Source organism: Saccostrea echinata, unplaced genomic scaffold (genome assembly GCF_033153115.1).
Source record: "Saccostrea echinata isolate AGI-Se365-2 ecotype Australia unplaced genomic scaffold, CSIRO_AGI_Sech_v1 ptg000016l, whole genome shotgun sequence".
Taxonomy (NCBI): domain Eukaryota; kingdom Metazoa; phylum Mollusca; class Bivalvia; order Ostreida; family Ostreidae; genus Saccostrea; species Saccostrea echinata.
In genome coordinates this window covers 14,630,849-14,775,027 of record NW_026889765.1, presented here as the reverse complement: position 1 = coordinate 14,775,027, position 144,179 = coordinate 14,630,849, and the positions used below count along the sequence as shown (strand labels likewise).

The 144,179-nt window shown below is 34.1% G+C and overlaps 8 protein-coding genes, 1 long non-coding RNA gene and 1 other non-coding gene across 17 annotated transcripts; 7 read left to right on the top strand and 3 right to left on the bottom strand.

Moving 5' to 3' along the window:
• The first annotated feature begins 1,811 nt into the window (after positions 1 to 1,811).
• On the top strand, positions 1,812 to 21,032 carry LOC133188470 (beta-galactosidase-like). 4 transcript variants are annotated; one of them, XM_061323913.1, is made up of 18 exons: positions 1,812 to 1,927; positions 2,730 to 2,896; positions 3,584 to 3,734; positions 3,940 to 4,003; positions 7,014 to 7,108; positions 9,716 to 9,899; positions 11,604 to 11,659; positions 13,321 to 13,442; positions 13,729 to 13,769; positions 14,784 to 14,831; positions 15,787 to 15,902; positions 16,348 to 16,422; positions 16,890 to 16,979; positions 17,337 to 17,447; positions 17,999 to 18,133; positions 18,399 to 18,505; positions 19,445 to 19,556; positions 19,972 to 21,032. In XM_061323913.1, the coding sequence occupies exons 1-18, from the start codon at positions 1,829 to 1,831 to the stop codon at positions 20,245 to 20,247; spliced, it is 2,049 nt and encodes a 682-aa protein (XP_061179897.1). In that variant the 5' UTR covers positions 1,812 to 1,828; the 3' UTR covers positions 20,248 to 21,032. The 4 variants fall into 4 exon arrangements, with proteins under 4 accessions (XP_061179897.1, XP_061179896.1, XP_061179899.1 ...); XM_061323912.1 differs by lacking the exon at positions 9,716 to 9,899 and adding an exon at positions 8,085 to 8,274; XM_061323915.1 differs by lacking the exon at positions 14,784 to 14,831.
• On the bottom strand, positions 9,189 to 9,264 carry Trnas-aga (transfer RNA serine (anticodon AGA)). Its single transcript has one exon. It is a non-coding gene; the product is annotated as a tRNA-Ser (tRNA).
• Positions 21,033 to 24,073: 3,041 nt separating the features above from the next.
• On the bottom strand, positions 24,074 to 43,715 carry LOC133188480 (uncharacterized). Its single transcript, XM_061323933.1, has 4 exons — positions 43,662 to 43,715; positions 34,725 to 34,931; positions 24,552 to 24,716; positions 24,074 to 24,422 (listed from the first exon to the last, which is right to left on the bottom strand). Exons 1-4 carry the CDS (start codon positions 43,675 to 43,677, stop codon positions 24,175 to 24,177), a joined length of 636 nt encoding a protein of 211 aa, XP_061179917.1. The 5' UTR covers positions 43,678 to 43,715; the 3' UTR covers positions 24,074 to 24,174.
• Positions 43,716 to 46,405: 2,690 nt separating this feature from the next.
• On the bottom strand, positions 46,406 to 53,517 carry LOC133188469 (kelch-like protein 40). The gene is made up of 4 exons (XM_061323910.1): positions 53,310 to 53,517; positions 52,905 to 53,068; positions 49,531 to 50,999; positions 46,406 to 49,158 (listed from the first exon to the last, which is right to left on the bottom strand). Exons 2-4 carry the CDS (start codon positions 53,066 to 53,068, stop codon positions 48,941 to 48,943), a joined length of 1,851 nt encoding a protein of 616 aa, XP_061179894.1. The 5' UTR covers positions 53,310 to 53,517; the 3' UTR covers positions 46,406 to 48,940.
• Positions 53,518 to 59,880: 6,363 nt separating this feature from the next.
• LOC133188676 (uncharacterized) lies at positions 59,881 to 69,723 on the top strand. The gene is made up of 18 exons (XM_061324178.1): positions 59,881 to 59,946; positions 60,305 to 60,482; positions 60,760 to 60,939; positions 61,421 to 61,582; positions 61,677 to 61,809; positions 62,032 to 62,177; positions 62,514 to 62,606; positions 62,703 to 62,859; positions 62,959 to 62,995; positions 63,207 to 63,365; positions 63,505 to 63,560; positions 63,662 to 63,799; positions 64,000 to 64,171; positions 65,880 to 65,987; positions 66,821 to 67,036; positions 67,599 to 67,806; positions 68,154 to 68,186; positions 69,605 to 69,723. Exons 1-18 carry the CDS (start codon positions 59,881 to 59,883, stop codon positions 69,721 to 69,723), a joined length of 2,361 nt encoding a protein of 786 aa, XP_061180162.1.
• Positions 69,724 to 70,829: 1,106 nt separating this feature from the next.
• Positions 70,830 to 73,039, top strand: LOC133188940 (uncharacterized). Of its 2 annotated transcripts, XM_061324410.1 has the most exons (4): positions 71,040 to 71,128; positions 71,352 to 71,433; positions 72,020 to 72,228; positions 72,357 to 73,039. In XM_061324410.1, exons 2-4 carry the CDS (start codon positions 71,370 to 71,372, stop codon positions 72,495 to 72,497), a joined length of 414 nt encoding a protein of 137 aa, XP_061180394.1. In that variant the 5' UTR covers positions 71,040 to 71,128; positions 71,352 to 71,369; the 3' UTR covers positions 72,498 to 73,039. The 2 variants fall into 2 exon arrangements, 1 of the variants encoding a protein (XP_061180394.1); XR_009721348.1 differs by having other exon boundaries at positions 70,830 to 71,059; positions 72,020 to 72,474.
• A 13,888-nt stretch (positions 73,040 to 86,927) lies between these two features.
• LOC133188939 (uncharacterized) lies at positions 86,928 to 94,011 on the top strand. The gene is made up of 2 exons (XM_061324409.1): positions 86,928 to 87,121; positions 92,482 to 94,011. The coding sequence occupies exon 2, from the start codon at positions 92,482 to 92,484 to the stop codon at positions 93,913 to 93,915; it is 1,434 nt and encodes a 477-aa protein (XP_061180393.1). The 5' UTR covers positions 86,928 to 87,121; the 3' UTR covers positions 93,916 to 94,011.
• A 2,031-nt stretch (positions 94,012 to 96,042) lies between these two features.
• On the top strand, positions 96,043 to 99,902 carry LOC133188941 (uncharacterized). Its single transcript, XR_009721349.1, has 3 exons — positions 96,043 to 96,625; positions 98,394 to 98,483; positions 99,720 to 99,902. It is a non-coding gene; the product is annotated as an uncharacterized LOC133188941 (long non-coding RNA).
• A 5,225-nt stretch (positions 99,903 to 105,127) lies between these two features.
• Positions 105,128 to 120,976, top strand: LOC133188468 (SWI/SNF-related matrix-associated actin-dependent regulator of chromatin subfamily D member 1-like). 2 transcript variants are annotated; one of them, XM_061323908.1, is made up of 18 exons: positions 105,128 to 105,284; positions 109,621 to 109,720; positions 110,014 to 110,037; positions 110,551 to 110,580; positions 111,324 to 111,353; positions 112,360 to 112,480; positions 113,281 to 113,323; positions 113,781 to 113,903; positions 114,337 to 114,459; positions 114,578 to 114,697; positions 115,724 to 115,825; positions 116,081 to 116,242; positions 117,554 to 117,651; positions 118,276 to 118,330; positions 118,465 to 118,545; positions 119,359 to 119,481; positions 119,804 to 119,905; positions 120,464 to 120,976. In XM_061323908.1, the coding sequence occupies exons 1-18, from the start codon at positions 105,201 to 105,203 to the stop codon at positions 120,515 to 120,517; spliced, it is 1,575 nt and encodes a 524-aa protein (XP_061179892.1). In that variant the 5' UTR covers positions 105,128 to 105,200; the 3' UTR covers positions 120,518 to 120,976. The 2 variants fall into 2 exon arrangements, with proteins under 2 accessions (XP_061179892.1, XP_061179893.1); XM_061323909.1 differs by lacking the exons at positions 110,551 to 110,580; positions 111,324 to 111,353.
• A 7,940-nt stretch (positions 120,977 to 128,916) lies between these two features.
• LOC133188482 (calmodulin-like) lies at positions 128,917 to 143,689 on the top strand. Of its 3 annotated transcripts, none has more exons than XM_061323936.1 (3): positions 128,917 to 129,194; positions 142,148 to 142,233; positions 142,365 to 143,689. In XM_061323936.1, the coding sequence occupies exons 1-3, from the start codon at positions 129,048 to 129,050 to the stop codon at positions 142,555 to 142,557; spliced, it is 426 nt and encodes a 141-aa protein (XP_061179920.1). In that variant the 5' UTR covers positions 128,917 to 129,047; the 3' UTR covers positions 142,558 to 143,689. The 3 variants fall into 3 exon arrangements, with proteins under 3 accessions (XP_061179920.1, XP_061179919.1, XP_061179918.1); XM_061323935.1 differs by lacking the exon at positions 128,917 to 129,194 and adding an exon at positions 138,378 to 138,556; XM_061323934.1 differs by lacking the exon at positions 128,917 to 129,194 and adding an exon at positions 141,257 to 141,421.
• Positions 143,690 to 144,179: the final 490 nt, after the last annotated feature.

Here is a 144,179-nt window from a genome sequence, read left to right as displayed (position 1 = left end):
AAGCAGTAGGTGCTGGCACGAAAACGATCTCTCACTGCTCAAAAGCACAGGTCTAAATTTGCAGTCCTCCACATGCAAGTGGAGGTATCTCAATATGAGTGAAAATTTCTTGAAAGGACATAAAACAAGGAAACAAAAGGTAAATCATAGATAATCGTATTCAATAATCCTTGCGCCTATTACTAGCATGTCTTTTTAAATGATGTAGAAAATGATACTGAGTTTAAAGCATTTTATCAAGAGATGGATGACTCAGCAGATGATAATTTCGAATTTGGACTGGGGAAATTTTAAATGAAAAAAACAAAAAAAAAAACAAAAAAAAAAAAAAAAAAAAAAAAAAAAAAAAAAAAAAAAAAAAAACATGGAGCTGTGCATCCATTTACACTAATTTACTTAGAGATGGAAATTTCTGGAGATGGAATTTAAAACTGTGGGATAAAAAAAAACACCGATTAAGTTGTGCAGATAAAATTAAGTACAAAAACTCTATCAACAAGTATGTGTCTGAAAAAAAGATGCCTAAAAGATTTGTATCAACTACTTAATCATATTAGAGAAAGAAAAACCAAAAAATACAATGTAGCGGCTGGTGATGGTAACACAGAAATTAAAAAGTGCGTGTTTGGTAGATTGCGCCAATTTGACAATTTTAGAAGGGTCACCCGCGTGGCGCAGTGGTTAGAGCGTCTGCTCTAGAGACGCAAAGTAAGGAGCTGATCCTTACGTCGCGGGTTCGAATCCACTGCGGGATTTCGAGAACGGTCATTCGGATGAGACCGTATAAACCGAGGTTACATGTCGCAGTAAGTGTTGGCACGGAAAAAATCCCTCACTGCTCAATGACCCTGAGTGCTGAGCTTAGGTATAAATTTGCAGCCCTCCGCCGACAAGCTGTGGTGTCTCCATATGAGTGAAAAATTCTCGAGGAGGATGTTAAACACCATTCAGACAAACAAAACAAACAGTTTTAGAAAGGAGAAGAGGAACGCATTGTGTATCAAATGCTCTCATTAGTATTTTGTACAAGTATATCAATGTAAGGCAAGTTAAAGATTTTGAGCCCAGGAGATATAGTTTTTATTTTAGGAAATGGGGATTAGCTGTATCAGCATGTTAGTCAATGTTGTAACCATCCATATTTACTTCCAAATGATTTACTTTTGTTTTTACTAAACTTACTACAATAGAACCATTAGTATGCAAACATTTCGAAATGTGTGGATTCAGTTGGTTTTTCAAATTAGGGATCCAAGGTTAGATTTGGCTACAGTTGGGATTAAAGTTGAATGCGTGTGAACAGAAAAAAAACACCTTCATAACTGCAAGGCATTGTTAATCATATTGATTTTTAGCATCTCCATTTGTGTGGATTTAGAGACCCCTCAGATTTAAGATATTGCCATATCAATTTATGCTGACACATTTTTTTTGAAAATCTGAATAAGAAAGAGCAGAGTCACTAAAGTTACTCAGATGAGCATTGTCGCATATGGGCCTCGTTATTCAAATGCTTTTTAAATTATTTATTATGTTGGTGTTGATTTGTATCTGAAAGCAATCCTTGTTTAACCCCCATGAGTACTTTCAGTACTTTGATTTAGAAGCTGTGAACAGGTATCCTGGGCACTGGAAATTAATGTAAATATTGAATATGTGCATGTATAAAATTTATACATAATTGTTTCTATAATCTATTGATTTCCCCAGGAGCACATTGTGTACTTTGAGTTCCAAAAAAAGTGCTTACAACTTCTCCGGATTCGGCACTTGCCCAAGTCATACTTTACATACTCATCGCTAGTCACATGATGAAAGGCGTCATCACATGACATGCAAAATGGCTGCCGTTGAGTGGAAGTGGAGATGGACTTTTCTGTTTTTGTGCATTCTTTACTTTATGATGTCGATACCTCAATCGTCACAGGTAATAAATAAATAAATTAATTGCAAAATAAGAGACTTTTCACTCTGCCATCATCATTTTTTTCTGCAATATCCATTAAATCAAAGTGATTTTTGTTGAACTTTTGTTGCTACCGTGAGAACGTAGTTTGCGGCGAGATGCAATTCGCAAAGCATTATGGGACCACAGGTTACTGCAGAAAAAAAAATCGTTTGGATCAATGTGCAAAGTCTGAATTTTCTCTTCGCCCAGGTGTTGCTTTAAGAGCTCGCAGTGACGAGCGGCACTTCGCGCTGCTCGCTGCGATTGCTATTACAGTATATAGTTTTAGCAGGGACCTAGGAGATAGGCAGATATGGAGAGTAGAAAAGATTTTCCATAATAATCAGCTTGCTGATTGTGGGCAATACTTGGCAGAAGCAGAAAGAGAAATTGATGTTATATTAACAATATCATGTACACTTATAACTCTTCTTTGATCATGGCTGTAGTGCTGTATTATCCCGCAGTCGTGCATGTGGCAGATCTTATTAATATTCAGTAAATACCACAACAAAGTTAAAAGTCAATTTAACTATAGAAACGATAGGTTATTCGAGTTCAAATCGGTGAAAATTTTGATTTGAATGTACATAACATATATCATGCATATTTACACTCAATATTGATTGATTTTTATTTTTTAGCTCAGATACACCATAAATGGCTTTAATGTTTATTTAAAATATTTTTAATACTGTCTTAATTTGCTGTACTTCAGCATTTTTAATTTCGTTTAAAACAATTTGCTTATTTTAAATGTGCATTGTGAATTTCATTATAGGCACAGAATAGAACATTTGAGATTGACTACCTGGGGAACACTTTTGTTAAAGATGGGAAGAGTTTTCGATATATATCGGGGAGTATTCATTACATGAGAGTCCCTAAAGAATACTGGAGAGACCGACTGATGAAGATGTATGCAGCAGGACTGGATGCCATTCAGTTGTAAGAAAAAGAACATCTTGTTGCAACGTAGAACTTTTTTGGCCAGACTAAAAGAGAAAAATGTGTAATTGATAACAAGATGTGACAATTAAATAATAAAATTAAAAGTATTGGTATTTTTTTCAAATTTTAAGACTTTAAAGAGCTTATTGCTTATGACCATAAGATATTGCTTTGTTTGTTATTTGTGTTTTTATGTTTTAAACTTTTTTGATTTTCAACCTTTCAAAAATTATGGGCCAATTTTAAGCAAACTTTCAATAAAACATTGTGGATTGAAGGGAATTCAAGTTTGTTCAAATAGCACTCCTTGTCCCTTTACAAAACTTAAACAAAAGCTACCTACATGTAGTAAATGATTGAGTGTTGATGCAAAATTGCTCAAATCTTGGCCCTTGGGGCTAAGATGCATAGGCATCGGAACCCCACTTTTTTTTTTTTCAAAGATAGACATAATATAGGCATTGATAATTGGGGCTTACCTTTTTCGGTTGGTTTAGCCCCCCCACTTTCAGTTAGCCACCCCACTTTCAATTTGCTTCCGACGCCTATGAGATGGAACTGCTAAATCAAAGTTTTTCATAGAAATACTGTACGTGCACATGTACTTTAAAAAGAGGGCTTCATATTTTAGTGGCTTTGCTGTGGTAAATGATAAGCTAATTCATTATTTTGTATATGTTATAGTTACATTCCATGGAACTTCCATGAACCAGAAAAAGGACAGTATGACTTCGATGGACAGAAGGATTTTGTGCAGTTTATAAAGATAGCACAGGAAGTGGGATTACTGGTTCTCCTTAGAGCTGGGCCCTACATCTGTGGAGAGTGGGACTTTGTAAGACATGAGTATTAGAAAGTCTAAATTGATAATACAGGTCATGTACTGGTGTATAATATAAAAAAAATCTACAAATGCAGTGGTCTTAGTCCATAATGTATATAACTGCTTGACAAGTGATATCCTAATTCTGTATTTTTGGTATACTGGAGAGTGTGTTTGCTATATGTTCCAGTGTAGTACATGTATTGATTCGTTTTAGGGAGGATTCCCAGCCTGGCTCCTGAAGGAGGACCCAAAGATGGTGTTCAGAAAAATGGAACCAAGTAAAAATATATAAAATTTCATTTAGAGTTTATCATATGCTGTAGAAGTACTTTTTCTGGCAACCAGTAAATCTAGTACATTGTACTGCCGACTTCCGACACCCGACTCACTCTGATTTAGGTTTTTGGTTGATATTTTCCATATAGCTATACAGATTCGATTCAAACTTGTCAGGCATATTAACTATGTTGAATTTAATTCACATAAGTATAAAAATATAAAAAATATTACGAATGGTGGCATTTATGAATTGGTATCCATTTTTGGTTTCTACATTTATGACCTAGTACTAGATTTTACCATTTTTGGACAGATGTCATTATCATATATAATGTTGATGATATATTTATGTATGTGGGAACTAACTTTAACATAGCTATTATGTTCAAGAAGTTGGAAGCAATTATTTTTGGTGAAATTAAGAATATTAATAAAAAAAAATCATGATCCGGAACAATCGGGAGTCAGAAATCAAAAGACCTTGATTTAGCATATTATATGTAATATTGTTGACATATTTATGTATGCATCAATGTATTCCAAAGCAGAAAATGTGCCTGACAAGTATGAAATGATTCTGCACAACAGAATGAAGAATATCAATAGAAAACCAAAAGAGTCGGGAGTACTAGATTTACCGTTTGCCACTTTTTCTGCATTATGCTAATTTAGGCTATGTATGTAGTCAAAAATTTTATGCAGAAATTTGTTCCAGCGTACTTTAAATACAATTAAGGCATACAGTTGAAATCCAAGAATTTAGCATAGTTTTCTACCCAGATATTGTGATTCCATGGAAAAAAAATACATCTACAGTATGTGGAAACATTATATAACTCCCCATCTCCTACTCCTTCACTGGCAATTTTCCTGCCACATATTGGTTTGTCTATTTGCAACAAAGCAGTGCATGATACTGAAAATGACTGAAGCACTAGTATTATTGGTGAATATGTCTCAAAATGAAATATATGGAGATAACGAACAGTATTCAAGCTCAAAAGTCCATTAAACATTACAAAATATGAGCAGAGCAAACACGGACCTCCAAAACATCAGAGGTGGGATCAAGTGCCATGGAGGAGTGAGCATCCCCTGCCAACCGGTCACACCCGCTGTGTGCTCCTTGTCACGATCGAGAAATAACGGAAAAAATCCATCGACAATTCAGTGTGTAAATAATGGCCTAACAATTAGTATGAAAAACGTCAGTCAGCATTTGACTCAATGATAAATTGTATTTGCTGACAAGGTCATTGTATCGACCATAGAACTTACGAAATGATGACTTTAAACGAGACTGCTGGTATTCTTGTTTCATCAACTTGTTTGTCAATAATTTACCTCATTTTAGAAATCATACATACGTAGAGCATGCTCTTGCGTATCAAATCAACTGAGAGATATAAACCCGGTATGCAGGTGATGAAGGTATATTGCTGCATAAGTAAGGGAAGTTGACAATTGAAAAGTTAAGGTCATCACATTTATCATAAAGCTTGGTTGTTAGATCATTTACTATAATGTGGCACTTAACCCACAATTTCTTGATGTATGTATTTCTTTGTAAAGTGTAAGATTTCTTTGGGGTTAAACCGATTAAATTGTTCCATAAAGCTCTGCAGAGAAGCATTGTACATGATCTGGTCATTTTGTTTATGGGGTTATCTGATCTAGACATACATGTGATGAATAACTATATATTATAAATAGGGATGTCAACGAATATTCGAACATTCGAATATTCATTCGATGAGTTGATATTCGAATAAGAATTTAAGATTCGAATATTCGGTGTTTTATCAGATTTCATAAAAAGAAGTACTGTGTTTGATAAATTTTGATTAGAACAGTGCTGGAATTATCCCTGTTTAATTTACAAGTGATCAATTTCGATCGCCTGATTTCTCTCAGTACTTTCTTATTGTATATATCTATTAAATTATTTTGTTTTGAGTAAGGTATTAAAGAAACGTATTTTCATAGTTTTTATTAAATAAATACGATCGGATCTAGAATCGAGGACAAAATGAAAACCTTCGCAGAATGTTTAAAAGACCTGAAGAGTATACATGTACTTATCAAAATAAATTTAATTGATCATTGAATGATTGTCCGATAGAATTAGTCTGTAATTAATATCGTAAAGGGCTCAATTTCAGAATAAATATGTAAATTACTTGATTATCTCGGGTTGTACATAATCCTGAATTTGATATTCATTATCAGGAAATTAGTTAATTACCTAGAAAAATTGTCTATGGTAATATTTGTTTATATTTTAAAAAAATTGTATCAAAGATTATAATCATATCTCTTATTAGGTTGATAATTGTAATTAATTACATGTATTGAAATCTGAACAGTATACGACTATCCTGCCTTTGGTAAGATGTCTAGTTCCTCGGAGCTACTATAAAAACACGTTTCATTCGTTAAAATTATAGTTTTCTACATTTAAATCAATTATTTATTTCAAACGTTGACAAATATAAAATGAAATTCCTTATTGTACATCTACAAAAGTCTTCATACAATTTTACCTCCAATATAAGAATACCTATGCTAAACCTTTCATGAGAGTAGGATGATGCATTTAAAAAAAAAAAAAACCCAGATTTTATTTATTTTATCGAATATTCGAATATATTCGAATACTTTCATTGAATATTCCAATATTAATTATTGATAAAATTGACATCCCTAATTATAAAGGTGAACTTCTCTGTTGTGTTACAGCTTATATCAAATATGTGGACATTTGTGTTACAGCTTATATCAAATATGTGGACATTTGTGTTACAGCCACATGTAATATCAAATATGTGGACATTTGTATTACAGCTTATATCAAATATGTGGACATTTGTGTTACAGTTTATATCAAATATGTGGACATTTGTATTACAGCTAATATCAAATATGTGGACATTTGTATTACAGCTAATATCAAATATGTGGACATTTGTGTTACAGCTTATATCAAATATGTGGACATTTGTGTTACAGCTTATATCAAATATGTGGACATCTGGATGGACAAGCTACTACCCATGCTCACTCCTCTTCTGTATGAAAATGGGGGACCGGTGCTGATGGTTCAGGTGAGGAAAGGGACAGCAGGACTGTTTCTCTCTTTTGATTAAACAATATATTATTTATGCAGTCATCTGTTGACTAAGTATGAGCACAGATACTGTAGGTAATAAAGGCCTGAAGAAGGGGGGGGGCACATTTTTTCTGACTAATACTGACCTGTGCCCCCTTTCTTTTGTTGTTTTGAGGCTGAGCACTGGTAAATTCCATGATTTGGACAGGTAATCATTTTTTTTTTGCTTGTCAGATTTTTTTTTCAAAGATGCCCCCCCCCCCCCAGTTTTTAGTCAGTTTAGGCTTTTTTTGTTTATCAGATTATTTTTTTAAGTCCCCCCAAGTTTTTGGTCAGTTTAGGGTTGTTTTTATTTTGCTTGTCAGACTATTTTAAGAAGTTGCCCCCCCCCACCCCCCCCCCCCACCCCCCAAAAAAATATTAACCAAGTCTCATCCAACACCCAGTCAAAAGAAGACTGTTGAAAATAAATTAATCCACCAATTACTGATACATTAATGTTGTGAAACTCAAGTGTGCACAAAAAAACAAATTGGTGCCAAGCCATATGTTTCAAAAGTATCCTCCAAGTATGTCATGAGACACTGTTGTGAAGTACACTGATAGTATTATGGATTTATGATGAATGAAACATAAAGGGATTGGACAGTAACCACTGCCAATGTAAGTCCTCTCCAGGACTAAAACCAGTCCTATTTCTGGTTATAAAATCTAGTATATATTCTAGTATATATACCTATATATACATGTACCAGTAGTATCCTATATATAGTACAGGATGTCACAGAGTGTTAACAGTTTTATATACATGATGACATTTTCAAAATTATAAAAATCCATGGAAAGAAATTCAATTGGATTAAAGTTACAATTAATTTTTTTTATTTTTCCTGTCATCATGATCATACACATTGTTCTTTTATGGATCTTTCTACACAGCACATATTTTGGTTGTCATGGTAACATTGCAGATTGAGAACGAGTATGGTAGTTACTATGCTTGTGACCATGACTATATGGCCCACCTGTTTATCAAGGCCAGGCAGATTCTGGGGCCCAGGGCCATAATTTATACCACAGATGGGGATCTACAGTCCAACTTTGAATGTGGCCCTACCCCTGGGGCTTATGCCACAACAGATTTTGGTGTCACTCTTTTCTGTGAGGATTATTTGTGTAGTGTTGTTTGCCTTGATTCAGTTCTTTTTCACAACAATCCATTAACTTTCTTTTATTAAACAGAACTTCAAATCTTTCTTTCTGCACAAATAGCAAATGAACCTCACATGAAAATTCACATGAGAATACCAAGTGAAAACTACCAAAAATTTCCCAAAATGTTAATTTCACTTTAAGTTACATGAACTGTAATTTACATAATTTTACTCACACACACATGTAGATTCTTTTTGAAAATACCAGTTTATATTAGTGAATCATACAAATTATTTGTTCATTTGGAATTCATGTGTGAAGCAATATGCTGTACTAGTACAAAGATTTTAATATGAATCATCTGTATTTTAGTATTTGTATGTAGACTTATGTGTCATGCAATATTTCTTCTGTCTTTTCTTATTGCATTAATGAGATAGGCTCCAATATCTTTGCTAGGAATGGGTTGAAAATGCTTCAAACACTTGATAAAAATTGCAGCAAGCATGATCAGTATATGTTTTTAAAAATTCATGCAAAAAGTAAGTGAATTGTAGAGTTTTCTCTGAGTATCTGGAACACTATTTTGTTGGGAAGACATTTTTGTTAAATGTGTCTGCACCTTTGCAGTAACTAAACCAGTGTATTTCCTGATATATTAGGATTAGGATATACAGTTAAACCTCGTTATCTCGAACTCAATGGGACCGCGAGAAAACTTCGAGATATCTGAGGATTCGAGATATGGAGGGTAAAATTCCTAAAAAAAATAAGGGTTTGGACTTCCAAATCACTTCGACATATCCAAGGTATTCGAGATATCAGTGTTCGAGATATCGAAGTTCAACTGTATATAAATCTGTCAGCAAGATATATGGTTCACAAACATTTAGTCTGTAATAGGAAGGGGAAAATGAGATGGACCAGACCAGGATTTGAACCTGGAACCCCTGAACTCTAATCAGAAGCTCTACCAACTGAGCTATTTATCTGGCCACCCATATTTGACTGCCACAATCCTCATTTCTAAAAAATGTCTTCACCCCCCAAAGACACCAACCCAGACTCTTCTTTGCTGTATCTTTCACCAGACACTTCCGAGACATGGCACAGCAATGTAATAGGAAGGGAGAGAATGCTACAGGCAGGAGGATTTGAACCCAGACCTGTTAAATTCTAGACAGGGTGTACAACTGACTGAGCTATCTGGACACCTGCAAGTGAGCCCATCATGACCAGACCACCGTACACCACTGCCCCAAGCACATAGTGCCAAAAATACCAACATGAATATGTTCTATAATGACAAGGACTCCTCTTTTCAAATATTTATACCTCTCCTCCTAGTAGATTCAAATTTGTTAGAAGGCTCATAGTTTGGTTCAGTAGATTAAGGTTTGTCTCCACTTTACCTTGTTGATGGAGGATGACCTTGGTGTACTTACAGATTGAGAATGAGTATGGCAGCTACTTTACCTGTGACCATGACTACATGGCTCACCTGAGGGACAAGGCCCGGGAACATCTGGGTACCCGGGCACTGCTATACACTACTGATGGGGGTGCAGATTCATTCCTGAAATGTGGAACAGTGGCAGGAGCATATGCCACGGTAGATTTTGGGAACACCTGTAAGATTTAGCTCTAAAGAGCCATTCATAAATGTCAAAGACTATAATACCATTTTCTTCTTGTCATTTCATTCATTGTAAATTAACTACTGATACATGTAAAGCTGCAATTTTTTAAAAAGTTTGATTTCTTCTCACTTTCTGCAAATAAGTACAGTTGAACTTTAGTATCTCAGAATATGATATTGTCAAATATATTCTGAGGATTTAATCACCTATTGATATCTGAGTAAATTTAGGATTCAATCAACTATTGATATCTGAGTCATCGGTCCACTAAATTTAGGATTCAATCACCTATTGATTTCTGAGTCTTCGGTCCAGACTAAATTTAGGTTTCAATCAATATTGATATAGATCTGAGTCTTTGGTCAAGATGAAATTTAGGATTCAATCACCTATTGATATCTGAGTCTTCAGTAGACTAAATCTAGGATTCAATCAACTATTGATATCTGAGTCGTCGGTCCAGACTAAATTGAGGATTCAATCACCTATTGATATCTGAGTCTTTGGTTCAGACTAAATTTAGGATTCAATCACCTATTGATATCTTAGTCTTCGGTCCAGACTAAATTTAGGATTCAATCACCTATTGATATCTGAGTCTTCGGTCCAGACTAAATTTAGGATTCAATCAACTATTGATATCTGAGTCTTTGGTCCAGACTACATTTAGGTTTCAATCAATATTGATATAGATCTGAGTCTTTGGTCAAGATGAAATTTAGGATTCAATCACCTATTGATATCTTAGTCTTCGGTCCAGACTAAATTTAGGATTCCATCACCTATTGATATCTGAGTCTTTGGTCAAGATGAAATTTAGGATTCAATCACCTATTGATATCTGAGTCTTCGGTAGACTAAATCTAGGATTCAATCAACTATTGATATCTGAGTCGTTGGTCCAGACTAAATTGAGGATTCAATCACCTATTGATATCTGAGTCTTTGGTTCAGACTAAATTTAGGATTCAATCACCTATTGATATCTTAGTCTTCGGTCCAGACTAAATTTAGGATTCAATCACCTATTGATATCTGAGTCTTCGGTCCAGACTAAATTTAGGATTCAATCAACTATTGATATCTGAGTCTTCTGTTCAGACTAAATTGAGGATTCAATCACCTATTGATATTTTACATTTTTTTTTAAAACTTAGCCTAATTTGAGATGCTAAAGTTTAGCTGTTACCAACACTAATTACTTTTTATTGCTTTGCAATATGTATTTCCATTTCTCTGACAGTAATACAGTTAAACCTTGTTAGGTCCTCGATGTGACCAAGAAAAAACTTCAAGATATCAGTGGATTTGAGATATCGAGGGTAAAATGCTAAAAGAATAAGTACTTGGGACTTCCAAATCACTTTGACATATCCATGGTATTCAAGATATCAGTGTTCGAGATACCAAAGTTCATCTGTATTTTAAAAAAGTTAATCTAGAATGCACTCACTACATTTACTACTACAATTTGTAGGGAATAGATATTTTAAAAAGAATCGATTAATCTCAACCTATGAATTTTAACCATGTATTAGGTAAAGTGATAAGCTGAAAAAAATCTATAATATATGAAGAAAAGAGTAAAAGTTACAAAAATGAATCAGATAAAGACTTCATAGATTACATCATAGTTTTATGACGTGCAGTGATGTCATTCACTAACTGATGTATTGTTGTTTTGATATTTCTCAGTCAATCCTCAGAAGGCTTTCCAGCCACAGAGAGACTATGAACCATTTGGACCTTTAGTAAGTATTAACTATCTGTTAACTATGAACCATTTGGACCTTTGGTAAGTATTAACTGTCTATTAACTATGAACCATTTGGACCTTTAGTAAGTATTAACTGTCTATTAACTATGAACCATTTGGACCTTTAGTAAGTATTAACTATCTGTTAACTATGAACCATTTGGACATTTAGTAAGTATTAACTATCTGTTAACTATGAACCATTTGGACATTTAGTAAGTATTAACTGTCTATTAACTATGAACCATTTGGACCTTTGATAAGTAATAACTGTCTATTAACTATGAATCATTTGGTCCTTTAGTAAGTAATAACTCTATTAACTATGAACCATTTGGACCTTTAGTAAGTTATAACTCTATTAACTATTAACCATTTGAACCTTTAAAAGGTAATAACTGTCCATTAACTATGAACCATTTGGACCTTTAGTAAGTATTAACTGTCTATTAACTATGAACCATTTGGACCTTTAGTAAGTATTAACTGTCTATTAACTAAGAACCATTTGGACCTTTAGTAAGTATTAACTGTCTATTAACTATGAACCAATTGGACCTTTAGTAAGTATTAACTGTCTATTAACTATGAACCATTTGGACCTTTAGTAAGTATTAACTGTCTATTAACTAAGAACCATTTGGACCTTTAGTAAGTATTAACTGTCTATTAACTATGAACCATTTGGACCTTTAGTAAGTATTAACTGTCTATTAACTAAGAACCATTTGGACCTTTGGTAAGTAATAACTGTCTATTAACTAAGAACCATTTGGACCTTTAATAAGTAATAACTGTCTATTACCTATGAACCATTTTGACCTGTGGTAAGTAATAACTAATTAACTATGAACCATTTGGACCTTTAATAGGTAATAACTGTCTATTAACTATGAACGATTTGGACCTTTAATAAGTAAAAATTGTTTATTAACTATGAATGATTTGGACCTTTAGTAAATAATATAACTGTTTATTAACTATGAACCATCTGGACCTTTTGTAAGTGATAACATTTTTTAAACTATGAACCATTTGGACCTTTAGTAAGTATCAACTATGTATTAATGTTGAACCATTTGGACCTTTAGTAAGTAATATCTGTTGATTAACTTTGAACCATTTGGACCTTTAGTAAGTATAGGTAATAACTGTTCATCAACTCTCAGAAATTAAGGAACTTCTCTTTAGTGGCTGTTCATATAATACAATTATCAGCTCCTAGAAAGGAACATTATGAACAAAGCATGATGGTTGAGGTGGATTTTATTGTACAATAATCATACTGACATTAGAAGCATCATTAAATTCTTTTCATATCAACAAACATTTAAGTATGACTGTTGCAGTTCAAAATAATAGCCAGTAAATCTGTTACCCTTTACCTTATAATATTTTATGGCTTGAGGTAATACCAAAAAAAAATTATAAATATTACTGATAATGCCAATAATTATTTTCTTGTATATGGAATACATGTAACCTAAAGCATTTAGGTGTGTGATGGAAAAACTCAATACTGTAGTATAAAAATTATAAACCTCCACAGGGATTTCTTATGGACTTTAACAATAGGGGGAAAAACACTTCTTTTAATAATGCTGGAGTTGTTCCTTGATGGTGTACATGTGCATGAGTTTCTGATGTCTATTGTAGGTAAATTCTGAATTTTACCCTGGATGGCTGGATCACTGGGGGTACCCCCACTCTACGGTCAATCTGGATGTCTTCTCCAAAGCTCTAGACATGCTGTTGGATTACGGCGCCAATGTCAATATGTGAGTAAGGGGAAATAACTGTGGATTTCTGATCCTTTTCTTAAGAATTTTAGTATACTGCCCTTTTAACTCAGTTTCTTTAACCTTTCTCTGCATATCCGATAGCAGTATATTTTATCAATTAGCTAAATTAATACTTGAATATTTAAAGTGATTGCACAAATGAATTTTACACCAGTTATTGGTACCTTAAAAAATGTTTAATAAAGGATCCTTTTTAACATTATATGATTACAAATATAACTACATAATATTTATATGAAAATGACATTTCTTAATTTTGCAGGTACATGTTTGAAGGAGGAACAAACTTTGGCTTTTGGAATGGTAATTTATTTTTACAATTAATCCACTAAACAAAAACAACTTTATTTAAATATATTTATGTAAGTTGCTGCTAGATCTTATAATAACCAGTGTGGCATTTATACCACAAGTTTATACATTATTGTAATAATTTGTATATTAAATCTATATAAATTAGCAGCATATTTTTAGTGTGTTAATATTTGGCAAGTTTGCTCTTGTCCTTTGCAATAGATTATGTTTCCCTTCTAAATGATCAATTTTTGTTTGTGCAAATAATAATATTCCAATTTTAAAGTGCTTTGGTTCAAACTATTGCATATTGTTGATGATGTAATTGATTTGTTTAAAAAAAAGAACTTTCTCAAGAAAAAGTCATTGTCTATGTCATTAAATTTGACAACACATATACATGAATTACACTAGTATGTTGAGAAAATAAAAGGTTTCCTTTGAAATATTTACTATGGAAATCTTCAATAAACATTTGGGACCTCTTCTGACAAATAAGTAAATTTTACATGACCAAGTTTTCATGACCTGTTTCTTTAAGGTCCATTGATACTCTGATAAGAGAGATAACTCTTAATGGAATAATTGTCTATTATTCCTTTAAAAAATTGTGAAGTTAAAATGTCTTTTTTGTCCAGTTTTGATCCACAACCTATGCTAAAATTGTTTGCAATTATTATAACATTCATATCTTTTGGAAAATCATAAGCATTAAAACAACATTTCATAAGAGGATTATGAAACTTAAATGGTGTAATCCTCTTAATAAGATTTTTGATGTTAGAGAGGGTTGTCAAACTGCATTTCCTCCTTTTAATGAGATTTTAAATTTTGCAGTTTTTTAGATTTTCTTAACTTAAATTGGCTCTGAAGGAAAAAAACTACTAATGTATTTCAAGTATATTTTATCAAAATATACTTTATCAAAATTTATGCAGAGTTAAGAACCAAATTTAATATTGGAAGAACTATCAAGTTAAAAAAATGTGAACAAAGTTTTTGTGTGTAAATTTTCCAAAACAGGTGCTGATTATGATGCAAGTTCTAATGTACAGAATCCAATTAGTTCAGGTGTTATTTAGTTACAATAATTATAAATGGAATACTTCAGGCATGTTCCTTTGTTAAGATATATATTATGTATATAGTTTATTAGCTATATCAGTGCTATATTGCAGTGCAATGATTTTCATTCATAGAAGGTTAATGATGGCTTGTATATTTGTATACCAGTGCTGTTTATATTTTTTGCTCTTGAATGTTTGAAAATTTCATTTTATAAATTATGCAAAAAGTTTAAGGCTGAAGTTCCTATGACTAACACAGATCTCACTTAAAACTTTACAACTTCATTGGAAAATTACACCCCCCTTTCCCCTTTTACCCATCATAATCATAATATGTAGACTGAGGTAGAGATTGGTTTGCTTTTTAAATTAATCAATTTCTCTTCAGAAATGTCAATTAGGTTTTGCTTATTTTTAGAGATACGATATTCAAAATTATGTTAAAGTCGAGACATTTCTCCTTTTAACCCCCCCCCCCCTTTTATTCCCAACTGTTCATAAGCTTGTAGCTTGTGGTATGCAGTGTACAAAGAAACAAAGAATAAACTGGATGTGACTGAGGCATATAATATTCATTGAAATGTGTGTTTATACTGTAGTAACATTATATTTTATGACGTTTAATATTTTTTGTACTCAGTCTAACCATGAGTCCTTGGTGAATGTTGTTATATTTCTATAATGAATAGATTTTTGCCTGTGAAATAAGACCCCAACAATTGTTAATATTTAGCTATCATCCATGAAATTTGACTCTATGAATTCAAATGATTTTACAGAATGGAAATTTATAATAACTGTGTAATCATTAATGTGTACTAAAATATGCCGACTTAAGATTCTGTGTTTATAGGACAATTTCATAATACTAAGTATGTAATTTTTAACAGTAAACATTGCTACATAAATGTTTTCAAGATTTTAGAAGGATGCTGATTTTTGTATTTTCTATTCTACAGGAGCAAATTACGCCCCCTTCCAAGCTGTGCCGACTAGCTATGATTACGATGCCCCAATGTCAGAGGCAGGGGACATAACTGATAAATACATTGCCATTAGACAGGTTATTTCCAAGGTCAGTATAAATAAATTTATATCATTGGTCTTTATCGCATCTGAGGAAAGACCTCAAATGTTGTTCCACAATCTTGACCTTTTTACTTTTTCTGAACTAAAGTTGCCTTTACCAGATAGCCCTTATGAAAAGTTACTAGTCTTAATTGGCATAGAATGTCCAGAGATTTATTAGAATTTCTTATAGAGATCAGAAAGTGATTATAATTTCTAACAGGATGGAATTATAAGTTTATTGACAAACCAACAATTTACACATATAATAGTTCTATTAAATTACGGGAAACAGAAATTACGGAAAAGTTAAATATGTCCAATCATTTTTTAAATGGAGGACAGTAAAAAGAAAGATTCATTAACAAATATGAAATGACATCTTAAATAAAATTTAAAGTAGTAGCTATGCAAATTCAGTATTAACTATGTTTCATTTTGTTTCTTTAAAGTATAAGCAACTTCCAAATATGCCCATTCCACAAAACACTACAAAAACAGCGTATGGAAAAGTTGAGATGAACTTTGTAAGTAGTGTACTTTGTACTACTCTCTCTCTCTCTCTCTCTCTCTCTCTCTCATAGTAGTAGAGCTAATTACTAATACTTAGGACACAAGCAAAAGTGGCTCGCAAAAATTTTACATCAAATTCACACAAACTTCATGTGAATTCTTTGCATGAGAAAGAGATGAAGAACAAGACACCTGAATATGTGAAAACTTCATGCTAATTCGACATAACTTTCATATGACTTTTACATGAAGGGTATATTGAAGTTGTGTAAATATCATGCAAAGAAAACTTCACATGAAAGTTCTAAAAATATTATGCAAATGCCGATCAAATCAATTTACATGATATTCACATGAAAAAATATTTACATAATTTTTATGTGATTTTCGCACAATTTTCAAATAAAAAGAAAATCACATGAATATCATGTGAGCCACTTTTTCCTGCGATATATGACTGTTTTTACCGATTTCTTCACAGATGGCTACCATTCAGGATGCTCTGGAGACTCTCTGTCCAAAAGGACCAATCAAATCAGAGTATCCACTGACAATGGAGGCAATAAGTCAGGTATTTATTGAGGGGATGTATCAAAATGATATATATTTGTTTTCATTATAAAACAATTCATTGCTTAGAGCCATGGTACATGCAATGAGTCAGTATTAAGACGTTGAATGAATATTAAGTTAAATAGACTTAATCAGGTGACTACTGACTATGAGGTCACTGACAGTGTCAATGACCATGGTCTATTATTATATTTGTCATCTTGAAAATGACTGAATATTCATATATTGAGTCATATTTATTGGCCAATGATTTCAGTAGAATTGGATTACAGCTGTGATGAGTACATTGAGACTGTCCCTTTGGTCCAATGTTAATACATACATTTATTGAAGTGCTGGTGTTCTCTGATTTCAGTATCAAGGCTTTGTGTTATACAGACACACTCTGTTGGGGGACACTCCTTCTGAACCTAAAACTCTTGATCTTTCTGGTGTGCGGGACCGGGCCTATCTCATGATAAATCAGGTAATCAAGTTCAGATAATATATGTGTGGTGTGGAGAGAGTGTGTAAATAGGTAGTACTTACCACTTAAGCCAATTATTTTTTACTGATCACTTAAGTATAATAAAATATTGGAGCAACAAATCACAGTGTACTCTGTGGTAACCAAGTATGTACAAATGTAGCAAGTAGTTCTGTAGTACTGTTGTGAATATCAACACTAGATTAGGAATCAGAATGGTTGACAAGGATGTAATATGTAAGCCTGATCTGTAAGGGAATAGGAGCTCTTTGATTTATATTGAAATTTTATAATATTTGGGTAGCTGAAAAACCTTCACATTACAGGACTGTTTTCCAGATTTTAGCAGCTAGCCTAGCAGCAAGGCTAGGTATTGAGGTCTATTAGCATACTGTATGAATTAATTAACATGTGATCTCTATTGTACTAGCTAGCCAAGCATTTCATTCAAGATTGTAGCTCTGTGTAGAGCTGTTTAGCTGCAATGATCTTGAACACACCCCGGATATGAGTGTACATGTAGTTATAGCAAGGTTTCTCCCTCTTGACAGGTTCCTCAAGGTGTCTTTGATCGTAATGGACAGAAGACAATGAATATAACTCTGAAGGTGAATCAAACGATCGATATTCTGGTTGAGAACATGGGCCACATTGGATTTGGATCGGAGATGAATAATAATTCCAAGGTATATACCTTAAGCCATTTTGTAATACTTTCCCTGGAACTCTTTAGATATAAATACAAGTTTTGGTAAGTGCAAAAGTCACATGACAGGTGAAAAAACCATTTGGAGAACATTGGTAATGGTATCATTAAGTGGATAAATTGAACTTATAACAAAGCAATTCTGACTGTCTGTACTGAACATAACCTTATACAATGTACAAATGCTATCACAATGCCAACAAATGGGTTAAATGTATGCATCACTCTGTAGGATTTTGTTTCAGGGTCTGATTAAGAATGTAACATTTGGTGGCTCCTTGTTAACTGGATGGCTTATTTATCCATTGACCATTGAGAACTTCAAACCAGCAAGTCTGACTGGAATCTATAGGTAAGTAAAACTTCAAACCAACAAGTCTTATTGGAATAAGTTAAACTTCAAACCAGCAAGTCTTACCGAAATCTATAGGTAAGTTAAACTTCAAACCAACAAGTCTTATTGGAATAAGTTAAACTTCAAACCAGCAAGTCTTACTGGAATCTATAGGTAAGTAAAACTTCAAACCAGCAAGTCTTATTGGAATAAGTTAAACTTCAAACCAGCAAGTCTTACTGGAATCTATAGGTAAGTAAAACTTCAAACCAGCAAGTCTAATTGGGATATATACACTGTAAGTGTAAATATAAGTCAGACTGAAATCTATAGGTAAATAAAACTTCAAACCAGCAATTCTTACTGGGATCTATAGGTAAAAAAAAAGTGTTATTGGGATCTATTGGTAAAAATAAGTTTGACTGGGATGTATAGGTAAATATACACCTGACTGGGATCTATAGGTAAATATACGTCTGACTGGGATCTATAGGTAAATATAATTTGAATAGGATATATAGGTAAATATAAGTTTGAATGGGATCTATAGGTAAAAATAAGTTTGACTGGGATCTGTTAAACAGTTATTTAATGTCTGATCAGTCAACAGACCAGAATATTTTTCCCAAGGTGCTAGGAACAGCTCAATGTGTTCTATTACCCTAGGCCAATGGCTGAGTGAATTCTTATGCAAATTATTCAAAAGTCAAGTGTGCAAAATGGCTCATTATTTCCTCAGTTTGTAAATACATACTTTGCTATCTGGCCATGTTGTCTTATTAGCAATTTCTGGTTTAAAAATGTTTAAAAAAATACTGTTCTATGTCAAGTTACATGTATGTGTTCATATGTTCATATAAAAACTTGGCTGATATTTTTTCTAATGAGGATACCAATTAAAAAATAGTAATGTGCATTTCATTTGTTTGATCTCATTATATTGTACATGTTATTTAGGGACAAACCCTTTGTGAATGGCAACCTAACCACACCCTCCTTCTATGTGGGTAAACTACACATTCCGAAGACCCCTACAGATACCTATTTAGACATGAGTAGCTGGGGCAAGGTAACTATCCATCTAACAATATACTGTATATGTAAATCAAAGGCCGTTGATAATTATGAAGTGAAATGTAATTGTATTTCACAAATATATGTTATCAAATAATATATGTAATAATGAATATAACATACATGTTGGACATCTTAAGTCATCCTTAAAGGTTCACAATACAAATGAGATTTTTATAGGACCTAGTAGTTCAATAGGATTCTGACTATTAACAATATTTATGCTATTCATGAAAAAAAAATATAATTGCTTGTTATTGAGATTCTAAAATTTAAAAGTTACTAAACAGCCATTAGAGTCTTTTAAAGATCAGATCTGAATTATTAACTTTTGGGTCAGCCACATAAGAGGATGAAAAATGTGACTCCTACACTTTTTTTAGACTTGAATATTTTGCTTTTTATTTCAGGGTCAGCATTTAATTATGTCATTGTCCATGTTCAATGTTGGGCGATACTGGCCATATGTTGGGCCTCAAGTCCGACTCTATGTGCCAAAGCCATTCCTAGCACCACCCCCTACCATTAACTATGTCATCATGTTTGAACTTGAGCATGCTCCTTGTCAAAGTTCAGATGAATGTACCGTAGAATTTGTAGATCAGCCATTAATTAATGCCACCCCCCACAAACCAAACTTTCAACGTGAGGAGACCATGTTTTCCAGGAAAAAAATATCTGTGTGACAAGGATGCTGAAAAAATGATAGACGGAGGTGCATGAAAGAGGGATTAATGTTTCTTTCTACTAAACATGCAGTCAATATTTTTGGAGTATAACCTCAGTTATCTGGAGTTAATATGGTACAGTATGGAAGTGTGCCGGGATCAAGTCTCTGTTTTATAGACTTCATTTTTCTCAGCTTGTGACATTATACATGTATTAATGTTTATTTGATTAATGTCCCACTCTAAACCCCCCTACCTTCCCAAGACTAATGTAATGTATTTGTGCATTTCAAATCCTCTGATATACAAGAGATCATGCAATCATGGTAACTTGGCTTGAATGGAATGTATCTGTGATATTGAAATCAGGTAGAATGAGATTCATCAAGTTGAGTTTTTAATGTTCTGTGTGCAATGTTCCTGATTTTGTATTGTTCACCACCTAGAAAAAGACTGTGTTCTGAGACGGGGCATCTCAATTAATTAATAGTTGCTACTTCAAGTACTTGGACAGGTCTTCTAATATTGACCTACTTTTATTGACCTACAAAGTAGGTCAAGTGTGATAGTTGTTGAGACTTTATTATTAATGTAAATAGGTGGTTGCATTGTAAAACACCACTTTTATGGTGTTTCAAAAGAATATATGGGGATATAACTGTATTTTGAAGCATTTCCAAGGAAGATTTTTTTGTTTTTCTTGCACTCTTTTTTTATATCAGTACATTCCATATATATTTAATAAATACTTATAAATGTATCTCAATGTCTCATTTCAATAAATAAATTGCTTAAGTACATAATTGAGTATATTTCTTTACATGCTATGGAGTATACATAAGATTTAGGTGGCACTGGCATGTACCTTTTAATTTAATACATTTTTGTTGTGTAGCTTTAGAAAAATGCGCATGGAAAGTTACATGTACCAAGCCATAAAAAGGAATAAATATTTAAAACATACATTAAGTATATTATTTATATTTGTTATGTACGATAATGAAGTAACCACTGAATTACCCTTATTTGGATGATTCTACTCACTTTTCAGTCATGACAGACAGATAAGAAAGAAATACACACACAACTACCCCTAAAATTTTAAAGATAATCACTGTACATCACAAATTTTTCATAAGATCTTAATTTTGAGAGTTTGTCATGTAAGGAAAACAAAATTTTCAGGAATTTTGGTAATTGCTCTATATAATCTTTAATGTAGATTTATACTGTATAATTTATCAATTAATTTATAATCTCTGAAGATATGAAAACCTTTACTTCAAGTCAGTAAATAGCTTTCATCTTCATTTTTTTTTTTTTTTTGTATTTCATATCGAGGTGTTGAAAGTTGTCTGTTGAGGTTACCAACCTTGTTCTCTTTTAATATCAGAGAGTGTGAATTTTTATAAAAGGTTAGTTTTAGGTTATACAAGGGCTGTAATTAGTAATTTGTTTTAACAAATTGATAATTTGTTAAAACAAATTACTAATTTGTTATAACAAATTATCAATTTGTTATAACAAATTATTAATTTGTTATAACAGATAACTAATTTGTTATAACAAATTACTAATTTGTTATAACAAATTATCAATTTGTTAAAACAAATTACTAATTTGTTAAAACAAATTAATAAATTTGTTATAACAGATTTCTAATTTCTTATAACAGATTACTAATTTGATATAACAAATTATCAATTTGATATAACAAATTAATAATTTGTTATAACAAATTAATAATTTGTTATAACAAATTATTAATTTGTTATAACAAATTGGTAATTTGTTATAACAAATTAATAATTTTGATAAAGTGAAAGTGTATACAGATCTATGGAAGCCAGATGAGATCAGAAATCTTTTTATAAGTTGGATTTGTGAAAATAATAAATGTACAAGCTCTGCAGCTACAGATTTTGACCAATATGTTAATCTGGATTTACATCTTTTAGCATTTAGAGTTTTCACTGTCAAACATTATTGTTATAAAGATACAATGCATCAAATTCTTTGGTTCCTATTTACTTATTCTCAGGAGCTCTATTTGAATTTTGTCCTCCTCCCCCACCAGGGCTCCGTCCTTGACTCCCATTTACCAGGTCATTGCATCCCCGTTCGTATGCTAGGAAAAAATATCTTTTCAAAGACATGTTATTTGGAGAGGGAATTTTTCCCACCCTGAATCAACATGTTCATTATAATATGTTTTTTTTTTCAATATGTCTTTTATTTTATTTCATTTTACCCCCCCCCTCTCTCTCTCGATTCATTCTATACATGTACCAATTGATTTATGCCTACTGTTCAATCCAGTTTATGTATCATGAATAAAATATATTTTAAACTAAACCGCCGTTCCTAATGCATAAACCTGAATCTGCTCCTCTGGTGAACCTCCTTGGCCCCAATTTATGCTGGGGGCAATAAAGGCAACATTGTTAAAAAATGAATTTGTAGATAAATTATCATAGAAAAATTGATAAACACTCTGTAATAACCTTTTCTGAAAACGAAAATAAACAATATTCTTGAGTGGGTAGTACTTCGTAAAATTTGAATTTAGATACCTTGTGAAATTTTTTCATGTATGTATGTAATTTTTATAATCAAAATACGTGCCTTTTGGAAAAAGCCCTCGAAGTCCCACTAAAGCCTTCATAACTTATTATTGGCTGAAAACTTAGAAAGTTGTTTCTTCAAATTCATTTGTAATTTGTATCCTGGTTGTCTCATATAGGACTACTCATATATTTTACAAGAAATCGTTAAGCAATATAATTTGTTATAACAATACACACAAAATATTACACATGTGTAAAGAAGGAAAAAATAGGTCTTCTCCCCTTTTGACCCCTGTGTTGACATTGAAAAAAGTGTTGATTTGAATGGACGACGTTGAAATCATATTTAATTGTCCGGAACTTCGAATTTTTCTCGAAGGATCCAACATTCTGTATTTCTTCTACATAATCCCTGGGATGCAGCTATTCTTTTAATTGTCTAACAGAGAAATCTATTCCAAGGAACTGACTCAAAAAAAAAAAAAAAACAACAAACAAACAAACAACAACAAAACAAAACAAAAATTTAAAAAAAACCCTTCAATTAAACAAAAATTAAAGTGCTTTAATCTAAGTTGCTAATTCATCTAAATCCACATTAACATATTGATCAAAAGCTCTCCAAAGCTTATGCTTAACGTGTTCATAAAACCGATTTAAAATAAGATTTCTGATCTGGTCTGATCTGGCTTCCACAGATCTGTATTCACCTTCATATTTTGTAAAAAATAATAATTTTTAAATCAAATTACTAATTTGTTATAACAAATTACTAATTTGTTATAACAAATAACTAATTCGTTATAACAAATTACTAATTACTATAACAAATTAGTATTTTGTTATAACAAATTATCAATTTGTTATAACAAAATAATCAATTTGTTATAACAAATTATTAATTTGTTATAACAGATTGATAATTTGTTATAACAAATTAGTAATTTGTTATAACAGATTAATAATTTGTTACAACAAATTGATAATTTGTTATAACAAATTAGTAATTTGTTATAACAAATTAGTAATCTGATTTAACAAATTGATAATTTATTATAACAAATTGATAATTTGTTATCACAAATTAGTAATTTGTTAAAACAAATTAATAAAAGATACTGCTGCGGCCCTATTACGCTTCCGTAGGAAAGGCTTCTAATTGTTCTCTGAACAATTAGTTTACTAGTTTTGATTTTTTTTTTTTATTGAAAGACGAACTAGCATGCACATACACTGATTTTTCACAAGCATTTAGTGTGAAACAAATGAAACATGCTTTTTTTTTTAAATTGAAATCTTTTATTTGTAGAAATTTCCATGACAAAGGAATATCTTTTTTCAATTGGATCCATTGTTTTCATTGTTTTGATTTTGATTATTACGTCCAATACAGCATTGTCTTTGATTCACACACAACACTGAATTCATCAGAATCCTGACCGTCTTGCCATTGAAACGCTAAAGCTCCTCTAGCTCTCGCCCATTTTTCATTTGGTCCGTTGCTATTGGCACCATCACCGAAGTTCTCGAAATCTATTCGCGTGTTGTCATCAAAATACCAGGATGAGCCGTTTTTTGTGGCCTGGACCCAAACTTGTGTTCCCGAAGTGTCATCAACATGGTTTTCTAGAAAAGAAAATTTTGATCGTGTCTAAAATTTATCAATATACCAGTTACTCTCTCTCTCTCTCTCTGAACAGGCGTATTCTGCATGCTGATGAATACTTTTAAAAAAGAATAATTAAATTAACTTACCGATAAAATTTATAAACAAGGAGTTCTTTTCAGCAGAATCTATTCTAATTAGGAACCCTCCGTCGGCCTTACACAGAGCGTCAGCCACTGTATAGTTGACAGAAGTGGAGTTATATTTCAAACAAATACGGGGGGCTACGAGCTCGTAGCCAGGTAAACATGTCCCTGTATTAAAAATAATTACATAGAGTGGTAAAAAGAACGTTTTGTTTATGGATAAACAGAGCTAAAGAAAATGAAATAGAGAAATTGCCTTCATTTAGACGACAATTTTGCTAACCAGCTCTCTTTTAATCATAGAGAATGATATATGTATACAATATTTTATTTTTAAAAGTATTAAGTACGACAAGTTTTTTGTTCAACATATGTCGAACCTTTAATATTATTAACACCCTTAAATAATACTGCAACTATATACAATGTATTATTAATGACAAGAAAAAGTCCCCATGCCGCAACTTTCACCTGAGCCACCTTGCCTGCTGCCCTAAAAAAAATTGTTGATTCCCTCTATATTTTTTAAAAAAAAAAAATGATTCTTATGACCTTTTATTGTGGCCCACTATACCCTCTAGGGGTCATGACTTAACCAAACACTACATGTGGATTCTGAATATCATTCCTTGTTGATCCGGAGAATTTTTATATAAAGATTTTTCCCCTACATTTGCGTATTATGTAAAAATTTGATCCTCAGTTTTAGCTACACCTTAACCCCAGTGTTTATCATTTCAACAACCATGAGTCCACACAGCATGGAAATGTATCCGCATCAGTACCGGGTATGATTAAGAGTCGCCCTGCTACTCTCGAATCTTTTTCCATTACATTCCCAGAAAAATTGGAATGCCTATTTAGTGTGATGAATCAGGGTTGTACCAATCTATGTTAATAGGGTAGTTAAGGTTTTTTTGGACATGGAATAACCTGTCTCCCCTACCATGAAATAGACTAGTCCAATGCTATATATACAGCGGGTGTTGGCAGCTGCAGTCAGTCTATTTGAAGTCTCCTTGGAGTCTGTTTGCGAGTTTGTTCGCTGTAGCTGCAGAGTAGTTACCAGGTAAGGGTAAAGAAATAAGTGAGGACGTTGAATTAGCAGAATCGCAATAAAGGTTACTACAGGGCTGAATAAGCCTTATAGTATAGGTTGCATCAACTGGTCGATCACCGTGGCTGAATAAGTCTGTACTCTAGTGCCAAAGTGAGCTGGAGACGCCAGTTGACTAGAGACCTCTTGTTCGTAACAAGGGCCCTTGGTTGGGCCAGTTGTCCGGGGACATTGGTTTAGTGTAGGACAGGTGGTCCAGAGTCAAATTGTCCCTTGATTTCTTTAAGATTAGTTATGCGAATCATAGTAAATATATTGATTGAGTAAATTGTTTAAATAATCATCGTAAATATATTGATTAAGTTTGTGTCCTAGTGGACCAGATACAGATCATTTATTTAGGTTATTGCACTGCAGAAATCCCGGGTGTAACCGGGTACGTGTCCACTTGAATATTTAGACCGCTCGGCTGGACACACGTTACAGAATTTTTGGTGGCAGCGGTGGGATTTTTGCAGTGTAAGGAAATTTTCTTTTTTTTTTTTTTTGTATGTGTTCATCATTGATACAATAATAAAATTTGAGTAATATTATCTTGTTGTATATAATGTCAACTGATCAGCTAGATCGGGAACTGACATTTCTCAAGGAAGAAATAAGAGAACTAGAGTCAAGTATTCGGCAGCATGAGAGTCTTATACACTCAACACCAAGGCCTCGAGGATATGAGGCCCGGGGTAGATATGACTCTGGTATTTCCAGTGGTCCATCGTCAGTTATTCCCAGGAGTTCTTTGGCCGATCATTCTCCGGATGTTGAGTCAAATAGACCGAGTACTAGCTGTCATCCAAGGGTAAGGTTTCATGAGGAAATGGAATCTAGAAATGATGAAACCAACAGAAATGCTATAGCAGATAGAGTAGATATTGGTAATATCACAGACAGGCGTCACCGAAGACCAGTTGTATCAGGTAATGCAACTAAGAAAATGAGTAGAAGGGAAGTAAAAGCCGCAACCTACGATGGCAGTGGATCGTGGTTGGATTATAAGACTCATTTTAACACAGTCAGCAAACTTAATGAGTGGACAGAAGAGGAGAAAGGCTTATTTCTCGCAGCATCTCTTCGGGGTCAGGCTCAAGCAGTCCTTGGAAACTTGCCAGGAGACAACACTGATTATCATTACCTTGTACAGGCCCTTGAAGAACGCTTTGCGCCACCCAATCAAACCGAGTTATACAGAGTTCAGCTAAGGGAGAGGCGTAAGAGAGCAACAGAGACCATACCTGAGTTAGGACAGGCTGTCAGAAGATTGGCAAATTTGGCCTATCCAAAAGCCCCATCTGAGGTAAGGGAAACCTTGGCCATGGAACAATTTTTAGATGGCTTGCCTGACTCGGACATGCGAATAAGGATTAAGCAGGCGCGTCCTAAGGATTTAAATGATGCCATTAAACATGCAGTAGAACTAGAGGCATATCTAAGGGCAGAAGACAAGAGGGGGTACAAAGGTTATCAACACCAGTTGAGGGAAGAGGTAACTACTAATGACGGGACTTTCAAAATGGAAATGAAAAATTGGATGTCATCAATGGAAAAGAATATGGCAGTCATAAACAAGGAAATTAAAGAGCTCAGACAAGGCAGAGGCCAGTTGGACAAAAAGTCTTACAAAGAGTCATCTCTATCCAGAAAAAGCATGGATATGATAGAATGTTATGGTTGTCATAAAAAGGGACATTATAAGAGAAATTGTCCAGAGAAAAATAAGAGAGACACTTCCTGTAGCAAGAAGACTTCAGGGGGAAGCGATACCGGAAGGAAATATAGTGATAAAGGTTCAAATGGACAGTTAACTGGCAAGCTTGGCTCTTGCTCAAACGAAGCTGGAATGTTCATTTATGTAATGATAAATGGTGTTAGGGTGAAAATGTTAGTAGACACAGGGGCTACGGTTACGATGCTGTCAACAACTTTATTCGACAAAGTGAAAGACCATTGGGCATTTGAAATCCAAGAACCTGGAATGAAAGTTTACACTGCAGATGGTGATGAATTAAAGTTGGAAGGTAAAGTCAATATTGAGATGGCAATTGGAAGACATCCCATAAAGACATTAGCTTTGGTAGCTAATCTTCAGGTAGAGGGTATTCTTGGATTAGACATGATCAAACGTTTTGATATGGTCATAGATGCGAAACGACATGTTTTGTTATTTGAGGACGAAAGTATTCCTATGATGTATGAAGGTAAATTTGGATGCTTTAGAGTTGTAGCAGAAGAAACGGTCAGTATACCACCCCGGAGTGAACTTATTATACCAGGGAAAATTTGTACTCTTGACGAGGAGCAACTACAAACACAGGGCATTGTAGAACCTAAAGAAAAAGAAGATACTAATAGGCCATTGACTGCTAGAACTTGTGTTCAACCAATGAAGAATAATATTGTGCCAGTGAGGTTGTTGAACGTGGAGTCTGAACCAAAGGTGGTGTACAAGAACACAGAGATTGGGCAATTTCAGGAAACGGAACAAGTTACTTCAAATTATGCCAGTGAACCAGCAGAGCGGCCTGACATAGAAAACTTGCATAATGACTCGGTGATGCATCTAACAAAGAAACAAGCTAAGGAAGTAAAATCTTTTCTTTGGAAGTACAAATCATTGTTTGCCAAGAGTAATAATGATCTTGGAAAAACTAATATAGTCAAACACAAGATTGACACTGGAGACGGGAGACCTATAAAACAACCTGTTCGCCGTTCTCCTGCACACTTGGCAAAAGAAATAGAAAGAAATATTGATGAGATGCTAGACTGCAATATTATAGAACCTTCGACAAGTCCCTGGGCATCACCTATTGTACTGGTGAAAAAGAAGGATAATTCCTATCGATTTTGTGTAGATTACAGGCGTCTTAATGCTTGCACAGTTAAGGACGCATATCCTTTGCCCAGGTTTGATGAATCCTTAGAACAATTGTCTGGATACAGCTGGTTCTCCACCTTAGATATGTTTTCCGGATATTGGCAGGTGGAACTTGATCCCAAGGACAAACATAAAACGGCTTTCGCCACACGAAGAGGTTTGTTTCAGTTTCGAGTGATGCCTTTCGGGCTTTGTTGTGCACCAGCCACGTTCGAAAGATTAATGGAAATGGTATTGGCAGGATTACAATGGGAGGTTTGCCTGGTTTACCTTGATGATATAATCATCATGGGTAAAACATTCAATGAAATGATGGCTAATTTAGAGCGAGTGTTTGACAGACTTCAATCAGCTGGGTTGCGATTAAAGGCCAAGAAATGCCATTTGTTCCAGAGATCTGTGAAATTCTTAGGCCACATTATTTCTGAAGAAGGTATAATGACAGATCCTGAAAAGATAGAAAGTGTGAAACACTGGCCAGTACCAACAAATGCAACCGAGGTCAGGTCTTTCCTTGGACTGTGTGGATACTATAGGAAGTTTATAAAGGACTTTGCAACGATTGCCAAGTGTCTACATAAGTTGACTGAAAAAGGGAGACCATTTTTCTGGAATGATGATTGCCAGATTGCTTTTGATCTGTTGAAACAAAAGCTTATAACTACCCCAGTATTAGGACACCCCGACTTCACTAAAGAGTTTATACTGGACACAGATGCTAGCAGAGATGCTATTGGGGCTATACTTTCTCAGGAACAAGAGGGTAGTGAGAAAGTTATTGCCTATGCCAGTCGTACCTTGTCCAAGAGTGAACGAAGCTACTGCGTCACTAGGAAGGAGCTACTTGCAGTTGTTCATTTTGTTAAAGTTTTCAGACATTTCCTTCAGGGACGAAAATTTCGTATTAGAACGGACCATAGTTCGCTAAAGTGGTTATTGAGATTCAAGAACCAAGAGGGCCAACTAGCAAGATGGCTAGAAGTATTAAGTACATATGATATGTTGATTGAACACCGCCCAGGAGCGCAACATCAAAATGCTGACGCCCTTAGTAGAATACCTTGCAAACAATGTGGTTTCTTTACTGCTTGGGATCAAGAAGAGGAATCAAGGTCCCTACATGCAATTAAGAACAATGAGGATGATGCCAAATTGTCAGGCGATTTGTCCCTTAAAAGTATTCAAGAAAACGATGAAGATGTTGCATTGATTGTCAAATGGTTAAAAGATGGGACAAAACCAAAATCCGAAGAACTAGCAGGGAAAAGTATTTATGTTCGAGATATTGTAGGACAATGGGATTTGTTATTGGTAAAAGATGGGTTGCTGTGCAGAAAGTGGATTACTGGAAAGGGAAGTCCTATCTTACAAGCTATAATACCATGGAGCGAGAGGCGCAAGGTACTATATTTCTGTCATGACTTTAAAGGGGCTGGACACCTGGGTCACAAGAAGACACTCGAAAGAGTGCGAAGTAAGTACTATTGGCCAGGTAGCCGAAAGGATGTAAGAGCATACGTTGCAGGATGTGAAAAATGTTCAAAGAGAAAAAGTCCGAATATTACAAAGAAAGCTCCCACGAAGGTAGTGGAATCTGGAATCCCTATGGAGAGAGTGGCCACGGATATTCTAGGAGAATTGCCAAAGACGGAGAGAGGTAACCGATATATTTTGGTAGTTGCTGACTACTTTACCAAGTGGACCGAGAGTTTTGCCATGCCCAACCAACATGGAAGCACAAACGGTTGCTCGTATATTGGTAGAGGAGGTCTTTGCTAAATTCGGAGTGCCTAGAATACTTCATTCGGACCAGGGCAGGCAATATGAAAGTCTTTTGTTTCAAGAGCTCTGTGCCTTACTTCATATTGAAAAGACTAGAACAACTCCCTATCACCCACAAAGTGATGGGATGGTTGAACGTTTTAATAAAACCCTTGCAACCATGCTTAGTGCATATGTGAACGAGCACCAGACTAACTGGGATGAATCTCTCCCATATGTTATGCAGGCCTATCGTTCTGCAGTTCACGAAACTACAGGCTATACACCCAACTTTTTAATGTTAGGTAGAGAGACATCTACACCCCTAGATCTCATGTACGAATTGCCAGGAGAGGTAAAAGTTACTCCTAGAAACCAGTGGGTTTGGGAATTACAGGAACGCTTAGAAGAAGCTCACAGAGTAGTACGAGAAAATACTAAGCAAGCTATGTGTCGACAAAAGACATATCATGACCGGAAGCTTAGCTATGAAAAATTTGTCCCTGGTGATAGTGTTCTTGTGTACTTTCCGGTTCGCAAAATAGGTAGGTCAGCGAAATTGACCTCATATTGGCATGGTCCATATACAATCTTAGGAAAATGCTCTGATCTGACCTACAAGGTTAACTGTGGGCCAAAAGGTAGAGAGCAAGTTGTCCACGTAGATAGAATCAGAATAAGACATCCCCAGTTACTGAGGGGAGAATCAAGTTCCAGTGAAGTTGATAAACTAGGTGATCAGAGACGTCTAGAAGATGAGAATAAAGTCTCTGATGAAAAAGATGACATAGGGGATACAGGTGATCAGGTGGGGGATACTTGGTCATCAACAATGATAGAGTCAGACGATCAAAATGATATGTGGTCGCCAGATCCCACAAGAAGGAAAAGACGTCCACCAAAATGGATGTCAGACTATGTCAGAGATTAAATAATGTGTTAGAAATATATATAGTTAGTGTCGAGTTTTGATATTTTAAACAGATAGTTTAACGTTTTGTTTATATTTTGTCTTTCATAGATTACAATGCCAAAGACAAAGATAACTGTCAACAAAGGCAGGAAGTGCCCATTCTGTCCTTACCGTTTCATGAAAGATGAAGAATTGTCAAAGCACATTGGCGAATGCAGTAAGGAACTGTTGTTCTGCAATTTTTGTGATTTCAATTCCACCACCTCCAAAAATTTGAGAAGGCATCTCAAGAGACAACATGACATTGTTGAAGAAACTGGCGGTGAGGTAGATTCAGTACTTCAAACGGAAGGCCCCAGTGAAAGTTGCGTCTCAGATGCTGAATCGTGGGTCACACAGGATCCTGGGGATCTTCGAGCGGTGCTTCTAGGGGATATAAGTGAAAGTGAGAGTGAGGATGAAGTCAGTAAAGAGAAGAGTGGGAAGGAACTCCCGTGTAGTGATGAATCAAAGAGAGAAGAAGGTAGACTCTACCGGAAACCCACTCGACCTTTACCAGTTTTCGCTCCCGCTAGGGTTGCACCCTTAATAGATAACAGACCTTCTAATCCAGCACCTGAGAAACAACCATGTGAACACAAAGAGTGTCAGACTGATCCAGTGTATTTCACGGAAAGCGTAAAAATAATCACCAAATGGGTCGAAGAGGGAAGACGAATCAAGAAGATTGAAAAGAAGAAATTGCTGTAAAAAAAATCATTTTGACATTCAGAAAGATATTCTGTTCATTTAAAGAAGCAAAACATCATAAATATTTAATACCTTAAATTGTTGTTGTTTTCCTACGGGACGTATGACTTAAAGGGGTGGGTGATGTGATGAATCAGGGTTGTACCAATCTATGTTAATAGGGTAGTTAAGGTTTTTTTGGACATGGAATAACCTGTCTCCCCTACCATGAAATAGACTAGTCCAATGCTATATATACAGCGGGTGTTGGCAGCTTCAGTCAGTCTATTTGAAGTCTCCTTGGAGTCTGTTTGCGAGTTTGTTCGCTGTAGCTGCAGAGTAGTTACCAGGTAAGGGTAAAGAAATAAGTGAGGACGTTGAATTAGCAGAATCGCAATAAAGGTTACTACAGGGCTGAATAAGCCTTATAGTATAGGTTGCATCAACTGGTCGATCACCGTAGCTTTGGCATTGGAAATAAAGGCTGAATAAGTCTGTACTCTAGTGCCAAAGTGAGCTGGAGACGCCAGTTGACTAGAGACCTCTTGTTCGTAACAAGGGCCCTTGGTTGGGCCAGTTGTCCGGGGACATTGGTTTAGTGTAGGACAGGTGGTCCAGAGTCAAATTGTCCCTTGATTTCTTTAAGATTAGTTATGCGAATCATAGTAAATATATTGATTGAGTAAATTGTTTAAATAATCATCGTAAATATATTGATTAAGTTTGTGTCCTAGTGGACCAGATACAGATCATTTATTTAGGTTATTGCACTGCAGAAATCCCGGGTGTAACCGGGTACGTGTCCACTTGAATATTTAGACCGCTCGGCTGGACACACGTTACATTAGCTTTGTCCTAGTTCTAGGGGACTTGATCAAATACATAGGGATATTTGCATTTCAATATGACTAATAATCATGGTAACGTCCTGCTGTTTAAAAAAGATTTTCTCCAATATATTTAGCAAAACTTCCACAAGATTATCACTTTTCCCCCAATGGTTTTGAGGAAAAAAAGAGCTTTATTATATTTTTACAATTTCCTTATTATTTCCCCCGGGTTGTAAACGTTATTTTCAAATCTTAAATCCGCTCTTCCCAGGGATGCAAGTTTTCTTGAAATTGAGTCAATGGTTCTGGAGAAGTAGTCGAAAATATATATAAAAAAAAAAAAAGTTTACTGGCCGACAGACAGACCAAGGATAACATTGACTAGAAAAGCTTCCGTTCAGGTGTGCTAAATCTGCACAATTACCGTGTTGGATCTTTATATTAATGCCCCAAACTTTACAAAGCTTGCTATCTTCGATTTAATATTTTCTTTGTTTGTACAAGCAACCCAAGGCTGTTGAAACATCCAGTACATCCTGAACAGTTTTAGATTTCAAATGGATATTAAAGGTGTAATCCAATTTAAAACTGTATTAGATCGCACGTGAAAATGCATTTAATGCTTGTGTATTGATTGAATTCTTCTTTTCAAAATTTGACACAGCAAACTTTAAAGTCACGTTATGTAACGGTCTGGCTGACAAAAGAACAAATTAAATTGACTGACCTAATAACAATTTATTGAGTCAGATTATTGACATATAAAAGCTTTTCCAACTAAATAGGAAACAGTTTATTGCAGTAAATTTTGAGACTCCCAGAAAAAAAAAAATACTGTAAACTATCGGGATATATATATATATATATATATATATATATATATATATATATATATATATATATATATATATATATATATATATATATATATATATATATATATATATACTAAAATAGTACATATTTTAATACGTTGAATTATTATGAAACATTGGTAATTTACTTTGAAACTTTATTCTAGAACGTTTAAGGAGACTTAAAACCGTAATATTTTTCAAATTCCATTTCAGTTATGAGATTTTGAAAATAACATACATGTATTATCATTTTGAATTGAAAATGCATAAAATAGATTGAATTTCATGGCAAAAACCTTTGATTCCCTATATCAAAAACTTCTTACTTTGAAACACTTAAGTATGTAAAAACTTTGGTTTACTTTGATTTTACTTTACTATTTTACTTTTGGTAAAAACCTTTCAGTCACTATCGTCAAATAATTTTTACTTAGGTAAACTATAGCAAACTTAAACTTTATTGTAGTAAGCTTAATTACAATGATACTTTATAGGGTCATTACAGAATTTTCTATGGTTCATGTATTTATTTAATTGACAATTCAATGTCGGTACTCTTCGTAATACAAGTTGAACCGAAATATTTTTTGTACTATAAACTAAGACTAAGTTGACTTTTATCCTGTAAGTTAGGAAAATTAATAATTCAAAATCGATCATCTTTTGGACAATGTTTTTTTTTCCTTTAAAATTTACATGATTAAGATTCCTATGTTTCAAGAGGGATTCAGTTTTGAGAAATTCTTATTTATTATACCGGTATTTACATTTTATACATCATACTTACATACACATGTAGCAATGAAAACTGATCAGATTAACTCTTATAATTAGATATTTTTCTTCTCATATCGAAATTCGGATTAAGTAGTACTCTCCGTAAATTTGCTATTCCCTAATTTTGGTTATGTTTGGTGAAGTTGGAAGATTTTCACGGCATGTCCTGATCATTACAAAATGTATTTTTTTAGTACAAATATATCAACTAAAATCGCTATATAATACACTGAATAACCTTAATATCCACTGAATAAATTTATCATTTCTTAATTTTATTATGGAAATAACTGTATGAAAAGTTTCTTAGGAAATAGTCTTACCACCGACGTAGGTCTGCCAATCCCCCGGCATTGATGCTTCAGTGTCCCTTAACGGACTAGGACAGCAAACACAGGAAAGCGACTTCTTATCCCAGCCCACCGCATGCAGTACAGCAAAGGAGTTAAGACACGCTGCTAGACACATAGTAGGTCGTGAAAACGTCGAAAGATGATGACAGGACGTTGTAGGTTTTTCCAAGACCTTTTCTGACCAAGAATAGTGAAAATTCGTAGTGAAAATTTGTCTGATGATGGCTAACAAGATAAGGAATTTCAAAGTTTGAATCATTTTGAACAATTTTCAACAGCTGTAGGTGCTGATCGACTGACGAAGAAATGTTGGCTATCGCTGATGGAATACATTTTTAAATATCATCGTTCCGCAGAGAGAGAGAGAAAAAAAATTGATCAAATAATTGAATTTTAGATAAATACAATACTTGATACTTTTACAAAGAAGTGAGGCATTGGTACAATGGGGTAAAAAACGTGGGAATGTTGATACTGTATCTTTGATGTACTGTAATTAAGGGGGGTAATCAACACAAGGCAACTACAGGCAACATTAGACAAACACTTAATATTAATATTTAAGTAAATATCTTTTCTTCATTTTTTAAAGTTTTCTTAGAAGTGAAGTTTTTACAATGACAACAGTGATTGAACATAAAATAAGTCTTTACAGAAAATCAATTTTACAAGAAATATATATTTTATAGTAAGTCATTATCGCTTCCGGTGCAAAGCTATCGGAAGCAATTCAAAAACTCAACACTTAAGATTCTTCGGAGTTTAACAATATCAAACATGTTAAAAAGATTTACTTCATTGATTTCTTTTATTAGAAGTGGTGGGTTCTTGAATTTTGAATATCATATTATTTTAATTTTCTACAATTAAGCTATTTCACGCGGATGATCCAAAATTTTATTTAGATTATTAAAACTATATGGTTAACAAAGTAATTCTAAGAAACTTATCATACAAAAGATTCTATCTATCTATCTATCTATCTATCTATCTATCTATCTACCTATCTCTCTACAGTGGAGCCTCATTTATCCGGTGCTTTGGTTCCCAGTCAATTCGTCCGAATATGTGAAGCGTCCGGATACCTGAATTACGCTGATTTTAGTGATACGGCCTTTCATACCATTTTCAGAAGTAAAGAATGTTGCTTTATATCAATATGTTTTATTGTTTAAATACTTTTATATAAGTTAGTACTACTCAATACTTGTTTAAATAAATAAATTTAAAAAGTACATGTGTCATTGAAAAAAAAACGTGTTTATATGGTCACATTAATTATTTCTACTTCCCAGTGTCTAATGTATCAACTTCTCCTAGTAGCCACGTCGGTACTGTCGGTAGAGTCTTATTTAATATGAATGCTAAATGTGACATAATCTGCACATGTATACGAACGCTAATCGTAATCATCCAAAGCGAGATCTTATACCATTTGATTATAAGGGGGGGGGGGGGGGGTAAATTTATTTATGTCCATGCCTTCAGAATACATCGTTTATTTATTTCAAGGATGTCAAGAGATTTTATCTTATTTCAGTCTTCTTCACAGAAAAACGGTTGACAAGCAAAAACGGGAAAAGTGGGAGGGGGCTTTCCAAGCTCAAAAACTTTTTGCTTATTTTTAAGGACTAGCCCCCCCCCCCCCTCTTCGAAATCAAATGGTTCGTCCTCTTATTATTTCTTAAATCAATATCGAAATAGTTTGAAATTTATTTAAATCAGAGTTTTCTGTCCAATGGTTTTTTTTTATGATTGATTGATTATTATCGGCTTTAAACAATAATAATCAATCAATCATAAAACAAAAACATTGGACAGAAAACTCTACCTGATTTATATAAATGTCAGACTATCCCGAAATTGACATTATATGTCTTCTGGATCTATCATTAACACAGTGCGTACAAGAGTAGCTGAGGTGGATTGAAAATGAATTTCAATCCCATGTTTTCTCAGACCCATTCTCTATCATCGAAATGAATGTTTTGACTCTAACAGATGGAAATGACGTAAGCAGCATATTTTCAATCTTGCCATTTAATGATGTCGGAATGATTTGACCTTCGTGATCTGACTTCACCTGCTGGACATAGAAATATAGCCGTCAGTCACGTGTCATATTCAAGCTTATTAAAGCTCGTCATTTCAATCCTATGAGAAAAGGAATTCCTTGTAGCATTGCCCTTGATCCGATATTGACCTTTCTGCATGGATTCCTGGAATTTAAAAAATCTCGCGAGAGATTAATTACTAATATGTTTACAGCAATTGTCTGGTTTCCAACTCAGATTTACGAAAAGTTCTAAAATTAAAAAAAAATGATCAAAGAGATATACTTGTACTGCTCTTGGCTCTTTTCTATATAATTATGCACATTTAACGGAGCTGGGCTTTTTTCTGAGCAAAGTGAATTAATACAGTTGCATTAAATCTGAAATTGAAACTGAATATCTCGCGAGACTTGAATTTATTGCTAGCGCTCTCGAGCGCTAGCAACTACGTTAGTCTATATTTCTGGAATACGCATGCTCGACTTTACGGTCGGGCATTCTGGGAAAACTACTGAAGATAGACTGTACGATGATAATTTCGTTTTATCATAAAAAATTGATATGATCCTAATTCTGAATTTCTTAATTTATTGTCTAACCTATGATTAAAAGTACAAGAAAATTTGGGTCATATAATGCCAAGATTGTAGAGATCAACTGGTAAAACCTAGCTTTCCTTAAAGCTAACCATGTATACTACCTTCCTATATAATTCCGGCAAGCTCAGAGAAAAAAAAAACAGGAAGTCTTTCAGAGTTTGTCGGAAAGACACGAGAAGCGATTGATACAATGCAGCAGCACTGATATAATTATAATTCTTTAATTTTTCATTTTTCCTTTTTTGACGGAAAAGCCCGAGTAATTATGATCCGATTGTTATTGCTAGCGCTCTCGAGCGCTAGCAACTACGTTAGTCTTTTTTACTGGAATACGTATGCTCGACTTCATGGTAGGCCATTATGGGAATACTACTGTAGATAAACTGCACCATTTCAATTTCGTTTTTTAATCTGAAAATACAGATGATCTGAAGTTTCGCGTTTTGTTGTCTAATCTTAAATAAATGTAGAAAGGGTAACAGTAAATACCAAAACTGTACAGATCAGTTATAGTTTCTAAAATTATAATATTAAAAAAACTAGCTATTTTTAACTATCTTCCTGGATATGTTTTCCGAGCTTGCCGGAAAGGCCCGAAAGGATGCGATTGCTACAAAACAGTACCACACTGGAATATTTTTAAACTAGGTGTTCATTGGTTCTACTTATCTCTTATTTTTCACTTTAAAATTGAAATTACAGTAAACTACAGAATGCTTAAAGCACAGTTAATGATTCATGCCATTACCAATGTGAAAACCCACTCAAAACAAAGCTTTGAAGTTCATTATTGTAATGTTTTTTGACTCTGGGTATCCCGAATTTAATCCAACAATAGCCTTTTTTATAAATAGTCTGATGAATATTTTGTATTAAACACTGAATAGCTGAAACCTTCACCATTCTGAATTAAGACACATCCCCCCAACACTACCTCCAGTGTACCACTGTGTCTTCCTATTAATACATGTAATTAGGGACGACCATTTGAGTCTGAAGGGGGGGGGGGGGGCTGGCAGATTTTGGAAATAAATAATCTGTCCTCAAAAAAGTTGAAAATAAATAACTGTCTTTCCACGACCGGCAAGAAAATAAATAATCTGTTACTGACTATTGCTACTTAACACCCCCCCCCCCCATTCCCTCTTTGAACTTTTTTTTGTTTTTTTTTTTGTTTTTGTCAAACTTTTTCAGTGAAGAAGAAAATGAATAATCTGTCCTTGATCATCTTGAAAATAAATAATCTGTCCTTGACTGGCATGAAAATAAGTACTCGAAAGATTTTGCTAGACCCCCCACCCAACTTCCCTTCCAGAATCAAATGGTAGTCCCCTTAATCGATTCAGCAAATTAATCCAATAATTCAGATATCTAATTCTGTGGTTTATGATAGCTACAGCGCTAGCTCACCTATCTTTTTAAAAGATAAGCTTGTGTTTACACAATTATGGTCACCTATTCATCTTCCTCAGCTAACCTGACATCTTAGCTTTTCAAATTTCGATACAATAAAATGGACATATAATTAAATAATACGTCCAACACACGTTTATTTATTTATTTATTTATTTATTTTTTGGTATACGGCGATGCAGTTAAGCAATATCCATTTAATGTTTGAAACCCCATCGGTGTACTCGACTCTCTTCATAGGCGAGTTAGCCATTTTCATAGTTATTATTTTAAAAATATCACTTTCTCGGAATCTTGAAATTAGAGAACATGAGTTGTATTTTTGGTTGTTACCACACGATTGGATTAAAACGGGTTTTTTTTCTCTAAAAGTAGAAAGGTGTGTATGTAAGGGTGTGCGTGTGTCCTTTTTCCTAAAGGTCATGTACAAGTCAACGGAACTTTCAGAAAATGTCGAGATATCCGGGGGGTCGAGAAATCAGAGTTGAAACTCGACGTCCAAGCAGGGCTAATTTATTACAATAATCAGTTAAAAAAACAAAAAAAACAAAAAAAAAAAAAAACAAAACAAAACAAAACAAAACAAAAAAAAAGGTTTCTTACATATTATACGGTCATCAAAGTTTTGCACGTATCTGGGTTTTTTTTTCTTTTGCTAAAAACATCACTGTTGCTTTAATTTTCATCTTTCCCATAATGAATAGATTTCTTGACTGACTTTGTGCCTTCCGATTGCTGTGACGTGGTTGATGATTTTGAACATTTTTTTGTATAATATCTGAATGACACCCATAACCACTTGTTACATGTAAAAGTTTTTTTTTCCTTTTAGATCAGTGATTCATTCTCAAAAGATGTCGCATATGAACTTTTATCAGAAGTTCAATTATACTTTCTTTACAGCTTAATCTATTGTTTAATCTATTGTTTCTTCTTTTTCATACATATTTTCAAGCATAATTAAAATCACTGACGATGTAAATGTTATTTTCTTATGCAAACAGTATAATGCTCTTGAAGATCCATTATTCAAATTCTTTTGTAGGAAAATTTATTTACTTATTTATTTATTTTGCAAAAATTTGTGCCCCAATCCTCCGTTTAACTGTGTGTTAATTTAGTATAGAATTATTTATATAGGGGCTGTTTGTCCCATCCCCTCCTCATTTGTTGTTGTAGTAGCTTCAAATATCCCATGTTATCAGTATTTATATCCGAACAAAGATGGGGTCTCTTTTTCAGGTTGAACTTTTCACGGTTGCTTTTTATTCGGATTTTTTTTTTGCTTGTCAATTATCTCTGCCCCCCCCCCCCCCCCCCCCCCAACAATCATTTGGAAATCGACGCTACACCTGAGCCTGTGTAATCGTGTATATCAATATGATTAACTAGGGAATAAAATGGCTCAATACATTTTATAAATTGTCATTCAAAATAAAGAACCACTTATAATATAAAGAACACGTATCCCCCCCCCTCTCTCTCTCTTTCTAAAATATGTATGCATGTAGGCACCGGAGAAAATAAGTGTAAAACTTTCCGGCAACAATGAAACATAAAATTGCTAATTGAAAGTGCGCCATACTTTATTTACAATACTAGCGTACTCCTAAACTGACGTCATTATTTAACGTCAACGTAAGAAATATGACGTCATATTTAGACCAGTACCTATGTAAAAATAAAGACCTATACTTGTGTCAAAATATAAATATCATTATGTTTAATTACACGTAAGATATATGGTTAATAAAAGAAAAAGTAAAACATCTATTAACAAGAGGCCCATGGGCCACATCGCTCACCTGAGCAAATTGGCTAGGGAAAAAAAACAGTTTAGTATTGAAAAGTTAACATGGGGGGGGGGGATTGAATTTTAAACTACCTGATGATGCTTTCATATCAATATAACAAATGGTACTGCTGTTCTTGAGCAGAAGATTTTTCCCCATATATTCATTTGTAAAAATTTGATCCCCCATTGTGGCCCCACCCTACCCCTGGGGTCCCTCATTTGAACAAATTTCATTCTACACTACCCAAGGATGCCTCCATATCAATTTTACTAATCATGGCTTTTCTTTTCTTGAGAAAAAGATTTTTTCCTATATATTCCTCTGTAAACTTTGATCACCCATTGTGGCCCCATCCTACCCCCGGGAGTCATGATTTGAACGAACTTGAATCTACAATACCGGAAGATACTTCCATATAAATATGACCAATCATGGCTTTGCTGATCATGAGAAGAAGGTTTTTAAAGATATTTTCCTATATATTTCTATGTAAAATTTTGATCCCCCATTGTGGCCCCATCCTACCCCCGGGGGTCATGATTTGAACGAACTTGAATCTACAATACCGGAAGATACTTCCATATAAATATGACCAACATGGCTTTGCTGATCATGAGAAGAAGGTTTTTAAAGATATTTTCCTATATATTTCTATGTAAAATTTTGATCCCCCATTGTGGCCCCACCCTACCCCCGAGGGTCATGATTTGAACAAATTTGAATCTACACTACCTGAGGATGCTTCCATATAAATATGACCAATCATGGCTTTGCTGTTCTTGAGAAGAAGATTTTTAAAGATATTTTCCTATATATTTCTATGTAAAACTTTGATCCCTCATTGTGTCCCCACCCTACCCCAGGGGGTCATGATTTGAACAAATTTGAATCTACACTACCTGAGGATGTTTCCATATAAATATGACCAATCATGGCTTTGCTGTTCTTAAGAAGAAGATTTTTAAAGATATTTTCCGATATATTTCTATGTAAAACTTTGATCCCCCATTGTGGCCCCACCCTACCCCCGAGGGTCATGATTTAAAAAACTTGAATCTACACTACCTGAGGATGCTTCCATATAAATATAACCAATCATGGCTTTGCTGTTCTTGAGAAGAAGATTTTTAAAGATATTTTCCCATATATTTCTATGTAAAACTTTGATCCCCCATTGTGGCCCCACCCTACCCCCGGGGGTCATGATTTGAACAAACTTGAATCTACACTACCTGAGGATGCTTCCATATAAATATGACCAGTCATGGCTTTGCTGTTCTTGAGAAGAAGATTTTTAAAGATATTTTCCTATATATTTCTATGTAAAACTTGGATCCCCCATTGTGGCCCCACCCTACCCCCGGGGGTCATGATTTAGATAACTTGAATCTACACTACCTGAGGATGTTTCCATATAAATATGACCAATCATGGCTTTGCTGTTCTTGAGAAGAAGATTTTTAAAGACATTTTCCTATATATTTCTATGTAAAACTTTGATCCCCCATTGTGTCCCCACCCTACCCCCAGGGGTCATGATTTGAACAAACTTGAATCTACACTACCTGAGGATGTTTCCACATAAGTTTCATCTTTCCTGGCCCAGTGGTTCTTGAGAAGAAGATTTTTAAATGATGCCATTATTTTTTCACTAATTCCTTATTATCTCCCCTTGCAAGAGGGTGTGGCCCTTCATTTGAACAAACTTGAATCCCCTTCACCCAAGGATACTTTGTGGCAAGTTTGGTTGAATTTGGCCCAGTGGTTCTTGAGAAGAAGTCGAAAATGTGAAAAGTTTACAGACGGACAGACAGACAGACGGACGGCCGGACAGACGGACGACGGACAAAATGTGATCAGAAAAGCTCACTTGAGCCTTCGGCTCAGGTGAGCTAAAAACGACATATTTGTCGGTTTGGCGTTGATACAGTAAACAACATTTATGTCGCTTTGGCGTCGAAAGGGTTAAAAAGAAACAGCCAGACCAGTGTTTTTACAACAATTAACACCCAGATCAACAAAGAGCAAGGGCCACTTAGGGCCTTTTTAGGCCCTGTGAGTTTCTGAAAAATCGAAACTGCTCAGTATTGGTTGACAATGCAGTATTTATCACTTGGACCCTTGGTGACCGTGTATCTATTGAACATGACGTAATTTTCTCCATAGTCAATGCATTATGACGTCATGAAAAACGTCATTTTACCATATCTTGTAAATTCCGTTAAAAATGTCCAAAAGTTGGAGTATTTTTTCAATATTTCATATAGAGCACAACCTCTGATCCAAAATATGCAATTACGTAATGAAAGGTCTGTTTCCTAAGATCAAAAAATATGTTTTAATTTTTGGATCGAGGGCTGTGCTCATATTTTATTTCTTTGCTGAATATATTCAAATATGCCTGTTTTCTGCAAAATTCAAGAACATTGCATTTTCACAAAGCCTGTTTTCAAATACCTGAATTCTCAAAGAGAAATTTTGTTACAGGAAATGAGAGCGCTACGTCTCTACTTTATTTTGATATATGAAATGGGACAGCGGGTGATAGTCAATTAATTGATACAAGAACAGGGCCATTTTATGCATAAAGTGAACCTAGCTCTTTGAGCAGACTAAGCAGTAGACAGGACACACCCATTCTGTAATACTGATAAAGCTGTTGTAAAAGAGATTCACGTGCAAGACTTGACAGACCAGTTAAAAAAATTATCGTCCGGATAAATGAACCAAAATATAACGTAAAAAATCATTTTGTGGTGAAAAAAAGACCGTCCGGAAAATTACGTCGACAAATCAGTGTGTAAAGGACACTCCTGTCTGAGGGTAAATAACATAGTGCTTAAATTTTCTCTTATCTAGAGATGGGAACTGGGTAAGGTACTACTTGCACCGTGTTTCTCCCTGGGTTCCCATTGATAGATTAGAACCAGTTACATGTATCTCAATCTTCTTCAGATTTACTACACCCAGAGTTTAACATCAATTCCCTAGGATACTTGCCACTCAGTGGTGTTTATAACTTCTATACTTTTATTTTGCTCTTACCCTTAAGGTTTCCCATCCTCTATCCTTAAATATCCATCACATACATAATTATAATTATAAAATTATATTGTCATAAAGAATATCATTATTTTTTCAAATACTAAAGGTGTTTGTGTGTGTATATATTATCAAGCTAAAAAATTCCATGTAGTAATACAGCTTCTCTATTGTTTATACCATGTGTGGTAAATATCAAAGGATCAAGTTAATTTGAAGGTCACCACGAGTGCCAAACAAGGTGTACATGGTATACACATAGACTAGAAAGTAAATGTCAATCAAGTTCTAGCACTCAATGATGTACCTTAATGCACTTGATTGACAGTGGTACACAGACCAGGTATTTATGAAGGCGGTGCTTAAAATCTCTGCTTTTAAGTTGTTATACATGTAGTTGGCCATTGACGTATATAGCCAATGAAACATCCAAATCTACCTCCTAGCTAGGGAGGAAAATACGTAGGATTTGGAAGTAGTCCAGCTCCCTGGCCAAAGAGTAAGTATGAAGCAGATGATGTGCAAACTCTGCGGTATCTTTTATTTTGAGTTCATGGGGATATACATGTATGGTGTTGACATGTAAATGAAAAATACCCATGATTATTGATAAAGATCGTTAATATATTGAAATATTGAATTGAAAGCCACAGCAAGAGATTCCTTCTTCTCATGTCTACACAGATGATTTTGAATGATTCTACCTTAAATTCATATGAATATAAAAACAGGTCGGATACAGGCCCGTAGGAAGCAATTTCACTTTGAGGGGGCACAACCATACATTTTCAGTTGGGGGAGGGCACTATCAACTACCAAAATTCCTTGACAAGCAAAAAAAAAAAAAGAAAAAAAAGAGGGTCATTAGACGTTATTATTGAGGGGGCACAAGCATACAGTAGCTATGTTTTCTATTAATAGTATTCTATATATTGGCAAAATTATCGGGGGGGGGGGGCAGCCCCCCCCCCGTTCCTACGGCCATGGGATAATAAAGGAGCACATTTACTGTTCATCGGAATCCCAACAGATTGTTGGAAGACCTAGTCTCAAATGACCCCGAGTACACAAATTGTCAATGAGGAACTCCGGCATTCTTTTTATATCAGCATCACTGTGTGTAGAATTATACATGTAATGATGTAAATATCACGTTTAACAATTCTGTAGATAACAATCACGGGATATGAAAATTTACCAGTTCCATTTTTATTAAAGAAACAGTTGTCCATATAAAAAAAATCCTAGTTTTTAACTTATCATGAGGAATGGTTGTATAAAGCATTGAAAAGTCATGTTTTGTGCTATTGATTTTTGAAAGTTTAGTGTTCTTGAATTTTCCCCTCAAATCTTTGGAGTTTTTGAGAATCCATTTTTGAGTAAACCACTTCTTGAATATTTCATAGCACAGTACGACTGAAGTTTTTCCTTCACAGCAGTTGAAATTTTTTTTTATTGATTTGAAGAAGGGCATAATTCAATTTTGATTGATTTTAAAAAAAGTATAATTCATTTTAACATATCTGGAATTGGATACAAGATAGGCGTCATTCATTTACAGATACATGTAATTCATTTGAACCTAGGTTTAATTATTTAAAGATAGAAGATTTAATTATCTGCACCTATCTGTACCTTATTTAGACACATTTTTAATTCAATTAAATGTATACCTTTCTTTACTTCATTTGAAGACAGATTCAATTATCAAAAGATAGGCACAAATATTTGAAGACAGCTGCAAACATTTGAGAGCAATTAAGAAGCAAAGTTGCAAATATTTTCAAAACAAAAAAAAACATGAGCTTTAATACAATGTTAATGATCAAACTAATTTTAAAAAAAATCAATTTAATAGATATCTCGAAAACAAATAACAAAATACAGTCACAATAAGATATACTTATTTCGCGCAAGCATATAAAAATTGGCTAATAATACAGTACCTTGGGGAACTTTCATGAAGATGCCAGACTATAGTATGCATGGTACGAGTAAACTTATGCATATTAATAGTCAAAAGGAAGAAATTAATTTTCACACTCAAAAGATAATTCAAACATTACCATATATATATATATATATATATATATATATATATATATATATATATATATATTTATATATATATATATATTTATATATATATTTATATATATATATATATATATATACATTGTATATATGTTCAATCATATTCAAAGCTATCTATACATTCAGTCTGTATGAAACATTTTATTCATAATGCACACAACTAAAACTGTCTCACTAGCTAAATATAACTGTACAGTTAAGACATTAAAAAATGTAAGAATGATATGAAATATCTGAACTACAAATATCACAGCTAAAAAGTATATATTTAAATTCTTTTTCAAGCAGGTTAAAGTACATGTGGTGTCTGGAAAAGAAGACCAGCAGTTAGAAAATAGTTCTTCACTGCTACTGGAAATTGGAGCAGATGTAAAAATACTTATACTTCCAACAAGTAAAAGAGACATGCTACAAAGAGCAACAAGACTGATTTTACCAAGAAATTTTGCGACAACTGACCAACAAATTTAAATATGCAGAGAGAAGATTAGGGAAATTCTGCAACAACAGGCCAACAAACTTTATTATTCTACCTCGTAATAATTATTTTATATAGAACATATGTGACTGCTTCTAGCCACATGACAGGGAATTAAAACTACCTATTTCCCTGTCATCCTTTCATATTTCCTTGATTTTTTCTTGGGGGGGGGGGGGGGGGGGCAGTATATCTGCCATACTTATTATACATGTACATAGTTTTTAATTTTTGTGATCATTTATCAGTGATGATAAAAAAAAAATCCTCAAAATTAAATATAGATCTTAGTTGTTTTTATTACCCAGTACTTGTTATATGTTGTAAAAAAAAAAAAAACAAGATGATATTGTAGCCTGGTAGTGTTTCAGTACATTAAACAATTTATTGCATGAATGTTCAGGAGATATGAAGATCTTTTCACCAAAGAAAAATCATATTCTGATTTCTAATATGATTTTTCCTTGGTGAATAGATATTTATATTTCCCTCATTATCTGCAACAAATATACAATATGAAAGGAAATTAGGGAAATTCTGCAACAACAGGCCAACAAATCCTAACATGCAAAGAAAAGATTGGAGGAATTATGCAACAACAGGCCAACAGACCTTAATATTCAAAGACAAGATGGGGGGAAAAGCAACAAGACTAAATAAGCAGGTGAGTTCAGTAAGACTAGAAATGCAAAACAGTTCAAAACAACTCCACTTGGGAACAAGACAAAAACTGCAACTTAGGTCTCAAGGCCGTAACACTATAACCTGAGCGAGATTTTTCTTTCTGACAAATTGGGCGTGTCTTTTTATCACACGCAACCCAAAGGTACCAACTCCACTTGGGAACAAGACAAAAACTGCAACTTAGGTCTCAAGGCCGTAACACTATAACCTGAGCGAGATTTTTCTTTCTGACAAATTGGGCGTGTCTTTTTATCACACGCAACCCAAAGGTACCACACAAAGAAGGTACCCTAGAGATACCCAATTCAACCTTAATAAATCTAAATATGGTTTATATGCACTTGTAAAATAAATCGATCTTTGCTAATAAATACCATTTTTTCTTTAAAAGAGCTAAACCTGAGTAAAAATCTAAAAGTAACATACACAATATGGGGTAAAAAGATGTGCCATGACAGGCTGACAAAACAATGTTATTCATATCACCCCTTATTATTTCCTCAAACTTAACATGCATTTCACCACAATTTAGAATTAACTGAAATTCGTTTAAAATTTTGGCCTTGGTGTTATCATCATTGTAAGAATGTCTAGATGATTAAAACTCCCATTGTAGCCCATTCCTAATCCTAGAAGAGGCCTTGAAAGTACTTGTGGCCTTGTTGTTTATCAGATATCTTTTTAGATATTTTTTTTAATTATTTTTTTGAAAATAAAAAAAAATTCTTAAAAATTCTTTAGAAAAATATTAACACTCTGCTTTGGCCTAAATTATAGCCCAATAAACTATGATTCAAACAAAGTTGAAACTTTTCAGGTGACCTGAAAATGTAAAACTGGATTAACTGCAGTGAAGGTGAAGTCCACCAATTAGTACTCATTTAGAGCCACATGCACCACTGAGTGAAGCAACAGGCTAGGGTGAGCATGTGTTCTATTGGATAGTACTACTTATGACCATGGAGTATCAGCTTTTGAAGAACAAGAATCAGACATTTGGAAAATGCTCCCTTCAATCAAAACTTTCTTCAAAGCATCACGGGTAAAAAAAGGAGCTACAAACAATTTTTGCATTTTCTCAGAAAAAATATATCATTCTGAATTCATATGTCAAAAGAGATACTTGAAACATCATTTAATAATTTTGGTGTGGCTTACCTCCTTAATCAAAAGATGGATCAAGTACCAATTTTGATCAGAAACATACTTAGTCTTTAAAATTGGCTCAAGTGAAGTTGAAAAAATCTTTACTGTACCAGTCAAAGTCATAAATGGTGAAAGCTGTAAATAGCACGCAACAGAGAGTACATATACTAATAAATTCTCTTTAAAATAGCAAAAATGTATATATATATTTGACCAACAAAGAACAAGAAGAACCCTGGAGTATTTGAAACCTTGGAAATAAAGGCACTTCATGTGCTACGGCTGTAAACTCACAAATATTTACGTAGAAATTCATGTAAAAATTATTTGAATCTTTTAGTATAATATTGATATAAAACTTATACCTTCACTATCAGAGGTTGACAACTAAAAATGAACTTGTTTAACAAGACAAACACAAAGTGGACTTCCCTAACAATTCATTCCGGGAACACAATTTTTCAAACATTGAAACAATACTGTAGTCAGATCATTATCTATACCTATCAGTCAATTTGACACATCTGCAAATCTATACAAATGAATTTTTATCATGCCTATTTTCAATTTATAAATGCATGTCCTAATCTGGTTATTACTGTAGATCAGTAAATTTTTGCGAGATACTCATTTACTCTTAATAAGCGAAACAAAATTTTCACGAATTATGGTTTTTGTTCTATATAATCCTTACGAATACTAATATAGGCATGAATAAAATTTTTGCAAGCACACTATCTCGTGTAATTATGCAAAGTTCTCACAAATAAAAAGGATTTACAGTATAAATGTTCAAATTAGCATTAAAAGTCTCCTCCCGACATTAGCTTATATCTAAAAGATGTTCTAACATTGTCTTATATACCTCTGTACAGTAATCTTAATGCTCATTTGGTTCAATACCTTCTCCAACACTTATAAAGTCACTTTCATGGAGGAATTTGATGTTGAGCATTGCCACGGTACAGCATTGTGTGTTGGCGTACTGTATAAAGCGAACCAACTTCTGCCACTTGTTCTGGTGTACATTGTATCTATAGAAGTCCTTTGTCTCTACTGTTCTCGTCGGTTTGTTAGGTCGGCTGAACTGTCGCACACCTAATACAAGACAAAATATTTTTATACTGTATATAAAACCACTAACACAGAACAAAGTAAACTTAGTATTTGAAAACAAAATTACATAAGATATCTTTACAACTATCCAAATTTTAATTCTGACTCAATCATTTCAAAATATATGCTGAAAAATTTATGATTCCATCCCGGCAATGTCTGGCATGTATACAGGTAATGTATATAAATAAGGATCAAGTACACTTCACTCAGTTCAATGTACATGTAAAAATATGCAAGATACTAACGATGCAATTACATGCTGAAAAAAAATTCTTCCTAGAAAAACAACAGAGCTTCATCTAACATGTAAGCATTTATTATTCCTTTTTTTAAATAAAATATCCTAATTACCTCCAGTGGTGTAAATTTGACCATCAAATACACAGCCAGTCAGTATTTTTCTCTCCTCCACAAAATCAGTTCCATAGGTCCATCTGTTGGTCGATGGATCATAAATCTCCACCTCAACTGCATTAGAATGCTTGGATCCACCACCAACAATGTAGATCTTACCATTTACTTGCAGTGACATATGTTCTGACCGTGGCTTAAGCATATTGGTACGAACTACACACCAAGAATTTGCAGGAATGTCAAATCGGAATACATTGTCAACATGTTCGTCCACAACATCCTTACCACCAAACACAAACAAGGCTTTGTTGTGGCAGCAAATTGAATGCTGGTATAAGGCCATAGGCATTGGCTCCATGACTGTCCAAAAGTTAATTTCTGGATCAAAAACTTCCAAGGAATCTGTAGGTTCTCCTACTGGATGAAAAGATTTTCCACCACAGACATAGACTTCATCTCCATAGTTACAAGCAGCAAATTGACATCTAGCCACTCCCATAGGTTTCTGTGGCAACCACTTGGATTCCTTCTCATCATACAAAAGGAAATCTTTCACAGCTTGACCAGTTTCTGAAAAGTGGTAACTTTCATAGAATATGCCACCAATAAAGTAAATGCTGTTATTTTCTGTTGTAACCAATGAAAAGTAATCAATTCTAAATTTGAAATCAAAGGATGGGTGAGGTTTGATCCCATAGTAATTCTTTTTTGTGACTGGGTCAAAAGCTGTAAATGATCGCTCTTCAGCTGAGTAAGCTCCTCCTGAGTAGACTATAAGTTTCCGGTTGTACATTCCAAGTCGTGGTACTGGATTGGCAAATGGTGAATCCTCATCCACTTCCAGCATGTGTGCTTGCTGTATTTTGAAGAGACTAAAGGAAGTCAGGAGTCCACGACAGAAACTGTTCTCCTGAACAAACTTATGGCTGGTAACTTTCTCCTCAAAATATTCATCATTGATCAGAGGTAGTCTTAAGCATTTGAAAAGTTTGGGAAAATGTTTTCTTCTTAATTCTGGGTCAAATTCAATCCATTTAAGTATGTACTCAAAAATGTATTCCTCCCTGTCAACATATATGTCATCTGAGGACAAGAACCAAATCAGGTCCCCCACCTCAATTTTAGACAGGAATTCTTCAGTCTCTGCCATCTCAGGAAATTTCTTCAGAATAAAATTACCACTGTTCAGTTTTAACTTTTCACAGTAGTTGTAGACAGCAAAGAAGAAGACATCCAAACAGTTAGATAGACTAAGAGCTCCAGATATGTGGTCAATACACATATCAACCACCTCTAACATCTCTAAAAAGTTCGATGCAGAGAAGACATTTTGGACATTTTCATTGGTAAGTCTTATCCTTCCACTGTATATATAGTCCAGTAAGGTTTCCATAGCATCCTTAGTTATACCATGAATGGGAATCACATTGTCTGTGCTTTCTTTTACATCGCTGGTAAACATGGCTCTGTAAAAATACAAAGTAACTTATTTAATAGGGCTGTGCAATAATACCGATATTCCGGTTATATTGCGGTATGTTGACAAAAAATATCGTATTGCAATACGTTTTTGTAATACTGATATACCGGCAAAATGCTTGGAGTTAGGAAATCTATCATAAAATACAAAGAAAAGTTGTCAGAAAAGTTTGTGAATTGCGATCATGCCAAATAGTAAGATAAAAGCTGTTGTATGGGTGTATTTAGTTGCATAACTGTAATTCAATCAACAAGATATCTTTAATTGGTTATTTATCATAGTTATGTACATTCTACATGTAAAAGGAAGTTAATATAATAAGAAGATACCATTTAAATTTTTGTTGAAAATATTATAATATGTATCGCAATACAGTTAAAAATATCTCAATGTATCGCAATATGAAATCTCTAGCCAATACCCAGCCCTATTATTTAATATTCATACATGAATCCTCTCAATATTTTATCTAATCGGGTTATAAGTTCATATTCATATTTCGCATTTGTTTTAAACAATAAAATCACTATCTTGTAAGCGGGTTATGTAATTTTTTTGTTCTGCAATAGCTGCAACGTTAATTTCCATACTAACAAAGAAAGAAAGACATTTTATTGTTTATATTTTATGTCTATATAAATATTCATATTAAGTAGGCTTAAGCACGTTAACTATTGCATATTTGATATGTACGTCATTGTGTGTTTCATTGATGGAAGAGCCACTGCTGAAGAAATCTATACAGGTGGCTTGCTTATTGGAGTTCACTGATTGATAAACAACCATGATTTTCATAAGAAATGAAGGAGATAATATTCATTGGATGTAAATATTTCCTTATAATATATGATGCAAATTTTTGATGTTCATTTCTTCTTTAATTAACAGCAATACATTTAAATAAACTCATGATCTTGCATATATTGTCAAATTAAAGGTATAACTAGATAGTGATTCTGATCAGAGTGCTGAAATGGCACATCATTTCTATGGAAGTTGACTATTTTTACTTCATGTGAATATTTCTGAAAGTTTTACTTTCTATTAAAATTAAATATGTGGAGGAAAAAATTGATAAGATGCAGACATTACATGGTCTCTGAGTAGCTGAATTTGAGAAAAAAAATCTCTGGAAAACACTTAAGCAATAAACACAAGTGATAGAAGTTTTTTTGGGGGGGGGGGGGGGGGGGCTAAAAAATTGTTTCAGGCCTAGATAAATAAATTGTGTGTTTCCGGTTCCCCGACTGATCCTAAAATATATGAGCCGACCCTAGAGAATTTACCCGCAGATATCTTTCCGGGAGTAAAATTTTCCAGTTTCACTATTAGAAATCCTAATCTCTATCACATCCGTGTTTCAGAAAATGCATATCCTATACATATTAATCAGAAATGTTTTGAGAGCAATTTCCCTGAGGGAAAATGGTAGCCTGCTTGCCAATAAAATATTAAAATATTAAAAATAAAATGTGTTCCCTACCTACCTACCCTATTTTTTCTCAGGTTGGAATAGGAAACACAATATTTATTTATCTTGGCCTGAAATAAATTTGTACATATTGAGTATAAACAACATAGACAAACTGTCTGCTGATGGTCGGAAGATGATCAACAGACTATTCAATGACTGCTTCAATTGAAGGAATCAGCACCAAAGCAGAAAAATTTATAACTTGGCCCGAAATTGGTCGGCTGATGAAAAAAGAGGTCATAATCTGGCAAGACAACACCCGAAGAACTACCGACTGTTGTCTGAAGAATCCTATTTTTGCCTCAAAAAACATCGGCCGTTAGTCATTTTTGGAAATGTGACTGGGTTTTAAAACATAACGTTAGTGTTAAGAAGAATACCACATATTTTTCTATCCAACAAACATGACAAACATACTTAAAGAAGGGGCTGCTAGCTGCCAGGACATTTCTGTTGCAGGCAAACTGTTGTCCCTCTACGTCCAGTGTCACATCAGTTAGCTGACCCTGTCTGTAAAACTGGTATAAACCCTCCAATAATCTCTTCTGTTGGGGGTTCAGGCCACCTGTGTCTTCCGACATCTAATAGAATTCATTGTGCACCAAAATATTATGTTATACTGCTACCAAACAGCATTTACTGATCATTTCTTAGACTATAAAAAATGTATATATATATTAATATGTAACACTCTTCTTATTTTCTGTCGTGTGCAACTTGTTTAACATTAGATAAAGGTACATTTACATAGAACATTTCATATATGATAGTTGATTTCTATAATTCAATGGAATGAAATACAAACAAACAAAATTTACATACATTTTTTAACCTCTCACGAACATTCACCAATCATCGACAGCTGTTTACAAAATTGATGCAATATTCAGGTCGGATCGAATTTTCTTTCTACTCGTGAATTTGGCAGCTGATCACAATTTGATCTGAGGATACGCATGAGTAGCCTGTCTTCCATGCTGCTGAGAGGGTAGAATATCAAATTTCACCCTCGCGAATTCACTATTTTAGGTATTTGCTTCGCTGGTATAGATAACTCTAAATAAATATAGATGGCGCCCCGACACCTTTCTTTGCGGTGTAATCAAATTCGACCCCCTGTAAATTTGACCCCATTTGAATATCTTTTAGCATGCGTTTTCAAAAATCTGCAGTTTTAATATTGAATGTAACTGCAATCGAAATCCTAAAAAGTAGCAAAATTTGCGACTGGAAATTTCTAATTTCTGTAAAGATCTGGGTTTCTGTAGATTTTTTTTTTTAAATATCACAGGTGCTTGGTAGCTGCAATAATGTAGCCCTCTCCGATTTTTTTAATCTGATATTTTCAGGAGAGAGCTAGCCCTCTCCCAAAAAAAAAAAAAAAAAAAAAAAAAAAAAAATTGGAGAGGGCTACATTATTGCAGCTAGTGCTTGAGGACGAGACCCCCCTTGCCCCCGCCGTGTTCCGTACCTCCAAGGGTTCTTTGACTTTTTGTGAAATAAAATATTTTTCTATGACACATTCACAAAGTATTACAACTGAAAAATCCAAACTATAACCTAAAACTAGCCTTTTATAAAAAATCACACTCTCTGATACTAGAAGAGATCGTTTTCAGAGTGTGAATTTTTAAATAAAAGGCTAGTTTTAGGTTATATTTTGGAATTTTCAGTTGTAATACTTTGTGAATGTGTCATAGAAATATTTTTTAAATTAAAAATGTCAAAGAACCCCTGGGGTACGGAACATGGTGTGTTGGGGGGGGGGGGGTCCCGTCCCCAAGCACTTGTGTTAAATATTACATGTACAAAGTTGAAACATCATATAATACATGGCGTATAACGTCACACTTTGGTGTAACTCATCCTTTGTGAGATAATGTCCTGTTTCAAGCAATAAAACGATCCCCACTCATGCAGTCAATATCCGCTATAATCAAGAGGACGTATTTACATGTGCTTGCAAGTGAATTCGAAACGTGCTTCCAGTGCGCCGTGTATAGTGTATCAGAAATTAGCAATTAGGTAGAGGTTTTATTTTCAAATACTATATATATACTCAGTAGTTATTTAAAACACAAACTCTCTATCGAAAATGAAAGATATGTTATATATACATGTACATATGAAAGGAATAATATTTTAAGCTCAATTTTGTTGATTGTACTTTCCCTGAGACCATAATCTGATAATAGAGCTCTCTGGATATCTTTTGTGAGAGTACATAAAATTTTTCATTGAAAGAAAGTCAGTGATTTATTTAAAAACGAATACTAGGCTATAGACATAATTACAACAATGTATTTAGATGTTGACTAGAACAATAAAAACATGCCTAAGGCTTAATAAACTTCATCTCAGATTAATTTGCAAAGGCGAGCGTTGACATTGTCCATAACTTTTTTCCATGCTATATTTCAGGCGCGGATCAAGGACTTTTTCCCCCGGGGGGGGGGGGGAGGGGGTCACCCCAGTCCAAAAAAAAAATCAACCCAAAAATTTCTTGAAAAGCAAAAGAAAAGGTAATGTATATTCTCCAACGTGAAAAAAAAACCATATTTCGTGATGGTGGTGGTGGTTCCACGTTTTTTTTAAAGGGGGGGGGGGTCCAAAGTCATTTTTCTTTTGCTTTTTTAAGTATATACATTTAATAACTCAGTCTGTATATTCCAAGGGGGGGGGGGGGTCCGGACCCGCCTCTAGATCCGTGCATGTATTTTCAATTATTCAATTCAAACTAACTTTTTTCGTATTATATAGCACCAGCATTCACTAAAAGCTACCTATTTACCTGAGCACTGACCCAGACTGAATTGAGACACAATGAAGGCAAATGCCCCTTTTTCTAAAATGAGCTATTTAAACTAATTTCAGATTGAAAGCACGTTAAACATCAAAGGATGGCGAAGAATACGGTCCTGGATTCAATTCTTTGGAGTTTGCTGTATGTTGCTTCTCTGACGACGGCCATGGAAATATCCAATCAGATAGTAGGTATCAAGTGTAAAATGTCTGGTAACCAATCAAATTTTAGGTATATGGTCTATAATGTCTGATAACCAATCAGAATGTGAGAATTACATTTGCACGTATATATATATATATATATATATATATATATATATATATATATATATATATATATATATATATATATATATATATATATATATATATATATATATATATATATATCTATATATATATATATATATAAGGCTTGGGGCGAATTACATTGTAAAATAATGCATTACATTACCATTACTTCAAGAATCTTGAGCATTAAATTACCATTACATTGTACCATTACTTAATTTCTTAAAGTAATGCATTACCTTTACCATTACTTTTTTTTTGGGGGGGGGGGGGGAGGTTCAAAAATAAAAATACAAAACGTTGAAACAATTTTCATAAGCATGCATCCCACCCCTTCAAAACTAAACATGATGAATGATATTTCAAATTTAATTTCAATTTACTTGCATTTATTACACTGTAAATAATTTACGTATCTTTTTATTATTCATAGGAAGTTCAAACTTTTCAACTGCCTATAAGATAAAAACATACATTTGTACATTAATTAGTGTGTCTCATACCGGAATTATTTTTAAAGGATATTTTTTTAATAAACTCTTTAAAATATTCTTTGAAATTAAATCTGATCTGAAATAAGTATGAGAATTTAAATGTGCGGTAACTGTACTTTCAATAGAATAAAAATGTATCTACATAGATACAGAGAGTTTATTCGGGTTGAAGTAATGCATTGCAATGCATTACCATTACATTTAGCATTACCCCAAGTCTGATATATATATTGTTGTAGGTATTACGTACCATTATGTAATATTTAATGACCAATCAGATTGTATGTATTTGGCACTGCCTGATAATCTTATCAGTCAGATTGCAAGGTATCGGGTAATTTCTACTGCGATTTTATTTATTTAAAGCTGTAAACTAATCCATAGTGCAGGTATTTTTGTTCAACTGTGAAAGAAGTAAATTTTAAATAATGTACAATGAAATATGGAGATAACGAACAGTATTCAAGCTCAAAGTCTACTAAAACAATACAAATCGGGAGCAGAGCAAACACGGTCCTCCAAAAACATCAGAGGTGAGATCAGGTGCCATGGAGGAGTGAGCATCCCCTGCTGCCCGCCGTGTGCTCCTTGTCATGATCGGGAAATAACGGAAAATCCGTCGACAATTCAGTGTGTAAATAATGGCCTAACAAAGTCAGTCAGCATATGAATTAATGATAGACTGTATTTGCTGACAAGGTCATTGTATCGACCATAGAAATTACGGAATGAAGATTTTAAAAGAGAATGTTTATATTCTTGTTTCATCAATTTGTTTGTCAATAACTTACCTCGTTTTAGAAATTGTTCATACGTACAGCATGCTGAGAGAATCAACTGAGAGATATAAACCCCGTTTACAGCTGCAGGTGATAAGGGTATATTGCTGCATAAGTAAGGGAAGTTGACGATTGAAAAGTTGAAGTCATCACGTTATCATAAAGCTTGGTTGTTAGATTACTATTAACGTCTCTTTCTAGTAAAATATCCAAATATGAAACAGATGTATCAGACTCTGTAGTATCTTTCACCTCAAGCTCTCCGGGATATATCGTGTCGACATAAATGAATGGAAGTAACTATTGTTAATTGATAATACGTCGTCGATATATCTAAATGTCGAGTTGAAGGCCATAGCAAGAGATTTCTTTTTCTCAAATATAAGATTTTGAATAAATTCTGCTTCATATGAATACAAAAATAGGTCTGCTAACAACGGGGTGCAATGGTGCAATACCCATGGGAATTCCAACAGATTGTTGGAAGACCTGGTCACCAAAAACCACATACTTATGTAGATATTGTCAATCAGAAACTCACTTTGATATAACTTGAAATCTTTTTAATACCAGCTTCAGAGTAATTGTGTGTACAATCAGAAAGTTTTTTTTAACAAAATAATTTTGCAAATGACAAATGACAAGGTAAGTAAATTTACGAGTTCCATTTTTATCGACAAAGCAGCTGTAAATGATGTCAAAATCCTGGACTTTATTTTATCGTGGAGAATGGTTGTATACAGATTTGAAAAGTAGTAAGTTTTTATGTTACATATGTTACAAGAATGCCCATAACCTGTTTATGAATGAAATATTAAAAGCACTCGAGGTTCATGGCCATTTTTAGACTATTTAATCCTCCAGGAAAAAAAGAGCTCTGTTTACAAGTATTGCTGGAGCACATAATTTTGTCTTTGATATATAATAGTTAATGGCTAGAAAAATTATATTATGTTCCAATTTTTAGGTGGATCTGTTAGGTCATTTGTAAACCTTCCAGCCTCTGTTATTTAGATTTCATAAGAAAAACAAAAATCTGTTTTTTTTCTGCATACATTCTAGATATAGGTCTAACAATTTAAAAAAAAATTATAAAAACTGAAAACATTACCTGTAGATAATAGATCTATTGTGGTTACTGTAACACTGTATTCATTATAATAGAAGTTACAGAAAGATTGGTGCGGGAGTGGGTGACGGAGGGACACTCGTGAAATTGGTGTAGGGGTTGGGAGAGGGAGAGACACATTATGGTGAGATTGATGTAGGGACTGGAAGAGGAAGAGACCCATTGTGGTGAGATTGGTTTAGGGGTTGGGAGGGGGAGAGACACATTATGGTAAGATTGGTGTAAGGGTTGGGAGGGGGAGAGACACATTGTGGTGAGATTGGTGTAGAGGTTGGGAGAGGCACACTTTGGTGAGATTGGTGTAGGGGTTGGGAGAGGGAGAAACACACCTTTGTGAGATTGCTGTAGAGGTTGGGAGTGGGAGACACACTGGGGGAGATATGTGTAGCGATGGGGAGAGGGAGGGGCATGTGGTGAGGTTGGTGTAGAGGTTGGGAGAGGAAAAGACACACTTAGGTGAGATTGGTGTAGGGGTTGTGAGAGGGAGAGACCATTGTGGTGAGATTAGTGTAATGGTTAGGAGCTGAAGGGACACAATGTGGTGAGATTGGTGTAGAAGGTGGGGGAGGAAAAGACTCTCTTTGGTGAGATTAGTGTAGGAATTTAGTGAAGTAGAGACACATTGTGGTGAAATTGGTGTAAGGGTTGGGAGAGGAAAAGAAACATTTGGTAAGATTGGTGTAGAGATTTAGTGAAGGAAAGACACATTGTGGTAAGATTGGTGTAGAGGTTGGTAGAGGGAGTGACACACTTTGGTGAGATTGGTGTAGGGGTTGGGAGAGGGAGAGACACATTATGGTGAGATTGATGTAGGGACTGAAAGAAAAAGAGACCCATTGTGGTTAGATTGGTTTAGGGGTTGGGAGAGGGAGTGACACATTGTGGTGAGATTAGTGTAAGGGTTGGGAGGGGGAGAGGCACATTGTGGTGAGATTAGTGTAGAGGCTGGGAGAGGCACACTTTGGTGAGATTGGTGTAGGGGTTGGGAGAGGGAAAGGCACACTTTGGTGAGATTGGTGTAAGGTTTGGGAGGGGGAGAAACACATTGTGGTGAGATTGGTGTAGAGGTTGGGAGAGGCACACTTTGGTGAGATTGGTGTAGGGGTTGGGAGAGGGAGTGACAAGTTGTGGTGAGATTGGTGTAGGGGTTATGATAGAGATAGAGGTACACTTTGGTGAGATTGGTGTAGGGGTTGGGAGCTGGAGAGACACATTGTGGTGAGATTGGTGAAGGAGTTGTGAGCGGGAGATAGCATTGTGGCGAAATTAGTGTAGGGGTTGGGAGAGGGAGTGACACACTGTGGTGAGATTGTTGCAGGGGCTGGGAGAGGAAGAAACATACTTTTGTGAGATTGGCGTAGGGGTTGAGAGTTGTAGACACACTGTGAGAGATATGTGTAATGATTGGGAGAGGGGGGACAAGTGGTGAGATTGGTATAGAGATTGGAAAGGAAGATACGCATTGTGGTGAGATTGGTGTAGAGGTTGAGAGAGGAAAAGACACACTTAAATGAGATTGGTGTAGGGGTTGTGAAAGGGAGAGACCATTGTGGTGAGATTGTGTGGGGTTTGGGAGCTGGAGGGACACAATGTGGTGAGATTGGTTTATAGAGGGTAAGAGAGGAAAAGACTCTCTTTGGTGAGATTGGTGTGGGATCTAGTGAAGAAGAAACACATTGTGGTGAAATTGATGTAAGGGTTGGGAGAGGAAAAGAAAACTTTTGGAGATTGGTGTAGGGACTGTGTGTGTGTGTGTGTGAGAGAGAGAGAGAGAGAGATACATTGTGGTGAGATTGGTGTAGAGGTTAGTAGAGGGAGAAATACATTGTGGTTAGATTGGTGTAGGGGTTTGGGAGAGGAGAGACACATTGTGGTAAGATTGATGTAGGGACTGGATGAGGGAGGGGCACATTGTGTTGAGATTGGTGTACGGATTGGGAGAGGGGGAGATTCGTTTAAGGGTGAGGTCAGTTTTCTAATTTTTGACAAGAAATATAAAAGGAGAGGGGGGGGGGGGGGTTGTAGTCCAGATTCCACATTTGTCGATATCTTTCCGCAGAGCTTATTAAAAAAGCAATAACACTTCAGTTGTTATTTTCACCGTCTGAAAAAATATCAATTTTATTCAATCGATAAATTACAGTATTTTATTTTAAAAATGTAATAAATTATTGGCGTGAACAAATTTATAGTAGTATACTATGATCAGACGGTTGGAGGGACTCTAATCTAATATTGATATCTAATCGATTTTATTGCAACTGATCTAGTGAATGTTGTATCGAATAGAATCTTACTATGAAAATTTAAATCTTTCAGAATGATATCTCTGGCAACTCGACTGCTTTCCAGGGAATTATAATGTATGTTTGGGATGCGTCCACTGGCGTACTTGAGCAGTCTAAAGGGGTGTACTCTGCCGGATATAATAACTCCGGAAGCGGCGATCAATGTGCGGCTATTGAAGATGCAAAGATGTTTGAAATGATTATAAATGGTACGAGAAATTGGTTTCCTTATATAAATAGTTAAAATATTTAAGTATCTTTGTAATTTTCTCTCTTATCAGGCACTTATAATTATATATGATAAGATTAAAAAATTTACAAAGATGTAAGAGATCGACAAAAAGATGTACTAGTAGTTTGCTACAAGACTTGGAGTGTTGCACAAGGACTTGTCAAGATCTTTTGGCTCCTTATACCACTCCGACACTATATAGCCCCTGGAGGTATAGTACAGTGGAATCTATGAAGAATTCTCTCTGTATGCAGATATTCCTAATGGAAAGGTTGTTGGACTGGCTCTCAGAGCGAGGTTTGTAACTAGACAGGATGTTAATTACGCCCAGTTTTACGACAGCTTGGAGAAGTTTGCCTTTGGAAGGGTTACGGGAACCAGTAACGTTCGAAACATGGCTGAATACGACGCATACGTCCTCATTACAAAAACAGGTGCTTTTCTGTTTTTTTCTTTGAATTGCATTTTCTTCATAATAATCTCAGAGTTTATAGGCTAAGCAGTTTGAAAAACATGTGACAATATTTAAAGGGGCATTTTATTGGAGGTGGGGAATCAATACAATCCAGAATATTCGCGAAGTAGAAATCTAGTAAATTACCGAGAACTCAACATGTTTTGTCATCAGTGACATCCATGCTACGGGCAGTAAAATCGGAGTTATACCTTCATGATGAAATCAAATGACGACAAAGGATCTTGCTAAGCCTTGATTTAAAAAGAAATGTACAGAACAGGAAGGGGAAATGAAAAGTATTCTAAATGGAAATAAAAGTAATGTGTTTATTTTCTTGAAATTTGAGGATGATAGCTGCAGGTTATCATGCACGTTCCTCAGGTTTTACTGCGTTCAGTTGAAATTTTTTTTTTTTTTTTTTTTTTTTTTGGTATAGTCTTAAGTCTTTTTTTTTTCAGGCGATTGCAATTCCACTCAAGAATGGCTTAACAGGGAAGAAAGTAGGCAGGTTAAAGTAGCAGAGGTTTATCACCAAGACACTAACGTTACATTTACTGTCAGTAGCTTTGTCAATAGAGATAACAAAGAAGGCACCTATACACAGGCAAGAAGCGAAGAAGGTGATGATTTACTAAAGCATGTTTTCCAAATTATTCCTAAAAGATTTTACATGCTAAATTTCTTTAAGTTTTTTTCCCCTTTTCATTCCTTTAGACCCGGAACTTCTGCAAAATTCTGATTTTGAGAGCACATCATTTGCCGGAAACTGGGTTTGTCCCCAGTGCATTATGACTACTTACAGCAACGACACCTATAGGGGAAGCCGTTCAGTTTTGGTCACAAATAGGTACTAAACTAAACTGTTTCAAGACCTGAAAAACAAGAACTTCATTCAATTATTCACAATTACCCGACTGGAGACCTTTCATGCATAAAAAAGTCTTTGTCTTGTGAAATGCAGATCATGTACAATTAAAAAAGAGTATGTTTACAAATCCAAATACTTGTTATTCAGTCAATTTCTCCTATAATAAAAGAATTGACATAATTTCTGTTTTACTTATTACAGGAAACAGACTTACTCTACCCCTCGGCAGCGTGTGGCAATTACACCAGGTTATAACTATATCTACACGACTTACTTCAAACTGCTAAACCTACCGAAAGGCACTGACTATACAAAACTGGATCTCAAAGCCAATGTCAAAATCAACGGTAGAAATCCAAAGTTAATTACAAAGTTCTTGTATTATTTAACAATCGATTTTATAGTTGAACTTCGGTATCTCGCACGTCGATATCTCGAATACCATGGGTTTGTCGAAGTGAGTAAGAAGTCCAAACCATTTCTTCTTCATGTATTTTAACCTCAGTATGCCAAATCCTCGGATATCTTGAAATTTCATGGTCCCATCAACTACGAGATAAAGAAGTTTGACTATCTTTACATATACAATCTACAAGACTCGGTCGCTATCGCTTGATTCCCATGCTTTCTAAATTGTACGTAAGTTTCCTACCATCAAGATATTGACTTTTTTTTTTTAATAGGATCATCAAAATTCTTAAGGCTCGCAACTATGCCTCTTCAGCAAGTTAAGTTTGGCTGGACGGAAATCGGTGGAGACTTCTTGGCACCTGATGGTAAATACGTCTCAAATAAACATCTGAAACTGGAAGTTTAAATGACTTTTAACAGCATGTCAAAATTCGTCATGAATTATTTCTTATTTCTTTCAGGGGCAACAGAGGCTCAAATTTATATAAGCATCCAAAGCAAAGAAATAAATTTCATTCAGGATTTTGCAAGTATGAAACGGTTAAAACCAAATCTAAACTGGATGGAGCTTGCCAAGTCCCGAATAAATCGTATCCGAAAGGCGCCGATTAGTTTCAGGTGAATATTTATTTTCTAATCTGAAAAAAAGTTTGAAATCAAAGTCAGAAGCTGTGGTTTTGCTGCTGTGGTCTTTTAGATATTGTTGATATTTTTTAGGCTTTCTGGACCACGGATTGAGGGAGTTGATGTCGAGGTTAAATTTGCTAATCGTATTTAAACAATTAAATAAAGACAAAACACCCTTTGTTCCAAGGCACAGAAAATGAAACAACATTTACATGGATTTTATAGTACTAACCAGTCTTTTTAGTAGTAGCAAAATAAATTTTAGTCATTTTCTATTGCTTAACTTAAAATATTTCAAATAATTCCAACTAAATTACCACAAAAATCTATTTTTTTAGCTTATCCAACGGAAAGGGACTTTTCCATTTGGAACAGCCATTAAACTTGATAAATTTAATGTACCTGAATACCAGTTTTTTACCGATTTTGTGCTCAGACATTTCAACTGGGCAGTCATAGCAAACAAATTAAAATGGTATGGAATAGAGAGAATACAGGTATGAAAATGAATATTAAAGTTGACTGTTATCCTTAGATATTGAGGTAAATGAAAATGTAATTTTATACAATAAAACATGAAAAGACTGAGGATGAATGCACAAATACTTCAATATGAATCAACTTCCATTTTTATAGGATCAAAGTGATTATTCTTTATCATTGGCCGCCTTAGAAGTACTGGAAGCCCACGGGTAATGGCTTTTAAAAAATGGAGAAATTAGTTCAATTTTTCTCTAACAAACCAGTCATCCGTCATCAATTGATGTATAATGTCTACCTTTTTCATTTACAGAGTGAGGTCACGTGGTCACAATATGTTTTGGGGTGTGGAGAAATTTGTGAATTCCTGGTTGTATGGTATGTCACCCACAGAATTGGTGGCGGAAATCAAATCACACATTCAGGAAGTCGTAAACAACACAAAAGGAAGGCGAGTCATAATAATAAAATATTTCTATTTATTGTCTAAAGGTTATTAGATGTAAATGAAGGCAAAGATTATTACATTATTACGAGAAATTCAAACTAAAAATAAAACACAAAGAGCTTTATAAAAAGTTTGAAAGTGAATACGAGTTAATATAGATAAAAAACAAAGTTTGTTAAAACAATTCCTTTCTAAATCAACAGACTTGCTCATTGGGATGTTAACAACGAAAATCTCCATGGTGACTGGTTTGAGCGTAACACCACTGACCCAGATATCACACCAAAGATGTTCCAGTGGATCCACACCCAGGAACCGGAAACTAAACTGTTCCTGAATGACTACTCCATTATACCAAAACCAGACCTCACCACAGTAAGGCCCACATATCACATACCAAAACCAGACCTCACCACAGTAAGGCCCACATATCACATACCAAAACCAGACCTCACAACAGTAAGGCCCACATATCACATACCAAAACCAGACTTTACCACAGTAAGGCCCACAAATCACATACCAAAACCAGACCTCACCACAGTAAGGCCCACATATCACATACCAAAACCACACCTCACCACAGTAAGGCCCACAAATCACATACCAAAACCACACCTCACCACAGTAAGGCCTACATATCACATGTACCAAAACAAGACCTCACGACAGTAAGACCTACATATCCCATACCAAAACCAGACCTTACCACAGTAAGGCCTACATATCATATACCAAAACCAGACCTCACCACAGTAAGGCTCACACACTTATCACATACCAAAACCAGACCTCACTACAGTAAGGCCTACATATAACATACCAAAACCAGACCTCACCACAGTAAAGCCTACATATCCCATACCAAAACCAGACCTCACCACAGTAAGGCCCACTTATCACATACCAAAACCAGACCTCACCACAGTAAGGCCCACATATCACATACCAAAACCAGACCTTACCACAGTAAGGCCCACAAATCACATACCAAAACCAGACCTCACCACAGTAAGGCTTACACACTTATCACATACCAAAACCAGACCTCACTACAGTAAGGCCTACATATCACATACCAAAACCAGACCTCACTACAGTAAAGCCTACATATTACATACCAAAACCACACCTCACCACAGTAAGACCTACATATCACATACAAAACCAGACCTCACCACAGTAAGACCTACATATCACATACCAAAACCACACCTCACCACAGTAAGACCTACATATCCCATACCTAAACCAGACCTCACCACAGTAAGACCTACATATCACATACCAAAACCACACCTCACCACAGTAAGGCTTACAGAGTTATCACATACCAAAACCAGACCTCACCACAGTAAGATATCACATACCAAAACCAGACCTCACCACTGTAAGAAATCACATACAAAAACCAGACATCACCACAGTAGGACCTACATATCCCATACCTAAACCAGACCTCACCACAGTAAGACCTACATATCACATACCAAAACCACACCTCACCACAGTAAGACCTACATATCCCATACCTAAACCAGACCTCACCACAATAAGACCTACATATCACATACCAAAACCAGACCTCACCACAGTAAGATATCACATACAAAAACCAGACATCACCACAGTAAGACTTACATATCACATACCAAAACCAGACCTCACCACAGTAAGACCTACATATCCCATACCTAACCAGACCTCACTACAGTAAGACCTATATATCACATACCAAAACCACACCTCACCACAGTAGGGCCTACATATCACATACCAAAACCAGACCTCACCACAGTAAGACCTACATATCCCATACCTAACCAGACCTCACTACAGTAAGACCTATATATCACATACCAAAACCACACCTCACCACAGTAGGGCCTACATATCACATACCAAAACCAGACCTCACCACAGTAAGACCTACATATCCCATACCTAAACCACACCTCACCACAGTAAGTTTTACAGACTTATCATGAGCAGTGCTGACAAAATGTTTGTTTAATTCTAAATTAAAAAAATTGCCTGCCATGTTATAGGTGTTTTATAATCAAAGCTTAAAACTTTTTTACAGGCTATCAAGAATCAAGCTGTGCGATTTTTGAAAGATAACGTACCTATTCATGGCATTGGGGCACAGAGTCATTTTTATACCACTAACATTGATATGGATGTCATAAAGGTAAAATTTCACGTATCAGTAATGTCCTTTGGTTTTTGAACACATTATTATACTAGTATACTTTTGATTTTGCCCATTTTATGGCAAACAGAGCACACAATTCCGCCTTCAGGACGTAGAAGTATAGGATGTACAGGAACTCGGATCATTTGATCTTTTAGTGTATGGATTTTTGGCAGTTTATTTTGAAATTTTCTTACATAAAAAAAAGAGAAAAAATCTTTTTTGTAAAAAAAATCTACAACTTTTTGACAAAGTAAAAAAAAAAATGTAAACAACTTGCCCAAATCTGAAAAACCTATTTCGTGGGAGGAAGAAAGAGGGGGGGGGGGGGGGGGTCGGCTGTAAATACCAGACATTGACAAAATCATTATGGGCGTGGAAGTCACTTTTTTCAAGTCCATTTTCTTCAGATACATGACTTTCCTTACCATTTTGCATGGGCTCTGTGTTTCATAGAAAGGTGGGGGATCCAAGGTATTTTGTTTCATTATTTTACTTAATAAATTTTATAATTCTCAAAATCCCAAAGAGGGGGGTCCGAACCACCCGATCCCCCTCTAGATCCGCGCATGGGAGTATTAGCAAAAAAATACCGAAGGACTTAAATTTCTGACGAAAGTGGAATGATACTGTAAATAATATACTATTTTTGCACTTATTGATTCTTGTGAAAATTTATTCCAATTGATTTTGAACAATGGGATATGACACTTTACTGATGTGTTTGATTTAATATTTAGGATTGCCACGTCATTATTTATACACAGCTGCAAGAAAAAATATACCTAAGATACATCATTTAATGTAATGTACTTATTAATCTAACGTAGTATAGATTGGACAAATTGTCAGAATCGAGACTAGAAGTCTGGGTCACGGAGCTGACGGTGGATGAAGCTGATGACGTAAAGAAAGCTGGGGCTCTAGAGAAACTTCTTACTATGTACTTCAGTCACCCATCTGTTGGCGGGGTCATTCTGTGGCACTTCTGGAATGAGTCTTTGTGGCATCCGAACGAGAATCTGTTTGATGGACCAGACCTCAAGGTACAGCTTTTTATTTTACTTTTGTTTTAGTTTTTCCTTTTCCCCCCACTATTCTGTATTCGTTTCACTGTAAATTGTTGAAAAATAGACAGCAATACATTGACTGAATTGTAAATATTTATTTACACGTAGATTAAAGCGAAATAAAGTTTTATGCCTTTCCATTTTTGTAGGAGCGATACATTTTTTTCTGTTGATATACATGTGTATATATATTTATATAGAACGCTTACTGTTAAGCTAATATGGAGTGAATTCGGAAAAATATCCCATCTCTCTTCTACAGAAGTTTGTTTCCATTACTTTTAAAGGATGAAGCAATAGGATGGCGTTACCCCTTCCAACTCAGGAAAAATATTCTCACCCAACGATTTACAAACAAAATTCATATTAAGATTTTTCAGTAGTTTTTGATTCATTGTTTATTGTTATGATAAGTTTCATAAATCCAAAAAAAAAGACTTGTCCAAGATATAGCTATAAGTACCTATGAGTTGATCCAATACATAGAAAAACTGCAAAGCTTGTATTATAAATTCCTGTGATTGTTCACAATGTATAGCCAAATGCCGCGGGTCAGAAGTTTTTGGATCTGGTTCACAGAGTCTGGAAGTCTACAATCAAACAAAGCATCACTTCCGGTCAGACTTACAACAGAACGGCATTCTTAAGAGAATACAGCCTGAACGTTAAACGGAATAGCCAAGTCATCTACCGACAAAATCTCACTCTGGATTCTAATGGGAAGGACATCTCTGTTTATTTTACCGGTAGATCATGTTTACCTGATTATATTTTAACTTTAATTTTGTTAATTAAATGTTAGTCTATTTAGGAAAAAAAGCCCAGCTCAATTGACATTTTTAATGAGACACTCTCTTAATTTAAAAATTTCATGTTGTTAAATTCGAACTAACCTGTTTCTGAAAGATCTGAGTGATGACTGTAAGCATGTACATGTATAAGTTTACGCAATACACAAGACGAAAAATGGCCGACGAAAAGAAATAGCAAATCGTCACCTTACGAAGGCCTTAAAGTAAAATTTGCAGACTTTAGTATATAAATAACCATGTCTCCTCTTGCTGAATTAAATTACCCTTTCTTCATTTTGCAGAAGACAAACAAACAGTTTCACATGTTCAGATCGGTAAGTGATTGAGTTTTGTTTAAATGTTTATTGAAATATATGTTTAAAAGTACGATGGACGACAGCGGCCGCCACTTTTAATTAAGAATATTGTCATTTTGTACAGCGTTTTTTGTCGTTCTTCTTTTCAAATAAAAGATTTTGAATAAATGGTTAAGTGTAAGTCTACCATATGTTGGTAAAAAGTAAGATTATGCTGTTAAGTGTACCATACGCCGGTTAAGTGTAAGATTATGTTGTTTAGTCAACCATACGTCGGTTAAGTGTAGGACTATGTTGTTTAGTCAACCATACGTCGGTTAAGTGTAAGATTATGTTGTTTAGTCAACCATGCGTCGGTTAAGTGTAAGATTATGTTGTTTAGTCAACCAAACGTCGGTTAAGTGTAAGATTATGTTGTTTAGTCAACCAAACGTCGGTTAAGTGTAAGATTATGTTTTAGTGAACCATACGTCGGTTAAGTGTAAGATTATGTTTTTTTAGTCAACCACACGTGGGTTAAGTGTATGATTATGTTTTTATTGTATCATACGCCGGTTAAGTGTAAGACTATATGTTGTTAAGTCAACCATACGTCGGTTAAGTGTAAGATTATGTTGTTTAGTCAACCATACGTCGGTTACCTGTAAGATTATGTTGTTTAGTCAACCATACGTCGGTTAAGTGTAAGATTATGTTGTTTTGTGTACCATAGTATACGATTATGCTGTTTAGTGTACACTACGTCGGTTAAGTGTAAAATTATATTGTTTAGTGTACCATACGTCGGTTAGATGTAAGATTATGTTTTTAAGTATACCATACGTCGGTTAAGTGCAAGATTATGTTGTGTAGTGTACCATACGTCGGTTAAGTGTAAGATTATGTTGTGTAGTGTACCATACGTCGGTTAGATGTAATATTATGTTGTTTAGTATACTATACGTCGGTTAATTGTAAGATTATGTTATAAAATGAAGCAAACGATGGCAAAGTGTTCGATCATGTTTAGTGTACCATAAGGCGGTACGTAAAGTTTAAGATTATGTTATCAAGTGTACCATAAGGTGGGAAAGTGTAAGATTATGTTGTCATGTGTACCATACGTCGGTTAAGTTTAAGATTAAGTTGTTAAGTGTGCCATACGATGGTTAAGTGTAAGATTTTGTTTTCAAGTGTACCATACGTCGATGAAGTGTAAGATCGTCTTAAAAGTGTCCCATACGATGGTGAAGTATATGTACATGTACAAGATCGTGGTGTAAAGTGTATACCAATAGACAGTATAGTGCATTATCGCAATGTATAGAGTGCAACTTTATTAATTTGCTGTTCAGTAAATTAAAATCAATTTTTAAAGGGATTAAAAACAAAAAGACGCTAACTTGATTGAAGTTACATTAAGCACCATCTACTTTATTCCACTTTTCTTTTTCTAGGAACGTGGACATCCTACAGAGGGCAGTGTATTAAATCCCAGGGGAAGCGGCTCCGTGTCACGATTGACGTTGTGATTTTGTACTTCTCTATAGCTTATGCCTTCGTAACTTTTCTCTGATGTTTTATTTTCATTGACCTTTATATAATTATGTGCTCAATGCTTGTTGTGTAAGATATTTTTTTATTAAATAATTAAAAAGAATGCAAGTATTTCTCAGTTTTATTTTTTCCAGAGAAATAAAATTTATCCCTTAAAATCGATCATTCAAAGCATAACAACAATGAAGTAATACATACGTGTACTTGAATGCACTGTTAAATATCCATTCTGATATATACTGTACATTGAATGGTAATTTGTGTAAAATGTGTTTACGGGAAAAAAATTAAGCAATATCATTTTTGTTATTGAAATGACTCAAAATAAAAAAAGATGAAAAAAAAAAGTTTTGAAACAAAATTACGTTTATATACCATAGCTTTAAGAGAAGTTACGTAATAGACACTTCAGAGCGCTTGTTGTAAGGCGAAGTTAATTATCACTATTAATTATTCATATTGCTGGCAGTACTTCTAAAGAATAAAAAACAAAAAGTTACGACGCTGAATGTTTTAACTTTTCACTATGCACGCAATAATACAATGCTTAGATACAAGGCACCCGTACAGGCGCGGATCCAGAAATTTTTCCCGGGGGGGGGGGGGTAAAAAAAAATAATAATAGATAAAAAAAAGTTTTTAAAAAAAATCTAAATTCCCTTCCTTATCCAGAAAATTACTTGACAAGCAAAACAAGAAAAAATTTTCCAAACGAAAAACACCTATTTCGTGGTGGTGATGATGGGTACACGTTTTTTTTTTTGGGGGGGGGGGGTTAGTTCCAAAGTCATTTTTTATTTGCTTCAGTATATATTTACTTTTAATAATATATATTACTTTTAAAGGTATATATATACTTTTAATACCTCTGCACATCCAGGGGGATCCTGACCCCCCTCTAGATCCGTGCATGCCGTAAATTCCAAAAGTTTTAGATACGCTTTAACCGATTCAGGCTAAAGCAACTTAATGCATTATACATGTATTATAAGTACGAAGTCTTAAAGTTCCCCCTGGATCCGTCTATCTGTGTTCTTGTTAACAAATACTAGTACATGTATTCGTAAACTGCCTGATGCCTGCAGGACTGGTAACTGATAGAAGGAAAGGGGTCAAGATCTCAATCAACCTGTGGCAATTCTAAAACAACAGAGAAGCACGATCAATTGATGAAAAGATTACATTGCATATCATAAGCTCCAGAAACGAGGAGATATGATTGTGGAATCTCAGCACTTTTGTTTTTTGATATGCGAGCATGTACGACATTTATACGTAGAACACATGGGTTATGACTAAGTATGCTACTCTACGTACATAATTATACATTATGTGGGAGATTATATCATTCCCAGGTTAGTGTATGATTTCTGTATAATATATAAAATTGAGGGGAAAATGTTTTGTGGAATATTCGTTTTAAGGTAACATAATTAATTTTTGTTGCGGTTATGCTTATAGTTGCTTAATAGCTTAATAGTTTGTGTATTGCAGTATTATTATTGAAATATGTGATGCTAAATATCGGATTTGCAAGAATGCAGTCGTTTTAAATCATATTATCAACATGATAAGTTATATTGTACTTATATTGTACTTATATTGTACTTATATTGTACTTATCTAACACGTTTGTCTCATCTTCAGATGATGTGAGTTGATAAAATGACACTGACTTTGGAAAACATGACCTTGACCCAGCAAATAGAAGCCGAAAACACAACATTTGGTGGGTGGAATTACCTTTATTTCTGTTATCACAAATAATAACTGTCATTTGTATATAACTAACTACTATACGATTATTGCTGATTTTGTATGTCATTTAGTCTGGTGCAGTTAAACTACAGTATTTATGAAAACAATACGTCAGGTTTCATCTCTCATATTTACAATGTATTGGTAAGAAGATGTATCCCCCACACAGTCACTCGCCAAAAACAATATATATGTGTTGTTTTTGGCAGTAGCCGATCGAGGCATAATCATAAGCTCTATAAAATAACCAGGTGACCATTTGTGCTCTTGGAATCACAAAGCACACTTCTAAGCGACATTGTCTATAATTACAATTGTCTATAATCGACAATTCTTTGTTTTGATTTCATTGTACAATGTTTTGGTTCACATTTTTGTCCATATCCATAAATTAATGAATTTAATTGATATTGTTAATTGTCATCATAACTCTTTTGCGTTCCATTCATAGAAATTCGGATTAACTTCTTACAAACATCGAGAGAGAGAGAGAGAGAGAGAGAGAGAGAGGTACTATAGGAGCTTACACTGTGTTTTGTTTTTCTCTTAAATTTTAGCCGACGCCGTCCCAGATACTGTTTCCAGCTTAAATAGATGTTCCCTGGCCTGCATAATAATCATAATTGTCATCTTAGCTCTCGGATTCATAGTTTTTTGTTCAGTAATAATAAGAAAATGTATTGAAAGGACATACGTGTTACGGAGCCGAATTCAGTCTTTCATTGTTAGTGCACCTGTTTCCGGAGGTACGGATAGCGGTGAGGACGTCAATAAACCAACTTTTTATTTAGATACTCACAGTAGTGAATCAGGGAATACAGACAGTGAATATAAAAGAAACTCACTCTCGACAGACTCACACGTGGGCGGATCGACTATTAGAGATGCAGAAAGCAGAAACGGGTCGACAACAGGGGAACAAGTCTCGTGATCAATAAATATAGGAATTCAAATGAACGGACTTCACAAGGAAGAGCGCTCGTGAAATTCAGTATGCCCATTGTGGACTGGGAAATAAATATCTGTGCAGTATAGGACCGCATTGTTTGCTATGAAATCTTACGAACTTAAGAAGATGTCCAAAAAGTGTGTCGCAGCCGAACGAACATTTTATTTTTAGAATGAAATCACTATCTGGGCATTCGATGTGGACACGGAGCATTGTTATACTTAAATAAATCTAATATACAACAAGTCTAACATTTCCAATGTTTTACTGAGTGGTTAATGTCGATGTTGAACAGCTAGGTGAGATGTTGGACCTGTTGGTGAGATGTTGGACCGCTATGACGTTACGAATTGATTGAGTTGAGGAAGCTGTAAACACTGAGGAAAAATGTTTTGGATTTCGAGAAAATTGTATAATGGTGTGCATATTGTGTTTTTCTAGTTCATTATCAACATGGCTACCTAGCTGCCATATTTCACCAGGAAAAATGTTCTCAGACATTGAAGTAGGCAGTAAGAGAGCAGAAATCACCGTTGTACACTTATATTTGGAAAATACGCGCAAATAATGTTTTCATTCACTTTACTGTGGTGTTATATAATATTAAAATACGTTATTCAATTTCAAATTGTGACATTTACGGACAATTTTCATTTCACTGAACATCAAAGGGAAGATCACTCTATCAGCATAAAACTATACCAATGAATAATCAGCGTCCATAAGTTGCGGATAAACAAAATCACTAACATGTAAGCCAGTGCAAGATATGTCTTTATAAAAAATACAAGGTATAACAAAACAATTATTGTCGGGCAGATTGCGTTTTGTCGACCCCTTGAACCAAACTGCTTGCCCTAGGCAAACAGTTTATTTCTTGGATCCGACAAAACGCATGTTGCCCTCGAACCAAGTCAATAAATGTCTATTCCTATGAATTCCTATGTAAAACTTTGATCGCCCATTGTGGCCACGCCCTACCCCCTGGGGTCAAGATTTGAACAAACTTGAATCTACACTACCTGAAGATGCTTCTATATAAATATGACCAATCATGGCTTTGCTGTTCTTGAGAAGTTCTGTGAAGATTTTTTCCTATATATTCCTATGTAAAATTTTGATCCCTCATTGTGGCCCCACCCTACTCCTGGGTGACGATGATTTGAAGAAAATTGAATTAACACTATGTAAAGAAGGTTTCATATAAGTTTCAACTTTTTTGGCCCGGTGGTTCTTGAGAATAAGATTTTTAAAAGATACCACCAAATTTTCACTAATTCTTAATTATCTCCTCTTGAAAGAGGATGTAGCCCTTCATTTGTATAAACTTGAATTCCCTTTACCCAAGAATACTTTGTGGCAAGTTTGGTTGAAATTGGCCCAGTGGTTCTGAAGAAGAAGTCGAAAATATGAAAAGATTACGGACAGACGGACGACGGACATGTGATCAGAAAAGCTCACTTGAGCGTTCAGCTCAGGTGAGCTAAAAGCAATAAAACTTTATCTAGCCTAGGTAGATTATCATACGACATCATAGGTAAGACAAATAGTTTTACATGTATATTGTGCTATAAGAAAGATTGCAAGACAGGTTCCGGTCTTTGAAACATTCTCCATAGAAGTGCACGGAAATGTTCTTGTTGCGTACGTGTACAAGCCATGCTGAAATTGCTAGCATGCATGGCCGGTCTGGCTAGCCAAGTATAGTATATATAGCTTATCTTCGTTACTTATCATCAGTAAAACATTACTGCCGGGTTAAATCTCCCTCTGTATTGTAACGAGAGGCCGCATGTAGACGTTTCACCAGAAACAATAGATTAAATCTGGTTGTTTTGATTAAACGAAATGGACGATTTTCTCTTTATTGATGCATGTCAGGAGATGTAGATGTATTTAATAAGTAAACAAAAAGATAATTTCCAAGTCTTAATAACGAAAGTGTGATATTAGCAGTAAAAAATGATGCACTGAACCTTCAAAGCAAAGTTTGAAAGGAAAGCAGTTTTTATATATACACACATGAATAAAATTGACTCCCGTCAATAAAAGTCCAAAATAGGTGGGTAAAAGTTTACATTTTGGAGAAATCTCAAGAAAAGCAATATCTCATTTTTGGTTTTGAACTATCCATATGTACTTAATTTTCTGGGGCTTTTTTTTTTTTGAGCTACTAAAGGGGTCCGACAAAGTTTTACATTGGGATATAAAAACAAATTCTTTAAGGAATCTTCTCAAGAACAACAGGATCAAAATTAATCATATTAATATAAAAATTTCCACATATAGCTTAGATTAATTCTGTTTGATCAGTCATAGCTTTTCAGGCAATATGTTATAGGGGAAGAGATTGCCTCAGGTGGGCGTTGTGGCCCTTCGCCTCTTATAAAAGAAATTTCATGCAAAAATTGAAGGATAAAAAGAAAAAATTTGCGATCATCTATTTACAAAATACTACATTCGTTCGCGAATTTTCTCAGATTGATTTTATTAACGTCAATCATAGTCCTCTTATTTTTTCCAGTAGGAGTTGCGGTTCCTTGCCTATTCTTTTAGAAATACCTTGTTTCTGCGTTTAGCCATCCTCACAATGTCAAGGTTTTGTGATTTCGGAACTCCACACAAACCCTTGACACAAGTCGCTATTTAAAAGCTGGGCTAAAAAGCTACTACATGTATTTCATTTGTTCTTGGTCTAGGACTGGAACCAATCAGAAAACAGCTTTTATTGTAGGTAAGTTTTGTAAATAAATATGACTCGTCTTTAAATTGGAAAGTGTCGATATTGTAGGATTTGTGACTAGTTACATTAAATGAAACATCGGGGATTACTTTTTGGAAGATCGCCCTCCTAACAATCACAAAAGATATGCTGTGGAGTTGGGCCATTTGAAAACGACGGATTTGAAAAATATATTCTCATTGGTTAGTTTATGATTAACCACTACGTCATGTGTAACCACAAACCCAACTTTCAAATAACGACTTATGTCAAGGGTTTGTGTGGAGTTCCGAAATCACAAAACCTTGACATTGTGAGGATGGCGTTTAGCATGATGAAAAATTGCTCACTACCAATTCAGCCCAAGTTTTCATAATAAATACATTTATTCTTCAAACTTATTTTTATCAAAAATTTTTGCGTGTTGAGCTTGAGCATTGGGCAAAATGCGTGATTAATTTCCACGATAATTTCCACACGTTGTAAGAGTACAGTACCAAAACTCGAAGCAAGATTCTTATTCTCCTGTTGACTCGGTCATTTTACGGAAAATTCTCGTTTAATACGTTATATTTCCATTAGTGAACTCTTCAAAATTAGAGGCGCGTTTGGTCGTCTGACTGGGACAGTATGGCGTTGCGGATAATACAAATCATGCTAATCTCAATCCAATTTTTAAATGTTAAATGTATTTGTCATTCCAATTAAAGAATAGAAGAAGTAAAAGACAAATGTAAGAGAGCGAGAACCCTAAATTTATCATCCATTAATAAAAAATTCGACATTTCCGAGGCATGTGTATTGCAATATTAGATGTAGCATACGATAAATAGATACATACAATCAACAATAGATATAAATTGATATCGTTGTCATTCCTACTCTTGATGTTTATAAAGTCCACAACAATAAAATCTTTCATTTGCATTTTCTTAGGAATTGTTCATCGACATTTAACATATTGTTTACATGTTTATGTTACATTTGTCCCAGAAATCCCGCGAGATTTGTACATTTTCCGACTTTTTCACAAAAGAGCGCACTAAGAAGTATAACTCTTCCATAGTGGAAATAGAACGTAATCTCAATTTTAAAAAAAAATCGTCTTTATTGGAGGGATACGACACATACAGCATAATAAAAAATCATCAGTAGAAATAACTTATAATTCATGTATGGTAAAAAGACTGTAAGATGTAAGCTACAACGAAGTTCTATGTGCCGATTCGTGTTCTTTACCTAGATTTTGTGCCCATTCTGAGATGATGAAAGAATAAAGTCTTAATTCTCTACAATGTACAAATCTATTTGCTTTGAAATCATGAAGAGGAGATACAATCCAAAAAAGATTTTCATATTGCATCTCAAACAACTGCCAAACGTGTTAATATAATTATGCAAATTTTGAGATTCGGCATTATTGTTAATCAGTACCTAACAGATAAATGAAATTTTGATTGAAGTCTAGGTCTGTGTCATAATCCTGGCACTGACCTAGAATTAACCAGTGGAGATGTTAGAACTATACATTTAAATTCTGTGTTGAAGACACCTCCTTAGAGCAGAAGCGAATCTTTCCCTGACAGACCATACGGATCTGAAATTATTGCAGATTATCTAAATCTTTTTCGTAAGCTCGGAAAAGCGCGTTGGAGAAGCAATTGACGAAATCCACAAATACATCTGTTTGTCCTCTTCCTCATTTAAGAAGTGTGAATGCATTGGTTAGTAAAATTATTACAGCGTCCTAGTAATATCGTCTTCTACTTTAATGAATGAATGCACTGTTGAAGGCCGAAAAAACGTGGAATATATGTAAATGTTGTTTATAATATTGTAAGTCTTGCCCTAGCATGTGGACATGAAAGCCGTACGGCCTGCAAAAACGTAAGGTTTTATACTTATAAGGCAAGCCTTACCGTGTGTACCGGCCCTAAGAGGTTCTGGAGGATTCGCCCCTGAGCCCCATTAGGACTATGTCCTGGACCCACTGGGTGCCCAGACACCTGGCTTGTTGTCCTCCACCTTAAAGGAATCCTGGATCCACCACTGAGTAGAAATATCTATAGATCTATTTGGGTTTTTGAAGATTTTAAATATTGAACCTTAAGGATATCCGATCCTCAGCCAGGAAGAATAACTCTTAAAATCATTATTTAATTCAAAAAGTCCCAAAAGGAAGATGGAAACTGAAATCTTTTCGTTCAACAATTTTCATTTTATGCATCTCAATATGATTCAAGGTTCTTTGAAGTCTTCGAAACAGTATTGTAAAAAAGCTGACATTTTTACTCCATAAAAGAACAAAATCAAAATAAATACATTTTTAGAGAGATCGAATTTCCTGTAATCTAGCCTTAGATACCATTACTTATTACCATAAGATGAAATTGCATTAATCTCGATGGAGATTCGGCTCGGCTAGATATTTGGTCTGACGCCTCCCGAATCTCGAGACAGTCCTTCATAATTCATGTCTGGAAATTAAGCCCCAACTTCGGCCGACTATAACAAGAATTATTCAGCTAGGCGACACTGCCGTTCGCTTCAATTAAGTCATTTAGTTGTTTAATTAACTCTCTGTCACTATTATTTCTACATTGCTTACCGTCTAGGCATGTAAATCCCAACATAAAAAACATTCACTGAAATCTCCGTTCAAAATATGGCTCCCCTAACGTAATTGTTTATCTCCTAGCATTAAAGAGTTCCTATATAGTCTGTTTTCTTTTATGTGATTCTGAACCACTGTCTACTGTGGCTATTGTATAAATGGATTTAAGTAAACAGACTATAGGAACTCTTTAATGCGAGGAGATAAACAATTACCTTAGGGGAGCCATATTTTGAACGGAGATTTCAGTTCAATGTTGGGATTTACATGCCTAGACGGTAAGCAATGTAGAAATAATAGTGACAGAGAGTTAATTAAACAACTAAATGACTTAATTGAAGCGAACGGCAGTGTCGCCTAGCTGAATAATTCTTGTTATAGTCGGCCGAAGTTGGGGCTTAATTTCCAGACATGAATTATGAAGGACTGTCTCGAGATTCGGGAGGCGTCAGACCAAATATCTAGCCAAGCCGAATCTCCATCGAGATTAAAATTGCATGTGATCTGTGATGTTTTGTAATAGTAGAACGAGCTATTTACAGCATGTATTACGTAACAATCAAAGTAAATAGAAGAACTAAATACTGCATATATATATATATATATATATATATATATATATATATATATATATATATATATATATATATATATATATACATGCAATTTTCTCCGAATGCCTGGATACCTACTAGTATTCTATTTTATTCTAAAATATATTTGTTGATCAATTTTGAATTAGAAAATGCATAGCTGGTGCTTTTATTTGCGTTTCCTGAAAATATATACATGTATGAGTTTATGAATAATTATGATGCAATTCAATGATGAACTTTGAAGAGATACCATGGGTAAATATCCATTGTTTTGTGAATTCAGAGATATTTTTGTGAACATTTTTAGTTACACAACTGCTGATTTTCAAAATCTGAGGATCGGTCAACCTTAAGGAAGCTCTTAACACTAATAAAACTTTTTTTTTTTACTTTGAGGAAATTTTAATATTTAAAGGTATACACTGAGTTTATCCAGGTCAATTTCAACATAGGGTACCTGTCATACAAGTATTTCCTCGGGAAAATTGTTCAAAGAAAATGACTTATCAATGAACAGAAATCACAACTGTTTATAGCGAGCAGCGCTGCTCGCGAAGCGAGCTCAATAGACTAACGTGTAAGAACAGAGGAAATTCGGAATGAAATCTGTACATACGTCAAGCAATTTTTCCACTCTCTACCATCGGCTCATACATTCAGTTCTGTCGTTGGCTCGCGTATATCACAGTGATAAGCACGAGCACGTAAAAATAGTGCGTTTGTTTAGATTAATTATAATTAAATGCCTGCACCTTGTTTCTCTTTTAAATGTGCATAGACACAGATTTGCAGTTGATATTTTCTCAAATTTTCTGTATAATATCAGGACTTATATATTGCAATAGCATTTCACACGAAAATATATTAAAAATCTTATTTCATCTAAAAGTTATTGAAACTTCAAATTTCTGGACGGGTTTAATTGACACATCCTTGCACTTTCACAAATTTTAATTTTATTCTTAATACTTAGGAAAAGTGGCAATCTTGTTGTGTATTAATGAAAACTATTAAAACTTTAATCCAGAAATATAATTATATTCAGAGCAGAAATGTCCGAAGGCAAAACCCCTTCACAAGTATCGTCATTCCGCGCTTAATGTTGTGTACAGAGTATAGCAAATTGAACACACCCGTGAAACGTACACGGTTTTTGTAAACAGAGCACGAGCTCTGTTATCGTCAAGGTTTACGATTCACCGGGTGTGTTCAATTGTTAAAGTTTGCACACACCACTGAGCACGGACTGACAATAAACCGTGTGTATGTTTTGCATTCGAACATTTCGACTCTGAATTTTCTGGATTATAGTTTCAATATTTTTCATTAATACACAACAAGATTGCCACTTTTCCTAAGTATTAAGAATAAAATTGAAATTTGTGAAAGTGCAAGGATGTGTCAATCAAACCCGTCCAGAAATTTAAAGTTTCAATAACTTTTAGATGAAATAAGATTTTTAATATATTTTCGTGTGAAATGCTATTGCAATATATAAGTCCTGATATTATACAGAAAATTTGCGAAAATATTAACTTCAAATCTGTGTCTATGCACCTTTAAGGTAGACATTTACTAAGTATATCTAGAACTATTAGTTTAATTTGAAATAATCCTTGGAATGTCAAGTTTTTTATGTTATGTCAAAAATCTTGACGTGAGCCCATCCTAGTCTTGTCCCATGATCCCTTGCACTTATCCCGATAACGAAGTGCAAGGGATCATGGAACAAGACTAAGCCCATCCCAGAGGTGTCTGAGAGAGAAACGAACGACAACTCTGCAACGGAGATTGCAAATTTTCTGGTGCAACATTCCCAGAATTCCTTCGCTACCAGGGTTCCATGCGAAATTATTAAAAAACATACAAAAGACCAAGGATAATTGTTCCTCACCAAAAGATACGTTTACTTGCTTCAGGTCTATGGATTGATTTACTTTATCTCGGTCTAATATATAAATGTTGAACCTCCTCCCCCCCCCCCCCCCCGCCCCGAAAAAGGATATTTATTTTTGCTTAGCACAGATTTTTCAGGTAAGTTGTAATTTTTTCTGGCTGGATCACCCTTTCAAAAACGAAACTACGTGCCTGGTTCGAAGAGAAAACAATTCAGAGAAAGAAAGAGAGAGAGAGAGAGAGAGAATTCAATTCGCCTCAAAGATTCACATGTATTTGTAAGATTTGAAACACATTAACAGTAAATCTTTATAACGTTTAACGAAAAATTAAGTTCATGAACCTTATCTCAACATGAACTTGTTATGAAAGGTTTAATATCAGGTCATTTTTATAGTCTTTGAACATTTCAAGATGAACTCTCGCCATCTCGATCGTCATCGACTCCTTACAATTCCAACGATCGTTGTACATGTACTTATGTCGTTCAAAGGGAGATCATTTGAGTACATGTATAGGGTTACCTGATGCAAATTTCACAAGAATATAGCTAAGCATTTGAGAGATAAGTATAAATTCGAGATTTCTAGAGGGTGGTGGTGCACTAATTTTATACATTAATTGACTGAATTCGAGGACAATATGCGTTTTTTCGGACCCAAGAAGCAAACTGTTTGCCTGAGACCGTTAGTCCGCAGGTAAACAGTTTTCAAGGGGTCGACAAAACGCATTTTGTCCGAGAACACAGTCATGCAATAGTCCTTGCTTCGCACCAACCCGAGAGATTTAGGGTTTGTCCTCGCACACTAGTCGAGTGATTAGGGTTAGTCTCGCACCCACTCAAAATATCGAGGTTATAGTTGTTACACACTTTTCGAGCAATTAGGGTTAGTTTCGCACCTATCCGAGAGATTAGGGTTAGTTTTCGCATAATGATATTTATTTATATACTGGTGTCTCATTATATCGCGGTACTTATTTTTTGCATAAAAAAATTACTCCAAATTCTTACTTTAACTTTTCATCAAATGCTATTCATAAACCTAACAATGACCTAACTTTTCCGTGGCTAATTATTTCCCAAGCTTGTTTCGTTTAATTTGTGGTCTATTTTTTAAACAGGAAGTCTTATTTACCTCCTAAAGTGGAGAGTCTCATTGTATCTCGGTACTGAAAAACACGGAAGCTTGGCGCTGTCACGAAGAACATTTTTTATTTTTAAATTTACGATGTAAATCTACATGAAAACTTAACAATAATACAAACTTAAGACTTTCAAAATATGTTACTTTACTATGTGTTTTACTAGGATATAAATTCAATGGTTTAAATAAAATAAAAACGGGAATTGAAATCTGTAAAATTACGTTTTATTTCAATAAAACAAATTCAGACGGGTGTTCCATGCTTTTTAATCATCACAAAAGTCAACATTCAGACGACAGACAGATAGTCGATCAACAAAATGGATATGAACTATGTATCCTAATTTTTGGAATATACCGCGATACAACGGAACCCGCGATATAATGAGAATTGACGATACTTATTTTTAAAGTGCAGGTCTCTGTAAAAATCAGGCAAAGTAGGTTTGAAAGTGAATCAATTTGATGATTTTTAACACATAGATTTCTCCTGCGCTATAAACCATGTAGGCAAAGTGAAAAAAGTTTTGGGTTATGGTTACTATGGAAACATGACAAAAGAAATTTTCCTAGCAACCAGTCTATTTTCCATGTGTATGGACAAAAAAATCACTAACCTTTAGGGCTTGAAATTAATTGTGAATATTAATGAATTTCTTCTCATTTTTTTTTTATCGTAAAGATAAACATTGAAAGTGTTTTCACAATGCATTACATAGAAATAGGAATTTGAGATACATCTGTACTAGACATGGGTAAATATGCATGTTTTGTGTTTTTTGCTGATTCAGCATTTTTGTTGATTTTGGTACTTTTCAAGGCCTTATAACTCAGACTTCTGGCGTAATACAGGAGTTGTAAATATTTCGCATAAAAGCAGAGGGATGTCTCTTTTGGACTTTCAATTCAAAAAGGTGTGTTTTTTGAAAATTCCAATCCATTGCCTAGCAACAAAAATGGATGTTTTGATAAAAAAAAATGGAAAATCGTACAATGTGAAAATTATTAATCTAATAAATTGTAATCTGAGAGTACAAAAACACAGTTTAAAGTAAGAAAATATATCTGAGACAATTTTGCAAACCAAGAAATATTGTAAAGATACTTATCCCCATGGCAACAGCAAATTCTCCATAGCAACAAAGCAAATAAAGTCACTTTTGGCACATATTTATGAACAATTGTAAAATATTAATCCACAGTTTGGTAGCATATTGCAATTAATCAAATTTGATTTTGTAATAGATGTCTTAGCAAAGTACATCTTTATAATTTGAATCCATTTTTATACTTTTAACCCATGACAACAACATTTGAGGACATAAGATCCAAAATATGTTATGGAGAGTTAAGAGCAATTTTCTGTAAACATTTGAACTTTTTTTTTTTTTGGCACGCATGGTCACCGATTTTCATGAAACTTTGCTCATTATAATAGTTACAATTATGATAGTTTGACAACAGAATTTTAAATCAATCAAAGTTTGGTTGCTATGTGCCTTAGTTGTCATGGTAACAGACAGGATGATTTCAACAAAGTTAAGATTTTCGGCTACTTTGAATCTTTATTGGCCCTTCACAAGCACTTAGAAAACCAAATTGGCCATTTAAATATGAAAAAAAAAACAACAATAAACCTTGTTGTCACTTATTATGTACACTGTAAAGAAAGTTTTTGGAATATATCTCTATATAAGTGGTAACCATTGCTACACTCGGCATACATTTTATATGCAGAAAAGCGCTCAGTATTTTCTTATTATGGGAGTTACATAAATTAACTTAATCGCCAGTGATAAAAAAACAATAAAAATAGTTTTCCTTATGAAAATTATTGATTGATTGTATGCTGTTTAACGTCCCATTCGAGAATTTTTCACTCATATAGAGACATCACCATATACCGGTGAAGGGCTTCAAATTCTGACCTTTACTCGGCACTCAGGGCCATTGAGCAGTGTGGGATCTTTAACGTGCCAACGCTTCAAAGTGCCGAGCGCATGGCGAAGGAACAGTTGCTACCCATTTTTTTATCGACTTAGGTCAGTCGCGGCCGAGATTCGAACTCACGACCTCCCGATCACGGAGTGAGCGCTCTACCAACTGAGCTACCGTGAACGGTCTCCTTATGAAAAGTTGTAAGTTATAGCAATATTATTCTAACAATTAAAATATCGGCTGCCATGATAACACATCATTTGTGCCATAGTTATAACCCAGCAAACAAAGATTGGGGTATAAAGGAATCACTGTCTGTCTGTCTCTGTATTCTTTTGTCTGTGCAATCATGATGGGGTAATATAACTTTGTAATGGAGAAAGACTGCAAGTTCATTCTTGATAAAACGATTGTTTATAATCCTGAGGTTGAATTTTGACTTTGTTTAACCCAAGGTCATTTCAACTAATTCAAGGTCGTTGGCAGTAAATAGTGTAAAATTCGTGTCTGGTCTATAACTTTCTTATGAAGGCACATCGGATATTGATATTTCATAGAGAAATTGTTTAAGACATGTACATGTGCCATGTTCTTCATTCAATGTCAGATGATAAAGTTCAAAGTCCTTTATAGAAAAATGTATAATTCGTGTCCTGACCACATTTCGTCATGGAGATATGATAATTCTGGCAAGTGAAGACCACTGGCAGAAAAAAATGTGAAATTTGTGGGTCTTATTTTTTAATGGAAAGTATTGGATGTCCATACGTCATAGAAAAATTGATTCTATTTTTGTTCTTATTATTCTATGACCTAAAAGTTTGTCATGATTTTCACGTAAGGTCATTTGATCAAGTTCAAAGTCAATTTTGAAAAATGTATACATAGTGTCCCGTCTACATCTTGAAATGATTAAACATTGGAAGCCCATACCTGACACAAATATTGCTAATGACTGAGGGGTGTGTCTTCATATTTATTCAAGGTCATTTTGGCAAGGTCAAGGTGGCTACCAGGAAAAGTGTCAAGTTCATTTCTAGTACATAGCTCTTAATTGAAAAACATTGAACGTTCATTGTTGACAAAAAATATTACATATGGCATTTAGGTATGATGTTGCCTTGGTTCAAGTCATTCCGGCAATGCCCGATGTCACTTTCGGCTAAAAGAGTAGATATATCAGGACCACTGATATTCTCCTTATCAATCTGTATCAACATGTATAATTTTGGAATGTTAAATTGGGGACAATAATAGGCTGTTCCACATCACTTTGGTGAATAATCCAAACCATACTTTGCAAAAGTTGTGTCCCTTTCAGCTTTGTGGGTCAACCAAAAGGTCAAAAGAGAAAAAAAAACGACCAAACATTTGGGCGTGCTCCGATCCATCAAATTCTTTTCCTTCAATGTATGGGTAGCCTTATCCTGTGGCGATCAACATAGAAGCAAAATTTTTTCTAATCAAATGACAAAGTTACAAACCAGAAAACTACATAGCCTACTGTGAGGGTTCTATGCATATTCCCCAAAGATGGCGGCCAAGGGACATAAGTTTTGAAAAGTGTGGATTCAAGTGTTTGATTTATATAAAAGTGTTGTGCTTTGCTTGCACTATGCCTAAATAGTAGTCAGGGATTGAAATATGGTGCACAAGCCGGAGGTGCATGCACTATTATTATTATGCTGACTGTTGTATAAAAGCAACAAGAGATGTTTGTAAAACACTTATGCCCCCCCCCCCCCCACAAATAATTGGAATTTTTCTACCAAATTTCATTTCAGTATGTGCAACCTCTGCGGAAAAAAAATGAACAAAAACATGGCAAATAATTGGAATTTTTCTAAGCTTAAGGGGCATAACCCTGTCAAAAATTGTTCGATCGTACCCAAAACAGAACTTGACCTAGATATTCTAATCATACATCTGTATACCAAATTTCATTTCAGTATGTGCAACCTCTGCGAAGAAAATGAACAGAAACTGTTGGTGGACCAACAGACAGACAAACCAACCGACCGACAGACAGCAGCAAAGCAATATGCCCCCCCCCCTTCTTCGAAAGGGGTATAACAATTTTTTTTTTTCGATCTCCAACGTCTCTTCCTAACATGTTGGTACACCCCTTTTATGACGTCACTGTGTGCTACTATTACGTCATAATTTTGAGTGTTTCATGCAGTTAGGTATAGTGTACGGAAAGTTTCAAAGAATTTTAATTGAATAAAGGGATAAAAAAAATTCTAAGAATCTATTTTTTTTAATTGTTTTGTTTTCTTTTAAGTGTCAAATATATGAAACTACGGTCATTTACATTCAAATACAGTGTTTGATAATGGCGTCATGTCGGTATCACGTCGGACTGACAATCTTGTGATCATGAGTTCGATCTTTGTCGTCGGTTTGCAGCAATACAGAAAAAGACATGAATTTTACACTTTTAACTGCTACTGACCTTGAACTAGCTGAAATGACCTTGGGTAAAAGACACAAGATACACCCTCAGATTATTAACAATTTTTCTATCAAGAATGAACTTATAATGTTTCTACATTACAAAGCATTACAAAGTTATGACCCGAACATGATTGCACGATTAAAAGGACACAGAGACAGACCGACAGGTGATTCCTTTATAACCCATATCTTTATTTTCTGGGTTATAACAAACTGTGGTACTATGCTGTGTCATCTCGGCAACTGATATTTTCATTGTTAGAATAATATTGCTAAAATCTTTTTTATAAGGTCCAGTATTTTGATTTTTTATCACTGGAGATCGAGTTGAGTCATGTAACTCCCATAATAAAGTAGCCAAAAATCTAAATTTTTTTGAAATCATCTTGTCTGTTACCATGACAACTAAGGCACATAGCAACCAAACTTCGATTGATTTAAAATTATATTGTCAAACTATCATATATGTAACCATTATAATGAGCAAAGTTTCATGAAAATCAGTGAATACTAGTATGCATGCCAAAAAAAAAGTTCAAATGGATACAGAAAATTGCTCTTAACTCTCCATAACATATTAAAAGACCTTGGCATGGCGGCGCGGCATTGCAGTTTGGCGCAGTAGTACTATGACGTCACAAACGTCAATCGTTTTTCCGCACCATTGGACTTCGGCGTGTCAAACCATCGGGGTTTGGCACAGATCATCGGACTTTGACGTGACCATCGGGCTTTGGAGTCCCATCGCACTTTGGAGTCCTACAGATTTATCTAGGAACTAGTTTTTAAAGGTACATGTATAACAATTCTGCTTGTTTTAGGCAATTAAAACACGTGAATCAACCTGCTTCATGTATTTGCATATGCATTGTACTGCAAATGCGACCTGAACATCTTATGCATATGAGAGAGAGAGAGAGAGAGAGAGAGAGATGTATTAATAAAAACATTTTACTAAAAAGATTTGTCTCAAAAGCTTACAACAAAGAAAGGACACATATTTTTTTCCATATATAACTTACATTTATACAAGTTGGTAAAAACAAATTTTAATGATGCTTTCTGCATTGTGTGAGTAATTTCATGATAATTTCAGAAAGAAAATAAGCACTTCGCAGTCGGATGCGTCGCGCTTAAAGTAAGTGACGGGGGTCATTTTTCAAAATACGAGTTTTATATTTGCTTAGGCATTATGGCGTCTACACCAACACTTTAAAATACCACCGGTCGTAAAGCCTCAACTTCACATGGGCTGACCCAGAATTAGTTTCCTTCATGTACATTTGACATTTCTAACCAAGGTGTGTAATTGTTGAGAGGTACGCCCCGACAAACTCTGAAGGTAAGAAAGTTTTATTGTGTTTACTCAAAATTTTTATCGTAAAACACTTTATCACTTCCTCTGTTTAGTAAAAGCTGGAAAACACCTTTTATACGGGTAAGGTTCACTGTTTTCGTGTTTGTCTGTATTTTAAATATTTAATTAGGATTTTTAAATTTTTGAATATTTTTAAATGTCATCATAATTCAATCAATAAATATCTAATGGTTGGTGATTGCACAATTAAAAAAAAAAAAATTCGAATGCGAATTCATCTTTAAAATGCGTTAAAGTCCTTATGTTCCAAATATGCATTCTGATATTTTACTATGTTCATCTTTCAAATATAACACCTGTAATTTATGGCAATGTTTTCATATTATATAACAGTAGTGATGCGGTGCATGCAATAACTTAAACGCTCTTTACATTAAATGTCAACCAAAATTAGATTTGCCAAAATGTATAATTCTTTTAAATCTCTAAATTTAAACAGGGATAATTGCACGATGATATCATCTCGCATTTTAACATAAATGACAACTAGTGTGATAGATCGTTATAACTGATTGTGTTCCGCGAACAAAACTGTACTGTGAATCAGGAAACAACAAATATCTGAATGTGATTGAAATAAGATTGTGTAAAAGATACGCAATATACCTTGACTAAATTCCTTTGTTGCTATTCTCATAATGCATCACCTACGTAAATATTCGTTTTACTAATGCATTTATAAATGAATGACTTTTGCTTGCCTATGTGGGTGTTTACAATGGATTTAATGATGTTGGTCCTGGTGTGACTGCTTGACAAACGGGGATCGGGGAGGGGGAGACAAAAAATGACAAAAAACGTGGCCGGGGATATAAAGCTTTGGATATATACCTGCTCCTCCCCGTCGACTTCCCTGTTAAGGAAGGTCATGTCCAACAGATTCTTCCTATCTTAACACTGCCAGTCAGACAAATAGTGTTTGAATTTGATAATATGTAGTTTACTTGTTCTAATGTGATATCTAGTGTTGGGATTAATTAATTTCCATTATAATTTTTTTTTTTTTTTTGGATTAAGTGCTCACAACATTATTTAGTGTTTCCTATAAATACAAACCTGAATAAAAAAAAAACAATATGTCTTTTTTTAGTGAGAAAAATCTGAAAACCAGAAAATTGGTTATCCTCTTCTTTTTGATGTTCCTTCTTAGACTGACCACGACAAACACTCACCCTGATCATGATAAGTTAGTAGGGTGTATTAACTATGACAGTGGTAACAGGGTGTGATCCCCATTTAAAGTTCAGTCGCTGAATTAAATGATATCGGAATGTCATAAATTTTATATTCTACATTGATAAATTTTGCTATCTTACTCTGTTTATTTTCTAAAGGTGTGGTGATTCATACATTTTATAGCTCAGGTCTGATTGATCAGAGAGAGAGAGAGAGAGAGAGATTAAATTATATCTTCTCTCCGCATATATTTGAAGTTAAAGAATACCGTATAATATACGTATAAGACTGGTATATGTCATATGTATGGCAATTCTGCAAAGTTCGCATGAAACCAGTGGATCTGTTTGTGGTTGTGTTAGAAAGTGCACTTGAGGAAAGAGGCTACTAGTATTTTTTAATGGTTAGATAGAATACGTGTAATTCCTTATTGATGATATACATTTGAGTTATGATTAAAAGTTTTAAAAGTATTAAGTCATAATTGTTTTTAGTGAGGGTTTTTTACCATTTCTCATAAGATACTGGTATTGATAAATGTAACGATTAAATTTAAAGGTTTACAAGAATTACTTCTCAGGATTAGTGTGCGTGAGATATGAATGAAATCGTTAAGAATATCCGGAAATTTATTTACGATAAAAGGAATTGAAAAATGAAACTGTAGGAACTTTATTTTGAATAAACTTCAGCTAATTTTTTTAAACACTTAACATTTATTGATATCAGGAGAAATCATCGGTATCATCACTTAACAAAGATCCAGGGTATAATCAGAATGTTAATTTGTCTTTTATGTTTAAAGATAATGCATTCTTATCTCATATTTCTATAGCTGATCTTTATATAAATTAATTTATTTTGATAAACAAATGCAGTTAAAGTGTGCAATTTCTGTTGAGTTTGTAATACGTGTATGTGAAGCTGATTTGTAAACATTGTTTAAATGAAACTATTCACATTTCTACTTTGAAATAAAAAAAAAAGTCAAATTAATGATTCACGAGAGTTTTCCTTGGACTCTTGTGAAAATACTTTAAAATTATTTGTTGCGGCTGATTTGATGCTTTGCACCATTCTTACTTTTTCACACACAGTAACGATCTCTAAGTAACATGTAGACTAATTATAAAGTCTGAATGAAACGACACGTTCCTTACAATATCAAAGAAACGATCAAATCTCTCAAACAGCTGCTTAAATTGAAATACGACACCCCACAGTTAACATGAACTAAGCATAAAAGCTTCCTGTGTGATACTAAAATTGAATTTATGTTAAAGCACGTGTAAGGGATGCGACAAACAGAGAATTTGAATGGTGAAAAAAGACACCCCAAAGACCGCTAAAACAGACAACATGACTGGCGAGGGCATCAGCCTCTCATAAGTAGCGGGGTATGTTACTGAGAAAAGAGTGTTAATTAGGACTGACATTGATTCATTAAGGTGTATACAAGTATTAGTAGATGATCGGTATTCAGCTTTTACTAATAATCATTTGTAGTAACGGATCTTAAGAGAAGGCTTTTACAGCCCAATATTTCAGATGGCACGAACAACAATAGATTTTGAATTTTTGATATATTACTATAAGTTTTCTTATTTGAGATAAATATATGTTATTGGATGAGTTTTGATATTTTATTATCTATCTGATGGATTTACATGTAAACTGATTCGGTACTAAATGTCATCTATGAACGTCATGTATTCAACAAAACTGATGATTTTTTTTTAAAATAACACTGAAGGGTTCATTGTCTTACATAGAGGAAAAACTATAAATCATTTTTTTGTCAAAGCCTCTCTTCTAAATACTTGAGGTTTTGAATACATGAGGTAAGGTAATGTGATTAATTTCAAAATTAATTGCACTTTTCTTGTTTTAATCTTCAATCACGTAACATCTACTAGTATACAATCCACATTATTCTGAAAACTATAATTACTTAAATCACATTTACTCTGCTTAAACTATTCCTTAAAGACAAAATTCTCTTCGTTTTCATGATAATAAGTAAACTTTAAAATGATATACAGAAAAAAAAGAAGGATTTTCCGGATCAAAATCAGATTTTCATTTTCATTGTTTTGGAAAACTTCCTCCTTACCGATTTCATTCAGTTTTATATCATCTAAATGTTTAAAAAGTAAATCAGTCAATATTTGAAAGAAATTTCTACAGTTCAGAAGTCAATGGTCTATCAGATTTTTTTTTCTGAGATCTTACATGTATCTTGATAATGATAAATCTTTTCTAATGGGCATCTTGTATCAAAGTATAGGGTCCATTATCGCCATGAAGTGTTAAATGTTTTCCCCAAAAAAAAAAAAAATAATTGATAGAAGTAGGGTTAGTGGAATGGTTTCTTATATTTTTGTTTAATGGAGACGTGTTTGTGTCTTATTGTTGAGAAAAGGTTTTATTGGCAAAAGACTCAACGATTCCTCATAAAAAATATTCATGATCCATCATTTGCCCTATCGCTGCCATTTGAACATTTTAAAGTATGTACATGTACATTTTCTTTTGTTCCATATTATAGATATACAAGTATTTGGTCTTTCTTAAATAACAGCAGTTTGAAATTGCAAATATATACTGTGTGTTCACCAGTGTTTTGTTCCATTCTTGTGTTTTTATGCACTTTTGTCCACGTAAAATTTAAGTATGTTTTCTCTTATATATGTATATGTACATTTAATTTGTGCTAAATGTGTTTCTATGTTACTAGTCGCTAAAAGAGCTTTAAAGCTCATGTTTTTGTTAAATGTATATAGTCCGACTATAAATAAAATTTACTTACTCACTTACTTTCTCTCTTTTAGAAATTATAATTAATAACAATAAACTACAAAATGACTCATTCAGTTACCAAATTACTGATGGATTAATTACTCTTTAAATACGGTTCATATTTGAACGAGAACAATTCTCTTTGAACGAAATCTAAAAGTATATCAATATTATTATTTTTGTATGTGTTTGTATTTTGTTATTGGAAGGAAGGGGGGGTGTGTCAGAAGTTTATTCGATCAAAATATTAATCTCCCTCTACTTTCTTAGATCTCAGATGAAAAAAAAGGTAAAGAACCGAAAGCTTCTACACTACACACATTTATACATGTATCTGAATCCCTATAAACTCGTCCTACTTAATTATGATGAGTATCCTGATATTACAAGTGTAGATTATTAATTACCTACATGTACCTATCTTCTCACGAAGGTTGTATATGTCCGGAAGGAATTTAGTGATTAATGACCATGATGTTTGGATGCGGGAATGGTTCTAATGCAAAAGGTCATTTATCTTAAGATGTGGAAAACTTTAAAAGGGAATTTTCTGTCAAAGTGACAACACAGTGACGATACTTGTATATTTGCTGCAATTTCTGCTCCGATGAATTCAACATAGACCCATGATTAATGAGGTACAATACAAACTTTGTCCCTTATTTATGAAATGACGAAATTTAAAGTTTATTTGTTCACTTAAAAACTCATCCTTAATGGAAGATGATAGAAGTATACACATACATGTCGAGACACATACATGTCGAGTTCTGTGTTTTGTCATCCAGCTAGTGTAGGTGGCTACATTCAATAAGGTCGCACTGATTGCATGTTTCTTAAAACGGCAAATTCTGAATTCAACTCTATCCTTCTAACAAATACATGTATCTCATTGCTAATTGAAATACGTGACTCGTAAATGTAAATCATTCTTGTAAGTAATAATCGATATAATTATGAAAATAAAATACTGAAATTTTATATTAAATGTAGTAAAAGTAGAGGAGGATATGATCTAATACTTTTCACTCAGGCAAATAAATCACACGAACTAGGTGTAGGGCTGAAGGAACATATTTTAAAAGTCAGATGACACAACTTAGAGCTAAAGCGGGGGGAAATAGCCTGAATGTTTGAGAAAAAGTAAAGGAATATTTGGAATGTAAATATAAGTAACATACTAAGAGTTTATTGGGATGTGACTTCATATTTTCACTTGCTTTGTGAAATATACCTGGGTGAAAATATAAACTTAAGTCATATTTTAACTGACTTTCAAAAGTGAAATGCATTTCCCTGTATCTAAACCACTCGAGATGATGTAATGTAAAATTATATTTTTGTTACAGATGACCAGTCACTATAGTTCAAACATGGATTCCAAAAAATCGGACAAGAATCACCTAGAAAACCTCAGCAAAGCTTTAAACAAAGCGAGGGAGTATATCATTCTTCTTCTTACCTACTTCTTATATAAAATCGCGCGTTCGATTGTTACAACTATGCAGAAATTTACTTGGGCAGTGACAGGAGTCGAACGCACGCGGAAGGATGCAAAAAGTGGAATCCAGTTCAAGCATAGTGCGCACGTGCATAATGTGTTATGGCGGCGAAAACTTATTATGTCGTCTGTATCGGAACCTTCGGATTTCATTTTAACTCACAAGTTTTTTAAACATCCCAATTATGTATTGAAGCCCAACATTTCATTGTACTGTATAACTAAAGAGGAGGCATTTTTTGTCGAGATACCAGAGGATGTTAATCTTTATAAGCAATTTGACACTAGATCTTTCTATATGAAGCAGTTCGAAAAAGCTCATAGTGTTATAAGCATGCCTTTAGCATCATTTCATAAAATTGCCCAAGACATTGGCCGTCCAAAAGTACCCATAATCTGGATGTCCTCTACCGGAAGCTGTGGGGCTGCACTGTTAAGTCGAGTGTTTGGACAGCTTCCAGGAATGGCCGTCATCTGTGACCCAGATGCTTTAACTAGTCTTGCATTCTTGAAAAAGTCAAACAAATTTGGGAAAGGTGAATACGAACAATTATTACCCAGCGCACTGAGACTACTGTGTAAACAGGACGACCGTGCAAAAATGTTCTTTGTGAAAACGAGGCCCTGCAGTACTTGTCAAATGGCGGATGTCTATAAATGCTTCCCACAGATTTATCAGCTTTATATTTATCGCAATAGCTTTAAGACTGTGACATCTCACCTCAACATATTTACAAAGGAACCAATATCAATTGTAGGCAAGTATATCATTGACAGTAAAGTATTGTCAGCCGTCTTGCCCTGCTTTCGAAGATCTCTGTATCATAATTATTGTTATGTACTGGAAAGAACGGATTCTACTGAAAACGGAAGAGATCTTACAAGTGTTGGAATATTTGCTACTTCTTGGGCAGCAAATATATCACAATGTCTAGATCACGTGGATGCCGGGGTACCAATTATTGCAATCATGTTCGAAGAAATGATGAAAAATCCACGAAAAATTCTCTCAATCCTATTTGATGTCTTGGAACTGAGGCAGGAGTATATGTCAGACGCCATGGAGGGATTTCGAGTTGATCCATGTAATAACAATGTAGCCGGCGGACTTGGTTTGAATGAGACCAGACGCACAGTGTCTCATCAAGCACGGCTAGAGGCTGACGCCGTACTGAAAAAGCATGGACTACCTAAGCTTGGAGAGAGATTTGAAATCCCTGGACTCCTGGACTTTGAAACAACAAAATTCAGAGGAATAAACACAAAGGAAAGATATTACTAGCTCATTCCCGATATTATTTTATTTCGAAGAATTTGTTTTTGGCATTAAGTTCTATGTATTTTTGCAATAAATAAATTGTCTTTTCTTTGCATCATATACATGTAGAGTTGTACGATTTTGAAGTATATATATCAATAGTTGCTCATTAAAATAAAACTTCCATCAGTCAAGGAAAATTTAGACTGTGGTTGATGCCCACACTTAACTTAGACTATACATTAACTGTATTTGACATTGAGTTTCTGACCATGGAATTCAGAAATGTCGTCCACTGGTCACCAAGTATCATTATCGAGTATGAGATCGATTGAAAGGACGAATGGTACTCAGCATAACATTATCATAGAAGCAGCATAATACTATCATAGAAGCCACATAACACTATCATAGAAGCACCATAACACTATCGTAGAAGCTACATAACACTATCATAGAAGCTACATAACACTATCATAGAAGCAACATAACACTATCATAGAAGCTACATAACACTATCATAGAAGCAACATAACACTATCATAGAAGCAGCATAACACTATCATAGAAGCTACATAACACTATCATAGAAGCAGCATAACACTATCATAGAAGCTACATAACACTATCATAGAAGCAACATAACACTATCATAGAAGCAGCATAACACTATCATAGAAGCTACATAACACTATCATAGAAGCAACATAACACTATCATAGAAGCTACATAACACTATCATAGAAGCAGCATAACACTATCATAGAAGCTACATAACACTATCATAGAAGCTACATAACACTATCATAAAAGCTACATAACACTATCATAGAAGCAGCATAACACTATCATAGAAGCTACATAACACTATCATAGAAGCTACATAAAACTCATAGAAGCAACATAACACTATCATAGAAGCTACATAACACTATCATAGAAGCTACATAACACTATCATAGAAGCTACATAACACTATCATAGAAGCTACATAACACTATCATAGAAGCTACATAACACTATCATAGAAGCCACATAACACTATCATAGAAGCTACATAACACTATCATAGAAGCAACATAACACTATCATAGAAGCTACATAACACTATCATAGAAGCAACATAACACTATCATAGAAGCTACATAACACTATCATAGAAGCAACATAACACTATCATAGAAGCTACATAACACTATCATAGAAGCTACATAACACTATCATAGAAGCTACATAACACTATCATAGAAGCTACATAACACTATCATAGAAGCAGCATAACACTATCATAGAAGCTACATAACACCATCAAAGAAGCACATAACACTATCATAGAAGCTACATAGAAGCTACATAACACTATCATAGAAGCTACATAACAATATCATAGAAGCTACATAACACTATCATAGAAGCAGCATAACATTATCATAGAAGCAGCATAATATTTTCATAGAAGCAGCATAACACTATCATAGAAGCAGCATAACACTATCATAGAGGCAGTATAACACTTTCATAAAAGCACGGACTAAGGGCATATGCAGGGGTCAGACTCAGTCACTATATCCCATGGTTACTCTGTTGCAAGGACAAATCAGGGAAATGATGATGGTAGTTTCAATATATATATATATATATATATATATATATATATATATATATATATATATATATATATATATATATATATATATAGTTTCAATAATAGGTGACTGTACGTGCGAATTTTTAAAATCAGGAATTATCCTTTGTACGAGTATAGTCATCACAACTTATACAATATGGAATATGGTATACCGTCATCTCGTGTCGTGTGACTTCTGAACTGTTTCTTTTTGTCATTAATTAGTTGTCACTAGATCAGCGTCTTCGCTAGCCAGATCAGAAAAACTTGCTAATACAGAGATAAGATAGCGAGATAGAGGCCTTAGTGAAAATGCGCTTAGAACAGTTTAAGTATTTGATAATAGTGAAATATGTATATCTATATGCATGAAATATGTGGAGATAACGAATAGTATTCATGCTCAAAATACTAATCAGGAGCAGAGCAAAAACTAAAACATCAGAGGTGGGATCAGGTGCCATGGAAGAGTGAGCATCCCCTTCCGACCGGTCACACTATTAGTATGAAAAACGTCAGTCAGTATTTGCTGACAAGGTCATTGCATGTCCTATGTATAAGCTTTATCCAGAGGTAGGGTTAGTGTCATTATAAAATAAAAATGTAATTAAATGTAAGTATTATAGTGTATGAGGATAATAGCAGACCACGATAGTTCTTTCGTTTCTTAGCTGCAAATGCTAATTATCAAATGCTACCATGAGTAATTACCTCGTACACAGAAATATAGAAATTTTATTATAATTCCTTAATTATCAATTAAGAAGGAGAGTGTCTATATCGCTGACGTTGAAAAATGCATATTCTTTCATTATAGTATCTCTCACTTCATGTATTGTCCTCCTTAACAATAACGAGCATACGTCAATTTGTTGTTTGCTGATTTTTTTTATCACACAATCCACTATTATGTATTTAATTATATATACAGACAAGTGAGTACGATGTATTTGGTTTGTCGCGCATGTCACTATTATATAATAAGTATCTATATAAACAAAGTGAGTACGATATATTTGATTTGACGCATGCGCTAACATCGTCGGTTACAGAAGATGAGATTGTTCTTACTTTACCCTTTTCTCTGCCATTTGGTTTTAAGTCAAGGTAAGTTTTCGACTGCAGCTTTGTTTTTAAACCGCTTTCTAGATTTATTGCTCTGGGAAAGACATTTATGTGTTCAATCTTATCACTGTGTTTGAAATTGAATTTTATTTTTTACTCCTCCGCCCACTTTATGACAAACTTATCCCCTCCCCCTTTCCATGATGATATTTTATACTTGACTTTCTTAAATTAAATGTCATATTGAAGCAATTATTAAAATGATTGTCTGTTAACAAATGATCACGTGTGAGTTATAGCACAATGAATTGCGAATAAGTAACAGTGAGAATTCACTTAGCAATTTGATAATTACTTTTATATTGTTTTCACTATTTTAAGCAGACATTTACTACAGGTATATCAATTTCATGCTCACAACAATGTATATCAAATATATATAAGGCATTCACTTATCAATTTTAAAAAATACTTTGTTAACTTGATATCCACCATATATTTTTAAGACAATTGTTCAATACACGTTGTAGTAATTAGACATTCTTTTACCGTATCAATTTTATATTCTCTGTAACAGTTAGACATCCATTTATTAATTTAATATTCACTGTTCTAATTTGACATTTTTCCCATATTTAATTAAATAAAAAATCATTTCATTCAGTAAGACTCCGAACTCCTGAATTACAATATAAATTGTACCCAACATATTTTCTCGGCGAAAGTTATAAGAAAAAGGACTGAGAATTCAGTACCAAGTGGTGTCTGAAGACTGAGATTGAGCCTAAACAGAAGTATCCTGATTTCTCGTTCTGTCGGTGAGAAATGAGCAGATCAACTAATTATAACAAGTACATATATTTACATTATTAATTGTACATGACGAATAATAAGACTTTTTATGAAGTCTAGGTCTTTATTATTTTTATGAAGCCAAGACCCACTTATAAGGAAAAAATCAATGTTACAGTACGGTGAAATGGTCATTCAAAGTTTTCTTACTTTGGTTTGTGCAGGCAATTTCACAGAAAATACTTTCAAATCTTCCAACATTATAGTTTATTTGACAGTTTTTTAAGCAAGTATTCATTGCATGATGTAAAAGGATATTTAAAACTTAAAAGAAAATTTCGTAATGGTTGGGTCTTAATTTCACTTTTTTACTTTGCAGCGGCTTATCACGAAATATTTGCCATCTTCAATATCAAGAGGCCCAAGGGCCTTAAACTCACCTGATTATAACATAAGTATGTAAAGAATCCATAGAATGGTAATTTGATACATTTAAATATAAAACAAAATAAACTGACGCATGAAGATGCCTGGTATGTTGCTCAAAAACAGAAGAAATAGTTTAAATGTTAATGGACGACGCACGACAACGGACGAACACAGATAGAAATAGGTCACTTGAATGACTCAGGTGGCCTAAAAATGATAGAGGTGACTACAGTGTATTTATAGAGGAGGCAAATATTTTGCGACGAACTAAGTGACTACTTGCCCAGTCATATTCATTTTTCTCGGCTTATTCTTCTGAACCAGGAAGTTCAATCAGCATTTATTTAAAAGTGATTCACCCTAAAACTGAATAAAGCTGATATTTTCACAAACATTTTTATCTAAACTGGCGTGAAATTGATATCATTTTCATAATTATGTGACAAAAACTTGAAATCCTTGTAGGTAATATGGGAATTAAATTAAAGAAAGTGTGTTGAACAGAAAATTTACTGTTTTGTACTTAGATCTGGGATTTATTTCATTCGTGAGAGAGGTTTTCAAATATTTAATTTCGTATATTTTTTAGCAATCATATATCATATTCCACGATTGAGCAGACTGATTATGAAAAGTACACACAGACGTGTTCGATTAAAACAAATATCCGAAAATCAAGGTGAGAAATCTGGCATGCTTAAGTTGAACAGTTGTTAAATGACCAAAAAAAAAAATTACATAGGATACATATGTTAGATATGAGGTAACACACAAGAGATAGAAAAGTGTTACAATAGAAGCATGTATTTAAATGTTAACGTTGTAGAAAGAGTTACATTACATGTCTGTTACATATTACGTTACGAGTACATGTACCAGTATATAAATAAATGGAGTTACATGATACAGGCAAAGATTACATGTAATAAGTGTAATATGAACTAGATAGGCAGGTTTTACAAAAAGTATGTGCGAAAATATATTAAAAGAAAGTCAGAATAACGTAACTATGGCATGTCAAACGTTGGAATATTCTCTCTTTTCCATGGATATTGTATTATTCTTATTTGTATTCTCTGGTTTTCCATTTGTATTCTAAAATTTTCTATTTGAATTGTAAAAAAAATTTATTTGTATTCTGTATTTTCAATTTGTAATGTAAAAAATTCATTTGTATAATTTTTTATTTGAATTCTATATTTTCCATTTTCATTGTATAATTTCTTATTTTGTATTATATAACTTCTTATTTGTATGCGATACTTTTTAATTTGTATTGTATCCGAGGGATTATTTATTATTATACTGGTCAAATTTTATTAGTCTTTATCAAGTTGAAAGATGTTTTGGGTGCTTAAAGCATACTGCATGGGCTCCTACATGTATTTGGCGTGCATACTTTTTTACTGTAGGTTTTGTACTGTAGGTTGTACTTAAAGGGTCATAGCAGATATTTCATTCGATGTTCAGAAGTTTTAGGGAATATCGGTATTGATGTGAATGTACATGGGAGAGATATTATAGACATAGGTACATGTATTTACTGGCTATGAGGACAATAGCAAATCTATTGTTTTCCCAAAACAGTAACTTACTATTGCTACATTTAAAGTTTAAATCTAAAGTTTAAACTTAACTTTAGTTAGAGATAGTTTTAGTTAAGTTTAAACTTTAGATCATAACTTTTAATGTCTTTAACACTATTTCCAAAGGCACAGCCTTCGATTTGTCGTACACCACGGCCAAAATCTACTATCCTGGCCGTGGGCTGGAGAGAGCTGTATGAGGACTTGTATAGTACTCTAGACCGTGGCTTGAGATAACGCAATAATCAATAAAATTCTGTTTTCTGTGTACTGCACATTAATTAGAAATGAGTATGCAACATATGAGGTCATTATTTTTTCTGTTGTAGATTACACTGAAGTCCTGAGAGATTTCAAGAACAAGAGAATGTTTTGGAAGCTTTTACATTACCTCAGAGTGACTGGGAAATGAATTTCAAAGACATTGTTTATTATTATCCTATTTGAAAATGCTATTAAATGCAAATTAAAACTAATACAATTGTCATTTTTGTTTCTAGAAGAAGAATGTTGTTTAGAAGTAAATAAAAACCAAGTCAGTATGGATTCCTGTCTCAAAGTACGACATGGTGCGGATTTTTGGGTGATCCCGACAATTTGATGACGCAGTCTTAATCGAACACGCTGTCGTCAGAAGGTACGTGGTTTCTGAGCACGCAGCATAGTTAAGGCTACAAAAAGGGGCGGAGCCTAATTTGTACGGGAAAAATTAACTATGACATCATACAAAACCAAAAATTCTTTCATACCACAAAATGAAATGATTTGCTATTTTAAACGGTAGGAGACCATCAAACTACATCAAAACTTACTACAACATGCTGTTTTGTCGTTAGTTAAATCCCACATAACAAGGTATAAACAAGTCACTGATCGCAATGCACTTGTTGATGCGACGTCATTTCGTAAAACGCAGTTTGTATGCAGTTTCTCAACGAAAAATGTATTCTATAATTAGATAAAATATTATTTACAGATATTTCATAGGCCATTAACTTGGATTCAGTGTATTCTTTATGATTTTATTCATATATTTTACGTACATTTCCTATTTAATTGATACTGCCGTATATTTGTATGCAAGTATATCAGAGGCTAATGTAAGGGTCTTAATAAATCGATCTAGTGCAAGGGCATACACTCAATGGATTAAAGTAAGCGTTTACAGATACACTCTAGAAGTATTAAGATATCTGAAAAGTGCTGCGACCCTAGTGAAATCTTCAAAATAATTTATTTATATCAATACTTAATGCCGTTGACCAGCAAAAAATACAGCATGCGGTCATACAAATACGATTTTAACATTGAAATAGCAGAATCCATATAGGATCGCAGCACTTTTCAGAAACTACAATGCGTGTTGAAAATATCTATAACTAAACTTAGAATTTTAACTTGGTTATGCCCTTGCACTAGTGAAATTTATAGGTGACCTCAATACTGCAAGTAAATGTGCTAAAATCACGTGACTGCCGCATCACGTGAAATGTTTAAATATAAAATCTGATCGTCCTCAATATGTAGTTATTAACCATAATTACATTTGTCCGATATAAAAAAAAAAATACTAAAAATAATCGTCATCCTGATTTTGAATACATTTTTAATCACAAAAAATTGTTGATATTTCTATTGCGCACCTTAACTGTACTGCGCAGTAAATTGACATGTCGTTGTTCCAGTTATAGGAACCTTGATATAAGCATATGATCAGAAGTTGTTTTTTTTTGGGGGGGGGGGTTAATGGATTAGAAATAATAAAGCCTGTACAAACTGATTTCTTAAAAAATCTGTTCATGTAACATATTTCTTTGGTATCCCATATTCTTAAGTTAAATTCAAATGCAAATATGACTGATGAAACTCCGTTTCATGCCACGAATCCAAAAGCTTACCATCATGCAGAAGGCAAAGAAGAATTCTAGGATTAACTTTTATATTGGAAGATCTTTGACTTACCACCGTACATAGAAATATTTTAACCTATTCCCACTTTGCCCCCCTCCTCCTTTTGTGTTCCTACACTGGGGTGGGATGGGGTTAGAAACTTTCTAAAAATGTATTTTCTGGTCCTACTGTTCTTGATAAGGAAATTAATATCAATAAATGGCGACGAAAAAGAAGAAATGTGGTGGATGGATGACCCTTGCTTTGTATAAACTTTTTAGAATCTCTTTCAGCAAAGGGCCAAGTTTTCATTTTTATAAGGCGAAATTCTGTACTTAAAAATCTGTAAAAATTAGGATCCGGTCACCACTCAAAACTGCTGACATTGTCCCGCTACACTTCTAGAGTAAGTATCAGAGATGTAAATAAATAAGGCATAATTGTGCTTTCATAGAGTTCAGACCAAATCTAAACTTGCTAAAGATTTCTTGGCATGCGAATTGCGAATTTCAGCATAGGTAATTAGGTATACATTTCAAAACTACAGATTTTTTAAAATATATGCCAAGCATTCCTGGTTCAAACATATACTCGTTATAATTCATAAACTATTCATAAGCTAGATACATGTATGTACAGCATGCCGACGTAAAAAAAAAGGTGTTTTAGTCTATCCTAATAACTTTGGCCCTGCTGTTCTTCACCAGATTTTCCCATTGTAATACATATTATGGCCCCACCCTATCCCTGGGGGTCATGATTTGAATAATTTAGAATCTTCACTATCCCAGCATGCTTCCTTGTAAGTTTCAGCTTCTCTGGCCCACTGGTTCTTGAAAAGAAGGTTTTAAATGATTTTTCCTATTATGATATATTTCAATGTAAAACTTTGATTCCCCATTGTGGCCCCCACTCTACCCCTGGGGGTAAAGATTTCAATAATTTCGAATCTTCACTGCCCCAAGATGCTTCCATGTAAGTTTCAGCTTTTCTGACCCATTGGTTCTTGAAATGAAGATTTTTAAAGGTTTTTCCTATATATTTCAATGTAAAACTTTGATTCCCCATTTGTGGCCCCACCCTACCTCCGGGGCTCATTATTTGAACAATATATAGAATCTACACTACCCCAGAATGCTTCCATGTAAGTTAAGTTTCAGCTTTTCTGGCCCAGTGGTTCCTGAGAAGAAGATTTTTAAAAGATTTTTCCTATACATTTGAATGTAAAACTTTGTTTCCCTATTGTAGCCCCACCCTATCCCCGGGGGTCATGATTTGAACAAATTAAAATCTACACTACCCCAGAATGCTTCCATTAAGTTTCAGCTTTTCTGGCCCAGTGGTTCTTGAGAAGAAGGCTTTTTAATGACCCCACCCTATTTTTGTCTTTTCTTAATTATCTCCCCTTGTAAGGGGGCTTGGTCCTTCATTTTAATAATTTAAACCCCCCTTTACCCAAGAATGCTTTGTACCAATTATGGTCAAAATTGGCCCAGTGGTTCTTGAGAAGAAGTTGAAAATGTGAAAAGTTTACAGACGGACGGACGGACAGACAGACAGACAGCTAGACGAAAAGACGGACGGACAGGTGATCAGAAAAGCTTACGTGAGCTTTCAGCTCAGGTGAACTAAAAAGTGAACAATGATCTATCTCAAAAATTCTGTAAACAATTATACAAATCGTGATACTGATCCCTGGTACATTTACCTGGAAAACTGAGTGGGATTAGCTAACTTTTGATCTTAGTTTCACTTTTACAAAAGGAATATATAGTGGAAAAGTGAGACTGAGATCAAAAGTGAGCTCGTCTCAGTTTTATGGTCCCGGAGCAAGGGGCCTAGGACGATCTAGTAAGCATCCCCCAGGCCCGTAGGAAGCAATTTCAGTTTGGGGGCACAGCCATACATTATCAGTATCAGTCGGCCATTAAGTATTTGATGTTTAATAAGAATTTGAAAAAGGGTTGCCTTACAAAAGAGCACAATTAATGCCTATCGGATTGTTGGAAGACCTGTTTTGGTCTCCAAAGCCTCAAATTAGATGTTTATAATTAATTGTCAATAAGGAACTCAACATCTTTTTAATATCATCTTCATCGTCGGATACCCACGGGTGTTTTCATCTTTTACTTATCAATAAAAGACGAGATCACCCGTGGGTATCTGACAATGTATCATCTTCAGAGTACTTGTATGTAGAATACAACTGATTTTTTACAGAGTACATAACTTTTGTAAGCATAAAAAATTCCGGATTCCATTTTTAGTAAAGAAGCACTGACTGAATTAATGTCAAAAAGTCTGGTCATAATCTTAGGAATGGTTGTATAAAGCGTACTGAGAAAAGTCATCATATTTTAATGCCATCGATCTTAGGAAAAAAATTGATAATTTTCTAAAAGTTCTTTGAATTTCTTGAGAATCGACACACAACATTTTGAAGACGTACATACATGTAGCAAAGTGCGTCTGTAGTTTCTTTTTCAAAGCAGTAGGCCTAGAAAGTGTAATACATTTTTTTGTGTGTGTGAGGAGTAAAGATAGGGGCTTCGTGGAACATTTACTAGATCCTGCAATGTATCCTTGATTTTTTTTCTCAAAAAGCTTATTCACAAACTCGAATTTATTTGAAATTGGGCAGCAGACAAAACCTTTTTTTTTTAAAATTCGCCCTCTCTCTAGCTCAAGGAGAATACACACGCGTACATTAAACAAAGCATTACATTGAAAAAGAACAAACAAAGGGAAAAAAAATTGGAAAATCACAGAGAATTACCGGTTTGGAAATATTGACAACTAAAGTTATCTAATAGTTTTTAAATAAAACGTTTTGTTTTGGCTATAAATATATGTACTTGCTTCAAATATTTGAATATTGAGTCTATGATCTTAAATCTGTTTGTAAGGATTTTAATAAAGATTTACCCCCCCCCCTTTAATGATTTTTAAAGTTATTGTAAAGTAACGAAAAAATTACCACCACCCCCCTCCCCCCCGCCCAGGAAACACGGACCCCATGTAAAATGGTAAGAAAATTATATATGCATAGGAATAAATTAGACTTTAAAAAACTTGTCTTACCCCCCCTCCCCTTCCACCCAAACCCCGCAAGACGAAATGTTTGGGCAAGTTGTTTACGTTTTACCTATTTTTTTCATTTATATGCCTGCAAAGACTTTCGGAGTCAAAATTATTTTTTGTGACTTCGTGTGGACTGTGGACACCAACCCCCACCCAACCATCCCTGGAAAAATTCCTGGATCCACGCATTCTTGAGCATAGTCCAGTAACTTTTGAAGAATCCAATCTCATAAATTCATATGCAATATACATGTACAAAATCGAGAATAGGACAAAAATAAAAGAATTTATTGCGTGACCATCACCTATATTTCACTTAAAAAATATACGAACCAAGTATGTACGACATACTGAGAACACATTAAGATGTCTTAATTTACCCAAAAGAACCAAAATGGAACCTTAAATTATGTTCGAGATTTAAACAGACAAAAAAAGATCTTATATCTCTTTCCAAATAAGTGACTTAATAAAATCACATCTATTTTTTATACTTACTAAATTTTACATTAAAAAAATAAATGGAGAAATTTTATTCCGAATAAAAATAGTAACAGTTCAAATAAAATGACATTCAAAGAATAGCTTTTTTGCGATTCGTAGTATGTGAAAATATCTACAGAAAGCAATAAAGCTAATTAAAAGCTTAAATTAAAAGAAAATTTTTGTGTTTTTGTTTTAACACGTTTGTGTTCTGTTGGTTTTTTTTTTTTTTTTATCCATTTGGGTGAATAGGGATCTCGAAGCGAAATCTCGCTAGCTCGAGATTTAACGAGAGGAAAATAGCTTCGCCGACTTTGTTCTAACAAAGGTGGATAAAATCAGATAATTTGCAGAAAATGATGCAACCACAGCATAATCAGCATAGATATCCTCAACCAGGGCCACCTGTCAGACCATTCCAACAGCCGGGATACCCCGGGGTGAGAAGGAATGCCTTCTAATCAATTATCTCACTTCTTTGATCCCTCAAGATTTTTCACTTTATTCCCCATGTGTTTGCGTTTTGTTACTGCTTTAAACACAAATGTTTTTGAAATAATATGTTGACGGTGCGACCGTTGGGGCGAGCGCATTGTTCACTTCATTTTAAGATCCGCCTCTTCAAACCGCACGAGACATTTGGAACGTCTAGACTGTGACGTCACATGACGTATGTTAGCTGCATTTCCATAAACAAAGTTTAACAAGAATAGATATGGGTTACCCCATATCCAAGATATTCGACTTTTAAATTATTCAAATTATTATTTAAACTGCATGTACATACATGTATATAACGTTACATGCGACTAGTGACTTTTATTATCACAACGTTGCAGATGCCTATAGAAATAGTTTTGATTTCACATAGAACATAGACTAAATATAATTAACCGTATAATTTTAAAGATGTATTTAACAGCTCACTCATTTTCAGGAATATTAATCCAAATAGCATGTTACAGGCCTGTAGCAACGTTTTCAAAGTGAAGGGGGGGGGGCTCCGAAAAAATCCCGCGTACTATGGGCCTGTGCTACATGTGTACCATCTAACTTTCCAATGATAGAGTCTTCTGTAAAAATTCGAAACAAGTCCAAGCAAAGATCAGAGATAGCCCAATTTTTAAAATAGCAAAACTATAGATCTATCAAGGATAGATTTTAATTTATTTTTTAATTTTGTGCTATTAAAGTACTATCACACAAAGTATAGACAGATGTTAAAGATGGGTCAACAAGAGTAATCAATGAACTCGTCTAGAGATGCGTTGACGGCCGTTGTTAAACGCAAAGGAAAGCGCGAGATCGGTTGCGGCTGTGGAGCATCACTGAACATTCCTTCGTCATAGAATAAAATCCGACATTTAACACTTTATATAGATTTTGAATATAGAGACGTTTTGAAGATAAACTTCATTTTTGTTTCTAGAAATGTTTTTATTTACAAAAATAGTATATTTTCGTGTTTTTAAACTGAGTAGATCAATGACCTAGCACCGTTTTAGGTAACTCAGCCCCTCTAGCCCAGTCTAGGGCTTGAGTAAAAACCTGCACTTGTTATGAAACTGGTGTATAGTTCTTCTTCATGTCCGCAGCAAATACTGATACCCAGTCTACATGATCTAAGCGTCACTAGCGAACGGTGCACATACCTGTGCTTGCAAGACCAAATAGACTAGGTTTACACACGTGCGAAGATCCTTTCAGACGAGCTCGGCAAATCACGTTGCTTTGCCGAGAAGTTATGATTGCAGGTGTTTAACCACATAATAACCATTCCGTTATTTAAAAAAAGAGAAACACACACACACACACACACACACACACAGTTAATGATTAATATTCTCACTCAAAAGAAAATATACGGCAATTAACGAACAATAATCATGACAGTTATATATTGGTGAAAAGATTTATCACTATCAATCGAAGGATGACCTATATATTTTCGTGAAAAAGACTGAGGAGGCAGTGAGCGTAGGAATATGAAAACTTTTTATTTCCTTTTCTGGGGGAAAAGTGATTTTCTTAAAATCTTTTTACGTTAATTTTGTTTTCTTTAACGTATTAAATATACATCATTATTCTTAACATTTGTTGTAATTCTGTATCTACTAATCATGAATGGAACTATTTTCTTCGGAGCAATTGTGTGAAGAGTACCTGACTTTAGTAATATATCTTGAATAGATAATATGCACTGATCGAATATATTAAAAAGTGCACATATTTTAACAAAGAACATTTAATCTACTATCTGCATGCAATATCCATTAATGATTAAATTAAGGTGAGTTTATTTTTTGTGAAATTTTAGTTGTTGTTACCGCGTGAATGAAGTTAACAGCGAGAACAAGAAGCGATGCATTGTGGGTCAGAATTACTGCGGAAAAAAATTCTATTGAATGAATGTGCAGTAGTCCGAATTTTCTCTTCGCCCAGGCGTTGTCGTTAGAGCTCGCAGTGACGAGCGGCGCTTTGCGCCGCTCGCTGCGCTCGCTATAACAATTGAAACATACAAATACTTTTTTATATCTATGATTTCTACAAAATTATCTTGTCCCATGTTGTCTCCTGTAATTTGTTTCTGTTTTTGGTAATTAACAGGTCCAGCACAATCTCTTGATTTAGCTATATAGCTTTATTAAGCTATTCAATATAGCTTGATAAAGCTATTTCTGTGCAGTTTTTTACAAAAACTTTTTTTGTAAGAAATAAACAAAAAGTTGCAAATATTTGACTAGTATGCATATATGTACTATGGGCTATGAAAAAAATAAAGATAGTTTTAACATTGCAGCATTTGAATACTTTTAAGCAAAAGATAAATTTCCATTGTTTGAGTAACTGTACACTACTTTGTGTGTGTTGAGATGTGGATAGGTATGATTGCTTCTCATTGTATTTTATTATTACCAGTCAGTTATCTTGTTGACTGTAACTGGCCTCCTTTATAATTTCATTGAAGAAGTAACTGTTTCAACTGCTGTATATAGCCCCAAAACCTTTAGAACTTTGAGTACAAAGTCTCTTTTAATAGGAGATGCAATTTGATGAGTAACTTTTACATGCATTATTTTCAGAAAAGTTCAACAAGGTTGAATATTATCACTGCACCAAGGTGCGACTTTTTGTACATTCTGAGAAAATAACATGTTTAAGAAAAAATTATGGTAAAATAGCTAAATCAAGCTATTCTGAATAGCTTAATAAAGCTATATACAGCTAAATCAAGCTATATGGCTAAATCAAGAGATTGTGCTGGACTTGATTAATGCTTGTTTAAGCACATGCAGGTGTATTCAATTATTACACTAGCCCGAACAAATATTTACATGCCCAAACTTTTATTTAGATTTATTATTATTTGCCTTTTCATGCCAAGGAAATCCATTTCTCCAAAAGCATCTATAGACTGTTTCACAGTAACTGTGGTACTACTCTTTTGCATGACAAAATGATATAGTTTGGTGAAATATGATGTAAAAGTATTTGTTAAATATACATTTGATTATCTGTCAAAAAAAAAACTTCGCCAAACATTATTATTTTGCCCTGCTAAAGAGTAGTACCGCAGTTACCGTGAAGGGGCTAATTGTCACACTATCATTTCCAACCTATACTCTTTTTCTACCTCCAACATGAAAGAGTTTCTTAGAAATCATGGTAGGATAACCTGTTATTAAAATTTTATGTTTCACTTTGAATGAATAAATCAGACAAAGTCTCTTAAGCTATATTAAATGTTATTGGTGTTATTTTATTTGATATGATAACATTATACATGAATGAAAATGAAATACTTGATGAGTGAATTGATCATTTGAATCAAAAGCAGAAGTACATTGTTATGAATGATACAGTGGGTTAAGGACATACGCAACATAGTTTGAACTTTATTGTTCTTTTTCCCTGGAGTTTAAGAGTTCTGATATTTAAAGGAACTGTGTGCTACATTTTAATGTCTATATATGCTGTTGTACACTTCTTTTAAAACAAGTTTGGATGAACAAAACATCTAAAATATATGTTGAGAAATTTTTTAAAATTTTTCTTTGAATTACAGGGTTCGAAATTCACTATATACATTTCGCAAAACGTGAGTTAGAATTCCCCAATTGCGAGTTAAAAATTAGGTAACTCGCAAAAAGTTGCGAGTTGATTTTTTTTGCATTGAAACTGTAGCAAAATTATATAATATGACAGAACACAATGCCTTTGATTTAAATCAGTAATTTAAATAAAAGTCACACTGTAGTTGTATTTTGTGTATTGTACAGTAGTTACTTTTTCCTTAAGTTACATGTATTTAATTTATATAAATTTAACTTTATATGAAAATTGCGAGTAGTCTTATAAAATTGCGAGTTCACTCTCTTGGTACTCGCAATTATTTGAATTAATTATCAGCAGGTAAGGTAGGTTGCTTATGTCCTTAAGCTTCAGAATTTACATGCCCTTTGGACTTTACCAAGTCTCAGGGCTTAGAACTCCCAGGATTTAATTGTCAAAAACTGTACCAGAGATAAGAATTTATCAAAACTGCAACTTACTGCAGAGTCATGTGATTAGTTGAGAAGTAAGGATTTAATAAATGAGATCATTAGAAAGGTGATGTCACTAGTCATTTGGAATGTATGAGAGGTACAGGACAGAAGTGGGCAAGTGGTCTGAGCTTAACTCTTGCCTCAAGTCCCGCCCTGTATCTCTCATAAAGTAGGAAACTCATGTTCTAAATATTACTTGTTTCATATAATATATAATATTTTGCTGTAGGGACCTCCTAGACCTGGTGGTTATGGACCTGGGCCACAAATAGGACCTGGGGGCCCAAGGATGATGAGTCATGGGGCAATGCCACCACATCCATATGCAGGTAATACTGAAAGAAGTAATTAATGATTGTATTAATGATTCTATACCTTTTAGTAATAAAATCTGTCTTGTACATATGAAACTAGAATGAAATTGATTTAAACACTTGTATATGAAACAATTAATGAAGAGTTTTTTTGTGTTTTGGTATAAAGATATTCAAGTACATTTGTTGCACTCAGCCAAACATTCTTTAATTAAATCTTAAAATACATGTATACATACTTTTACATTCATAGACACTTTCTTTTATTAATATACTAAGAAATACATGAATTTTTCTATGGCAACCAGGAGGATCCCCCAGTTCTAAAAATGGTGAGTAAAGGGCAATGAAGCATGGTAGAAGAATCCAAAGCTAACATGTAAATGTGAAAGAACAAAAAATTGCATTGGCTGAGCTGATAGAAAGAAATTTTGAGATAGGAAAATTCTCTGAATTTTGTTTCCCACAATTAGTGTTAGATGTTTGTACAAGTTTAACATAAATTTTTATGAAGAATAAATTTTCTTGTTTTAAATGTAATTTGAAAATATATGGAGAGAACCAAACAATTGGACTGTCTGTAAAAATCACTTGGTTTAAAAAAAACTTGTTGTCAATTGCATGTCTAACACTCAGAATACTAAAAATGTTCTGCTCAAGAATTGAAGTTAATTGCCATAAATATAAGATGTTTCTTTTAAAGAAGAAAGTCTAATCTTCTGGTATTTTTGACAAAGTATCTCTTGTTTGTTACAACTTTTAAGAGCCCTTTAAGATATGAAATTGATTGCCATGCTGAGGACTATGAATTATGTGTTATGTAGTGTGCATGGTTGCATTTTTAGCTCGGTCTGAGAAATCCAAGGACAGTTCGGGTGAGTGTCAGCCATGCTTGACCAGTGTGCAGATGCATTATGATTTTATTTACACACATCAATACAAGTACAGCATGACTAATCAAGGGAGATAAATCTTACTTGTACAGACAAAAAACATGACATTTTAGTCCTTTAATAAAATACTTTATCATTTTGATGTTGATACTGTTAGAAGTGAATCTGTTTTATTTTTTTACAGTATGTGATACTTGTGTGTCACAAGTTTGTTTATATATGGAAGATGTTTGCTTGTACCAGTGTACTGAGATCTAAATACTTTACTGCATGTATTATTAATTGAAGGGTATACATTACATAGTGTACTAATTAATACAGAGTACCAGTTTGAAAATATTTGTGTTTTTTTAAATTTATTTTTTGGGTCACTTTAAAAAATAAAAGTTGTTGGCAAAAGTTTAAAGAAAAATTAGAAGAGACTGGAAGGGGGGAGGGGGGGGGGGTGTTTGATTTCTATGAGAATCATGATTTTAGTGCAAGAATATTTGTTCCAAAATTTTACACCACACCTAATAAATATGCATAAATTCAACACAGAGAGTGTGAAATCTAAAAACCACAATATTGACCACCCTTACTACCTTTTAACTGTATCACATTCTAATTAGATAACTGTAAAGTCTCAAAATTGGTTCCAACAATTACTTGGTTTTCTATTAAAACTTGAACTTTATATGGTATTATGGTACTTGGTAGACAAAGAGTATTTGGTATTTTTTTAGCTCGTGATAAGGGTAAAGAAACATTAGCTGGTAAGTGTGAAGCAAGCTTTGTGTTTATGATTGCTTTCTAGACAAAGCATCCTCCATATTTTTTTTCACAATAAATGTTAAACAGCCTGCAGCATTTTCAATATGACCCAGGTTTCTGGTGCTATAGGTGGTACATGCTCCTGCATTGTAGTAAATCAAAAATACTTCACAGCTTACAGATGTTTCTATAATGGACTTGTTAATCTCTCATAGGCTATTTAATATATGCAGTGCTGCAGATTAGAAATTGAATGACAGTATTTTTATATAAATATTTATAAGTGGGTAAGAAATCTAATTATTGTTGTATGATTATGATGAGACTTGTATTACATTGTAATTGCAGATATATTTGGCAGTCTGATTTTCTTATTGTGGCTTTTTTTTTTAAATTTCAAATAAGCATCTCTATTTTTTTTTACCTCCAATAAAGGCCAGGGTTGAATGTGGGAATGTAGAGCCCTGCTTGATATGATTGTGCAATCATATATTTGTACTAGGCACTGTTTGGCATTTGCTTTCTGGGGGTAAAAAACAATGGAAAAAATTTTGGTAGCCCCAAACCCCATAAATGTTGATTGATTTTTTTTAGCATTGTTTTCAACATTCCGAAGTTCAAATAATCTTAACATGGTGTGATTTCCCCATATACATACTGCAGATGCTAAGCATAGACGTACATGTATATATATATATAATACATATATGTATACTAGGCTTTTGATATTGTGACTTGCCTTGTCTTGTAAATAAATTGAAGAAAAAAATATGTCAGCATTAATGTTTTTATCGTTTGTGTACACATATTAAATTCAACACAAAGAATTTAGATAATTATATATACATATAACTAATTCACTATTTCTCTAAGTAGAAGGTTAAGAAGGTTATCTTAACCTATTATGTTGTATTTGTAATTATATTCACAAGTGTCACACCTCATAAAGGTGGTGTTTTGTCCTTTGTCCTGTTGTAATTAATTACACTGGTTCATATTTGACAACAGCTATGCGCCCTGGGATGTCCCCTGGCATGCCTCCCCCACCACACGGGATGCAGACCCCACATGGAATGGACAGGAAGCGCCCACCAGACCCCAGAGGAACTCCCCAACAAATGAAACAGGCGTAAGTTATTGACGTAAAAGAAGTGACTTCCATGGAATATCCATACATCCTGTGGTTGTCAGGTTTAAAAATAAAATTGTTTCTTAAATTAAGCAAGTCAAAATATTTTATAGTCTTTTTAGCTCACCTGGCTCAAGTGATCTTTTAAGCTGAAAGGATGTCTGGCATCCTTAACCACAGGGTCAGAAAAGTTGTACACGTGTATCTTATATGAAAGCATCATTACATAGTGTAGACACAGTGGACGATCAAAAATTTAGATAGGAATACATGGGAAAAAATCTTTAAAAATCTTTTTCTCAAGAACAGCAAAGTTTTGATTATTCATATTTATATGAAGGCATCCTCAGGTAGGGTAGATAAAGGGGGTAGGGTGGGGCCAGAATGGGCGATCAAAGTTTTACATAGGAATACAGTGTATGTATGAAAAATTTTTAAAATTCTTCTCAAGAACTACAGAGCCATGATTAGTCATATTTTTATAGAAGCATCCTCAGGTAGTGTAGAATTACTTCACTTTTGTCATTATATTCACAAGTGCTACATCTCATAAAGGTGGTATTTTGTCCTTTGTTCTGTTTTAATTAATTATTTAACACAAATTTGTTTAGTTCATGACCTGGGGAGGGGGGGGGGGGTTAGGATGTTTTACATAGGAATATTTAGGGAGAAAATCTACTGATGGAGAACAACAGGTCCATAGTTACTCAGGTAAGTGATGTGGCCATGGGTCTTCTGTCAAGAATAATACTGCTGAAAAAGAGAACCATAATTAAATTATTTTTGTTTTTTTTTTTCAGAAAGAAGAAAAAAAAAGTAGCAGACAAGATTCTTCCACAGAGGGTACCTTACTGTATATTATTTCTAAGTTGTTAATCATATTGTCAGAACTATCATGGTTTGTGAGGTTTTCTTGTAAAAGTAAACTTTGTTTCGCTGTAGTTTATATTAATACATCAAGCAAAGGGTGACTATAACCATTATAATGTGAGGAAAATTTTTAGCCTTGCTTTCAGGTTGAATATATGTAGCAATCATTTGGTTTTTTATTTCCATTTCATGGTAAATCTTTTTCCTGAAATTCTCCCATAATGGTCACAAAACATCAAGTTTCAAAGGATTTGGGCCCTGTACTTGTACCATTTTGTAAAAAACCTTGCAAATGATTAAAGTGGACTATCTGACAAGCTTTAATGTTGAGATGCACATATATTTATTGTATTCCAATTACATCTTAAAGTTTATGAAAGGTTTGGAAATCTAGGAGAGTAATGGGGTTATTTGGTTGTGCATATTTCAGGTGAGGGATTTAGTCCCGGAGTCTCAAGCCTACATGGATCTGCTGGCTTTTGAGAGGAAGCTGGATGCTACTATTATGAGAAAAAGACTAGATATTCAGGAAGCTCTGAAACGCCCAATGAAGGTGAGATATAGATCTAAACAGGAAGTTCTGAAATGCCCCATGAAGGTAAGCTGTTGATCAAGGTAGTGTTGATGGTGATGTTCCAGGAAGGCGAGTTTAAGGATTTGAGATTAATCTGAGACAGGTGGCACTGAGAGCCCATGATGGTAAATTATTCATCTAAAAATCTAAACAACAAGGTCTGAAATGCCCGTTAAAGTTGAGTAAAACATTAATAATTATACATCAATACATGTATGTATATTAAGTGTAAAGGTTGCTATGATTAGGGGGTGTATAACAACCCTGGTTATTTTGAAAAGTTCAAGGTCATTGGATGGTAAGTGTAAATTTCTTATCTATAATGTAATTTTGTAATGAAATAACTTAAATAAAGAAAGGTAGAGTATTTATTACAGGATGTAAATTCTGAAAATAGTCTTGCCTTTTGTAGCAAAAGAGAAAGTTACGAATTTTCATTTCCAATACATTTTACCCGGCAAAAGCTGAAGGGGAGGACGGAGATGAGACTGTTGCATCCTGGGAACTTAGAGTGGAAGGGAGGCTACTAGAAGACGTGAGTAGTATAAATTACCACAGAAGTAAATAAAACAAAGCTCAATTAAGAAATCACTTTATCAGCAAGTGAAGCTACTCAAAGTGAAATCATATTTTTATATTTTACAATATTACAGGCAGCCAGTGCTAAGTTGAATGATACCAGTAAAATGAAAAGGAAGTTCTCCTCTTTCTTTAAGAGTTTGGTGATAGAATTAGACAAGGAACTCTACGGTCCAGATAACCATCTGGTAGAGGTAAAGTCATACTTTCCTAGATTCTCTGATTGAGTTTCACATGAATAATTTATAGAAATATGGAATCTTAGGATCTCACTAAATGATTTCTTTGTTGTAGTACTTAAACCTAGAACAAACTTTGAAAAATTATTTTCATTTATATGCTATGAATTAGTTTTTTTCCTAAGAACCGACTACTGGCCAAATTGACCACATTAAATGATAAAAACTTTTGTTGATATGATCTTTGAACAATTGAGCAAAATCTCATCTTCTAACTCAGGAAAACTTTATTTTTATAGTAAAATCTTAAACTGCACTGATTATAAATTGCAGGATTACTTAACGTTTCCTTTAAAAAAGCATGAAAGATCACAGCTAACAAAATTAAGAATCAGTGCACATTCACTATTCATTGAAACAGGTAGATACTGTAAACCAATAATCCCTAAGGAAAAACGTTTATGCTATATGCTTGTAAATTATTGGTTGAAAATGAAAAACATTTTGTACTTTACTGTCCTGTGTATGACCATCTTCGATTTCAATATTGTGATATTTTTGATGATAAATTATACTGTGGTACTGATCCCATTAAAGAAATTGTTAACCCATGTGAATATAATACTACAAAGCGTTTATGTATCTACTTAGATAAATGCTTTATGCAGAGGAAACAATCCCAAGGTCTATAAGGAACTGTGTAAAATTGAATTGCATGCAATTATGTTATAATATTCTTTTTTTTTTTTCTTTCTGTTATCTGTCATTTGATTTCTTATTTTGACTGTATGCCAACATGGTGATGTCAATAAACTGAATTGAATTGAATTGATAAAAATGCTGCTTAGAAATCAAAAATTTAAAAAATAATTGTTGTAAGGTCCACAGAGATTTTGTTCATTAAACATCACCCCTTAGCCTGTTACTATTGATCTCTAACCCTTTACTTTGAAATAAAGGGAAATCACTGTATGAATTATCTGAGTGCTATTTTTAAATGTCATATTGTCACTAAAAATTGATTGCTTTTGTCTTTAACAGTGGCATAGGACTCCTACAACACAAGAGACAGATGGATTTCAGGTCAAACGTCCAGGGGACCAAAATGTTAAATGCACTGTCCTTTTGATGCTTGACTATCAGGTAAGCCTATTCCTGTGAACTGGATTTCTGTAGAAGTAAATAAATAATTGTGCATTGTAGTTTAACCTGTTTAGGTACATTTAAATTCTTTAAAATAATATGCAATATTGAATGTAAACATTGTAAATATAAATATAATTAAATATTTTAAATTTAAATGTTTAATATGCATTAGATAATGTATTAAACATATTAATACATCATCGCATTAGCTAATGTATTACATGTACATTTTAAAAACATTTTTTGTTGTAGCCACCCCAGTTTAAGTTAGACCCACGGTTGGCTCGTATCTTAGGCGTACATACTCAGACTCGCCCAGTGATTATCAATGCCCTTTGGCAGTACATTAAAACACACAGTCTACAGGATCATCATGAGAGGGAGTACATCAACTGTGACAAGTACCTGGAACAGGTATGTTGTATAGAGTGGATACCTGGAACAGGTATGTTGTATAGAGTGGATACCTCTAATAGGTATGTTGTATAGAGTGAATACCCGGAATGAGTATGTTGTATAGAGTGGATACCTGGAACAGGTATGTTGTATAGAGTGTATACCTTGAACAGGTATGTTGTAGAGAATGGATACCTGGAACAGGTATGTTGTAGAGAATGGATACCTGGAACAGGTATGTTGTAGAGAATGGATACCTGGAACAAGTATGTTGTATAGAGTGCACATGTATAGAGTGGATATGTGGAACAGGAATGTCATATAGAGTGTGTACCTGTAACAGGTATATTGTATGGATATTATATTATTATATGGATACCAGGAACAAGTATGTTGTATAGGGTGGATTCCTGGAATAGGTGTATAGAGTGAATATCTGGAACAGGTTTGTTATATGGAGTGGATACTTGTATCAACTCTATATAACATTTCACATAAATGTACTCAATGTACATTTTATGTGTCAATTTGACAATATATTTGGGGTTTCTTCATAGTAAAACCTGGACTTTGCCATTCCAGGTACACTTGGGGTTAGCCATCACTTATCTGTGGCTCCTTTATTACATTGCCACTTTGCATCTCCTATTTTACGTTTCGATCAGAAAGATTTTGGGGGTATTCCATAGCAAAACATATACTTTGTCATTATACTTAATAAAGGGGTTACTCATTTTGTTAATGCAACTCCTCCTAAACACCTGCATGAAATTTGATGGAAATTTCACAGAATCTCATTCATTTACATACTGCCAAGAAATGCACTTTGCCATTATATTCTTCCTAAAGGGACTGGGGGTATCATTTTGTGAGCTCAGTGCTCCCAGCACCTCTAGTTTATTATGAGTGTAAGCTTCAAAAAGAAATATTACTTACAAGTTACTTTGCTATTATGCCTAAATAGAACACAGTGTTTAAATCTTAAATAAAAAGTGACTGTCATATTTGTTTACTTATTTGGCTATCAAAGGTTATCTTTTAATAAGTATTTTTCTGTAATTAGCTCTCTGTGTCAGAATTTTATTGTTGTGTAAACCCCTGTGAATTATAAGATCATATTCATCTCATTAATTTTCCACGGGATCTTTTTTTTCCAACACTGATCAGGATCAATTATTCCAGCTCTAATGTACATGTATACAGAATTGTATGTGTAACATGGCATTAGGCATATGTGACCAGAGAGCTTTCATAATATAAAAGTTCTTTATCATTGCTAAGAATGTTTCTGTGTATGAATTACCTATATACCTTTAAAATCAATTCCAGATATTTGAGTGCAAGAGAATGAAGTTTGCTGAGATACCAGGGAAGCTTCACAGTCTATTGATGCCACCAGACCCGATAGTGATCAACCATGTCATAACGTAAGGTCAAACTCAAATACTGCAATACTGCTGATGCTTTAAGTGTTGATACACATATACTGTTAAATTAATTGTGTTTTGATTTTTGTACATGTATGTCATATAATACTTTAAACCAACTATTTTTGGCGACAACTTTAATTTGTGATTTGTCCATGTGAAATCTATCCACAGTGATTAATTTTGGCACCTGAGTAATTATTCTGCATAAATATAAAATGAAATAAAGAGTTCACGGCAAGCAATATTTACAAGTATTAAAAAGGTTGTCCTGAAACTTGCTGAAATTTCTTGCACATAAAATAAAAGTTGGTAAATCTATAAATAATAAATTTTCTGTTAACTTTTACAATTTTTTAAAGATTAATTCATAGATAACACTTATTTAAAGTATTTATTTTACATACCCCTGCCTCTGTTGGCAGATCTTGCCTAATGTCTCAAAAAATTGGACTAACTTTCCAGAAATTATCTGATCAGTGTTCTACGGAACTAAGAACTAAACAGTGGTTTATAGTGGTAGTCATGTGTACATGTAAATGATTTAAAATGTGTCAGTTTATGTTTTCATTTATATTTTGAGAGATATTATCGGTTTTCCTAATTCATTAAATTTTCTTCCAGTGTTGAAGGTCCAGATGCCAGAAAGACAGCATGTTATGATATTGATGTAGAAGTGGTAAGCTGTATTGCTATAAATCAAACAGGAAATCTACAAATATTAAACAAAGAAAACGATATCCTGTGAATAAATTGTGAAAGGGAAACTTGATGGTTTTGTTAAAGAGTTGAGTGTGCCATTATCATTTGTAGGATGATACATTGAAACAACAGATGAATTCTTTCCTCCTGTCAACAGCAAGCCAACATGAGATAGGCTCACTAGATTCTAAGGTATGAGTAGCATATATATAAAGCTCACCCGAGCTGAAAGCTCAAGTAAGCTTTTCTGATCACATTTTGTCTGGCATCCGTCTGTCTGTTAACTTTTAACATTTTCGACTTCTTTAAAATCACTGAACCAATTTCAACCAAACTTCCTCGGGTGAAGGAAATTCAAGTTTGTTCAACTGAAGGGCCACTCCCTCTTTCAAGAAGAGATAATTAAGAATTGGTGAAAATTTAATGGCATCATTAAGAACCAGTGATGATTCAAGTTTGTCCCAATCTTGGCCCCGGGGCAGGGGTGTGGTCACAATGGGAGATAGAAATTTTACATAGGAATATGTAAGGAAAAAAAATCTGCTTATGAAGAACAGCAGGCCCATAGTGACATAGGTGAGTGTTGTGGCCCACACCTCTTGTTTTAATTGCTCAACACTTTATATAGTTATTTACATGTAAATTTACCTTGGATAAGTGAAAATTTTATCCTTTTCTATTGCAGTAAAAAAATTATCCTATATCTTTCACCTGAGGGAAACAAGAGTCTGAACAAAGTCTAGTGATATTAATGAATCCTATCAAGTCCATTAGAGTTGCTTTGATGAAAAAAAAATAATAAAATTTTGTTAGAATTTTGGAATCATTGTAATTTGTCAGAGTCAGTGTTCATGGGCAACCAAAATTTTACTGGTTCATGTGGACGTGCTTTCATGTGTGTTCCATATATACAGAGAATTCAATGAACCAATAGGTTGACAGACTTATCTACATTTATCTTAACATTGTGAGAGATGGCTTTTATGAGGCGAATATCAATTGTAGATACATGAAACGGTGGAAACCATTAATCAGCTGAAAACTAACAGAGAATTCTTCTTAAGTTTTGCTAAGGATCCACAGGAGTTTATAAACAACTGGTTAATCTCCCAGTCCCGAGATCTGAAGGTACAATATTTAAAATGAATTATTTAGATGTTATTCTTAATCTTAACGTTTCACTGTTTGTGAAACTTTTACCAGTTGTTTGTTTTGATTCAACAGGCAGATTGAAGTATATTATAAAATCTGAAAATGTATACAACTTAATTAAGTTAAGAAAAGTTTTATAATCAATACATCTAGCAAACACAAGGGTTAATCATTCAGCTGTACATTATAAGTGTCAAAGAAAGATAACTCTTAATTTTTCATAACAACCTTGCTATTCATGCCAGAAACGTTTTTTTTTTTTTTTCAATGCAATACCTTATTTTTCTGTGTTTTTCAGACCATGACTGATGTGGTAGGTAACCCTGAGGAAGAACGACGGGCCGATTACTACTACCAGCCCTGGTCACAGGAGGCCGTCTGTCGTTACTTCTATGGCAAGGTACATGTACTTCCTGAGACTACATTTCGAACTTTGTCTCTTGAAATTTATATGGTTAGACTTTCTTGGGCAAATTCATGATTTCTTTTCAGGATGGGTGGGTGGGGGATTTTTCTCAATGAGAAAAAAAAAAACCCCAGAAATATGCAGGTCCAGCTGATTTTCTGACAAGCCAGAAAAATGCTTCCTTAGTATATTTCTTGCACTTTTCTTAGAAGGGGTGAGAGAGAAGGTTTAAGACAAATTTCAGGGATGCATCCCCCACTATATTCACCTTTAATCTCTGTTTTGTTTGTTTTGATTATATTTTATTGAAAATATGTCAAAGGAATGGACACAAGTTCCAAAAACTTAAGTATTCCTCTCCCAATATTCTTGTTTCTAAGCTGCCTGATAAGTTCTCGTATACATGTAAGAGAATGTTTACTCTGAATTTTGAAAGTTTCAAATATCCTGTTATAAATTTACATTAAATGCTTCAATGTTTTTAGCAGCTCTTGTAGCCAGATTTAGTACAGTTTGATGTTTTTGTTTTGACATCCTTTGTGAATATTTCAGGTCCAGCAGAGAAGGATGGAGTTGGAACAGGCTCTGGGAATACGCAATACATGAGGCTCTGGGAATACACAATACATGAGGCCTCGTTCTAGTGATGACTGTACTGTAACGTATAGAATACATTGTGTAAACTTGTGCACTGTTCACAAGGTACAGAAAGGATTATAAGGTGCTCAGTGTTGTTTAAACAGCAAATTGGAAACTATTTTTGTCATTATAAGGAACTGTGTATTTTAAGTGAAGATAGTGTAACTGTATGGACTTATCTCCTAGTGCAGCCCAAAGGGCACCTGGTCACTTCACATTGATCATTGGGAATTCATTGAATATTTGTCATTTTCTTATTCACTACAGACAAACAAAATGAGATTGAATAAAGTATGTAAGAGAGACTCGTGTTCTAAATTGCAACACTTTCTTCATGTGTAAGAAGGATAATTCTGTGTACATTGTTGTCATTTATACTTGTGTCATTTTCATTAGTAAATTGTGATAAACTAAATGTACAACAAATTTTTCCTCATGTTTTCACTGTCAGGAATAATAGAGACCCTAAAACATGGTACTACACATCAGATGTGCCGTTCACTAAACAAACCATACTGTTCACTAAATGAAGCATATCGTTCACAAAACAAATTGCAAGTTTATGAAGCATACCTTTCATTGTAAGAAGAGTACTGTGCCTGTTTACTGTTAAATGTAAATAATTTATTTGAAGCCCCATCCATGAAATGGCTGCCTTGACTGAGGCATATAGTATTACCCCTTTCCATCCATCATTCCATCAGATTTGGTTTCCTGGACTGTTTTTGCTGTGCATAAAGATATTAACTGATTTTTGGTATGTTTTTTGAAATTGATGATTTACAGATCAAATTCGAGTTTTGTGTTGATTGACCCATTTTTACAAAAAATGTGGATCTTAGACCCTGAAATTTCCTAATTCACTGTAATTTTGCTGTGCTTGAAGATAGCGATATTTGGTTTTGTGTCTTTATACTAATGACTTACAGGTTAAATATGAGTTTTGTATTGATTTACCCATTTTTTGCAAAAAAAGTATGGCTCTTCAAATTTGAAAATGTCGACATGTGCAATCTACTTCACTGTTTTTGGCCTATTTGCTTTGCTTGTAAAAAGTGACAAACATTGCACAAAGCTTAAGTATGTTGTTGTATAGACTATATTAATTCCAGAAAACAAAAGCAGAAATATAATACATGTATTTTATTTTTATCACATTTGTGACGTTCCCATCCATTATTGTAAATTCCCATGTTTGGGCTTTCACATATTCAAAACTTGCATGTCAGCGGGAGCATATGTGTCACCCTGACACATCTAGTTAAGGTCTTCCGTTTCCAACGGAAGACCTTCTACTGATTGTGACGATTAAGATTATTCTTATTATTCTTTTTTTTTTTTTTTCCTAGACGCCAACTTTGACGCTTCATATCTTCCTCATTTTTAAACAGATTTTGTTCAAATTTTCAGAGCTTTTAGACTTTACAAGACACTGTCAGAATACCGTAATACAATTCGGAAATTACCTTCTGTTCACGAGTTATTCCCCTTTGATTGAATTTTGCATGCGTCCGATTTCCAGACAAAGGCTCAGAAATGGTTAAAATTGGAGCACAAAACCCTTTGAAATTGAAAAGAGGAAGCATTGAAGTTGTGCACATCGGTTTTTGTTTTTTGATTTTTGCATTAAAAATGGCGCTAGAGAGGGGTCAAAAGTTAGAACGCGGAAAACAGCAAAAAATTTGACATATTTTCCTTTATATCTTGAAAACTAGAAATATTTTGTTAAGACATGTAGAACAAAAGTTGTGCATAATTGCAAGGGCTTTCATATTATACTATTTAAAAGGGGCTGGCCCCTATGATTAGGGATCTTGGGCCCTTAAAAGTTTTTGCTTTACAACTCAAAAACGGTAAATATTTCGATCTGGATCTTGGGAACAAAATTGTTCTTTTACACCTTTTTGATCTAATGAAAATGTTGTTTTGTTCGAGTATACCATGGGTATTGCGTAATACGTATTAGAAAGCAGGCCAGGTAAACAGGTAACGTTTTTCATTCGGCAAGGAAATCAGACCTCTTCATGTGTATAACTTAAACATACTTGCTATCAATAATATACCCTGCGGTATTTAATGTTAATTTTCTTTTTAATAAGGTTTAAAACGTGGTTTATGGTTCACTATTAAATTATTTATTACAACTAGTCTTTCTTTTCTTCTTTTTTAAATTAGATTAACAGTGTTCAAAAGCAGAGAATATTAAATCTATCTTTCTACGTTTATTATTACAACAAACTTTGTAAGTGATTTTAAACTGTATGCATTGAATAATTCACGATCATTAGCTGTATGCATATAACGGTCTCCATGTTCAGCTCGATGTTTAGTTATGTAACCCAACGCGCGAATCCCACGCCTTTGATCGAGGTCACCAGTGTACTAGCCACCTGTGGCCATAAACAAAGCTAGTATTTGTGATCGCGTATAATGTCAATTTTGTACAAAGAGCTATTAATTAATGGAAAGTTATGTTTTTGATTATATCGAATCAGTAAGATTACTTTACCGATCTTTATAGTCTTAATTCCAAACACTGGTGCATAAAAATCATTTTGAATTTTAATCGCTGTTTTTGTCTGTTCACGCAACAATACATTTAAAAAAAGTATTGCTCTATCCCGTGTTGTTGTATTTTAATTCATCTGCAATTGTAATTGAATGGGGGCTTCGGTAAACAATTGTAATTACTACGCATGCTACGCACATATTATTTTTACCATCACTCTTGTGAATGTCCATTTATTATTTATAGAATTAAATAAACATTAACATAAATAAAAATTCCTTCAAATATACATGTAGTATAATTCAAGTCTTTGTAATATAGCAAACAGTTTCATCCATCTCTGCCGCTTTGTGTCTTAAGTGTTGTAGTCCAGTCCTCGTTTACATACACGTGTCCACAGAGAGCCGCGGGCACCTCGATGTTGAACAAATTATTTTTTCTACTTAACTTGTTACTGTATGTGAACAAAATGATAAACGTGTAATTATTTATAGGTTCCATTATTTTTTCTGAAAATCAGAACACATTTATCAGCTCTCTTAAGGTTTTACGGACACATACTATGTACACGCATGCAAGTACAGAAGATGCACGTTTTATAAGTGCATATGCAAGAGCGCCCCAAATATATGCATATCGAGAGTTTGAAATACAGAAAAATTCTAAATCCCGTTTTTTTTTTCATTATTTTTGCAATAAAATATCGACTACACTGAAATGATTTTATTGATTTACAGCATATATTAAAGTGATTTATAGGTCCGCTGAGTTGATCATGAGTTGTTTTTATAACGGGTAGTCCTCCTGGCCAGTCATCGTCACGGTTTGTAACATCGTAATTACACAGGTAAATGCTAAGATGTCAATCCATATATTTTCCATAAGAAATGAATTATCGGGAGATGTCTCGTTTTCTCTGATCATATATTAATTGACAGCGTTTATGAACAGCTGTTAAAACACAGGCCTTTGGAAACCGGTAAATCACAAAAAAGAAAAATCCGAGACATAAAAAACAGAAAATATAAATGTCTCTGGAAAATCAGATCTTTTTTACGGCCCGGAATTCTGATAGTCGCTGTATTTCTAATCTGATTGACTATACACGTACCTTTAACAAATATTCTTTAATTTTCTTCGGGACCCCTGCATCACTAGTCAGGTGCTGTACCGACTGAGCTACCCAGGCCGATATCCACGACCCAAACCATTACAGTTTAAATAATAAATAAATAATAAAACTTTTATTAACTTATATCTTCATTTTTTTCAAAAAATTTTTTTAACTTAATTATAAGAAATCAATGCAGGTGCTCCACGTGTCAATTATTGTGATAGAGGTACTTACCACGTGACCTGATCATAATGCATTCATATTGGTCAACTCTGTGATGCATGTGTGTATTTATCAAACCTTTCAAACTCTTTCCTCTTGACACCATCTTTAAGTGTATTAAAAAGTCAAGCGACTTCCTGTCAATTTTGAATATCGCCACCGCACGTGTATTTTGAACTTTGATTACCAGTTTCATTATTTTCATCAATAATAAATATCCTTTTAGCCTGTCATTTTCGGAATTTTAAAAACTAAACTTCACACAAAAAATCACGGACTTCTTGTTAAGTTATAATGCAAACAAACGACTGAAACATCTTGAACACAAGAAGGGTTGGTGAGGTGCATAACTACACGTCTAAAATAAAAAAAATTATTTGTAAGAATTTGTCAACTTCTGGGGGCTTCGCCCCTGGATCCCCACCAGGGCTTTGTTATAGACCCTCTGGGAGCTTCATTGCAGCCCCCCCCCCGACCCCTCCCCTGCCTTCTACTTTGCCCCCCCCCCCCCCGTTATGAAATTCCTGGATCTGCCACTGCAAGGGGCGTAATAAACAAGAATAATATAACTTTGAAGGGATGTGATCATGTATTGGTACTTTTACCTATGATATATACACAAAGACCTCTAGATCTACACGACAGAAATAAAGCTTGAGCGGCAGCTCTGCTTTAAAACATGTATCTACTTTTCGGTACAATCATAGAAAATTATAAGTATTTAGCAAATCCTTGCTACAAAGCACAAACACCATAATATTAAACTTGATATGTAACTAAAATTATTCCATCAATAATCCACGAACATACATTGAAAGGATTATAAATATCTGTAGAAATTAAAAAGCAATTTGGAATTTAAAAAAAAAAAACTGTCGGCAAGTTTCTTATTGCTGCTATTGCGTTGAACATGCCATTTGATTGACAATCTCTCTATATATGTAATATAGAATTTTTTGTATTATTTTCATTTTTTATCTTAATAATTAATTATTACTGATTATTTCTATTTTTATCATTATTTTGTACTACACGTATGTGTTTGTGGTTTAAGTGCAAAGTTAGGCTGTAGATTATAAAACTATAACATATGCCAGGACAGACATTTCTACATGTTACTTTTCAAGGACATAGCATCGTTTTTGAAAGGGGGGGGGGGCAGCCAGAGAAAAAAATTAACTTACCTGAAAAGACTTCACAAGCAAAACCAAAATAGGAAAATAGCCCAGAATCCTATTTCCTGGCTGAAAGGGGTGGGGACAACGGGACTATACTGCACCAAAAAGTGGGGGCCAACGGGACTTTCAATGAACATTACTAAAGTAAAAAAATAGGTCTGAAAAAAGGGGGAGGTTGATGCTACGTGCCTGCTCTTATAGCACATGCTTTATTTGATCTGCAATATCATAAGTTTACTTGATTGAATATCTCGGAGTCTCTCTTATCCTTTCTACAGCCTTTTAGTTTGACCAACTATGCAAAATTTAGCCTTTTGAACAGTTGGCGTTAGGGCTTTCATACTTCACATCCGAAATTCTTTGTGACAAGACCTTTTCTTTGGAATAACTATTTTTGACCTTGTGACGTTCACCTTGGAGTTTGACCCACTTTTTAAAAAATCTAACCTTGGCAATACCTTTAGAACGGTTGGGACTAGTGTTTTCACATTCACAGGTGTATTCCTTGTGAAAACACTGTTCATTGGATATCAACAATTTTTACTATTTGACCTTGACCTTGGAGTTTGACGTACTTTAAAAAAAATTAAAAGTTTTGACTTTTCACCTTTGACCTTAGAGTTTGACCTACCGTTGAAACATTTTAATCTCATTCATAACTTTTCAACGGTTGATGTTAGGGTTTTCGTATTTTTACATGTGTGTTTCTTGTGACAAGACCCTCCCTTGAGTACCGACAGTTTTGACTTTTGTCCTTGATCTTGGGGTTTGACCTTCTTTTGAAAAAAAAAAAACGTTGACCTTTGTCATAACTTTTGAATAATTAATGCTAGGGCTTTCATATTTCAATGTCTATTTCTTATGACAAGGCATTCCTTTGGACACCGTTAATCTATCCTTGACCTTAACATTTGATTTGAGTATAAAAAAAAATAACCTTTGTCATGCTTTTCAATAGTTGGTCATATAGCGGATTTATATTTCACAGTTATATTCACTGAGACGAGATCTTTCTTTGGGTAACATAATATCTTATCTCTTGACTTTGACCTTGGAGTTGGATACGGATTTGAGAAACTTAAACCTTTGCCATAAGCTGCAATACCGGGGCATCAGTGTTTCACAAACACGTCTTGTTCAATATCCAAACTGGACAAAAACATTCACAATGAATCCTTAAATCATTGTGTGGAACCTGATAAATTATTTGACTCGATCTATGGTCTGAAAGAACATGGCTAACCTTATCCAGTCAATAACTCACAGATTGGGATTTTTCTTAACCAGTGTGTGTTATGGTCTTGATGAAAGGTCATTTGGATGAGATTGGATGAGAAGCTTTAAATTCGTTACCGTCTTTTTCTAGTGAAACATTGTTGGTATCATGCAGGGTGTGACATGGCCTAAACTCAAGTTCAAGGTCACTAAGGATAAGATATTTTGACTGGATGTATGGACTGTATGAACATGAGTGAATTTGGGAAGTTAGTAATACACAGATGGGGTTTGCTCATAACCAGAGTGTGTCATGGCTTTCGCAAGGTCATTTGGACAAGTTCAAGGTCACATGCATTCCTTTATCGTCTTTATACTACAGAGTGAAACATTGTTAGTTGATACCTCTTACAAGATTGCTTATAACCTTATGATATGGCATGACCTTGACTTCAACGGAAGACCTACTCGTTGCTTTGCAACGAGCTCGGCTCTAGTTTCATTGTATTTTTCTGTAGTGATTCAAACACACAAATGATCGATTTAAAACTCGAGAAAAAAATTGTACATTTATAATTGCTCAAAAATAAGAAAAATTCACAAGAAATATTTTTCTTATTGTTCATTTGATCTTCCAGTGAAAAAAAAACAAACAAAAATGTGTTCATTTCTTTTTTTTTAAATATTGAAGCATCAGTGACAAGAACTTAAAAAGATGGGGGAGACGAAATGTATGCTTTATTATTATAGAATAACAAGTTATGTTTATGAAACACTGATGCCCCTGTATGGCAGCTTTTAGCAAAGGTTAAACTTTCTCAACACTGCAGTTCATCCATAACATCTTGAGTGTTTTCTCTTTCAGTATTGTCCTCTTATTTTTCACGTTCTGCTGCGTCTTGATAATAACGACCCACTTCTCAATACATTTATATGAACTATTGCACACTTTTACAGTCCATTAAACGAGAGCTATTCACATCAGGCAAATGGGGGAAAAATGTTTTATAATTGATCCTGATTATGGAAGACATGCTGACTCTGTAGAGCGTCTGATTTCTCTGTGGACTCCTGTAATGAGTTATTGAGTTTATTATTTATGCTTATGTCTATATAGAGAATCCCTCCGTTTCTGTATATGTACATGTAGCAGATATGAGTCTGCTGAGTGCCAACAGGACATATGTACAATGTATATCTCCTATTCACAGTTTCTTAGATGAAGTCAAGCTGGTTAAATTTCTTTGTGCTTATAATAAACAAGGATGGAAACTTCAAAAATGCGAGTTACTTTTGCTAAAGCTGTGCGTTTAAGCTGCTCTCGATTATAGATTTTGTGTACATGTACAATATACATGATATAGTTATAGCATGAATCTAAATGAAATTATAGGGAATGTGCATGACCTGTTTAGTGCTGTACTTGTATTGAAAAACACATTTTATAGGAGGAATTTACAAAAATTTCTTTGTAAAATGTTATCATCTTCTGGTATATGTAGATTTTACGGATGATTGAAAATGAATTGTCGAAGATCAGATATAAAGCAAGTATATGTTACCCACCGTGATGGGAATGTGATGGTGAATTTCACAAAACGAAGGATCAAAGAAATGTAGTTTCTAGATTTCAACGCCATAATTATTAATTAGAATATTTTAGAAGCGGCCTTTTGGTTAATACTTTACAGATCATTGAAGATTTAATGGCTAAATCTTTACAGGTCATTGAATGTCAACATTAATTTCTAGAAGACGCATAGCGTAAAACTTAACATAAAATTTCACAAGTACGTAATTTCAATGTAGAATTATTAATTAATAAGCGAATTTTTACAGAGATATATCAATTAATTAAATATCTTTATTTCTCTTGAATAAATAGCTACCAGGTAACTATCCCAATGCTGTGTTCATGTTTCATTGTAGCAATTTATAAATAAGGTGTGTTACTTAACGCAGTAGTAATTTTAAGAAAGGAAAGTGTTCGGTCCAGTAATTTATTGCTTTGTAAGGTGGGGCAATCTGTGTCATAAGCACTGATAAACATTTAAAATACGCGCTTCACCTGTGTTTCCCCTACTCTGATTTGGTCGAGTGATTACAATACAAATACCTGACAAAAAGTGAATGGGACATAGGTATACACACTATTGAATGTATTCCTGTAATTGACCATAAAAACCCTACACCTGGTCAAACCAGTCATCTACTGTGGTCCAAACCGACACGACTAAGAGCTTAAGACGTTTAAGAAAGATGGCAGCCGCTCAGAGGAAAATGTACGAAGACTTTTTTGACAAGACCGATGCAATGGGACAGAAGGACGGCAAAGTTTCTATCCAGGAACTGAAGAAAATGGTTGTAGAAGGTTTGGGACAGAAGAAATCGGATCGAGAAATAGCGGTGAGTGCTGGGGGCGGATTGAGGGGAGCGTGTGTCAAACCTCAATAGTTTCAGTACGTTTGAGCACACTTTCAAAATTATCATAGTTATAGCAAACATGTTGTATATTTCATATCTAAATAAGATCTCTCTGTATGAATGTCAATATTTAAAAAAAAATGAAAGTATCAGATGTTATATATACTGCTTGACTAAAACCGAAGCACGTTTTTTAAAGCAAATACACGTACGTCAGTAATTCTACCCTGTTAGATTTGGGGAAATGCATGCATGATAAAATACGTATAACGCAGTCTGTACACATTTTTATTACAAAATGCGGATAAGTACATAATCATAGGAACTGTAAAATTCGATTCCAGATTATCTGTTTACCTGTGTAATAATTCATTCTATCACCCACTCTGTTTGAATAACTTGTATAGACAGGAAATAAATATTTTTAAAAGAGTTTAACCTTGTCTAAAAAATATGCAGAGTTAAAATATAGTAAGAACGAATATTCACAAAATACCTCGAGCTCTAAATTCAAAAATGGATTTATTATGTCAGTTTAAGGTACACGAACGGATATTTAAAGCTATATGTGTAATAAATATTCTATACTGACTTCGATAAGCATAATACTGTTTATAGGAACACAGTATTTGCGGAGAATATGATTAAAGATGAGCCCTGTTACTGGTACAGGTACACGTCAGTATCAATAGAGGAAGACGTACTATATATATGGATGAATTATAATTGTATAATATATATACTTCTCCATAAAATTTTCATTGGAGGACAGCCATCGTCGCAAACCACGGCCAAAATGTACGATCCTCTCCCATTCTGGTAGGAGAGAGCTATAAGCGGACTCTGGGCCGTGGCTTGAGACGATGGAGGACAGCTTGTCTTCACTATGTTGTACGCAAAAAATATTAAACAGCTGTCTGTTGGTTTAGATGTCATTAATCCTATCTGTGCCAGGAGGCCTGTTATCTTTGTTATGTGTGGACTAATATTTAACAAAAAAATTGGTGGGAACGGAACTTAAGAATTAAATACTTCATAGGCATGGGTAAAACGAATTTAACATGACAATCCTACTCCGAGACGACGTAAAACTGTATGCTGTCTGTTTCACGTCCCCCGTGGGTAGGGCGATTATAAACGACTCCGGACATTCGTCATCCAAATTATATGTTAAATGATAAAAGTAAGAGTTGATCAAGTACATGTTGATGTAAGTCATGTGCAACAATATATTCGAGAAGTGGTATAAATCAGATGTGGATACTTAAAAATTCCAAGGAACTTTTGGAAAATTTGAAATCACAAAATTTTACCAAAATCAATAACATTAAAACTTTCGACTTTTCAACTCTATATACAACCATTCGCCACGATAAATTAAATCCCAGGCTTTTTGACATCATCGACAGCTGCTTTTTCAATAAAAATGGAACTCGTAAATTTACTTACCTTGTCATTGGTCAGTAGCAAAATTATTTTGTTAAAAAGTCATTATGTTTGTACGCACAAGTTCTCTGACATTGATATTAAAAAAAGATGCTTGAGTTTCTGATTGACAATACTTATGTGGTTTTTGAAGACCCGATATTCCAACAATCTGTTGGAATAACTATGGGTACCAATTGCGCCCCGTTATTAGCAGACCTATTTTTGTATTCATATGAATCAGAATTTATTCAAGATCTTATACACGAGAAAAAGAAAACATTTGCTTTGGCCTTGTGACGGTACATATTGTCGTTTTGTACATATTGTCGTCGGCGACAATATGTACCTACCCTAACTGCACATATTGTCGTCCTTCGGTACATATTGTCGCCGGCGACATTATGTACCGAGACAAGCCTTATTTTACTCCTGCTTAGCAAAATGTACAGTCAAGCACCAGCACATATTGTCGTCGGCGACAATATGTACAGTCAAGGTCGGCATATATTGTCGTTGATACATTGTTTTGACGAGTATTTACTTGAGAAAGGAACGAGAGATTGACAAACACACAAACACGCACGAAGGGAGACAGACCGCATTACTCGCAATACTGTAAGGAGAAAATTTTTTGGTCAGAAAATTGTGTCCAGAATTGATGTACATCACTATGATATGTCAAGATACCGTAATTCTTGAGATATCTGATCAATCATGATTAATCCATGATTAAATTCCATGCCAGCATTAAGTGAGAAACTATACTTTCTGGTGGAAGGCTTTTTTTTTTTTTAGAAGAAAATGATCACGGTAACCTAGTGGTAGGGCGCTCGCTTCGTGATAGGGAGACCCGGTTCGATTCTAGTTCGCCGCGCCGCGTCAAACCTTAGACGTAAACATAGGTAGTGACTGTTCCTTCGCCAAGCGCGCAACACTAGAAGTGAAAGTCACGGGCCTTTCGAATGAGACCTTAAAAACCGACGTCCCGTGTTACGGTAGGCGTTTGCACGATAAAGAACCCTACTGCTTAATGGCCCTGAGTGCCGAGTAAAGGTCTAAATTTAAAGCACTTCACCAGCATATGGTGACGTCTCTATATGAATGAAAAAATCTCGAATGGGACGTTAAACAATATAAAATCAATCAATCCAATTTTTCTCTTTAGAAGTATTTACAGTATTGTTAAGTTTGGATTCCTATTTTTACATGCAGTTTGCACACAGAGTTATTTTGAGCAGTGAAATGATTTATGCTGGTTTTAAATTATGAATTAAATTAACTGTCATGAATTCTAGCATTATATTTGGAAAAATATAACAAATATTCTGAAAGTCTTGGAAAAATAGTCCAATTTAAGTCTTAAAATTAACACTATTTTAGTATTATCTAAAGATTAACATCACAGACCCAAACTTTTAATTTTCTTTTCTTTTCTTTTCTGAATATATAAGATAATTTTAACAATTCTGCTTAAATTCAGAAAACTGTCTTTACTTTCAAATGATTTTATTGCTTGTTTTTTAACTTTTTAGTTTTTAATGCCATAAAATGACATTTTTTGAGTGCAGAAAGGTCAAATAATTAACTATGCGAAGTAATTTGAAACTTGTTTTTATTTTCACAAATTTTACTGTGTTTATTCAAGATGAAAAAAAGACTGTGTTTGTTCCCATAATTTATTTGGATAAAAAATATGAGAGGAAAAACTTTGAAAAATTGATTTATGTGTTAGACGTAATTACAGTGCAAAAAGGTCATATTAAATGCTCCGCAGCGCCAAAAGAAGGTCATTGACCCACATTTTTTGTTTTGATTTTTAATTAAGCTATGTGTGTAGATTCTAAAAATATACTTGATAAAAAATTCTCAAAACGTTTGATAACAGGATCCAACCTCCTTAACGCCGAGTTGGCAATATTTAAGCCATATTGCGGCGATCAAATTAAGTGTATATGACCATTTTTGAAGTTTTTGGTTTCTATGGCCATATTTATATGAAGCATTACCGTGCATTGTTATGCGACATGTTCTGATGGATGACAATATGCGCAGTGAGGATAGGTACACATTGTCGCAGGCGATAATATGAACAGGACGACAAAATGTACCGTTACAATCACGCTGCATGAAATAGCATACGAGACACGTGAGTGTCATTCACATACCAAATACATTCACAAAACTACCAAAAAACAACAAAAGAAATCTTTAAGGAACAATATCTGTGGGGCGACAATTTGTACAGTGATGGTGAGGCACATAATGTCGCCGGCGACAATATGTACATTTGTAACTTTTCAGCCGGCGACAATATGTACCGAAGGACGACAATATGTGCAGTGAGGGTAGGTACATATTGTCGCCGACGACAATATGTACAAATCGACAATATGTACCGTCACAGGCCTTCAACTCGACATTTAGGATATATCAACGACTTATTATCAATAAACAATAGTTATTTCCATTCATATGTCGACACGATATATCCCAGTGAACTTGAAATAAAAGATACCTCTGTTACAACGCAAAATGTAATAACAACGCAAAAAGTAATAAACACAATACAAAAAATATAATTATCCAAAAAATATCTTATTACATTTTGCGTTGACATCAACGCAAAACGACCGGTCACGGTAGCCTAGTGGTAGGGCGCTCGCTTCGTGATCGGAAGGCTCGGGTTCGATTCTCGTTCGCCGCGCCGCGTCAAACCAAAGACGTCAACATAGTGACATGAAAGTCATGGGTCTTTCGGATGTGATCTTAAAAACTGAGGTCCCGTGATACGGTAGGCGTTGGTACGATAGAGAACCCCCACTGGTCAATGGCCTTGGGTGCCGATTGTAGGTCTAAATTGAAGCCCTTCACCGGCATACGGTGACGACTCTATATGAGTTAAAAATTCTCGAATGGACGTAAAACAAAATACAATCAATCAATCAACGCAAAACGTAATCACGCAAAATGTAATATTCCTATAAGTTTCTTATTACGTTTTTCGTTATTACATTCTGCGTTGATTTCGACGCAAAATGTAATAATCCCGGTTTATTACATCTCGCGTTGTTATTACATTTCGCGTTGTAACATACCTCAGAGTCTGACTCATCTGTTTCATATTTTACTAGAAAAAGACGTTAATGGTACCCTAACAACAAAGCTTTATGATAAACGTGATAACTTTAACTTTTCAATCTTCAACTTCCCTTACTTATGCAGCAATATACCCTTATCACCTGCAGCTGAAAACGGGGTTTATATCTCTCAGTTGATTCTCTCAGCATGCTCTACGTATGAACAATTTCTAAAACGAGGTTAAGTTATTCACAAACAAGTTGATGAAACAAAAAAAATCAACAATCTCGTTTAATTACATTATTTCATAAGTTCTATGGTCGATACAATGACCTTGTCAGCAAATACAATCTATCATTAAGTCAAATGCTGACTGACCTATTTCATACTAATTGTTAGGCCAATATTTACACACTGAATTGTAGACGGATTTTCCGATATTTCCCGATTATGACAAGGAACACACGGCGGGTGTGATCGGTCGCAAGAGATGCTCACTCCTCCATGGCACCTGATCCCACCTCTGATGTTTTACAGGTCCGTGTTTGCTCTGCTCCTGATTTATATTGTTTGAATACTGTTGTTTTGAATGCTGTTCGTTTTCTCCATATATTTCACTACAATGTAAAAGTTTGTGTTTCTACATCTATTATCATGGATTCGGCTTGTTAGTCCCCTACCGGTGAAACCGGAGGGGACTATAGGTTTCCTCTGAGTCTGTCCGTCCGTCTGTCTGTCTGTCCGTCTGTCTGTCTGTCTGTCAGTCTGTCCCACTTAGTTTTCCGCACTTTTTTCCTAAACGCTTGCAGATATTGAGCTGATTTTTGGTATGTGAGTGTATCTTGATGAGTTACAGATCAAGTTTGCATTTCGGTTCGCTTCATTGATTTTTGACGGAATTACGGCCTTTTCAATTTTTAAGGGTTTTCCACAATTTTCTTCTAAACATTTGCAGATATTGAGCTGATTTTTGGTATGTGACTTAACCTTGATTACTTATAGACCAAGTTTGCATTTCGTTCCGCTTCAATGATTTTTAACGGAATTATGACATTTTCAACCAGATTACACTTGCCGGTAGGGGACTAGTATTGCTAATGCAATACTCTCAGAATACTTGTTGTATATATGTACATTGTTTTGAACAATGATTTGTATTCCAATTTATTTGTCGATTTTAGTACTGTATGTTAAATATCAGCCATTATTTTCAGTCACTCACAAGCGAATCCAGCGATGGAAGCTCAATTTTTTTTAAAATTACTGATGTATTTTTATCTATCTCCCAACTCAATGCAAAGACCATGGACCGACACGACTTGTCCGCAAGGAAGTTTTTGAAAACCAAGCATCACAAAGCAAAACAAACTGGTTTGTAAATACATCATCGTTTGCAAATAATTTCAAAACATAAATTGTATACACAAGAAAATTCCCCAGTGGTGTTTTAATGGATTACTACATTTCCTGAATTATTGTATTCTCAGAACCTCTGAAGGCAGAAAAAATAGAACAGTGCATTTTAAACGCACCGTGTTCTACCACAGCACATATATTTAGGACCATAAGTATCTATACTATACTGGATTTTTATCGTCTACATAGTGAATGGTAGAATCCTATCTGATGAAAAGATGTTCTGGTGAATAAAATTATCAAGGTAAAAATACCTTACTCCTCGATTTTTATCCATGATGTAATACTTTTTCTGAAGTAGAAGATTCTTCACATTAAACTGATAATAGGTTTATCTTTTAAAGCCATGGAATAAAGAGGTAACATAGATGTACCGGGTAGCTGAACTTCTTAAGCTTATACATTTTCACCTTCACCGAAAACTTTATTGAAATTTCAGATAGACAAAAAGCATCTTAGGTATATGTGTAGACAAAGAAGGCTCGCTATCAGTGTGTGTGTGTCTGTGTGTGTGTGTGTGTGTGAGTGGAGGGGTAGAACATAGTAGAGCATAGTTACGTTAAGGTGTTTATACCCCTCCCTTTCAGTACTTTTTCCATTCTATAGAACAGCGAAAGCATGTTGACATAAACTCCGAAAAGAATACACCCTTCCGAGTACACATGCTTGAAACCTGATGAAATACTTAATAATATAAATGTAGACCCCCTCCCAATTGTCGAATTACTTTAAAAATATTCATACAAAATGTAAACTTGATTGAAGTTTCTTTAGGCGAGTGCGCGGCCATTATGAAACAGGAAATGTTACGAAAGAAAAGTTTTTCAAATTAATTTTTTTTAATTACTAGTACGTGTATATCAGTAAGAGCGGACTTCTATAGACGTTACGCGCGATGTTGGGTGACACTTAACGTTACGCTTTAATAGCGCTACGGAATTACTGACATAACGCTTCTTTCAATGTTACTATTTTCTACAGGTATCTATTTGTTCTTGAAATATGCGTGAAATATGCGCAGTGGTTAGAGCGTCTGCTCTAGAGTCGCGGAGTAAGGGGTTGATCCTTACGTCGCTGGTTCGAATCCCACTGTGGGACGTGGAGACCGGTCCTTCGGATGAGACCATATAAACCGAGGTCCCGTGTCGCAGTAGGTGCTGGCACGAAAAAGATCCCTTACTGCTCAATGGCCGTAAGTGCCGAGTATAGGACAAAATTTGCAACTCTCCACCGGCAAGTGGTGGCGTCTCCATATGAGTGAAAAATTCTCGAGAGGGACGTTAAACAACATACAAACAAACAAACAAACAAATATGCGTAAAAAATCATCGACTACTTTAAAATATAAATGAACAAAAAGGAGCGACTCCTTTTGTATGTGATAAAGTTTGTTAATTACTCTTAAACGCATTTTTGTCATTACAATGAAGACGTTATTTTTCGCCTCGGTCAATATTGATATTTTTCTGGTGAATAACAAACCATATTCACCACCGAAAGAGTCCATAATTGTATAATATTTGTTATTTTAAAACGAATTACGCGTCATATTTCCACAAGAACGTCGACTGGACAAATACGTTGAACCTCCTAGATGCTGTGTAAAATATTCATTGAGTAAAGTTATTAATATGATATTCATTCTGATCATTTGCTTTAGCACATTATGCATATTTAATAAATTTGTAATCGACATAAAATATTTTGAATTTATCTCCTAGAAACACGGCTGGTAATTATTTTAACACGTCATTTTAGACTCTGGACATTTTTGTTGAACTTGTAATCCATCTGTTCTTTACAAAGTACACTGTTTGATGTCAAGCTGATTGAAATATTTCAAATCTATGGGAAAACACATTATGTTGATGTAATTTGTCTTTATTTAAACTTTCTTGTTATTTAGTAAATTTAATGTTTGTATTGATATGCACGTTTTCACGTAAAACCTAGCTCTTTCTTCTTTTTCTTTTTCTTTTTTTTTTTTTTTTTTTTTTTTTGGCCTCCATTAATCCAAATTCGTTAATGACGTCACAAACGGCATGTATTACTCTTGTTTTATGAAAAAAGGGGAACTGTAGATTCATTTTTGAACATTCTATGCAAGAAAAATGCGCGATCCCTGCTTAAAAATGTAACGCGTTACCATGCGTACAAAAATCGTTTATTTGCGCTGTAAAAAACATGCAATGTTTAACATTTTGCAATAAAATCCATTTAAATTTATTTTCTGACTAATATCAGGTAGATCTCTTCAAAAGCCATTGATTCATACTAAAATCACCCATATTGCAAGCATTATTTTGAAATTACCTATTTGTTAATAGGTTCGGTACTTAATCTGTAAAATGACATCTCCATATATTTCATCAACATTGCGCGCAACGTCATATATTTCTTCTTGGCGTCGCTCTCTTATAATATAACGTTTAGAGTAGTATCTATCCGCCCTTCTTCGTTCAATAGTTATTTTTTTTATTCGTGAATGAATTATTCATTAATCATTAATAATCTTCCATTGTTTTATTTTTCCTCGATGGAAAATAATCGACTTTTTACAATATTTTAAGCAGATTAGAAAATGCAGCGTTTCTGGGAATGGTCACACGATCTTCCAAAATTTATAAAACTCTTAGCAAAACCATCAGCAATTATCTCAGTTTTGGGGGAAAACCCATAAAAGTTTCATATTTTTATTTGCTTACATGAATGAACCTGTAGCTAGGGATCTTTAGCAATGAAGTATATTTATCGAAATTCATGTGGTATGATGTCATGATAAATCGCTTGTAATGGAAAGCTAGGGGAGTAAAAACCATCTATCGACAAACCACCATATATTAAGGTTTGCCCGGGGAATATTTTTAATCAATGCGATATTGTTTAATAAACAGAAATTTTCACGCTAGGTCCTTTGATAAAGGAAAAAAAGGGAAATTGATCTTACTATAGAACATACATATATATTTGGCAAATCAAAACTTAATCAACTCTCTTCTTTGAATTTTAAATGTAATATATTACGACGTTTCTGTATGGTCCGCGATGTCGTATTGGGGATCTGATACATTGAGGCATGTCTATGTGTGTGGCCCTTTGTGTAACCTCTATTGATTACTGACTAATTTCCAGTTATATACGATCCCGAGTGATCTTTAACTTTGCAAAGATAAACGGGAAGCTCTTTACGAAAGGAAATAATTTACAAAAACCATTTTCTGGAGGATTTTAATTTATAAGTTGAAAACACGTTTTGTGTAATATATCAAAATATGGCTAATAAACTGAAAGATATTGAAGGTGCATGGATTAAATTTTTTGAAAAGGCGGATGTGAATTGTGATGGAGCGGTCAGCATAGAGGAACTAAAACACATTCTAACAGTGGAATACAAACAAAAACTCTCTGATCGAGAAATAGCCGTAAGTTCTCCATTCTCTATAGGGATGCATAGTCTGATAGACAATTTGTCTTTATTCAACAGTTCCAGTACTATCAATACAACGATGATTAATAAATTTTTGGACCAAGTTTACGGAATCCTAGAAATTAAACTGCAAGTAGAAAAAATAGCTAAATATGCTAGAAATTACTAGTAAACTGCAAGAAGAAAAAATAGCTAAATATTTTACACTTCTTAATAAAACATAAAGGGAAAAAATGCAAATTCCGTAACAAGAATAACCAAGTATTCTTATTGATAGGATTTACAGAGGTCACAGGAAGGACACAAAATATGCCAATTTCCGAATTTTCTAATTTTTATTCAAATTTTTCATCAATTTTAAAGCACTTTTCTTTTCAGAGACAAAGAGCACAAGCTTGTCTATATACCAATTTTATTTTTTATTTCATGCAGTAATATTACATGAATCTTTTGTATAGAAATCTATTTATAAAAATAAAAAAAAATGTTTTCAAAATTATAAAGTATCTCTATTTGAGGGAATTCCACCAGAACTGAGAAAATTCGGTAAAACGTTATACTTTGTCACCCTCTTGCTACCTCCGTGAACGCTTTGAATCATAATCAATGCTGATTTTAAAACAAGCAACATTAAAAGTTCTTAATTTCAGACGATCACAATTTAAACTTGTGTTTTGATTTTTATTTCGAATAAGGGGCCAAATTCGGTCGTTATCATACCTTGTCCTTTAAACGTAAAAACACACTTTAGGGTAAATAATAAGGATACAGTCTCATCGGATACATCATTTTATGTCGTTATTCAATGAAAACATCTGTGGAATGTACATACAAAATGTAGGTTTTACTTTGATGGCAGTTCGTGTTATATAACAGTTTATTATACACTTTGTGATAAATACAGGGTTTTTGTATATTCATTACATTTTACTTTACATTAGTCATATCAGCTTCCCGAGCTGTTACGGATGTGGACCTACAGGGCTGAAACTTATAGATTATTGACTGAATATCGGAAAATATGCCCGCCCGAGGTCTTTGCACAACTTACAACTTGAATCTCGGTACGTTATATACCGCGCAAAGACCTCGTCGGGTATATTTCCCGATTTTCAGTCAATAACCAAATAATAATACATTTATCGTTATTTTCTCTAGAAAAATGTTCTTAAGATACTGTTATTTGATATAATAAACCTGTCTCCGGCCTTCTGGTTGATATTGGTATCTCGGGCTGATACAGGGTGTGATATAGAAAAGGATCTTTCCACCTTTCTGTGGAAAGACCTCTTGAAATGCTTATATATATTAATATTTTCCTATTATGACCTTTTGAACTGAAAGACTTCCTGAAAAAACTTATGATGCTTGATACTCGACTATTTCAATTATTTCGAAAAACAACCCAACGAGTATGACCTCTGACCCCTTTTAGAGTTATTACCCCTTGTTTGAAGAAACCTTGTTAACGCTACTCCTCTAAAATCATAAACCCTAGAGATGCCAAACTTTCACCTATGTCTTTAACTACTTTAGAAAATGTTTCAATATTGTCAGCGCGAAACAATTTATCGACCCCTTTTATGAGTTATTACCCCTAAAAGTTTTCGCTCTTTGCGCATAATTGAAGCCCGCGTGGCGCAGAGGTTAGAGCGTTTTCTCTAGAGTCACGTAGTAAGGAGTTGATCCTTCGGATGGTTCTCATCTATAATACTTATTCTGCATCATTCGTCAACTTCTGAATATTTTTTATTTCTTATAAGGCGGTGGTCTATTTCCAACCACTTGTCTTAAAGAACACTCCATTGCTTTGGGATTCAAGTTTCAAACAAATGAAGGACCAGGCCTCTTTGAAAAGAGAGATAAGGGAGAACTTTAGAAAATTGAACGGGACTACAAATGTATTTACATTGTACAATCTTGTTCTCTATTTAAGCTTACACGCTGACAAAAATAACAAAATTTATATGAAATGTTTCAATCATTATGTTGATTCCAATTTTTTTCTACCGTTTGTTGACAACACTACGGGTTCAAGTTTCTGATTAAAAATATAAGAATGATTAACTGACTACATGTATCTTCACCTTAACAACAGCTTGTCTGCATATTCCCAAATAAGAAATAATTAACACGCATCCTTTAAAAGTAAACAGTAAAAGTAACATAGTATCAATATTTTTTTTTTATTAATGACCCCAGGGCATATGTTGTAAACTTAAAGGATATAACGAATTACGCTTAAAACGAAGCAAAACCGTCCGTCCCTGGCACTTCGTCATAAGCGTGTTTTACTGTATAGTAGGTCTCGGATACCCAGGATGTTCGATGTCATAGACCTTTGGTCTCTAGAGTAGTTTCATGATTATTGCTAGACCGCTTTGCAGACGGATACAATTATTAACAGTAATATGAAGGGGGAAAAAACCCGGTGGCGCTTTCACAAAGCTTAAACACAAAATATCAAGTAACAGATGTATGAACATGCATCGATTACGCAAGTTTTTAGATTTTTTAATTTTTTTATGAAAAGAATGGGCCTTTCATCAAGTGACAGAGGAATGTTTTAAATTACCGCTTCTTTATATTATTGTTACCTGATATCTAGAATAAAAATTACCCGTTTTAACCATACTTTAAATATGAAATACTTCCGAGAACGTAATATAGTTCCGAGAATTAGTGTACATACATGTATGTGAAATAAAACATGGCGGAGAGGAAAACACTGGAGAATTTATGGCTGGATTTCTTTGACAAAACAGATAGGGATAAAAACGGTGTTCTTTCAATAAGTGAGCTAAAGAAAGCTCTGGTAGAGGATTATAATCGTAAAGATTTAACAGACTCCGAGATTGCCGTAAGCCTTTCTCTCTATCACTCTCTCTCTCTCTCTCTCTCTCTTACAAATTGCAAATATAAACTATCAATGTAATGAAAATTTAATTGTGTACTTCGGTATTGAGTTTCGACTTTCTGAAAAAAGTTCATCAAAATCATATATTGCTCAGGAGAGGATGATCCCTCCTTTTCCCCACTAAAGATTCTGTTGTTGTTTTCTTTTTAAGTTTTGTTTCAATATGCAAATGAGTAAATATTATTTCATTCATATATTACCAATAAGCCTGTCATTAAGTTCCACTTTTTTTAAATGCAGAAGTATGTCTTTTGTGTCTTCTATTTGTGATATTGCATTTTCAAATTTTGAAGGTAATGGCTGATTATAAACGTGCCTGGGATCTTAATAAATACCCAGATTTAGAACTATTTTATGACATTTTTATTAAGAAAAATACTTAAGTAAACCTACAAAGTTTTTTTTTGCAAAATGCACAAGAATGAGAATGGAAATACCTACACTGTACAAAACTCGAAAAGAATGACCTCGATAGGTCTGCATTGTCGTTTATGAATTTCTAACATGAAGTTGAAAATGGTGAGGATTGACATCATAATTTTCCATTCCTCATACATCTACATAACATGTAAATTACATATGGTATATTTATTAAACATTCATACTGGTGCTGTTTAATATTTATACGACATTAACAACATCATAGTCTTTATTATTTTGTTTTTACAGGAAATGTTCTCTGACATCGACAAGAATGGAGACGGCCAAATAACAAAAGAGGAATTTCTGTGTGAAATGATGAAGAAAGAAAGAAGGTCAGTGTAAATGTTTGTGTATGGAGGGGGGTATTTGGGGTGAAGGTTATTTAAGCAAAGAAAGAGTAAAAAAAAGAATCAGTTTTCTTTTAACAAATCAATATTGTACATATAATATATAATAATTACAGAACAGCTGTTGAGGAAGCATTTCAGAAGATTGATAAGAACGGGGACGGTAAACTGGCCAGAGACGAAGTGGCAGCTGCCATGCGAGAGATTGGTCATTTTACGGACGAAGAGATCGATAAATTGATCAAAAAAGCTGACAAAAACAATGACGGTGTCATTGATCGGGCAGAATTTGAGAAAGAGGTCTACTAAGGAATTTCGTACTTGATTCATATAATATACGTACTCTTCTAAATGTTCAGAAAATTACTAGTATTTGCTATTTTTTTTTTTTTTTTTTTGCTTTAAATGTTTTTTCACCAGCCTAATGTAATGCAAGTATTTTCAAATTTGTATTGTCAAAACTTTAACAAATTAACTTATGTTAATGTTGCTTATACTGGTAATTTAGGTTAAATCTGATTTTAAAACAGGATATAATCGGTTTCCTCACATTCTCAATTCCATTGTTCTAAGTAAAGCCTGAATAAGCACATATGCTGGTTACATGTATAACTTTTTTTTTTACTTTAATCTGCATATGTATGAACAAATTTAAGAAAATTACTATTTCCCGATGATTCTGTCTTAATGTCCGAAATAGAGATGCTTCGAAATAATATTTATTTGGGTGGCCAGTGATGACTGCCATGTTAATATCAACAGTCCTCATAGAGTACTAACACTACTTACTTAAGCATACATTCAAACTTTATCACTTTTTCACTGTCACTGTATATAGATATCAACGATGTTTTGTAGATTCATGACACATTTTGGAAATCCATCAAAATAAGACTTAAGCACATATCATAAAAGGGAACGTTTCACATTTAACACATTGTCTTCCGAATTCTGTAAGTAAAGAATCCCCCCCCCCCCGATTTATTATTACTATTATAATATTACAACTAAAATAATAAAGATCCAGAAAGAAATCAGTATGTAAGTTAAAGGCTTTATGAAAAAAAGTTTTGATTATGTGATGAGTAAGTTTAGCTTTGTCTTTAGGTATATTCTATTTCTACTTTACTGTTTATACATATATGCATGTATAATTGTTTCTGGCTTTTTTCCCCCAGTATATATATCACTTGTACCAATAACTCATGTACCAGTTATCATTGTGTATCCTTTTTTTAGCTTCAGTTTGAAAGTTGAATATATATTTTGTTGATTTATAAATTCTTCAGATTTTAAACTCTACATAATTATATAATAATGAAATTCCTTTTACAATTTTTGCCTATTAGATATTATACATGTAATTTAAGTCAAGGTTTATTGGAACTACGAAATTCATCAGATTCCAGTATGTTCAAATAAAATGCAATTATTACACTCATAGTTCTTTTTTTAATTCTATGATTTTTAAATAAAAGGAAAGAACTTTTTTTTCTATAAAGGTAATTAAATTTATAATAGATTCAGTATATGCACTATTGCTTTCAGTAAGCATACCAAATTTCCATATACTAGTATTGAGGCAGATTTCTCTTGGGCGTTGTTCATCAAGTAATGCAGTACACACGGTACTACCCGGGGGTATTTTTTTGCAAAATAGGTCAAAGGTCAAGCTCAAATGGATTGTAACAATGGTATTTTTCATGTTTATGACAGTGCACCTGTTAAATAGCGTAGACTTACCTCTTAAATGTGAAAAAAAAAATGTGTCGTATATCGGCATTATGCGCTATTTTGAAAAGTAGGTCAAGGGTCACGAATCCGGTAGCCATGGTAATTTACAAAAGCCAAAGTGCCAAACAGTATTTCTACAAAATATCACATCCATATCTCCTCTAACAGTTCTTGAGATATAAGGTGTGACAGACAGA

What these genes read in the sequence shown, in the direction of transcription:
- LOC133188469 (XM_061323910.1), bottom strand. Translation starts at nt 53,068, where the DNA reads ATGTCGGAAGACACAGGTGGCCTGAACCCCCAACAGAAGAGATTATTG. An exon ending in GCTAGCAGCCCCTTCTTTAA is followed by an intron (nt 51,000 to 52,904) that starts GTATGTTTGTCA and finishes GTATTTTTACAG; the next exon opens with AGCCATGTTTACCAGCGATG. An exon ending in TCAAATTTACACCACTGGAG is followed by an intron (nt 49,159 to 49,530) that starts GTAATTAGGATA and finishes GTCTTGTATTAG; the next exon opens with GTGTGCGACAGTTCAGCCGA.
- LOC133188939 (XM_061324409.1), top strand. Translation starts at nt 92,482, where the DNA reads ATGACCAGTCACTATAGTTCAAACATGGATTCCAAAAAATCGGACAAG.
- LOC133188940 (XM_061324410.1), top strand. Translation starts at nt 71,370, where the DNA reads ATGACACTGACTTTGGAAAACATGACCTTGACCCAGCAAATAGAAGCC. An exon ending in AGCCGAAAACACAACATTTG is followed by an intron (nt 71,434 to 72,019) that starts GTGGGTGGAATT and finishes CTTAAATTTTAG; the next exon opens with CCGACGCCGTCCCAGATACT. An exon ending in GTACGGATAGCGGTGAGGAC is followed by an intron (nt 72,229 to 72,356) that starts GTCAATAAACCA and finishes AGATGCAGAAAG; the next exon opens with CAGAAACGGGTCGACAACAG.
- LOC133188470 (XM_061323912.1), top strand. Translation starts at nt 1,829, where the DNA reads ATGACATGCAAAATGGCTGCCGTTGAGTGGAAGTGGAGATGGACTTTT. An exon ending in AAACTTTGGCTTTTGGAATG is followed by an intron (nt 13,770 to 14,783) that starts GTAATTTATTTT and finishes TTTCCAAAACAG; the next exon opens with GTGCTGATTATGATGCAAGT. An exon ending in AGATGAATAATAATTCCAAG is followed by an intron (nt 18,134 to 18,398) that starts GTATATACCTTA and finishes ATTTTGTTTCAG; the next exon opens with GGTCTGATTAAGAATGTAAC.
- LOC133188482 (XM_061323935.1), top strand. Translation starts at nt 138,407, where the DNA reads ATGGCTAATAAACTGAAAGATATTGAAGGTGCATGGATTAAATTTTTT. An exon ending in TCTCTGATCGAGAAATAGCC is followed by an intron (nt 138,557 to 142,147) that starts GTAAGTTCTCCA and finishes TTGTTTTTACAG; the next exon opens with GAAATGTTCTCTGACATCGA. An exon ending in ATGATGAAGAAAGAAAGAAG is followed by an intron (nt 142,234 to 142,364) that starts GTCAGTGTAAAT and finishes TAATAATTACAG; the next exon opens with AACAGCTGTTGAGGAAGCAT.
- LOC133188480 (XM_061323933.1), bottom strand. An exon ending in TTGGCAGACCTACGTCGGTG is followed by an intron (nt 24,717 to 34,724) that starts GTAAGACTATTT and finishes TTTTTAATACAG; the next exon opens with GGACATGTTTACCTGGCTAC. An exon ending in CTTGTTTATAAATTTTATCG is followed by an intron (nt 24,423 to 24,551) that starts GTAAGTTAATTT and finishes TTTCTTTTCTAG; the next exon opens with AAAACCATGTTGATGACACT.
- LOC133188468 (XM_061323908.1), top strand. Translation starts at nt 105,201, where the DNA reads ATGATGCAACCACAGCATAATCAGCATAGATATCCTCAACCAGGGCCA. An exon ending in GTGACAAGTACCTGGAACAG is followed by an intron (nt 116,243 to 117,553) that starts GTATGTTGTATA and finishes AATCAATTCCAG; the next exon opens with ATATTTGAGTGCAAGAGAAT. An exon ending in GTCGTTACTTCTATGGCAAG is followed by an intron (nt 119,906 to 120,463) that starts GTACATGTACTT and finishes TGAATATTTCAG; the next exon opens with GTCCAGCAGAGAAGGATGGA.
- LOC133188676 (XM_061324178.1), top strand. Translation starts at nt 59,881, where the DNA reads ATGAGGGAGGGGCACATTGTGTTGAGATTGGTGTACGGATTGGGAGAG. An exon ending in AGGGGGAGATTCGTTTAAGG is followed by an intron (nt 59,947 to 60,304) that starts GTGAGGTCAGTT and finishes TAAATCTTTCAG; the next exon opens with AATGATATCTCTGGCAACTC. An exon ending in ATGGAATAGAGAGAATACAG is followed by an intron (nt 63,366 to 63,504) that starts GTATGAAAATGA and finishes CCATTTTTATAG; the next exon opens with GATCAAAGTGATTATTCTTT.